The sequence below is a fragment of the Ahaetulla prasina genome, chromosome 4 (genome assembly GCF_028640845.1).
Source record: "Ahaetulla prasina isolate Xishuangbanna chromosome 4, ASM2864084v1, whole genome shotgun sequence".
Lineage (NCBI taxonomy): Eukaryota > Metazoa > Chordata > Lepidosauria > Squamata > Colubridae > Ahaetulla > Ahaetulla prasina.
In genome coordinates, this window is record NC_080542.1 from 88517007 (window position 1) to 88661185 (window position 144179).

Below are 144179 nucleotides of genomic sequence, written 5' to 3' on the forward strand. Positions count from 1 at the left end.
TCTTTTTGTATGATGTTGTGACAATATAAATAAATAAAATAAAAATAAATAAATAAAGGTAATGGTATCCAGCCAAGAGATGGTAAATAGGATGTAATGGAGATTAATGGACAGAGTGTACAGAGTCAGTAATGACTGTAGGAGTAGTTCCAGAAGCTATAGCAGGAACCAAAGCTGGAGGCAAGGCCATAATCGAAACAGAAAGCATTGTGAATATGTTAAAGCATTCAGCTGTTCAACTTTAAATGCGGAGGAGTGTCAGGGTAATGATAATTTAAAGCTGAGTAGCTGACTGAGGATGAGTCAGCAGAGTTACTTCCCTTTAAGAAGCTGCCTATAAAAAAGTCTCTCTCTCTCTCTCTCTCTCTCTCCCTCCCTCATGTTCTATCTCCATTGTAGTTCTCTGTGTATTTCTATCTATGTGTGCTTCCTGTTATAGTTGAAGATTGAAGATTGATTGATTGATTGCCTGGCTTTGCTTAGCATGCATAACTTGTAGATAAACCACTGTTTGAAAAATCTCTGTGTACTGTATTTTGCTCCTGGGTTGTCTTAAAATAGTAGTGCTCACTCTGACACACACTCTTCCCTGGTCCTGTAGTCTAGGTTGGTGCCATACTTGATAAGCTGCTAGGCATTTTTCTAGGAATGTCTGAAGAAAATCAAGTCAACTGATTCTAAAAACAATGATAATCAGCCTGAAATGATATGCAGTTTTTGATCATCAGATTACTATTATCTGAAGGCAGCATTAAAAATGAATGAGCCACAAGACCATGAGGCCTATATCTTGGTCCTTGTAATCAGGATAATCCAGAATTCAATCAAGAAGACACTGCTTGAACTTTTTGAGACATGTGGTTAGGCTGGAAAATATTGTGTTCATTCGGGAAATACTGGATGTAAACATCAGCAAAAATTGAAGAGGGATGAAGAGAAATAGGGAGAAGCAGCAGCAGAAGATATTTAATAGCTTTCTTAACCTGTTATTCTCCATTGGTAGTCTTATCAGTAATCTTGCCACTGTATTCCGATTTACTGCTTCCAAATCATCTCTAAATATGCTCCCCCCAATAATGTGTTGCAGTAGTGTAATTTAAAAAATTTAGACACTGTAAACAATTTAAAAGCCATAGGTAATCTTGTGAATATTAGAGAATAGAGAATAGAAAGGGAAATGGGACATTGTAACATAGATTGCTGAGTAAGGAAATAGTCTTCATCTTAAACAATCAATTAGATTATGGAAACTTTCAATGTGATAGGAATGAGGGATGAATGGGAATATAACCTTTTCTGTGATAAATATGAGACCAAAGAAATATCTTGACTGGTTGTGTTTTTATTCCTGCTTTGAAAACATGCATAAGAAGACAAGATATCCCCCCCATAACATTTGATTTGCTGATATTTTAATAACATTATGGAGACATTTATAACAGATACCAAATCTAAGTAATGAAAAAGAGATTTGGCAAATGCATGCAAGACAAAAAAAAGTACTGATCTAGCATGGTCAGTGAATCTATATAAGCAGGGGTGGGATTCTACCGATTCGCACCGGCTCACTAGAACTGGTTGTTAACTTTCTAAGCAGTTCGGAGAATCAGTTGTTAGAAGAAATCTCCTTTTATTTTTTTCCACCTTACAGGATTAATCCTGTAAGGCAGCGGTTCTCAACCTGTGGGTCGGGACCCCATTGGTGGTCGAATGATGATTTGCCAGGGGTCGCCTAAGACCATCAAAAATATGGGAAGTATACTTGTGAGTCGAAGAATCGTGCTCCAATGGTTGACTCCACAAACCAGCTGCAGCCTCTTCAAATCGCTAGCCGAATTCGGCTTCAGGTGTGATGAATTAAAAAAGAGAGAAATCTTTGCTCTGATATCTCCCTCTCAAGCCAGCTGCAATCACTCCCAATTGCTAGCCTAATCTGGCTTCAGACGCGATAAACTTAATAGGGGAGGAGTCTCCGCTTTAATGCCTCCGTCCTCAAGGCAATCACAAGCAGTTCAGATCACTAGCCAATAGGGCTTCAGGCGCGATAAATTCAAAATGAAAATAATTTTACAGTTGGAGTCGCCATATCGTGGGAAATTGTATTAAAGGGGTCGCAGCACTATAAAGGTTGAGAACCATTGCTGTAAGGAATTACAACATTCTGGTGTTATTTCTAACCTAATCTTTATTGCCATGCTTACAGAAACTGCCTCTCCTTTAACCATTATTACATTCTTTGCAGTATGCCTAGACTTACTGTTGCTTCTGGTTCTGAGCTTCTCTGAGGTTTTTTTAAGGGTTGTTTTAAGCTTTTTACACCGCTATTGGGAGGAAATACTCCCCTGTTGGAGTTCTTCCAGCCAGGATGCAATGATCAGCACTTTGAAGAAATAATTGTATAATGAAGCAGTGCTTCTGGAAAGAAGCTTTTAATGACAAGGAACCAGAGTAACATTCAGCAAGGCTTCTTGGTTAGCTAGAAAGATTGACGTTCAAACATGAATTTACATATCCTTTCTGACTTTTGGTCTAAAAGTGGATTTTGGTGAAGTTTAAATCTGTGCTTGGTGATGTTTAATCCTGTGTTTATTGATGGGATAATTTTTTTGTTTTTTTTTGTTTACATTTATACCCCGCCCTTCTCCGAAGACTCAGGGCGGCTTACAATGTATAAGGCAATAGTCTCATTCTATTTGTATATTTTTTACAAAGTCAACTTATTGCCCCCCCCAACAATCTGGGTCCTCATTTTACCTACCTTATAAAGGGTGGAAGGCTGAGTCAACCTTGGGCCGGGCTCGAACCTGCAGTAATTGCAGGCTTTGTGTTCTAATAACAGGCTTCTCTATTGCCTGAGCTATCCCGGCCCTATGCTGCTTTGTTTGGAAGGAAAAATGTTAATCTCTTTTTCTGAAAAGAAGCAGCTTCAGAAATCTGGCTAGTTCCTGTGTCTATTTGTTCTGGTAATTGGTTTAACAAGTAACAGATACTGTGTTTGCTCCTTTGCTTCATTCTGGAGAGCTTAAAGGACCTCTCTGCTAAAGGGTTTCACTTTATGAGCAAGAGTTGGCTGCTGATAGTTATCATTGCATTTTAACTATTTTAATTCCTCAAGGTGCTCTGGCACCCTGCCTGATTTGTAACTCCAGCTTGCAGGTATTTCTAATCTAAAGATGGATATTTAAGGCAGCTTTTTTCAAGCAAAGAAGCTTTTTGTATTTTTGTACAGATATTCCTTGACTTACAACAGTTCATTTAGTGACCAAAGTTACAATGGCACTGAAAAAAGTGACTTATGACCGTTTTTCACACTTATGACCATTGCAGCAAACTATCATTAGGGCAAAGAAGTGATGTCAAGTTGGCCACACCCACCCGGTCACATGACTACATGGCCATGCCCACCCAGTCACATGAAGCACCGCAGTTGTGAAATGAGTGACACAGTTGTTAAAAATGCTGCAATGGGCATAAATGACGACTGGTGATAAGTGCAAGGACCTGTCAAAAGTGTGAGGACCAGTCAGAAGTCACTTTTTTCAGCCCTCTGGGTTGTCCTTCTGTGCATAGGGACTACTCAGATGACTGAAAAAGTGATTTTTCACCAGTCCTTGCACTTATGACTGTCCTAACATTTTATGTTTTGCGCCCTATCTTGTCACTGTGGTAAAGAGAAGCACTGCAGTTGTGAAATGAGTGACATGGTTGTTAAGAATGCTACAATGGCATAAATGTGAGGATGGTCATAAATGCAAGGACCAGTCAAAAGTGCGAGGACCGATCAGAAATCACTTTTTTCAGTCCTGTGAGTAGTCCCTATGCACGTAGCCATGGTGACACGGTCACATCACCATCTAGCCACGGCCACCTGGTCACATGACCTGCTAGCTACGGCCACCCGGTTACATCACCACCTAACCATGTCCACCGAGTCACATGACAAGAAGCAGCAAAAGTATTTTGGGCAATTATCCAAGAAATTGAAAATAGTAATAAATATCTATCTAGACAGAAAGTTGTGGTGATTCACCTAATTAGCTATTGTCATCTATATTTTATTATTGAAAGATTATTGAAGTGATCAAAATAGTTTAAGTTTCATATGTTTTCATATCTGTGCAGTTTCAAAAGCTATTTTCTCATATCCATGTATCTGTTTGTGGCTTATTTTGGTTTATACATATTAACTTATCTAGCTGAAGGATGGAAGAGAGCTTCAAAAATACAGAGTTTAAGCATTATAATTCAGTATGCCTGTTTTTGTCAGGTATACACAATTTGTTTGTGTTTCCTGGTCCCCTGCAAATTTAAATTCAGATCGAAGAATTAAGGCACCCATCACAAATTAAGAAAACACAGCATCGGTTGCTTAAAATATTTCATAATTTTGTACTATGCATTGTTTGAATTAAGGACTACATTTCATATATCAACAGTCTTCTATTCCTTCAACACAATTGCCAAGGGCATTAGAAAATAATAAATTGGGACATTTAGCATTTTGTTAAAAAAAAAAAGTCCAGGCAAGATTGAGATTTCAGGTCTTTATTACTAGTAACCTTATACTCAAATGACATATGAACTGGAACAGATTCTGCATACCAATATTATAGCATTGAATATAAAGCAAGTTCCCACTTAAAAAATATTATACTGGCAATGTTCAATTATTGTGTTTAAAGCCTTTTTGTCCAAAATTACTCAAGCTAGTTAAATTTCCTGATCTTCCCGTTTGAAAACTAAATTTGAGAGTACAGATTCACAAATGAAAATCTTTTCTCCTTTATAGCCTTTAGTTTGTCTTGCTAGTACAATCATGTTCTTTCCCAGTTTTTCTTCAATTCTTTTAGAATTATTTTCTGCTGTTCTGACATCAGTTGGTTTGCTTTTTCAGATTTCCAAAGAAATAAGGTAAAAGATTAGTAAAATTTACATAAAATATTTGATAACATTCAACAAAGGTTATTTTATTACTCTAATTGTAGATTTGAACACTTCATTAATTTCCAAACATCTGAAAATGAAAGGAAAAAGGTTTATTTTTCCCACAAGACATTCTTAAAATAATTAAGTTTAGTTAATAGTTTAGTTCCCATAAATCCTTGGTCAATCCCAATTCTATTAACTGGCTAGAGGCCACCAGACAGGGGTGAAATGTAAAATTTGTTACTATTGGTTCTGTGGGTGTGGCTTGGTGGTGGGGTAATGTGACTGGGTGGGTGTGACCATTTTTTTATGTTTAAAAGCATTTTTTTTACTTTTAAAAGCATTTTCAGCCGAAGAGGTTGTAAAAAAATGCTTTTAAAAGGTTCTGGTGATCAGGCAACTCAGTTGGGATCGCCAGAAGAGCCTTTTAAAAATGTTTTTTTTTTTACAACCTCTTCGGCTGAAGAGATTGTAGAAAAAGTGCTTTTAAAGGGTTCTGACGATCTGAGCTGCGCGATCATCAGAGGCTTTTTTTTTTTACTTTTAAAAGCATTTTTTGGCCTAAGAAAAAAAGCTTTTAAAAGTAAAAAAAAACACCTCTGATGTTCATGCGGCTCAGCTGGGGCAGGGATTTTTGCTACCGGTTCTCCGAACCACCCGCCACCATCGCTACCGGATCAGGCGATCCGGTCCGAACCAGGAGCATTTCACCCCTGCCACCAGATTAATAAAAGATATAAAACTCAAAGCTGCAGAGGTACACATGTCCCTCATCCCAAATCTTAGATCCATTCTTGAGTGATTTTTATAAATTGTTACCAAAATATAATGTTTAGTCTCAGGAAGATTAAAATTGACAATTGCCATATGGATTATATAATTTTCATTACAGTTGAGCATTATTGATACTTAATGCTACATTTGCAGGTCTATGAATAGTGACCCATCTAATTCAGTAACAAGCAACTTGATGCTAATCACATTTCTCTATCTACAGTCACTTGATCCTGGCCATGCTTGCGGTAAAACAGAAGTTGGAATCTTAAACATCCAGGAGATGTCTGGTACCAGGTTACTGGTATCAAATTAACTGCAAGTCTGTCTGGGATTGTTCAGATAGTCAGCTTGCCTCTGCATGACAGTCATCAAGGCATGAGTAGCTGCACTACTCACAAATTTGCAGAAATGAACCAACTGGGAGGAAAGAAAGAGAACCCAATGCCAAACCATCCTACCACAACCAAAATTAGGAAGCCTGGAAATGAGTGTCAAGTTTTTGTATCTCCTCTGAACTCCACATAGTGGTCAAATTTATATAACTTATAGTTTATATATATTTTTATAGTTTATATAGTTTTTTCAGTAAACTCAAACTGCCCAAGGAGCTGCTGATTCAGTTCTACAGAGGAATTATTGAGTCTGTCATTTGCACCTCTATAACTGTCTGGTTCGGTTTTGCAACCCAACAAGAAAGACACAGACTTCAGAGGATAATTAGAACTGCAGAAAAAATAATTGCTACCAACCTGCCTTCCATTGAGGACCTGTATACTGCACAAATCAAGAAGAGGGCCGTGAAAATATTTACAGATCCCTCACATCCAGGACATAAACTGTTTCAACTCCTACCCTCAAAACGACGCTATAGAGCACTGCACACCAGAACAACTAGACACAAGAACAGTTTTTTCCCGAAGGCCATCACTCTGCTAAACAATTAATTCCCTCAACACTAAATTTATTTACTAAATCTGCACTACTATTAATCGTCTCATCATTCCCATCACCAATTTCTTTCCACTTATGACTGTATGACTGTAACTTTGTTGCTGGCAATCCTTATGATTTATATTGATATATTGACCATCATTTGTGTTGTAAATGTTGTACCTTGATGAACGTATCTTTTCTTTTATGTACACTGAGAGCATATGCACCAAGACAAATTCCTTGTGTGTCCAATCACACTTGGCCAATAAAAATTCTATTCTATTCTATTCTATTCTATTCTATTCTATTCTATTCTATTCTATTCTATTCTATTCTATTCTATATCTTCTGCATATGGCCCAGCCATATGTTTTTTGGATGCCAGTATGTTAAGGTACTCTGAGGTTGAAAGTTTACCCCTTTCACCATATTTTGAATATTAACTGTCCAAATATCTTTATATCTTATTAATTATACAGCTACCATATATGACCTGATCCAATAATGTTTAGCATCTTTCTTTATACATAGATGTGTAATGGTGGATAGTGGAAGAAATCACAAGGGACATTATCTATGCAATAGCAGGGAAAGGAGCAATGTTTGCAATGTTTATATCTTAATTTATACAGTTACATAGCTGGCTAATCCAAATAATGTAATTGGGCAATGTACAAAAGGTGCTTTTTAAAAAAAATGAAAATCTACTTACAATAGATGGATGAGCATTGCTGACCATCTTTTCAGGGAATAAAGAATCACTTTGCAGGTATTCTGGAAAAGCAGAGCCATTCTCATCAATTAAATGAATTTTATTTGGTGGAGTCTTGTCAAATGGAGTGCTGCGAATAAAATAATGTAATAGAAACTGGAGTCAACGGGCAAAGGTTTTAATGCAATACGTAAAAGTTTTACATATTTTTTCTTAATTTCATTAATAAGAAAATATTTTTGAAAGTGTTTTTTAAAGTATACATTAATCATTCTCAGTCTGATGGAGAAAAAAAAGAATCTTAAAATTTGGTGAAATAAGAAATAGCTCAATTCTCAAGAATGGATTGTACTGAATTTTATGCCTAAACTAACAAGTCTGATTAAAAATTTAAACTTGGAGAATAGTGAAATTAACAGAATATACAAAACAAAATTTAAAAAAAGCAAAAAGGATCTGCCTGGAAAAAAATAGATAGTAAGATAAGTTTAATCAAATTCAGCAATAATGGCTTACATATGCACAACACATTGCACAGCAAGGCAAATACAAATATTTACAATATGGTTTTTAAGGCAGTCTAAATATCTACAGGCAATGTAAATTGTATAAAGAAGGGGGAAGTTAGAAATTAAATAACTATCTATTTTTTCAAAAAGATTCCTTTTGTTTCTTTTTTGTTTTTTCTCTTTTTAATGCTCTCTTTTAAAACTTTTAATGTTTTAACAAAACAATAAAAATACAGTGGAAACTTCAGTATTAAGTATAAACCTCAAGAATGAAAGCATTCTCATAAAATAATTCGAAGGATTTTGCAACTATCAGTGTCATACTTAGCATTAATTGCACTGTTTAAAAAGCCCAATGTTCATTCATATTTTAGAAGTCATATTTAACATTTATTCTTTTTTCCCCTCATCTTTAGTTTAGTTTATCTAAATAGTCACAGCCTTAATCATTTCTAGTTTCTATCATACAAATATCAACCTATTCAGCCACTATCTGTATTTATAATTTTTCACATTTTATAACGCAATTAAACAAGAGTGAGGGAGAGGAAAATTTATTACTAAAATGTGGGTTTGAACGTTGTATTTGTAATTTTAGTCTGACTTCTCCAGTTCCTTGCTTTCTACACTTTAATTAAAATTCAAATCTAGACAGCATGACATAATCTTTGGCTATGGCAAACCTCCTTCCCAGGCTGAAGGTAATCAACAACTGGCAGATGACCTGAATGAGTTTTACTGCAGGTTTGAAAGGAAACTACAGCCACCTATCTCCACAACCCCCATCTCAGACACACCAACAACAGCCAAGCCTCCTACAACTGACCCCATTTCATTGGGTTCACAACCCCTAGTGATCACAGAAAAGGAAGTGCAGGACCTATTTCACAGACAAAAGCCAGGAAAAGCTCCAGGCCCAGACAAGATAACTCCTTCTTGCTTAAAAGTCTGTGCTGACCAATTGGCCCCCATCTTCACCCATATTTTCAATAAATCACTAGAGATGTGTTATGTTCCTTCTTGCTTCAAATGCTCTACCATCATCCCAGTGCCGAAGAAGCCCACCATCAAGGAACTGAATGACTACAGACCAGTTGCTTTAACATCTGTAGTCATGAAAACCTTTGAAAGGCTAGTGCTTTCCTACCTGAAAACCATCACGGATCCGCTGTTAGACCCCCTGCAATTTGCATACCGAGGAAATAGATCAACAGATGATGCTGTTAATATGGCTCTGCACTACATCCTACAACATCTTGAGTCTCCAAAGACCCATGCAAGGACTTTTTTGTAGACTTTAGTTCAGCATTCAATACCATCATTCCAGACATTCTTCTAACTAAGATAAACCAGCTACAGGTACCGGAACAGACTTGTAAGTGGATCACAAGCTTCCTAACAAACAGGAAGCAGCAGGTGAAGTTAAGCAAGATCACATCAAATACCTGTACAATTAGCACAGGGCCCCCCCCAAGGCTGTGTGCTCTCCCCACTTCTCTTCTCTCTGTATACCAATGACTGCATCTCCAATGATCCATCTGTTAAGCTACTGAAGTTCGCAGATGACACAACAGTGATTGGTCTCATTCAAGACAATGACGAATCCGCATATAGACGAGAGGTCGAACGACTAGCCTTGTGGTGCAACTAAAACAATCTGGAACTGAACACACTCAAAACCGTAGAAATGGTGGTAGACTTTAGGAGAAACCCTTCCATACTTCCACCTCTCACAATACTTGACAACACAGTATCAACAGTAGAAACCTTCAAATTTCTAGGTTCTATCATATTGCAAGATCTAAAATGGACAGCTAACATCAAAAACATCATTGAAAAAGGACAACAAAGAATGTTCTTTCTGCGCCAACTCAGTAAGCTCAAACTGCCCAAGGAGCTGTTGATTCAGTTCTACAGAGGAATTATTGAATCTGTCATTTGCACCTCTATAACTGTCTGGTTCGGTTCTGCAACCCAACAAGAAAGACACAGACTTCAGAGGATAATTAGAACTGCAGAAAAAATAATTGCTACTAACCTGCCTTCCATTGAGGACCTGTATACTGCACGAATCAAGAAGAGGGCCGTGAAAATATTTGCAGATCCCTCGCATCCTAGACATAAACTGTTTCAACTCCTACCCTCAAAACGACGCTATAGAGCACTGCACACCAGAACAATTAGACACAAGAACAGTTTTTTCCCGAAGGCCATCACTCTGCTAAACAAATAATTCCCTCAACACTGACAGATTATTTACTGAATCTGCACTACTATTAATCGTTTCATAGTTCCCACCACCAATCTCTTTCCACTTATGACTGTATGACTATAACTTGTTGCTGGCAATCCTTATGATTTATATTGATATATTGACCATCATTTGTGTTGTAAATGTTGTACCTTGATGAACGTATCTTTTCTTTTATGTACACTGAGAGCATATGCAGCAAGACAAATTCCTTGTGTGTCCAATCCCACTTGGCCAATAAAAAAATTCTATTTATTCTCTTTTGTAAAGAACTCCTAAAGAATTTCTAAAGCACCTGAAGGAAGACCTGAACCTTCTTTCCCAATAAAAGAAAACATTGGTGGAATCTGGTGACATATTTTAGCTTCTAGCAATTATGTTATTTGTTAAACAAAACCAAGATGTTAGAATTGCTGCTGTTGCATAACGGTTTCCAGGTGTGTGTATGTGTGTGTGTGTGTGTGTGTGTGTATGTATGTATGTGTGTGTGTGTGTGTGTGTCTTATGCAGCTCTACTGGGGTCCCAAGCCTTTTCAGAAGGCCAGAAGGTGGGGATGGATTTCATTTCCAGTGGCAAGATCTTCCACAGGGCAAGTGCCATGGCATAAAAGGCACTTCTCCTGGACCCTGGCAGATGAAATGCCTTGACTGATAGAGTCTGCAGCAGGCACCTTCTGTCAGAATAAGGGGAGTGGGCCAATCCCATTGGAGCAACATATGCAAGCTAAAAATGAAGTCTACAGCCAGCCACACTGATTAATATAGTTCTTGCTGTTTCTGTATTGGATTGTTAGCTGCTTTGCTTCAGTGAGTTTTTATATTTTTGCTTGCAACTTGATGAAGTGAAGTTTGTGCTGAGCTTGGAGATAAATCTGAAGGATAAGTGAACATTTTAACATGCTATTTTCATAGAAAGTTGTTTCACAAGCTTTCAAATGTACAGGAGTTGTGACAGGATAAGATGCCATTCCATTCAGGATAGAATAATTGTGCCATTCTTCTACCGTATCTTTTATTTCAGAGCCCACTAATTCTATTACTGTCTAATACAAACCTTAATTTAGTGCAGTTACTATTTCACATTCAACTGAAGTAGAAACTTGGAAGAATGAGAGACTAACTCTTGCTCAGACCAGCCAATTCCTAAAGACTCCAAAGGAACTGAGTGCAAGGTTTTTTGCCTTAGGAGTAATTGAATTCTAGCAAGATTATTGAGACAACTGAATTAAAGAAGATTTCTTATGAGGGTTTGAGGCAGGAATCCACAATGCCTCTGAACAGATCACTGAGGCAAGAAACTCACATGGATCCATGGTCCCGTGAAACATACCTTGGTTTTTGATGACTGATTTTTGCACATATTCTCCTGAGTTCTGGATGTGGATAGATGTGTATTTCACCTATTAAAACAAATGGTATCATTATGGCAAGTGAGTGATATTTATTTTCACATGTGAGAAAATTGCAATCTTCAACTCTGTGCCAAAATAAGGTTTTACTGTTTTACTGTTTTCAGTATCTTGATATAAAATGTAGCCTAATGGTTTATTTATCCCACTATCATGTACTTTCAAAACACAGTGGTTCTTCAAAAATCTCAGATATAATCTCTAACTCAATCCTTAATCTTTTTTCTTTGAGATTGTTTGGATTTTTTAAAAAAAATTTGTATTTCCAAAGTATGAAGTATTTCTTTATTATAAATATTTCTGAACTCAGGATTTCAAAGCAGTGAAGGATTGTTTCTCTGGGATGGAATAGATGTACATGGACAATATTTCTATTTCTAGGTGTGCACAGAGTCCCCAGTTCACTTCTCCAGAACCCTGTGATGGCACTGAAGGGTGGCACTGCCTATCCTGCAAAACCCAAGGTGTCTTGATAAATTCATGATTTGCCTTCAAATCAAGGCTAATACTTACAATCAGGCCTGAACCTGTCGAAGTTTCAACATAATCTGGGATGCAAAGGTCAAGGGGCAGGTTTTTTTTCCTATCTAGTTCTGATTTATCATCTCCACTTTCCTATTCTAAATTATTCCAATAACTTTTCTTACCATTGCTACATAACACTAAAAGATGCTTATTGGTATTTACCATGAGCAGCTGTAGGACACTCTGATCATTGCATGATTCACCTTGTACCTGCTTACAGGCAAAGACTTAAAGCCACAAAACCAACAATTAAATCAATGAAGACCTGGACTGAGGAGGCAAAATTAAAGCTGCAGGCTTACTTTGACTGCACTGATTGGAATATTTTTGAAGATACATCTGCAGACCTGGATGAACTCACAGATACTGTAACATCATATGTCAGCTTCTGTGAAGACCTATGTGTATTGACAAGGAACCTGTGAATATACAGTAACATCAAACCTTGGTTCATAGCCAAACTTAAGCAGCTATGTCATTCCAAAGAGAAAGCCTACAGAAAAGGTGATAAAATGCTGTACAATCAGGCCAGATATGTATTAACAAGGGAGATCAGAGCAGCAAAAAGAAGCTACTCTGAAAAGCTAAAGAATCAGTTCTCAACAAATAAACCAGCAAACATGTGGAAAACTCTTAAAAATATCACTGGCTATGGAAAACCTCCTTCCCAGGCTGAATGAAATCAACAACTGGCAGCTGACCTGAATGTGTTTCACTGCAGGTTTGAAAGGAAACTACAGCCACCTATCTCCACAAACCCCATCTCAGACACACTAACAACAGCCAAACCTCCTACAACTGACCCCATCCCATTGGGTTCAAAACCCCTAGTAATCACAGAAAAAGAAGTGCTCAATCCTCAAGATGGCGCTGACAAAGGCTGCCTCGGTGAAATGCTCTCTAATGGTTTCTTTATTGTTCTCTGCGACTCACTACAGATTTCCTACTCACGAGACCAAGATTTCCCAGTCACGAGACTGCTAAAAATTAAGCAACATTTCTTTAAGGAGCAGCTTTCTGTGATCTCACACACACACACACCGTCTTGATAAACGCGGAGGAGATTCTAACACAGGAAGAGACAATTCCCCTGGAGCCATGGATTACCAAAAAAAACAAACGATGGAAGCGGCGAAGAAGAGGTAAACAGGCTGGGATTTTAAACAGATTAAGAAATAGAAGAAATAAAACTCCTCTGCCTTCAATTTTCCTAACAAATGTATGTTCACTTGCAAATAAGATGGATGAAATACTCCTCTTAAACAAATACAATTCTGATTTTTACAATTCAGCAGTCCTATGCTTCTCTGAAACCTGGTTAAATAAATCAATTGAAGATAGCAGCCTGCATATTCCAGGGTTTCAGATTGAACGATCAGACAGAATTACAGAAACATCTGGTAAAAAGAAGCGAGGAGGCTTATGCCTATATATTAACAGCATCTGGTGTCAGGATTTATCTGTAATTTACAAATTCTGTGACAACAATTTAGAGACTTTAATTATCAAATGCAAACCATACTATTCACCTCGTGAATTTTCCTCATTTGTTCTAATTGCTGTTTATGTCCCACCACAAGCCTGTGTAAACAAAACATTATGAACTCTAGCTGACCAAATCATGGAGGCTGAAGCCAAATACCTCGATTCACTGGCCATTATTTTGGGAGATCTAAACAAGGCAAACTTAAGGAAAGAGCTACCAAAATACTTTCAGCATGTCAATTGTCCCACTAGAGGCAAGAATACTTTAGACTATTGCTACTACACTAAAAGATGCTTATCGGTCTTTACCACGAGCACCTGTTGGACACTCTGATCATTGCATGATTCACCTTGTACCTGCTTACAGGCAAAGACTTAAAACCACAAAACCAACAATTAAATCAGTGAAGACCTGGACTGAGGAGGCAACATTAAAGCTGCAGGCCTGCTTTGACTGCACTGATTGGAATATTTTTGAAGATACCTCTGCAGACCTAGATGAACTCACAGATACTGTAACATCATATGTCAGCTTCTGTGAAGACCTATGTGTACCGATAAGGAACTTGTGAATATACAGTATCAACAAACCTTGGTTCAGACCTAAACTTAAGCAGCTTGTTGTTGTTAGTTGCAAAGTCGTGTCCAACCCATCGCAACCCCATGGACAATGGTCCTCCAGTCCTTCCTGTCCTCTACCATCCTCTGGAGTCCATTTAAACTCATGCCTACTGCTTCAGTGACTCCATCTAGCCACCTCGTTCTCTGTCGTCCCTTTCTTCTTTTGCCCTCAATCTTTCCCAGCATTAGGCTCTTCTCCAGTGAATCCTTCCTTCTCATTAGGCGGCCAAAGTATTTCAGTTTCATCTTCAGGATCTGGCCTTCTAAAGAGCAGTCAGGGTTAATCTCCTCTAGAACTTACTTGTTTGTTCGCCTTGCAGTCCAAGGGACTCACAGGAGTCTTCTCCAGCACCAGAGTTTAAAGGCCTCAATTCTTTGGCGCTCAGCCTTTCTTATGGTCCACCTTTCACCGCAACTGGGAAAACCATAGCCTTGACTATATGCGCTTCTGTTGGCAGGGTGATGTCTCTACTTTTTAGTACGCTGTCTAGATTTGCCATAGCTTTCCTCCCCAGGAGCAAGCATCTTTTAATTTCTTGGCTGCAGTCCCCATCTGCAGTGATCTTGGAACCCAGGAAAATAAAATGTGTCACTACTTCTATTTCTTCACTATCTTTCTGCCAGGAATTGATAGGGCCAGATGCCATGATTTTAGTTTTCTTAACGTTGAGTTTCAAGCCAACTTTTGCACTCTCCTCCTTCACCCCCAGCAAGAGACTCTTTAGTTCCACTTTGCTTTCTGCCATTAGAGTGACATTATCTGCATATCTGAGGTTGTTGATATTTCTTCTGGCAATCTTAATTCCAATTTTTGATTCATCTAGCCCTGCCTTTCTCATGATGTGTTCTGCATATAAGTTAAATAGGCAGGGTGATAGTATACAGCCTTGCCGGACTCCTTTCCAAATTTTGAACCAATCAGTGGTTCCGTGTCCAGTTCTCACTGTACCTTCTTGACCCGTATACAGGTTTCTCAAGAGACAAATAAGATGGTCTGGTTCTCCCATCTCTTTAAGAACTTGCCACAATTCGTTGTGATCCATACAATCAAAGGCTTTAGCATAGTCAATGAAGCAGAAGTAGATGTTTTTCTGGAACTCCCTAGCTTTCTCTATGATCTCTATGATCCAGAGTATGTTGGCAATTTGGATTATTGTAATGCTCTCTACATGGGGCTCCCCTTGAGGTGCACTCGGAGGCTTCAGTTAGTCCAGAATGCAGCTGCGCGGGTGATAGAGGGAGCTACTCGTAGCTCCCACGTAACACCGCTCCTGCGCAGACTGCACTGGCTGCCTGTGGCCTTTCGAGTGCACTTTAAGGTGTTGGTTACGACCTTTAAAGCGCTCCATGGCTTAGGGCCTGGGTACTTACGGGACCGCCTGCTGTTACCTCATGCCTCCCACCGACCCGTACGCTCACACAGAGAGGGCCTTCTCAGGGTGCCATCCGCCAAGCAATGCCGGCTGGCGGCCCCCAGGGGAAGGTCCTTCTCTGTGGGGGCTCCCACAGTCTGGAACGAGCTTCCCCCGGGTTTACGCCAAATACCTGACCTTCGGACCTTCCGCCGCGAACTGAAGACACATCTTTTCATTCGCGCGGGGCTGGCTTGAATTTTATTGAATTTTATTGGTTTTTTAAATTTTTAAAATTTTTAATATTAATCTTAAATGGGATTTTAGTTTTTTATATATTTTAAAGTTTCGGGCTAATTATAATAAGTTTTTTAATTCACATTTTAAATTGTACATTGTATTGTCTTTTTTACTTCTGCCTGTACACCGCCCTGAGTCCTTCGGGAGAAGGGCGGTATAAAAATCAAATAAAATAAATAAATAAATAAATAAATAATTTGATCTCCAGTTCCTCTGCCTCTACGTAATCCTGCTTGTACTTCTGGTAGTTCTCGATCCACATACTGCTGTAGCCTAGCTTGTAGGATTTTAAGCATAACCTTACTAGCATGTGAAATGAGTGCAATGGTGCGATAATTTGAATATTTTTTGGCATTGCCTTTCTTTGGAATTGGAATGTAAATTTACCTTTTCCAATCCTGCGGCCATTGTTGAGTTTTCCAAATGGCAAATTGGGTGTAGCACTTTTACTGCATCGTCTTTTAAGGTTTTGAATAGCTCAGCTGGAATACTATCTCCTCCACTAGCTTTGTTGTTGCTCAGATTTCCTAAGGCCCATTCGACTTCACATTCTAGGATGTCTGGCTCAAGGTTAGTGACCACCCCATCATGGTTATCAGGGATGTTAAGCTCATTCCTGTATAGTTCTTCTGTGTAATTTTGCCACCTCTTATTAACTTCTTTTGCCTCTGTTAGGTCCCTGCAATTTTGGTCCTTTATCATGCCCATCTTTGCATGAAACGTTCCCTTCATATCTCCAATTTTCTTGAACGGATCTCTGGTCCTCCCTATTCTATTGTTTTCTTCTATTTCTTTGCACTGTTCATTTAAGAATGCATTATTATCTCTTCTAGCTATTCTCTGGAATTCTGCATTCAACTGGGTGTATCTTTCTCTTTCTCCCTTACCTTTCACTTCCCTTCTTTCCTCAGCTATTTGCAGAGCTTCCTCAGACAGCCATTTTACTTTCTTGCATTTCTTTTTCTTTGGAATGGTTTTAGTTGCTACCTCTTGTACAATGTTGCGGACCTTCGTCCATATTCATCAGGCACTCTGTCTATCAGATCTAATTCCTTAAATCTATTTGTCACCTCTACTGTATATTCATCAGGGATATGATTTAGTTCATACCTGAGTGGCCTGGTGCTTTTCCCTACTTTCTTTAGTTTAAGCCTAAATTTTGCAAGAAGAAGCTCATGATCTGAGCCACAGTCAGCTCCTGGTCTCATTTTTACTGACCGTATAGAGCTTCTCCATCTTTGGCTGCAGAGCACATAGTCAATCTGATTTCTGTGTTGACCATCTGGTGATGTCCATGTGTAAAGTCGTCCCTTAGGTTATTGGAAAAGAGTGTTTGCTATGACCATCGTATTATCTTGACAGAATTCTATCAGCCTGTGCCCTGCTTCATTTTGTACTCCAAGGCCATACTTGCTGTTATTCCGGTTATCTTTTGGCTTCCTACTTTAGCATTCCAATCTCCCATGATGATAAGGACATCATTTTTTGGTGTTAATTCTATAAGGTGCTGTAGGGCTTCCTAGAACCGGTCAATATCATCCTCTTCAGCACCAGTGGTTAGGGCATAGACTTGAACTACTGTGATATTGAATGGTTTGCCTTGGATTTGAACTGAGAGCATTCTGTCATTTTGGGGATTGTATCCCAGTATTGCTTTTCCTACTTTTTTATTGATTGTGAAGGCTACTCCATTTCTTCTGAGGGATTCTTGCCCACAGTAGTATACCTGATAGACATCTGAATTAAATTCACCCATTCCTGTCCACTTTAGTTCGCTGATTCCTAAGATGTCGATGTTCAGTCTTGTCATCTCTTGTTTGACCACATCTAGCTTGCCTTAATTCATGGATCTTACATTCCAGGTTCCTATGGAGAAAAAATCTTTACAGCATTGGACTTTCCTTTCACCACCAAATACATCCACAGCTGAGTGTCCTTTCGGCTTTGGCCCAGTCGCTTCATTCTTTCTGGTGCTATTAGTACTAGCCCTCCACTCTTCCCCAGTAGCATATTGGACACCTTCCGACTTGAGGGGCTCATCTTCCAACATCATATCTTTTTTCCTTTTGGTACTGTCCACGGGGTTTTCATGGCAAAGATGCTGGAGTGGGTTGCCATTTCCTTCTCTACTGGATCACATTTTGTCAGAGCTCTCTGCTATGACCTGTCCATCTTGGGTATCCCTGCATGGCATAGCTCATAGCTTCATTGAGCTACGCAAGCCCCTTCGCCATGACAAGGCAGTAATCCATGAAAGGAATTACTTAAACTTAAGCAGCTACATCATTCCAAAGGGGAAGCCTACAGAAAAAGTGATAAAAGGCTGTACAATCAGGCCAGAAATGTACTAACAAGGGAGATCAAAAAGCAAAAAGATGCTACTCTGAAAATCTAAAGAATCAGTTTTCAGCAAATGAACCAGCAAATGTGGAAAACTCTTAAAAATATCACCGGCTATGGCAAACCTCCTTCCCAGACTGAAGGTAATCAACAACTGGCAGATGACCTGAATGAGTTTTACCGCAGGTTTAAAAGGAAACTACAGCCACCTATCTCCACAACCCCCATCTCAGACACACCAACAACAGCCAAGCCTCCTACAACTGACCCCATTTCATTGGGTTCACAACCCCTAGTGATCATAGAAAAGGAAGTGCAGGACCTATTTCACAGACAAAAGCCAGGAAAAGCTCCAGGCCCAGACAAGATAACTCCTTCTTGCTTAAAAGTCTGTGCTGACCAATTGGCCCCCATCTTCACCCATATCTTCAATAAATCACTAGAGATGTGCTATGTTCCTTCTTGTTTCAAATGCTCTACCATCATCCCAGTGCCAAAGAAGCCCACCATCAAGGAACTGAATGACTACAGACCGGTTGCTTTAACATCTGTAGTAATGATAACCTTTGAAAGGCTAGTGCTTTCCTACTTGAAAACCATCACGGATCCGCTGTTAGACCCCTTGCAATTTGCATACCGAGCAAATCGATCAACAGATGATGCTGTTAATATGGCTCTTACTACATCCTACAACATCTTGAATCTCCAAAAACCAATCAAGGGTCCACTTTGTAGACTTTAGTTCAGCATTCAATACCATCATTCCAGACACTCTTCTAATAAGCTAAACCAGCTACAGGTACCTGAACAGACTTATAAGTGGATCACAAACTTCCTAACAAATAGGAAGCAGCAGGTGAAGCTAAGCAGGATCACATCAGATACCTGTACAATTGTCACAGGGCCCCCCGAGGCTGTGTGCTCTTCTTACTTCTCTTTTCTCTGTATACCAATGACTGCATCTCCAACGATCCATCTGTTAAACTACTGAAGTTCGCAGATGACACAACAGTGATTGGTCTCATTCGAGACAATGATGAATCCGCATATAGACAAGAGGTCGAACGACTAGCCTCATGGTGCGACCGAAACAATCTGGAACTGAACGCACTCAAAAGCATAGAAATGGTGATAGACTTTAGGAGACACCTTCCATACTTCCACCTCTCACAATAATAGACAACAGTAGAAACCTTGCGATAAGGTTCTACCATATCGCAAGATCTAAAATGGACAGCTAACATCAAAAACGTCACCAAAAAAGGACAACACAGAATGTTTTTTTTACGCCAACTCAGTAAGCTCAAACTGCCCAAGGAGCTGCTGATCCAGTTCTACAGAGGAATTATTGAGTCTGTCATCTGCACTTCTGTAACTATCTGGTTTGGTTCTGCAACCAACAAGACAGACACAGACTTCAGAGGATAATTAGAACTGCAGAAAAAATAATTGCTACTAACCTGCCTTCCATTGAGGACCTGTATACTGCACGAATCAAAAAGAGGGCTGTGAAAATACTTACAGATCCCTCACATCCTGGACATAAACTGTTTCAACTCCTATCCTCAAAATAACGCTATAGAGCACTGCACACCAGAACAACTAGACACAGGAATGTTTTTTTCCTGAACGCCATCACTCTACTAAACAAATAATTCCCTCAACACTGTCGAACTATTTACTAAATCTGCACTATTATTAATCTTCTCATCATTCTCATCATCCATCTCCTTCCACTTATGACTGTAACTTTGTTGCTTGTATCCTTACGATTTATACTGTATTGATTATTTCCTGATTGCTTAATTGTAGCCTCTGACTATCATTAAGTGTTGTATCATTAAGTGTTAAATTTGTCCCCTATGACTATCATTAAGTGTTGTATGTGTTGTACCTTGATGAAGGTATCTTTTTTTATATATATACTGAGATCATATGCACCAAGACAAATTCCTTGTGTGTCCAATCACATTTGGCCAATAAAAAAATTCTATTCTATTCTATTAATTACATAAACTCAGAAAATATTACTGGGAAGATAACAATTAACTATCCAAAGTTAATAAATGTTGCAGGTTGGAAAAATAAACTTTTTAAAAGGTTTATTTATTAATTTATTAATAATTACAGGTTAACGTATTTTACTGTTGTTTTAAAATATATAGCCAACTTTTTCTTCTTTTTGTCTTCCTGCAGACATTTACCTACCTGCAAAAAACCTGGGCTAAGTATGAGATACTGAATTTCCAAGGATTTAATAGTTTTACTTTTCTGGCAGATACATTAAAAGTAGTAAACGTACCAGCAATGATTATGATGACTTAACTCATATAGATTTCACAGAAGATAACATTGGAAAAGCTCTTCATAACTTAAAACCATCACTATCTATTGGACCCGATGGACTATGTGCATACTTCTTAAAAAAACTTTCCACTAATATAGCAGAACCCCTAAGTATTATCTTTGACAAAGCTTTCGCTACCAGTTCCTTTCCCAAACTTTGGTCACTAGCCACAGTCATCCCTATCTTCAAAAAAGGAGACCCCAGTTTAGTCGAAAATTACAGATCGATCTCTCTTTGCTGCGTCACCTGCAAAGTCATGGAATCAATCATCAACCAATCCATTACCTCACACTTAGAAACTAACAACCTACTCTCCAATAAGCAATTTGGTTTCAGGAAAAAATTATCATGTAACTTACAACTTCTCCACTGTAAAAACATATGGACTACAAATCTTGATCAAGGCAAAACAATAGATACAATCTACATAGACTTCTGCAAAGCTTTTGACTCAGTAGTACACGATAAACTTCTCCTAAAACTAAAATCCTATGGCATCTCAGGACCCCTTCACAAATGGATATCTGCTTTTCTGTCTAACAGACAACAAGTGGTCAAAATTGGCAATGCTTTATCAAATCCTGTTCCTGTCAAGAGTGGCGTTCCTCAAGGCTGCGTTCTTGGACCAACACTCTTTATACTATACACTAATGATCTTTGTGACCATACCTCAAGTAATTGTGTTCTCTTTGCTGACAATGTCAAACTATTTAACACCACAGACAATACATCTATCATTCAAAACGACATTGATCATCTAACCACTTGGTCTAAAAATTGGCAGCTCCAAATCTCAACCAGCAAATGCTCAGTCTTACATATAGGAAAAAAGAACCCAAACACTAAGTACATACTACATGGATATTACCTTACAGTTGACCCACATCCCATTAAAGACCTTGGAGTTTTCATGTCAAATAATATAAGTGTCAAAGACCACTGCAACTACATAGCAAAAAAAGCTCTAAGAGTTATAAACCTAATCTTGTGTAGCTTCTTTTCCAAAAATACCACACTATTAACCAGAGCATATAAAACATTTGCTAGACCAATTCCAGAATACAGCTCGCCTATTTGGAACCCTCACCACATCTCTGACATCAATACAATTGAATGCGTTCAGAAATATTTTACAAGAAGAGTTCTCCATTCCTCTGAAAACAATAAAATACCTTATCCCACCAGACTTGAAATCTTAGGCTTAGAAAACTTGGAACTCCGTCGCCTTCGACAAGACCTAAGTTTAACTCACAGAATCATCTATTGTAATGTCCTTCCTGTTAAAGACTACTTCAGCTTCAATTGCAATAATACTAGAGCAACTAATAGATTTAAACTTAATGTCAACCGCTTTAATCTAGATTGCAGAAAATATGATTTCTGTAACAGAATCATCAGTGCTTGGAATACTTTACCTGACTCTGTGGTCTCTTCTCATAATCCTAAAAGCTTTAACCAAAAACTTTCTACTATTGACCTCACCCCACTCCTAAGAGGACCATAAGGGGCGTGCATAAGCACACAAACGTGCCTACCGTTCCTGTCCTATTGTTTTTCTTTTCTTCTTCCTATATATATATATATGCTTATACCTCCTTATATTTACTCATATATATGTTTATATACTATATAATCTTTTGTATGATACCTACATATATTGTTGTGACAAAATAAAAATAAATAAAAAATAAAAATAAAATCTGGTTCTTCTCACAGCAGTTGATCTGAACACAAAGTTACTGATTTAGCATTTCAGCTAACCTTGCAACTCAGTCCAAAGAATCCAACCCATGTTTTTTGTCTTTTAATTTGCATTACCCTTTGTATCAATCTTTTTTTCATGATTCTTACAGTCTTTCTAGTTTTGAGTCTGGACCTCACCCAACTATTTTAACTGATTTGGCTAAAATATTTTCAAAGGGCTTGATACAAACATTGTTTTCATCTCTATTATTGCACAATTGAAATAGAGTTTTAATGAACTACCATTTCATTTTCTAAAAGATATAAGCATTTCCCTAAAGAGAAAGTTTATGCTAGTCCTACATATTCAATAGAAACAGAAGCTCCATTCCCTGTCTTTTTTTTCTTTTCTTTTTGGGAGTTCTCTGAAAAGCAGTCAGCTATCATGCAACTTACTTTTAAGCAGATGTATTAGTGGCTTCAGAAATTTGACTGCATACTCAAGTTCAGCTTTGTGGATTCTGCCAAGCTGGACTATGTGATGTTCCAAAGGAAAGCTTGCCAGTTCCATAAGTTCTGTGTAATCATACTCAGGTCCTATTGAAAGTACAAATACAGCATAGCCTTTGCATTTGGCTTTTAGGGCTGCATCACTCAGTACTTCCTTATCCCAATGACTTGTTTCCCCAACAGATATGATAAAAATAGTCTTTTTCTCTCTTTGATTAAGTCCTTCTGAAAAAATATGATTGATTGTCCATTCTATGGCATGGCCAAGTGCTGCTTCTCCATTTAGTTTTTCAAAAGACTTTTCAATATGCCTCTTCATTTGTCTTTTACTTTCATATGTCACCAAGTCAAATTCAACTTTTACTGGAAGCTTCCATTCTTTTTGGAATTGGAAATTTGATGGAGCATGACTCACAACAGCTATCCGATCACCTATCAAAGAGGTCTTTGGATTTGTAGAAATGTTAAAGCTGTCTAATGCTCTACTTAGGAAATGTTTTAGTTCTTCAAATCCAGTAGTGCTTATTTTCCTCGAATTTTCCAGAATGAATGCAGCATCCATATAAGTCTCAGGTTTGAAAGATGGAGTTCTGAAGCAAGTTTCATCTGGTTTGCATTTGTCTACAAATAATACATAAATATTTAATTATAGAAAATTACTGAAATTGAGATCTGATCACTTTGCAATTTTCATGTGTTCTTACCATAGCAAATTACACACACTTGAAGTTTTTTTAAGGCTGAAAGATCACTCTTCTTATGGAGGTGGATAACTTGAAATAATCCTGTGCTGTCCATCTAAAGCAATGGAAAATAAAAATATAGCTCGGCACAGCTTGGCAACAAGATGTCTGATTCTATCTCCATCATTACTAAATCCAATGACAGTTTGCAGGACAATATTTGATAAGAATGTATGCTTGACAGCTGGGATTTCATAAAATATATATTCTTTTCATAATATGAAAGATGTCCTTAAACCGCAACTAATTAAGTGTAATAAAACTGCAATACAGAAAAACAACTTCTGTCTGCTGCCCATAGAATGCATAGTATCCAAGGATAAGTACAGTTTTCCATACTTATCCACAATAGCTTCATGATATAGATATGATACATTGTCTTTTGATACTGTGCCTTGGTGCCATGCTGGTAAGAGAAGTAAATTCATATCCCAGTTTCAAATTTCAAGATTACAACCCTTTGTGCAGAATCCTAGTCTGTGAAGATGATATGGGTGAATTAGCCAGACAAGATAATGTTAGGCTATTTGGTCTTCATTTTAGGATCCTTTTAGGGGTGGAGGTTATTTCAATTTTAGATCAATACTGTCTCCCTATGTCCAACTCACTTCATTAGGTTGAGCCAATTAATTATTCTGAATTAATATTTTGAAAAAACAGTTTTTGCACTGGGTGTCCTGGAGCTGTGATATAGAAATTCTCACTTTGTTCTGTTGCTTGATTTAAGAGATTCCCACATCCCACTTGCAACTAAACAATTGTGCTGATTTGCCAGTATCCCCACTTCCTCCCTGGCTGCTTCAAAGAATGGCTTTATCTTTCCCCATAGAGAATCTGGATACAATTTTATGCCTTTTTTCTCACAGTGAAAAAGAAACTCAGCAAAAGACATGATCACAACAAAGCCAGAATCATATTAGTATCTGGGTTTTTGCACTCCAACTACCATCCGTTGGCTACCTGGAAGGAGTCCTGAGTAGCTCCATAGGAATAGTAGATGGAATCAATATGGATATTTATTGAATAGTACAAATCTGCAAGTCAGAATAAAAGGGCTATACCAATGAAAAGGCTTTCATTTATAGTAATTTGATCTGTAACACTTAAATATCATATCAGACTCCATACAGTATATGCTAAAGTTCTTGAGACAGTGCTTCTGATAATCAAAAAGAAAAAAAAGGGAAGTTTCTCACCTCAAAAGCTTGGGTAATTTCAGGGATGTTTTTAAAAGTAATGACTGCTGGCTGGATACCTAAGGCACTGAACTCTAGAACCGCTGTACCAATCAAGTCAGGATGGTCAGACTCTCCATTGCTGAAGAAGACAGCAACTTTCCTCACATTAGCACCTTGGAGAGTTCGCTTGAAGAGATGCCTGGCAACAAACCTCATTGATCCGCCAATGTTGCGTCTGTTGGTTGTTCTCTGCAAAGAAAGTCTATTGAGCTCCTGCAACAACTTGGTTTTGCTCTGGAAATCTGTAAAGCGGATCAGATAGTTGGTGTTGGAGCTGTAGGACACAACAGCTACTCTGGCTCCCACAGGACAATTGCTCTCTCTGATGTTTGTTTGGTTCACAATATTAATGACAGTCTTTCTCATTTCTTCAAATATCTCAGAATTGGTATCTTGAGATATATCCAAAGCAAATACCAATTCTGTTGGATATGCTGGACATTTTGCTAGTTCTGGAAAGCAAATAAGATTATAAAAATAATCATATCTTGCCAAAGGATAGCAATCAGCAATATTGGAAGACAATCTTTTTGGATAGAATAGTTATCCTGCCCTTTTTAGGACTCTTTGAGGTTACAAAAGTAGACAGAACAACAAAACATAACAAGACACATGCGCATACTAGAATAGAATAGAATAGAATAGAATAGAATAGAATAGAATAGAATAGAATAGAATAGAATAGAATAGATTTATTGGCCAAATAGGATTGGCCATACAAGGAATTTGTCTCTGATACATAAGCTATAGTGTAGTACATACAAACAACAAGTGAAAAATCATGAACATAATCATAAAATAAAATAATCATAAATCATAAGATACAACATTCAGTGATACTCAGGATACTAAATAAGCAATCAACATAAATCATATAGGATATTAATAAAAGCAATCAACATAAATCATAATAGTAAAGCATTTAAAAATGCTTTGTACCTATCCTTCATTAATAAAAGAGCTGCATCCTTTGGAAGGCATGCATTCTGAAGCAGCTGAATCCTGTATCTAACTCTCCAATAATCTTGCTTCAAGAGCCTTTTCTCACTCTGCTATTAATAGTGAAGCAAGGACTGTATGTGAAAACAGAAAAATAGTTTTAAAAAAAGGGGGTGTGGGGAAGATGAAGCTGCACAGGCCTGAGGTCATTATTCTTTCATACAGAACAAAAGGAGAATTAACTGTTGGAAAAATACTCACCTGTCCAGCAGGCTAAACAGACAAAAGAAAGGAAAATATTATTTCAAGCAATGTGATATTGAAAATTCTTAAAGAGAGGAGATACTCTTATAAAATGCTCTTATTAATAATTATAGGTATCCTATAATTGCCTCAGCAAGGAACAATATGTAGAAAAGGAAGCTGGTTGTTTTGGTAGTGTTATCTCTTTTGTATAAATGTTTGAATTTTTCACACCACTATACCATTATGTTGGGTTTGATCATATTGCCTCAACCACTTGCTATCACTCTCATATGTAAACAGCCATACTTTTCATATTTTTGACCAAAGAGATAATGTGTTCTTGATTTACGTACATTACCATAAGCTTTGAATGACTAGTGGTATAATCACTTCTAAGTGGAAAAAATAGTAGATAATTAACATACCGTAGTTTCTAAACTAGTCAAAAAACAATAATCTAACATCACCTTTTAGTGGTGCCTAATTTTTTTTTCTGGTGTCCTCAGTTAAGAGGTTAGTGATGTAGCTTTGGTTACATAACTTATGCTTGTTCTATTATGTTTTATGCTAGTATAATCCCATAAGAATCAAACAACATGATTTGAGTCTTAACCAAACATGTAACCATTTTAATGGGAAGCAGTATACATATATTTTAAATAAACAAAATTCAATTAATTAGAGCTAACAGCATCACTGTTCCCATTATAGATGATTAAATTAAATCAGTATTTTCTTATAAATCATATTCTCTGTTCTTCCCAATTTGTGCTCTTGGTTGATATTTCTGTCATAATGTTAAAGATGAAGTGGAGACACTTACTGCTGTGTTTCTGTACATATTCAATAAGTTCACAAGGCTGAAAAAAAATGAAATGTAAAAATATTATTAGATAAAAAGATTTTGAGGAATGTGTATTAATGGTTTAATGCAATGTTCCAAAGTTGGCACCTTCTGTGTGTCCTGAAGCAGCAATATCAAGGCACTATAGATTTTTTGTCAAGGATTTATAAGAATCATCATTCCAATATATTCTGAAAATATTAGAATTAGTTTCAACAGACAAGGGGTGATCAGATTTCAGTTTCTCAAATTTAAATGCTCAGTGAGTAATCCTAACTCAGCTTTCCTTTTGTTCTATTTGGATATTGGACATGCTCACCACCTGAGCATTCTCACTAACCACTCATAATACCATAAAAATTATGTAGCATCCTGCAGATATCTATGTGGTCAACATATAGGTTGATATCTGCATGTGTATTAGCATTCATGTCAGAAAAAGTCCCAATGGAACATCCTTACTTTAATGGAAGCCAGTGTGTATCTGAGTGTAAAAATAAATGTATGATGAGAAAATACAATCAATTCATTCTAGTAATACATACTGAATAGAAGGACTGGCCCTTTGCTCCTTTTGGACCCTACAAGAATAAAATTAGAATTAGAGCTTTGCAAAATAATTTATAGTATAACTTCATCTCCAAGTTTACAATTTGTATATCATAAAGTGAAAAGCTTCTGTACTGACATAATTACAATGTTAGTGTTCTGAGTTACGCATCCATCAAAAGCAGAACTCTGAGGCAGATAGATTCTTCAAAGAACATGTTTATTGGATTCATCATATCAGCACAGCTAGGGAAAACCAACTCTACAAGTTCCCACAGTTTTAGCCTAATTAAAAGACCAAATATTCCCCCTCCTAGATGTCACTGGTCACATTGTCCAATAAAAGTAGCTGGCAGGCTGCTTGGTCATTCCTCTCTTTAAACTGCCACCTGTTGAGATGACCTTGGTTCCCATAAGAATTTTTTTTGTTTTAACTGTTAGCCAGTCTATTTACTTTCCCCCTCCCTTCCACCTTATCAGGATTCATAGGAACTATGGGGCAGCAAAATATGGCTTCAGCAGGTTCACTTCAGAGTTGACAGTCAGATCTCCCCCTTAACTCAAGAGAAGTTCCTGGAAAATTCAAATGGAAAATAAATTAGTCTTCCATCAGCCATCCCTTCTTCTCCCTGGAGGCTCTTTTGGCATTTGAGGGTATTTATCATGGGATTCCTTATCTGCTTTTTACCCAGGTGGCCTCGGACAATGGGTATCCCTTCCATTGCGCTAGGTATTGTAGTCTCCCTTTGTACAGTCTAGAGTCTAGGATTCTCTCATAATGCATCTCTCCCTGCATTGCAATCAGCTTTGGGGCTACCTGAGACCCTATTACTGATTTTAACAAGCTGCTGTGGAAAACCAGATGCACTTTCCTTAGTAGGCAAGGGAGTTTCAGCTCCACTGTGACAGTGTTAATAATTTTCACGATAGAGAAAGGTCCTATAAATTTTGGTCCTAGCTTTTTACTACGTAGCTTTAACCTTAAATACTTAGTGGAGAGGTAAACTTGTCCCCCATTTCGAAGGGCATTTGGGGGGACCAATGTTTATCGGCTTTCACTATTTGGGTTTTTGCGGCTTCCTGAAGGGCTTGTTTCATGTTTTCCCATGCTTTTCTCAGTGACTCCATCCACTCAGTTAAGGTCATGGGGGAGGGTAGCTCCCTGGGCATTTCAGGCATGGGGATGAACTTTATGCTGGTGGTGATTTTAAAGGGGGTTAGCCTGGTGTCATGTCCCCATCAGAGCCTGAATCTATGGAGGAAGACCAGCCAGAGCCGTAGCCCAGAGAGACCAAGGGGGTAGATTCATTGGCTTCAGAGGAATGTGAGGAGGAGTCAGGCCAGGGCCCCTCAGAAGTGGGATAACTTGCTAACAGGGAGGAACAGGGCCAGGATGACCAAGACAGGGCAGACAGTGGAAATGAGGAGCTCAGGAGTTCAGGCAATGAGCAAGATCTGCCCCCTCCTGATCCCCAAGCGTGGAGAGTGGAGAGGAGACAGGAACAGCACAGGTTGACCTGACAACTTGGGAGGAGAGCACTCCACCCCTCTTCAAAAGGCAGTCTACTGTGAGAGAGCAGCTGCTGGCGCTCCTAATAAAGGGAATGTTTCATTAATTACAAAGGGCTTGTCGTGTTTGTGAGCTGGGTCAGTACAGTGGCCCTTTGTTGTCCCTGTACTATGGATTGGCTGGCAGCTCGGTTTTTAGCTTTTGAGTCAGACCCCTTCCTCTTCAGCTCTTTGCCTTTGCATCTGTTGCCTGATGGTGGCTTGTGTCACTTTCTGGGAGGGAGGCATCATGGTGTGGACCACTTCCTCACGCTTGCTGTTGTATTTTGGCATTCATGACAAGGCGTCTGCCAAAAGGTTTCCTCTTCCCCCCTGGATGTACTTCAAAGTGAAATTGAATTGGTTGAAGTACTATGTCCACTTAACTTGTTTAGGTGAAAGTTTCTGTGGGGTCCTAAGTGCCTCCACATTTTTGTTCTCAGTCCACACTTTAAAAGGCACTTGGATTCCCTCAAGGAAATGGTGCCATGACAGCAGAGCCCAGCAGACTGCATATGCTTCCTTCTCCCATACTGCCCATCTTCTTTCAGTCTCTGCTAGCTTTTGGAAGGTGTAAGCACATGGCTGTAAGTTCACCACTGTGTTTTCTTGGAGGAGAACTATGGCCATCAACACGTCGCTGGCATCTGCTTGGATGATAAAAGGTGCTCTCAGTCTGGGTTCTTAAGAATTGGCTCTTTGTCAAAGTGTCTTTTGAGTGTCTCAAAAGCATTCTGGCATTCAAGGGTCCATTTTAAGGGATGACTTGGCTGAGGTTTCACTCCCCCCTCCAGTCTTTAGTAGGTCAGTGATTGGGAGGGCGATTTCAGCAGAGGAGGGAATGAACTGTCTGTAGAAATTAGCGAACCCCATGAAGCTTTGGAGTTGCTTGCAGGTTCGAGGGGATTGCCAGTCTAGGACAGTGTTGAGTTTTCCTGGGTCTATTTCCACCTCTCATTGGACACCTGATATTCTAGAGAGTCTAGGCTGGTCTTGTGGAATTCGCATTTGGATAATTTAGTGTACAGATTTGCCGCTTGAGCATCTGGCACACCAATTTGATGTACTCCTCCATGGTTTCAGTGAATATGAGAATGTCATTTAAATATTCAAGGACCCCTTTGTACAGGGGCTCATGCAGCACCTCCTTGATCAGTTGCATGAATACAATAAGCCCCCCCTGAAAGCTGAATGGCATCTCTTTGAATTGGAAACTCCCCAGCAGGCAATTGAATGCTGTTTTCCATTTTTAATCCTCCTTAATCCTCACCCAGTAATATGCCTCTCGCAGGTCAAGTTTGGTGAAGATCTTCCCCTTTGCTAAGAGGGAAAGCATGTTTTTCATCAGGGGGACTGGGTACATATTTTCCATGCAGACAATGTTAATTCCTCTAAAATCCACACATAGCCTTATTGTTCCATCTTTTTTCTCTTTGAACAGCACCGATATGCCCACCCTTGATTTTGCTGGCTGTATGAACCCTTTGGCCAAGTTCTTATCAATGTACTCCCTTAACTCCTTCATTTCCCTTGGGGTCATGGAGTACAGCTTTGGTTTGGGTAGTTTCACCTCTGGCACAATCTCTATTGCACACTCGGTGGAGTGATGGAGGGGCAGTGTGTTGCATTCCACTCACTGAAAACTTCTGATAGGTCCTGGTATTCCTTGGGAATCTGGGAGGTCCCTGGGAGCTGTTCTGATGGCCCTCAATTTCTTGCTTCACTTAGTGTCCTTCAGATGCTGGACAGCTCCTCTTTCGGGAGTACTAGGAGTGGGGAGAGGGCCTATTCCTAGCCTTAACTTTCTCTCTTCCCCTTCTCACCAGATGTTCGGGGTCCATTTGTCTAGACAGGACAGCCCAGGATCACCGCCTCAATCATTTTTGGCACCAGTACAAAGTGGATGATCTCCCAGTGCCTGTCCATCTCTAACCTTAATGGTTCTGTGAGGAACATGGCAGGGGCTCCCCCTATCAGCGATCCATCAACTTGCTCAAATTTTATACGCCAGGTTAGGGGTTTTTTCCTGATCTTATGTTATATTATGATGTTATGGAATCTATCATCAACCAATCCATTATCCTCCAGCTAGAAACAAACAATCTACTTTCGAATAAACAATTTGGTTTCAGAAAAAAATTATCATGTAACTTACAACTTCTTCACTGCAAAAACATATCGACTACAAATCTTGATAAAGGCAAAACAATAGATACAATTTACATAGTCTTCTGTAAAGCTTTTGACTCAGTGGTACATGACAAACTTCTCCTAAAACTAAAATCCTACGGCATCTCCGGACCCCTCCACAATTGGAGAACAGCATTCCTGTCAAATAGACAACAAGTGGTCAAAATAGGCAGTGCCCTATCAAATCCTGTTCCAGTCAATAGTGGCATTCCCCAAGGCAGTGTTCTTGGACCAACACTCTTCATATTATACATTAATGATCTCTGTGACCATATTAAAAGTAATTGTGTTCTTTTCACTGATGATGTCAAACTATTTAACTCTATCAACAATACAGCTACCCTTCAAAAAGACCTTGACTTTGTGTCAGAATGGTCAAAAACTTGGCAACTCCATATCTCAATCAGCAAATGCTCTGTCTTACACTTTGGAAAAAAGAATCTAAACACTAAATACAAACTCGATGGACATTACCTTACAGATGACCCCCACCCTGTTAAAGACCTTGGAGTTTGCATATCCAATGATCTAAGTGCCAAAGCCCACTGCAACTACATCGCAAAAAAGGCTTTAAGATTTGTAAACCTAATCTTACGAAGCTTCTTCTCCAGAAACACTACACTACTAACCAAAGCTTATAAAACATTTGCTAGACCAATTCTTGAATACAGCTCGCCTGTCTAGAACCCATACCACATTTCAGACATCAATACAATTGAATGTGTCCAGAAATATTTTACAAGAAGAGTTCTCCACTCCTCTGAATACAACAAAATACCTTATGCCACGTCTAAGATACCAATATGGGCAATCCCAAGACACATGATAGAAAATATAAATATATATCAAAATATATATCAAAAGATGGAGGTAGTTACTTATAAAGAACTTCTTTGTATGGAAAAGGGGGAATTACAATTAAAATCCAGAGAAAAGATGGGGGAAGAAGGGAAAAATTTACACATGGTTTCAATATGGACAATTACATAAACTAGACTATAAGATTCTTATATGGGCGAGCCCCAGACATGCAATAGAGAATATAAATATAGAACAGAAACAGGAAATGATTACTTATAAAGAACTTTTGTATGCTGAAGGAGGTAAATTGCAATTAAAATCATTACAGGTATTAAATGAAGAAGGGAGGAATTATACTTGGTTTCAATATGGGCAACTAAGTGCTAGATCGAAAGAAGATCAAAAAATTGGTATAATACAAAGGGAGGAAAATTTAATAAAGCAAATTAGAAATCAGACCCAGGAGCATATAAAGAGATTGTATAATGTGTTGCTTGAAATAGATTCGGAAAAGGATTTGGTAAAGGACTGTATGATAAAATGGGCACAGAATATTCAGGAACCAATAATGTTGGAAACATGGGAGAAAATCTGGGTTAGAAATGTTAAGTTTACACAAGCACAGAATTTAAGGGAAGATTTTTATAAGATGTTTTATAGATGGCACTTAGATCCCAAAAAATTATCATGTATGTATCCTGATATCCAAGCGAAATGTTGGAGGTGTGACTGTAATGACGCTACATATTTTCATATTTGGTGGACTTGCAAGAAAATTAAGGCCTTTTGGATAAGAATTTGGTGGATTATTCAAAATGTCCTGAAGAAGAAAATAAAGTTCCTGCCGCAATTTTTCCTTTTGGGAATTATAACGGATTGTACAGGGATTAAGACTAAATTGATTCTGAATTTAATAATAGCAGCAAGGCTGTTGATTGGACAATATTGGAAGAAAAAAGAGTTACCTACAATAGAAGAATGGATATTGAAAGTTACTAATTTGGCTGAGATGGCTAAAATCTCAGCTTTTTTGAAAGACAATACACAGGAAAGATATTTAATTGAATGGAAAAAATGGATTGATTATTTACAAAACAGATATCAGATTAAGAAATATCAGATTGCCTTTGAATAATTAGGAAGTATTATTTTATGTAATGGGGGGGTTGGGAAATGAAAAGATTTGGATGAGGTTAATTGGATTAGAAGGGAAAATTTTACTCTATGTTTGGTTTATGTATAACAATACCTTGTGATTGACCTGGGAAGCCGGGGGGGGAGGGAGGGGAAGGGGTTTTGTGGGGGGGAGGGGGAAAAGGGGGGGAAAATGTTTTTGTTTGTTAAAACTTTTTCAATAAAAAAAATATGGACAATTACAAGTTAGATGGAAATTAGATCGAAAAATAGGTATTAAGCAAACTGAGGATAATTTGTTAAAACAAATGAGAGATCAAGGCCAACAGCATATTAAGAGGTTGTAAAATGTATTAGTAGAAATAGACTCAGAGACTGAATTGGTTAAGGACTGTATGATTAAGTGGGCACAAAATTTTCAATAACCAATAAAGTTGGAAAATTGGGAAAGAATTTGGGTGAGGAATGTTAAATTTACACAAGCGCAAAATATGAGAGAAAATTTTTATAGGATGTTTTATAGATGGCACTTGGACCCCAAAAAGTTGTCATGTATGTATCCTAATGTACAGGCTAAATGTTGGAGATGTGATTGTGAAGATGCCACTTATTACCATATATGGTGGATTTGCAAAAAAATTAAAGCATTTTGGATTAAAGTATGATGGATTATGCAGAATATTTTGAAAAAGAAGATTAAGTTTACTCCACAGTTTTTTGTACTAAGAATAATTATGGATTGTACAGCTATAGAGACTAAGCTGATTTTAAACTTAATAACAGCCACAAGACTTTTGATTGCTCAATATTGGAAGAAAGAAGAACTACCTACAATTGAAGAATGGACAGTTAAAGTATCAAATCTGGCAGAAATGGCAAAAATTTCTGCTTATCTGAAAGATTATACACAAGAAAAATATATTTTAGAATGAAAATGTAGATTGATTATATTCAAAATAAGTACCAGATAAAAAAATATCAAATAGCATATGAGTAAATTTAGGAATTGTTTTGTATTAGATATATTTTTAAAGAAGAGGGTAATTGAGAGTGTGATGATGTGTGGAGTGGCTAGAGATTATAATTTAAGATTTATTTTGGATTATGGTTGTTAGTTTTGATACTCCGCATTTTGTTCTGGGAAGTCTTGGGGGGGTGTGGGGGAGGGGGGGGGGAAATTAAGGGGGGGGATGAGGGTAGAAAATGGAATGATGGTTAATGTACAGGGATTATTGAAGATGTATAAATATAATTAATGTAAGGTCGGGTCTGCCCAGCTACCATTTCAGAATGGTGGGGAGGGAGAAAGGAGAAGAGAGTAGGAGGTAGGAAAGAGAAGAGGAAGAAAGAGGGGTAGAAGAGGGAGAAGGAAGGTGTAGTGAGGAGGGAGGAGAGGATGTAGATAAGAGAAGGGGAGGAAGATGTGGAAAGTGGAAGAAGGTAGAAGAGGGAAGAGAGTTAAAAGGAGCGGGTGGTGACTAGGCAAGCCTGATTAATTATATATGACTGTACATTAAATATGTTATTGGATCTGTTATTGGATATGAATGTAAAAATAAAACTTTTTCATAAAAAAAATACCTTATGCCACCAGACTTGAAATCCTGGGCTTAGAAAATTTAGAACTTTGCCGCCTTCGACAGGACCTGTGTTTAACTCATAGAATCATCTATTGCAATGTCCTTCCTGTTGAAGACTACTTCAGCTTCAATCACAACAATACAAGAGCAAACAATAGATTTAAACTTAATGTTAACCGCTCCAATCTTGATTGCAGAAAATATGACTTCTGTAACAGAGTTATTAATACTTGGAATACACTACCTGACTCTGTGGTCTCTTCTCAAAATCCCCAAAGCTTTAACCAAAAACTGTCTACTATTGACCTCACCCCATTCCTAAGAGGTCTGTAAGGGGTGTGCATAAGAGCACAAACGTGCCTACCATTCCTGTCCTATTGTTTCCTTTCGTTATATCCAGTTAATATAGTTATTATATACTTATGCTTATATATATGCTTATATATTATTTAATTATTCTCATGCTTATGCTTATATATACTGTTGTGACAAAATAAATAAATAAAATAAAATAAATAATAAATAAATCTCTAGCTTCAGGACAGTTTGCAAACTGATTAGGCAGCGGGTACATCCTGAGTCCATTAAGGTTTCTACATCCCCCTGGACCCAAGACTTTGGTGCAACAATTTTCACATCATTGGCAAAGGGGCAGATTGCTTCACTTACCATCAGGTCATCCTCACCCTCATTGGTACTATTATAGGGTGCAGGCTACTGGATGTCCTGAGCTGGAGTTCCCTCTCCCTCGCTTAGAGGAGGAGAGACCTTAACAGCCCAGCCAGGGTAACTTTCCTTTCTCTCTCACCTTTTGTTGGGGCTTCTTTGCCTTGGTGGGCTCTGGTGGCTTCCCCCTCGGCTGGCAAGCTGGGACTAGACATTCAGCCACTCGATGGTCTTGCTGGCCACAACAGAGCACTTGATCGGTGGTCCCGAGGCTTTGCTAGAGGAGTCTGCGACTTGGCCAGGATTTGATCATCTCCCAAGGTGGCACCTCTCTGGCTGAACCTTTGGCTTTTGCTCCATGGTTCTGTGCTTTTTGTATCACTTGAGTTTAAGGCATTGCCACTGCCATCTGATACCATTTGTGGATCTGGGTGGGGATCTCTCAGTAAATGCTTGCATGCAGCAGCTCATGGTCCAGGCCCTCCTTAAAGAAGCAGACCAATAGCCTCTTGGGCCACTGTCACAGCTTCCCAACCACTCTCTGGAACTCTCAGATGTACTCCTTGATGGGCCAGCCCCTTCTCTTAAGTTTGCAAATTTCTACTTCGGCTTTCAGGGTCTGGGACTCATCTTCAAATCTAGCTCTTAGCTCTTGAAGGAAAGTGTTGATATTCCCCAGCTCTGGTGTGTCTTCATCATGGAGTTGTGTCACCCATTCTGCTGCCTCTCCTTCCAGATTCATAGTCACTGCACAGACCATTGCTGATCACTTGGATAGTTTGCTGCATGGTCATCTATATGAGCTAACAGCTGATTTAGGAAGAATGCATGTTTCTCTGGGTCCCAGTCAAATGTGGTTTCACTGGGGGAGAAGAGGTTGGCTGAGGAGGAGGTTGTAGTGGTGCCCAAGCTGGAGGTCAATGCCCAGGGACCGAGTTAGCTCTGGGATAGTATAGTACGCCCATGGTGGGAGTCCCATAGGGTTGTGCAGATGGCCATGTGGGCTCACTACCTCATGGTGGCATGGAGGGCTTTGCTGTGGCCCTGGATTTGACTATGCCAATGGAACTGGAGAGGGCTAGCTGACTAAGCCACTGTGGCTGGACCCGGCTGCGGCAGGATGGAAATGACAGATTAGGTTGGCTCAGGATCACTCTGGGCAGTTCGAACCTAAATGCCTGTCCCATCCCCTTGATGCTTATCTGATCAAGCCTCTCCGATAGGTTTTCCACTGGCTGACTGGGGGAGGCGGTTAGGTATTGCCATTCCCTGGCTTTGTCCAACTCAAGGTTCCCCTTGCTCTCCAGTGTGGGGCAAAGGTGACTGACTCCCACATGGATGTCAATGGGAACTCCATTCCAAACTCCTGGCTGGAGCCCTGATGCCTGAGGTCTTCTTCGGCCTGGTACAAGTTCTCCCCTTCATCTGGGTTGCTGCCGGGAGGGCAATCTCTGCCAGCATTGCTGCCATCTGCAGGCTTTCAGTAGGGATCACACTAGCACTGGCAACTCCTTCTTCCTCTTTCTCCATTTCCATGGCCTTTCCTGAGTCTTTTCTACTCCCTCGAAAGATTGGGTGAGCAGCCGGGGCTCAGGACCCCAGAGAGTGGAAAATTAGGAGAGTTGGTTTAATGTCAGCATTCCAAGTAATGCATCCACCAAAAGCAGAACTCCAAGGCAGGTAGATTCCTCAAAGAACATGTTTATTGGATACATCATATCGGCACAGCTAGTGAAAGGCAACTCTAAAAGTTCCCATGGTTATAGCCTAATTAAAAGAGCAAATATTCCACTTCCCAGATGTCACCGGTCATATTGTCCAATGAAAGTAGCTGGCAGGCTGCCTGGTCACTCTTCCCCTCCTTCAACTGCCACCTGAGATGACCTTTGTTCTCACAAGAAAACTTTTTGTTTTGACTGTTAGCTAATCTATCTACTTTCCCCCTCCCTTATCTCTCTCAGGATTTGTGGTGACTATGAGGCAGCAAAAGATGTCTTCAGCCAGGTTTGCTTCAGAGTTGACATAAAATATATAACTAAGTTATCTAGGTTGGGAGCAGAAAAGATCTTCTAACATTTCCACAAGAAAACAGTTTGAGAGTGCCCGATAGATTTCTTACATTCTGCAGTATGAACTATGCAGATCTCTCCTTGCCTTCTTCATTAATCCCCTGGGGTAGGGAATTTACTGTTTGCCTGTAACCCTATTCCCATTTCAGTGGCCTCTTGATTTAAAATTTAAAAATGAGCCTCTTAATATCATGTTGTCCAAATTATTTTCAGTGGAGTGGTTTTCATGATCTTCAAAAAATGAAGACAAATCTCCCATTAAAGTAATTCACCTAGTCTTCCTCCAAGTCCTTTAAATCCCAACAAAGAATATCTGCTCTGACATAAAACTAACAATGGTTAATTTTAATGAGTGTCAATTTTAAAATGTTCCCCAATGAAAAGGTATATAATTATAACCAAATCAAAATTAGCATTTTAACCTTACTGCAGACATAATATGGGGACATATTTAATGCTAAAAATTGTGACAGATGTAGGAATCAAAAGAAGGCCCAAACTGAATGATAGGATGTTGCTATCTAGAATGGTTTCTTCATTATAGTTTATTTCATTATAGTTAAAAAGTTAGAAAACCTCTATGGCTAAGGTCAACAATTTTAACTACATAGATTTTTAAACAATCATTGCAATCAGATTTATACACATATTGCTGTGCACAAATTGTGTTGTCTAACCCAGCCCGGGGTTCAATGGGAACTCCATTCCAAACTCCTGGCTGGAGCCTTGAGGGGGGAGGGTTATGATCAGGGGTGAAATATAAAAATTTTCCCTACTGGTTCTGGCTTAATTGGTGGGCATGGCTTGGTGGTCAGATGGCTGGGTGGGCGTGGCCAATAACAATAAATAATAAAAATAATAAACAAAGTATAAAAACAATAAGAGGTACCAAAAACCAACTTTCACACTTTACACACACACAACACAACACAACTGACTCACACACAATGTAAAAGCAACTGCACTTCACACTTCACACAGCCACAAAAAGCTCAAAAACCAACTTTCACACTTTACACACACACACCACACACACACACACACACACACACACACACACACACACAAAATACCACATACAGCTTTCTGAGATTTTGTATGTTTGTGTAGTTAGAGTGAAACACTACAGAAACACACCAAATCTCAGAAAGCTGCACAAATATTTTATTTTATTATTTTATTTTATTTTATTGTGGACTTCAATTCCCAGAGTTCCTCAGCCAGAAAAGCCAGACAGCATTAATCACTCATTGATGAAATAGATTAACTAAGTTTAAATTAGTTCTGTCTGGTGCTGAAAGCGAAACTGGGGCTTTCCGGCTGGTAAAAAGGCCATGAGGTCGATCAGTAATCAGATAAGTGGCTTAGACGCTTTTAAAAGGAGCTTTTCTACATGTTTTCTACAGAAAACATGTTTTTTAAGGTTCTGTTGATGAGGAACTCAGGTGAGATCCCCAGAATAGCCTTTAATTTTTTTTTAAGGTTAAAGGCTCTGCAGATCTCAGCTGAGGGGCGGGATCCTCAAAGGCTTTTTTTTTTACTTTTAAAGGCATGTTTCGGCTGAAGCAAAACCTTCTTTTAAAAGTAAAAAAAAAAACCTCTGCTGATGATGGGGCTCAGCAGAGGCAGGGGGGTGGGGCCAGGGATTTTTGCTGCCTGTCCTCTGAACCAGCAGCTGCCATCGCTACCAGATCGGGTGAGCCGGTCCAATCCGGGAGCATTTCACCCCTGGTTATGATGCCAGCAGCAGCAGCAGCAGCCTTCACAGCGGTGGTTGCCTCCAGTCCTACCCCACAGCCAGTGGTGGGATTCAAATAATTTAACAACCGGTTCTCTGCTCTAATGATTTCTTCCAACAACCAGTTCATCAAACTGCTCAGAAACTTAACAACCGGTTCTCCCGAAGTGGTGCGAACTAGCTGAATCCCACCACTGCCCATAGCTGTTCGTCGGATACCAGGCCCAGACCAGTGGACATTGCTGGCATGTCAGCCAATTTGGAGGCCTCCATCCACCTGCATGGCAGTTGAGGGGGATGGACATTGCAGCTGCCAGAGAGAGGCATGCCCTGCTTTTCTGGCCCGGGACAAAATACCAGACGGGAGGCATTCAGATGGGGATGCTTGGCCAGCTGAAGGCCAGCTGGAGGATGTGGGCCTATGCAGATAAAGCGTGCTGGGAGGCAGACACTCCTAGCACTATCTTTACACTGATCCTGGACTCATTGTGTGTCGAGGCTCTGGCCTGCTGCACTGAATAAGCGGAATGCTGGCTTAAAGGCTCTTGAGCACATTTGCTTACATTTGCTTAATTGTGGTCAGGTCTGGCCTTGGACCTTTGAGATGTGGATTATAGACCAAAAATAATTAAGTGTATGTGTATAATTAAGTGTATTGTTAGTGTATTAGTGTTAGTGTATGTGTATAATTAAGTGTATTGCATAAACCCAAACAACCCTTATCTTACCTTCATTGTGACTTAGCTATAAATTATAAATTGATCCAGTAGGTTACTATAGAACTAGAACCAGAGGTTGCCTAATGAAATTGAATTCTGGAAGAATCAGGAACAGACAAAAGTTTTTTAAAAAAATATATAATTAAATTTTGGAATTTGCTATCATGAGATATGGTACTGGTTCCCAGTTTGGTTAGCATCAAAAAAGGACAAATCTTTGTAGTCCTGGAGATCAATGGCTATTAATCTGGATAGCAGTATGACTGCCTCTGAAGGCCATCTACTGGGACAGTAGAGTGCTTCCCTGTGTATGTGGTTTGTCATTGTGAGAACAGACTGCTGGACTGTTAGGGGTCCAAGTCAGCATATATTCTTATGTTTTCAATAAGCAAAATGACACAGACATGCAAATAAAGGGAAGAAAAAATATAATTGCAATCAAGGATTAATCAATCTGATCTATATATGAAACTTACCCTCAGAAGTTCAAAATAAATGTACTTAAAATTGATTATTCTTTCAAGAGGACCATGATCAAGGGTTTTGTGGACCCTTAAAAGCTTCATTATAATTTATTAAGACTTTATGTAGCTTTATCTATATATAGCTAGCTTAGATATATTTATCTAATATAGTTAGTTATATTAGTTTTATCTAATTGAAATAAATAAACAGTTCACATCTAAACAGAAATCTGTTGAAGGGCAATTAGATTAAGAAGCCTAATTTTGGCTGTACTTAATATATGACTCAGATAATTTGGATTCTTTAGGAGCGGGGAGAGGATGGAACTAGAAAAATGTGAATATTACATTCCAACTGTCTTCTAGCTATAATTGACACTTATATAGATTCAACAGCACAGCTTCAATTAATTAATTACATACCAAGTGTCCAGGATAACCCCATGTTCCTAGTTCGCCATCATCACCAACTAATCCTGGAGTACCCTGAGAAACAAAAGCTGATTTGTTTTGGGAGCAATATAAAAGATATATATTCCCAACCAGTTTTTGAGGCAGCAGTCTTTCAGCAACAAATGTGGGAAAGAATAGTATAGTAAAATAAATATTAATAATGCTTTACAAGAGTATTATTATCCAGAAAAACAATTTTCCCATTGCCACTTCTCTTGGACACCACTACCATAACTCTAGGATTTCCTTAGCTGTAGCCAGTTTTTGCTAGTAAAGAATAATGATGAAAGTTGTCTGCTTATACAAATAGAGGCTGCAGCACAAGGTAAGGTAGTCCTGACAGAGCCTGAATGTGATAAATATTGCAAAGTTTCCATCAAATACATTTTTGTTCACATATCACTGCTGTTTTCTATGCCAAAGATACCAGCAATTGCTTGAGAAGTTACAATCTAAATGGACAAACTAATTCCACAAAGTTTGGAAATCTAGTAAGATTTCAGCTATAGAATTTTAGGACTCAGAAGAGCCATCTGAAGAAGTCACAGGTGACTCTGAATACTACCTTTCCTATCCATTTACATTATATTGACAGAGATCCTGCTGAAAGATCTCAGTTTTATTATGAGACAAAACCCAAGTTGTACTGTCAATACAGATTGCAAAGCACAAATAAAGCAAAGCATGATTCTCCATGAGGATTTCTGTGGAATTTTTATAACTGGATATGACATACAGAAGTTTACATTTTGAGCCCAACTCTTGTGTATTTGAAATTTGATTATATTATGTTGAAATGAATGTCAGTTACTTCAAGCCACCAAATGAATCATAATCATAAGCACACTTTTGGTTTTAGAAATTTGATGATCCAAGGAGCCATGCTCCCCGGAAATTTTGAGAACTCAGTGAGAAGGGAATGCATAACTCCCAAAAATACATTTTGCATTATTTGGAGAAGAAAAAAAGGCGTATATTAAAAATACAGCATGTAATAATCAAACAAAACCATGAACACTAAGATAGCTTTTGTACATCTTGTTTCACAATACCATTCTTCCTCTTTTTCCTTTTAGTCCAGGTTTTCCAGGATTGCCCATATCTCCAGGTTTTCCCTGCCAAATATAATACAAAGTTAATAAAATGTATATAAAATATATGATATATAACAATGCAAAAACATAGTATACTTCTTATTCTGAATAGCAGAATTATCTATTTTAGTTAATGTTACAAAGAATTCAACTAAATAATTGAAATTAGATATTTGAAGAGATGATAAGCATCCTATAGAAACTGCAAAAGAAACTTGTGACATAGAAACGTAGAATCATAGGATTGGAAGGAACCTTGGAGTTCTTTTAGTCCAATCCCCTTACACCATCTCGGTCAAATAGTCATCCAATCTGTTTTTGAAAACCTCCAATGTTGAAGAACTCGCAACCCAGGAGATCAGATATTCCGTTGATTATTTGTTCTCACTGTCAGAAAATTTCTCCTTTACTTCTAGGCTGGATTTCTCTTTCACAAGCTTCCACTTACTATGTCTTGTCCTACCCTCTGGTGCGCTAGAGAAAAAGTCAAACCCTCTTATTTGTAACTACTCCTCAAGTACTGGAAGACAGTTATCATCTCACCTTAATCCTTCTCTTCAATAGGCTAGACATACCTAGTTCCCTCAACCATTTGTCATGATTTAGAATCAAGACCCTTTATCATCTTTCTCTGCACACTTTCCTGGGTTTCAACATCTTTTTTGTATCACCTCACTGCATGCTTCCCTGCATGTAGATGTAGTTCCATTGAAGACTATACTTTGAATGTAGTTGATCAATCAATTGCACATCCTTATGGTGATGTGCAATTGGTTGATCAACCAATTGACGGTTGATGGTACAGTCTACCCCACATCTTACCAAGAAGTAGGTTGTGGTCTACCTGGTCAAACGCTTTGTTGAAGTCCAAGTATCATATGTCACATCATTTTACTGATCCACTAATTTACTTACTTTATCGAAAAAGGTAATAAGTTCTGTCTGGCATGAGCTGCTTTTAACAAAACCATGCTGGCTTTTAGTAATCATCTTGTTTGTTTCTAGGTGCTCACAAATCCTTCACTTACTTTTTCCAGGATTTTTTAAGATATAGATGTCAAGCTGATTAGCATATAATTTTCTGGATTCTTTTCCTCCCCCTTTTTCTAGATTGGAAATACATCAACTCTTTTCCAGTCCTCTGGTATTTTCCCTGTGCTTTATGAGCTTTGAAAAATTATATTCAGTGACTCTGAAATTACAACTGCCAGGTCCTTCAAAACACTTGGATAGAAACCATTTGGCCAGATGATTTGTACTCATCTAGGGTGGATAGCAGGGGTGAAATCTAAAAATTTCCCCTATCGATTCTGTGGGCATGGCTTAATTGGTGGGCGTGGCTTGGTGGTCAGATGACTGGGTGGACGTGGCCAATAACAATAAATAATAAAAATTATTAACGAAGTATACAAAACAATAAGAGGTACCAAAAACCAATTTTTACACTTTACACACACACAACACAACACAACACAACTGACTCACACACAATGTAAAAGCAGCTGCACTTCACCCAAAATGGCCCCTGCAACAAGCAGGAACCTCACACTTTCACATTTTACACACACACAACACAACACAACTGACTCACACACACACAAAATGTCACATGCAGATTTTGTGTGTTTGTGTAGTTAGAGTGAAACACTACAGGAACACACCAAATCTCAGAAAGCTGAACAAATATTTTATTTTATTTTATTTTATTTTATTGTGGACTTCAAATCCCAGAGTTCCTCAGCCAGCAAAGCAGGAAGTCAAAGCAAGATTTCTTTTCTTTTCTTCAGTAGCTGAAGAAAGCATAGCGTTGCCAGCCCAAAAGAGCAGTAATTATAGGTAAGTGAGGAGGGGGCATTGGCTGGGCATGGGTGGGGGCTCTTGTAAGTGGGGGCTGTTAAAAAGTGAGTTTAAAAGCCTGCTAGGATCAGGAAACTCCTCTGGGATTGCCAGAGGGAAAAAATTTTTAAAGTCAGCTCCTCTGACGATCTCAGCTGAAGTTCCCTCATAGCAGCCCAGAACCTCTTAAAATAATTGTTTTAACATGTAGAAAACATGTTTTTTAAGGTTCTGGTGATGAGGAACTCAGCTGGGATGGCCAGAGGAGCCTTTTAAAGCCACCCCCCCTTTTCCTTTTTTCCCCCTTCAGCTGAAGAGGTTTTTTTAAAAAAAACTTTTAAAGTGTTCTGATAATCCCTGCTCAGCCCCGCGATCATCAGAGGGTTTTTGTTTTTTTTTTACTTTTAAAGATATGTTTTCGGCTGAAGAAAAACTTTTAAAAGTAAAAAAACCCCAAAAACCTCTGCTGATGGTGCGGCTCAGCAGAGGCAGGGGGGGCGGGGCCAGGGATTTTTGCTACCGGTCCTCCGAACCAGCAGCTGCCATTGCTACCTAATCGGGAGAGCCAGTGCGAACCGGGAGCATTTCACCCCTGGTGGATAGGGATTATTTTACTAATTCCTTGCCTGTTTTGATTTGTATACCTGTTCTATCTTCCTCAGTGCTGATTTTGATAGGTTCAGCTTGGCTTTTGTTAAAATTCAAAGTTGCAAACAAGGAATGTAAGTATGTAAATCATGCAGTTTGCAAAGCAATATGATGAAATTTTATGACTTTCTCTTTTTTATCCTTCTGTGAGATGATTGTGCAGTTGACTTCTAACATATACACAAAGAACCACCAAACAGAAAAATTACAACAATTGTACTTTTACCTTATGCCTTGCAAGGAACAAATGTTCTCAAAGTTTATTGAATAGTTTTAAAACTGAAGAGTATACAGTCATTTGGGAACCACAAAAATAGGGGGTAGGGAAGAGCTAATATACAAGCTGAGCATTACTGAAAGTCACCATTGGATATTCTCCATGAATTGGTATCATCCCATCCCTATGGCAATTGCTTTAGAAGTTTGTTTATGTACAACATACATTTTATCCTGCGCGGCTTGCACTGGCTCCCTGTGGTCTTTCGGGTGCGCTTTAAGATTTTGGTCACCACCTTCAAAGCACTCCATGGCTTAGGGCCCGGGTACTTACGAGACCGCCTGCTGTTACCGCATGCCTCCCACCGACCCGTACGCTCTCACAGAGAGGGTCTTCTCAGGGTGCCGTCCGCCAAACAATGTCGGCTGGTGGCCCCCAGGGGAAGGGCCTTCTCTGTGGGAGCTCCTACGCTCTGGAACGAACTTCCTCCTGGACTACGTCAAGTGCCTGATCTTCGGACCTTTTGCCGTGAGCTGAAAACGCATTTATTTATTCAAGCGGGACTGGCATAATATTAATATTTATAATATTTGTAATATTTCTAATATTTTAAAATTTTAACTGGGGTTTATTATTATATGGTTTATAATTTCAAATTTTAAACTTTTAAATGTGGCCATTTTTTCTAAATATGCTCGGTTTTAAATTGTCGTTTTAATTGTACATTTCTGTGTTTTTATTTTTGGCTGTACACCGCCCTGAGTCCTTCGGGAGAAGGGCGGTATAAAAATTTAATAAATAAATAAATAAATTTTATTCATAGTCTTGCACAAGACATATATAAGCTAAGGAGAATAGGACAAGAAAATCCTGCTGATGATGTTACCTAGTTTGGAAAGTTCAGAACTAATTTGAAACAAGCTTGGAGAGCAAACCACTGCCAAAAATACTTGCCTGGTCTCCAAAGTCTCCAGGGAATCCTTCTATACCCTATAATGAAAACATACAATATCTTACAATTACTTTCTAGAAGTAACACCCAATTTATTTACTTAAGGAAACATAATTTATTTAGCAAAATTGAAAAATTGAGCATTTTAGGGAAATAATTACTAACTAGAGCCAAACTAGGAGCTAAAATGTTAAGAAGCTAAATAAGTGAGCTGTTATATATTTGGTTTATTAGTGCCTTCTTCCACACAATATGAATTGATGTCTTTGCCATTGTCATTAAAATGATCATCCACCTTCAGCATTTCTAAATGGCTATTGCCCAACATAGGTGCCTGCTTGTTTTAACTGGGTGACTGGGATGACCCTCAGAACTTGGGTGACACCTAGCACATACTGATATTCTTTGCTCATCATTCCCAAGACCCTCCCCCCCCCATGACCTGATGTCATACAATCAATCAATCAAAGTGGATTTAGGTGCATTATGCTTCAGGGAAGCATAATTTAGTATGTAAACTTTCTCGTATTGTATGTGTTTGCACATATTTTATATAATACAATTTTATTTGTGTAAATTGTGAATTGTGTTATGTTCTCAAAAGAACCCAAGCCCAAATTTACAGTTAATTTGATATGATTACCTTTCTTCCTTTCCTTCCTATATTGCCAAAACCGACAGTTCCTTCTTCTCCCTAGAATAGATAAACACTTTATATTTTCGTCAACCATTGCATTTGTAACTTTTAATGTGCAGTGCCCAGAATTATGCTATTGCTTGTTGTACATCTTACAACAGCTTTTCTTCAAAAACGAAGTAAAAGTTACTAAGAACAAATTATCTCTTTCTATACTGTGTGTTAACGCAGCTTCCATTTCTGCAGGATCAGGAAAGATTGTAATTTAAGTAAATGAAAGAAATAGGGTTGCCGCTGCAAAAATTACTTCAGAGTAATCTATGAGCAGTCCATTATATGTTAAAATGATCATAGCATGAAAATAATTAAGAGAACACCCCATATTTTTCATATATTAGCTTCAACTCAGACCTCAATAATACCAAGCATTCAGATTAAATAGCAGTAAGCTTTTATTTATTTATTAAATTTGAAAACCATCCACCAAATTTCTGAGAGGCTTACAATACACACAGAGAAAAAGAGAACAATGAAAAGAAAGGTGTGTATCCAGAAGAATGAAACACATGTCAAACTACCAAAATCTATTAAAAGCTTAGCATTCCATGCTAACCCCTGACCTCAGAGTAAAGTCATGTTTTTCATGACTTTTAGAATAACTGTTGGAAGGAAATTATATGAATATTTGGGGATTGTGCTGTCCCAGAGGGCAGCCATGGCAACAGAGAAAATGCATTACCTAGGTCCCAAAAGATGATTGGATTGAGGGGACTCTCCCATTCTTCTTGATCTCACTGAGTACAGAGAAACTATTGGAGGTAGATGGTCCCTTGATATAGCTAGGCCCTATACTCTATAGGGCTTTAAAGGAGATAAGTAGCATCTGAAATTTGCACTCAAAAGTCAAATGAGGGCTTGTGCAAATTTCAAAGCAGGGATGACACATGAGCATAATGTGATGCATCTATCACATTCTGGAGTACCTGTACCTTTTGAGTAGATTTCAAAGGTAGCCCCATATAAAGCAGATTGCAGTAATCCATTTGAGAGGTGAAAGGGATATGAGTGATTGCCTGAAAGGCCTCTTGGTGTTGGAAAGTGCACAACTGGAATATTAAAATGACAGCTATGCTTATATCTCTTTCAATTGTAACTCTACTTTTATTCCAGTGGAAGGGAATTCAGACTATTCATTTATCATTCACAATGAATTTACAGAATTTGAAAATCCATATAAATAAAGGAAATCCCTTCTTCCCACTGTTTCCAGGGTTTTACTCCAGATAAGTAATTCCGTTTTTTGCCCTGAAGCTTATTGGCTCCATTCATCATAGATTCTGATTTCCTTTGGGCTTTTATGGATATGGTATCAAATCAGTCAAATTTTAAAAGAGGTTAAAAACTGATATGCAGGTTTTTCAAAATCTTAAAAGTAAACTTTTTTAGATTTTAAAGTTATTGAGCTCAACTAGTACAGTATTTGCATGGGAAAACGTGTCTACAGTTGAATGCCTCTGTTTATTTCTGTGGGCCATTTTACATCCCTTTTCGATCCTTTGGCAATTTATTTTTCAATCAAACTTTTACAAGAAGATAATGAAAATGAAGAACAAACCTTCATTCCTCGCTGGCCAGGGGAACCTTTTTTTCCTTTCTCTCCAGGTTCCCCAGATTCTCCCTGTTTTCCAAAATAAGTAAGTCATTACATGTGAGAAACAAATAAATGTGCAAATGTAAATAGAGGTATGGATAATTCTAAAATAACACATGATGCTACAATCATTTAGTGCCAATATTTTAAATATAAAATCAAGATCAGATATTTGGGAGATATTTTTCCTATTGTTATATTGGTTTATCACTTTATAAGTCCTAGCTACTGGTTTTATTTTACTATTGACAAATACCCTTATAGTACACATAATCAACATTAACAGTGTTGGTTTACAGCTTAACCCGAATATACAGTAAAACGTTTGGAGGATTCTTAGCTATGCTGTTTTTACTATTTCAGTTGCTTTTGATGATTGACATGAAGTTTAGTTTCCTCTATCTTAATGAACAGAAGTTTTGCATTTCTAGCAAAATACTTAAACATCAGCTGGTCCATTTTCTATCAGTGATGAGAAAAACATCTCCTAATACTTTATGTCTGGAATTCAGCATTAACAATCCATTAAATCAAATAAACTTTAAATAACAAAGTGTACGTTTCTTTATGTTTAGAAGTTGGGGGGGAATAAATCTTGAAGAATTTAAAAACATTCAGTTTTCCATAATTTTATGTATTCAACACCACTGTAGGACTCTCATTCCCAACATCTTTGGCTTGAGCACATTATATATGGTAGTTGGAATTTGAGAGTTGCAACACAAATTTTATGGCATATGATCTATTAGTCTCAGCACATCTGGAAAATATCAAGGAGGGAAAGGCTGATGTACATCATAGGTATACTTTACAGGTATACTTTACACTTTGTATAGAAAAATTCAGTAACAGAAACTGGAGACCCCACCTTATTCCCTCTGGGTCCAAGCTTCCCTGGATTCCCTTTAGGCCCTTCATCTCCAATGTCTCCCTGTAAATAAAACAGATATTGTATCAAATGCTTAATGTTGATAGAAACTCTCATCTGTAAAGCGAGCAAAATATTCCTTGAACTTTCATATCTTCTCCATTCTGTTCTCTTCTCAAATTGTGAATGGCAACTCCTAGGTCAGCCTTGGGATAGCTTTGGCTGGGTTGTCTTCTAATGTTTGCCCCCTCTCATTTTCAAGAGCATTTCTTTTCAGTTTTTTGCACCTTTAAGGTACAGTTTCTTCCTTCCTTCATTTTATGTATCAAGCACAAGTTCTACCAAGTCAAATGCTCTGTAGAAAGCTGCAGGACTGTGTGTGCTTCCGAAATGTCTCAGGGCTTATACAAAAGAACCTTTCTATTGTTTATTAAAGCAAACCATTTGCCCCCAAATTTCAGATTTCTGCATAAGCTTGAAAATCTATCCAGTGAACAACTCCTTAAACATCAGCATTTTTTAAAGCTCCAGCAGAAGCCTGGAAAAAAGCCTGGAAAAAAGATGAACTGTTTTAATGAGCAACAAAAGCTACAGTGTTCATACAGATAGTCCTCAACTTATGACCGTTCGCTTATGTCTATTTAAACTTATGATGGACCCCCTCAAAGGTACTTATTTTATTTATTTTATTTATTTATTTTATTTGATTTTTATACCGCCCTTCTCCCGAAGGACTCAGGGCAGTGTACAGGCAGAAGTAAAAAAGACAATACAATGTACAATTTAAAATGTAAATTAAAAAACTTATTATAATTAGCCCGAAACTTTAAAATATATAAAAAACTAAAATCCCATTTAAAATTGATATTAAAAATTTAAGAAATTTAAAAGACCGATAAAATGATTTGTTATGACCCAGTTATGAAGTTCCACAGCCTGCCTCCTGGTCATGTGACCACATGTTGGGTGATTAGTAATTTTCCTGCATTTATGATCATTTACAATGTCCTATAGTTGTGTAACCACATTTTTGATGAAAACTGGCATTTACTTTTTGGCAAAAACACCCCATTAAGGAGACGACTTCCGGTATCCGGTGGCAACGGACGTCTGGAAGGCTTCTCCTGCCTCCAGTGTCCGAATCCGGCCGCCGCCGAGGCCCTTAGGGGCCAGGTGTTCCGAAAAGGACACCTGCCGCACGGACGGCTCGCCAGGGGTCTCCCAGCCGATATACAGGACTGGGGGGACCGATGCTGGCGCGTCCTAGGCTCGGCGGGGTTCGGAGGCCACAGGCCGCGGCCATTATTTTGGTCGTCGCCTGGGCCGCTGTGCTCGGTGACACCGGGGCTTTGGATTTATAATTGCAGCAGCCTGGTGGTGAACAGGGAACGGAGAAGAATTGAGGAATGAAGAAGGGAAGGGGATATCGGCAAATGTGAGTGGAGTACTCCGGAGTGCGGGGGGGTTTTTTCTCCCCTGCGACTGGAAGGAGTACGAATCACTTTGGAGAGAGGAGAACTTAAAATAACAAGATTACGGTTTTGTGGAGCTCTGGAGAAGAGGTGATGGAGAAATTTAGGAGGGAGGGTTTGAGGCCCCCTCCTCTGAGGAACAATGGTGGCGTCCAGCTTCCGCCTTCACTATGAGAATCTTGATGACATCACTTCCCTTGACTTCCTGGTTGACTAACTGTACTCTGGACTCGTTGCTCCTGTGAGTGCCCCTGGTGGATCCGGAGGAAATTATAAGGATACTGTGCTTGCCTGAGGATTTTAAAAATTTTTTTTAAATGGCAAAGGTCAGAGACCAACTGCTGGAGAAATGGAGAGAATTCTGGAAAAGTTATCTAATATGGACAAGAAACTGGATGAAATAAGAGCAGAAATTGTGACTATCCAAAAGGATTTAAAGGATACTCAACAAGTCTCAGCAGAAAATAAGCAGAAAGTGGAAGGTCTGGAGGGTGAGATGCGGGCAGTGCAGAAAAGAGGGGAGACGACAAGCAATGCTGTGCTTGGACTACAGATGGATAAAATGTCTTATTTCCTTAGGTTTCAAAATTTGGAAGAAGTGGACCAAGAAGACTTGAGAGATGTTGTGACTAAACTGTTGGGAGAATTTCTTGGGAGAGGTGTTGATTTTATGAATTGGGATGTGGATCGAGTTTATAGAGTTAATTCACAATATGCACGCACGCATGCAGTTCCTAGAGAGGTTCATGTCAAATTTGTGAAAAGAGGCGACAAGCAATGCTGTGCTTGGACTACAGATGGATAAAATGTCTTATTTTCTTAGGTTTCAAAATTTGGAAGAAGTGGACCAAGAAGACTTGAGAGATGTTGTGACTAAACTGTTGGGAGAATTTCTTGGGAGAGGTGTTGATTTTATGAATTGGGATGTGGATCGAGTTTATAGAGTTAATTCACAATATGCACGCACGCATGCAGTTCCTAGAGAGGTTCATGTCAAATTTGTGAAAAGAGAGACGAGAGATGAAATTCTTAGAAAACATAGGAGTGGGGCACTGACTTATAGGGGCAGGAGATAGCCATTCTGAGGCAGATTCCCAGACAGGTACGTGAAATGAGAAAGAAATATTATTTTTATCAAGCAAATTGTACCAGAAGGAGTGGGCTTCAGATGGCTGATGCCAGAGGGATTGATGATTTTCCGGGAGGGCATTACGAAAAAATTAGTACAATTGCGGAGGCTGCGGCCTCGTGGAGGAACACAAAGCCCTCCTGGATTTAGATGACCCAGGAATTGAAGAAGGGGAGGTTATAGACCATGGGGCGGAGGCGGCTGCCGCTGTTGCGGCCCTGGAGTTGGGTCAGGCTGAACCCAGAGTTCTGAGATCCAAAACTAGGAAGTGACAAAGATATTTGGTATTGTGTTGGTTTTCCTTATTCTCTTTCGTATGATATTTTGATTATTCTTGACCCTTCCTTATTGTGTAAGATTGAAACTTAGCTACTTCGTATCACCTGCTTGCCATATGGCTGTTGTATGTGTTTAAAATTTTGAGTAAAATTCTTATCATGTATAAGAAAAATGAAAATTTACCATACCTGATATGTATTTGCATAAATTTTTTTTGACCAATAAAAACTTTTTATAACAAAAACACCCCATTAAAACAATGGATTTGCTTTATATCTGCAGCATTTGCTTTATGACCATTACAAAAAAGATAATAAAATCAGGTAGGTCAAATGAGTGACCCACTTTATGATTAACATCTTTTATGACAGTAATTGTTAAAGATTCTTTTTTGTTTTTTAAAAAATGTTTAATAAAAAATATTTTTTAAAAAATAAAGGCAGTCCATTGTGGAACACACACACACACAATAGGCAGGCTCCATTGCTGTCATGAATCAAGGGCTACTTGTACAAGATTTGAGGTACATTCAAATCCTTTCTAATATCTTTAATAGTATAGATATAAAAATGCGTTCCCATTAATGATTAGCATACTTTTTTATATTTTTCTGTTGTAAAGAAATAAGGTAAAATGTGAATGGTTGAAATAGTTGCAAATAGATTCCATAAGGCGAAATAATAGAAATGTGCAAATATATATCAGTCTGGTATTCCAACCTTGAAATGATTGGATAGGATACAAAGCATTCAGGTTCTGATAGCTTTTTTTCAACATAAAAATAAAATGAGCCTGTGTCATTTTAAGTGTTCCAACTGTTCCAAATACAATCTGACATATCTAAGTAGTGGAGAGGTTGCATCAGTTGTTTTATGCTTTATTTTTTGGATAGCTAATGCAATAAGGATATATGCATACAATATTTGCATTGGTATTGGCAATGCTGCTGACATTGTGTGAGTACAAAATTATAGTAGAAGTTTGGTTTGATTGGTTTATTGAACATTTGCATGCATGTTTATTCTTTTGTGAATGCTCTTATGTGCTGTTACTCTTAGCTTCTGGTAATATTTAAATGGCAAAGATTCTATGGTGTTTGGGATGATTTGTTGAGCTTTGGTATTTTTGTATGATTTCCTGTTTGCTCTTGTGTCTTGTTACAGTTCTGTTTTACTTTGCATTTAAAAATGTAAAAACAATGTCAGCTTGGGCCATTGTAGGAGATAGAGCTTTAGTATGGCAGCTTATTCTTGCATATATTTCTGTTAGTTATGCAGTGAAAATACACTAGCAACACCCCTTTTCTCCAGTGTGTATATATAGTGTGTGTGTGTGTGTGTGTGTGTGTGTGTGTGTGTGTGTATATATGTAGGTCTTTGGTTATTCGGGTTTTCTCCCGCATAAAATTGGAAGTGTTTTGGCGACGTTTCGATGAAGTCTCATTCGTCATCTTCAGGCTTCAGCTTCATGCTTCTGGGAGCAATGTGTGACTGCAGCTGTTTCTTCCTTTTTAGCTGCCTGTGGGGGTTTGAACTGATTGGGTGGGAGCTTGGCTGTGCTCTGATTGGATGGGGTTTTTTTGTGCTCTGATTGGATGGGGGTGTGTCCTGTTTGGGTGGGGGCTTGGTTGTGCTAAGATTAGTCTGAGTTGCAGGGGGATTTGAGCTGGTGAGCTGCATTGCTGTTGTTTGGCTTCGTGTTCGTGTTCGTGCTACATGTTCATAGTGGGTGTCAGTCTGCTGCATGTATGGATTGGAGGGGTTTGAAATGGCTAATGTTGCAGCTGTGGTCTGGCTTCTGGTCCTTGGTCATGCTTCATGATCAGTGTGGGTTTGGGTCTGCTTTCTGGGTGGATGGGTGGTGGTGACATCCTGTGTGGACCTCATGAGTGTGGGTCTGGTGTCATTCCTCATGTTAGGGACTCGTTTGTCAATAAGGGTGGGTTTCCAAATGGCTGGTAGGTGGGAGGTATCATATTGTTTGTTCATGCTGTGTGGGCGTTTTTCTATCTCAATGGCTTCTCTGATTATTCTGTTGTTAAAGTGTTCAGTTTTGGCAATAGTTCTGGTCTTTTTAAAGTCAATATTGTGTCCTGTGGCTTTGAGGTGTTGGACCAGGGAAGAACTTGGACCAGGGAAGAACTTCCAGAACAAAGACCAGAACTATCGCCAAAACTGAACACTTTAACAACAGAATAATCAGAGAAGCCATCGAGATAGAAAAACGCCCACACAGCATGAACAAACGAGATGATACCTCCCGCCTACCAGCCATTTTGAAACCCGCCCTTATTGACAAACGAGTCCCTAACATGAGGAATGACACCAGACCCACACTCACGAGGTCCACACAGGATGTCACCACCACACATCCACCCAGAAAGCAGACCCAAACCCACACTGATCATGAAGCACGACCAAGGACCAGAAGCCAGACCACAGCTGCAACATTAGCCATTTCAAACCCCTCCAATCCATACATGCAGCAGACTGACACCCACTATGAACATGTAGCACGACCACGAACACGAAGCCAAACAACAGCAATGCAGCTCACCAGCTCAAATCCCCCTGCAACTCAGACTAATCTTAGCACAACCAAGCCCCCACCCAAACAGGACACCCCCCCAGCCAATCAGAGCACAAAAACCCCCATCCAATCAGAGCACAGCCAAGCTCCCACCCAATCAGTTCAAACCCCCACTAGCAGTTAAAAAGGAAGAAACAGCTGCAGTCACACATTGCTCCCAGAAGCACGAAGCTGAAGCTTGAAGATGACGAATGAGACTTCGTCGAAACGTCGCCAAGACACTTCCAATTTTACACGGGAGAAAACCCGAACAACCAAAGACCTATATATATATATATATATACATACATACATACATACATATACATACATACATACATACATACATACATACATACATACATACATATTATATATAGTATAATTGTTTGTGCAAGCAAATCAATAGCAAAGAGCAACAGACCACACTGGACTTGTGTTGACCAGAAGGAGAAGGAGGCGAGATCTATGCTAAAGGCATTGCTAAATCTTGCTAAATAATTGCATCTACAATGCAGAAATATGGCTCAAATTTTTGTTTTTAAAAAACAATCTTATTTTAAAGAAAAAAAATATGTAACATTATAGATAATGCTATAAGAATATAGCATATCAGGGGTTGATAATGCATTATAGATAATGCTATAAGAGTATAGCATATCAGGGGTTGCCACAAAGAAGAGGGAGTCAAACTATTCTCCAAAGCACCTGAGGGTAGAACAAGAAGCAATGGGTGGAAACTAATCAAGGAGAGAAGCAACTTAGCACTAAGGAGAAATTTCCTGACAGAACAATTAATCAGTGGAACAACTTGCCTGCAAAAGTTGTGAATGCTCCAACATTGGAAATTTTTAAGAAAATGTTGGATAACCATTTGTCTGAAATGGTGTAGGGTTTCCTGCCTGGGCAGGGGGTTGGACTAGAAGACCTCCAAGGTCCCTTCCAACTCTGTTATTATTATTATTATAGTATAATTGTTAAACAATCTCAGAACGATATAAGAACTTTAAAGATGAAAATAAACTAGCAAAACTTAAGTGATGTAAACATTGCCTTTATATATAAAACTATTCCATAATTAACTGTAATTGTTGAAATTGTTTGCAGTATTGGCTTTTAATTATTTATTGTTTATCCCAATTCTGCCTCCAGCTCAATTGCTTTGCTCATCTTCAGACTGGAGAAGTGAAAACTGAAAGGACTATCAATAAGATTAGCTGTTTAGACCTGCTAAAGTAATAGCTCAACATTTAGGGCTTATTTAGAAAACTGAAAATATATTTCTGTTTTTTTGAGTTTTTTGAGTGACCCTCAATGAATAGCTTCTTTTTGAGTTTTTTGAGTGACCCTCAATGAATAGCTTCTTTCCTCACTTTGAAGAAATCTGTAAAAACATGACTATTTCATGAGGCTTGGGGGTATAAAATTTTATGACTACTATACTCCTCAGGTTAGAAATGGTATTTTAAGTTTGAACAATCAATTCTTATATGTTCAGTCTTTACATACATATTGCTTTTTTAAGGATTATTAAGAGTTTATCTGTTTGAGTTATAAAGAAGAGAACTATTGACTCCTCAGAATCAGCTTCAACTGGAATGATTTATAAGCCTTGTAAACAAAAGAAGTAAGTGCTTTTTAATGCTAAATTTAAGCTAACAAAACATTTAATAGATTACAGCAGAGCTGTGTTGCCATTATTTCCCTTGAGGATTTGTTTTAATGTTTTCAAAATTAAAACTATGCTTTTGGCCAATGCATTTGCTAGTAGATTGACTGGTAACGATCAGCGGCCATTCCAAGGGTTTGTGTCCTAACAGTGGTAAAGTAGGGATGCAGTTTGTACTCAGGGTGTGAGTAGAGCCATTTCAAGTTTTCTTTCAGCAGAATGCAAGATTCTCTAAATTATTCATCAGAACATATTTTCTATTTTGTGTATTACTCTGATGAATACATTTGTAATTAGGCCCTACTTTGAAAGGTTTGAGTAACATTGAATTCAAACAGTGTTTCTCAATCTTGGCAACTTGAAGATGAGTAGATTCAGTTCCCAGATCCCCCAGCCATCATGCTAGTTGAGGGTTTCTAGGAGTTGAAGTCCATCCATTTTCAAGTTGCCAAGTTTGAGAAACACTGTACTAAAAATGAAAGTCAAGAGAATTGAAAGTTGATATGTACTAGACGGCCATGGTTTCCTGGTTGTCCTTTTTCTCCTTTCATACCAAGAATACCAGTTGTTCCCTGAGGAGAAAAAAAAAAGCAAAAACATGGCAATAAAAATAATTAATAAATATTATAAAATACATAGTTTATATACTTCTTCCTATTTTAATAATTCAGATTAATGAACAGAAATATACTGCATATCAATTTCCATATAAGAAAAGAAATTATAATTTGCATTGTGGCAAGACAATATGAATAAACATTTTTTGCCAGAATATTAACTAGGTTTCAGAAAACTTCTTAATGAATCACAGAGAGATATAACATTTTTAAACTTCTAATATATGCTTGTTTTTATCATGCTATAATTCTGCTTAAAACTGCTAATTCTGTTTCTGTCTGGCAAAATATGAAGAAGTAGGTAAATGCTCATTTTTGTGTCACATTTACATTTTTGAAAATATGCTTACAGATCTGCAATAGCTGGTCTTTAAACTTTCTACATGCAAAAAAATAATTTCATTGTTTGACCTAGAGACAATTTAAAAGACAACTTCCTTTTATTGATGTGTTTGTTTATTAGACCTATACTTTGTCTTTTCATTAACAAACAGAACTCTGGACTGTTTTGTCAATGAAACAGGACAATAAAATGCCATATTGTTTTTATAGCACAAAAGCAAATAATTTTTTCAAGTGCTGTAGAAGAGTGCTAAACGCAACCAAAGTATCTTCTGAACCTACTGATTGAAGCTCTGAAATATCATTTTCTATTCAAAGTGTAGTGCAGCTACTATTAGTGCCTCTCAGATCCCTACTGTGATGGTGCCATTTCTGTGGGGAGGGGTCCTGGATTTTGTTTTTTCGTTTTTTACTCTCTTCCTGTTTCCTGCATATCCTGTAATCCCTTCGTTTATAACCCTAGTTCTGATACCTATTTGCCCTATGCTTTGATTTACCTTTGGGGAAATGTGTAAGGGAGGGGAGGGCCATCTGTTTTGCCTCAGTTCTGAAGCCTCCTGAAAGAAGCACCTGGCAACCATCCCTTATCTCTTTCCCAGGACAGCTGTTCCTACAACATCTTCACACCTATGTATTGGCTCATTCAACATCAGACTGAGAGCAGGGGTTTCTAACTCCTTTGTCCTAACAGAATTGCCTAAGGGAAACTTCGAGCCTGTTTTGCTTTTGTCTTGCAATTGCCTTCCTTTCAATAAAAGATTCCTTTTGAAAAGCTGAAGTTTCAAGAGTTCATGCTTTCTTGAAAGGGGAGCGGAGGCATACCTTACAGTGCCTTAGCACTTGAGTGAGCATGCAAGTAAATACATGTGCATGCATAGATGACATTTTTATCATCAGTTAGCCATTTTAGTTTAGTTTCGTAACACTCATGGCAGAATTGTCTTATGTGTATTGTGTGTCTTATGTGTCTTATGTGTATTGTGTGTGTGTTATGTCCTCAGCATTACGGCTGGGGCTCCAGCCTAGCTAATCAGCAAGTCGATGCTGATTGGCCAAGACGCACGGAGACTAAAACAGTGGGAAACCTGGGCCGTTGTGATTGGGGGAGCCAACTGACAGCTTGCATATATAACTGAGTTGCTGTTTTTTGCTGCCGTTCTAATTAGTGCGTTTGCGCCTGAAATAAAGTTGTTGTTGCCTCCAGTCTGGCCTCAGCTGTGTCCATTACCCAGTATTCAGCACTGGCGATGAGGATGGGATACTGAGGGCTAGTGGCACAACAATTACCCGGGGGAGCAAATTAGCTGAGTGGTGCTGTCAGCCACCTCAATCATTCAGAATGGCCACCCAGCCTGTTTTCACTCAGTACGAGCCGGCTGCTGAGACGTGGGATACATTTCTTGAACGATTCGAATGTTATCTAGAAGCTGGAGATCTAGATGATCTGCCCAGTTCGAAGAAAAGAGGATATTTCCTCAGCGTGTGTGGCCGCGATGTTTTTGATACAGCGAAAGCCTTGGTAAGCCCCCAACTCTTGAGGGACATGCCCTGGGATTTCCTGATGTCTAAGCTGAAGGACCATTATGCCCCAGCGCCATCGCGTTTAGCCCGGAGGCATGCTTTTCGCCAGCGGGTCCAGAAGGAGGGAGAATCCATGGGCGAATATGTGGCATCTCTGAGGGCAGCTGCAGGACCATGCGAATTCCGTGACTTGGATGACGCTTTACTGGAGCAGCTTGTATGTGGGGTGAGGGAGGTGAGGCTTAAGAGGCGTTTATTGGCCCAGAAAGAAATATCCCTGACAGCCGCCCTAGATGAAGCCCAAGCCTCAGAGATGTCTGACCGCTCGGCAGCGGAGATCCAAAGACTCCACACCACAATGACGCCCCAGCCGACAAAAAACTTCACTGTTCACCATGAGGACTCAGATCCAACCGATTCCTCAGATGAGGGCGACAGCGTTCAGCGCCTCAAGTCTGCCCCATTTAAGAAGGGAACCCCTGGAACCAAAACATTCCTTCCCAATTGTGCCGGCTGTGGCGGAAGCCACCACCGAGCCGACTGCCGTTTTAAGACGGCTACATGTCGCCGTTGTGGAAAAAAAGGCCATTTGGCCAAGGTTTGCCAATCCACCCTACCATTCAGTGAGGCAGAACAGGCGCCCGCTAAAACCGTGAGGAAAAAAAATTCCTCACGCACCATGAGGACTGCTACACTGTCAACCATGCCACCTCTGCCTTATCCAAAGGCAACAAGATTTACCTCCAAGTGACTCTTGAAGGAATGCCATGCAAAATGGAGGTTGATACTGGCTCAGTATAAGAGTTTTAGAGCAGCTGTTCGCTACACATGGGTTGCCCGATGTGGTAGTCTCAGACAACGGGCCCCAATTTGCATCAGCACCCTTTCAAACCTTCCTGGCCAAACATGGCATTCGCCATGCGCCTACAGCTCCTTTCCACCCGGCAGCTAACGGCCGGGCAGAACGGGCGGTGAGGTCAGCAAAGGAAGCATTAGGTCGTTTGGGACCCACAAATTGGCACACCAAAATTTATCAATACCTTCTGGCACAGCATGCCACCCCCTGTTCAATTACCAAACTCGGTCTGGCAGAGCTGCTTATGGGACGCCGGCTCCGCACGACCTTGGATCGTCTCCACCCCACTTACTGCCAGGAACAAACTCCAAACTATCAAAGTTCCCCGAGGGTTTTCGCCTGTGGGGACCCGGTGTTCGCCCACAACTATGGTCGGACCCAAAATGGGTGCCCTGCTGCATCATGGGACTAACACGGCCTGTTCTTACAGGGTCCATTTGGACGACGGACGAGAGTGGCGGCAACATGTGGACCAACTTCAGCGGCGAACACTAAACCCCTTTGTTGACCAACAACCACAATGTTCCTACCCGCAGCTCCCTGCTGTTGAACAACAATCCTTCCAGCAGCTGACAGAGGTGCAAGCCCCTGCAGCGGAACACACTCCTATAGAGGGACACCAACCCTCAACCACCGGAACGTTCTCAACCGGACCCTCACCTGGCGAACCGGGACCCGCTGTCCAGCCCCCTTTCGTGACGTCTGAGGCCTTCAGGGACAACACGGAACCGCCTATCGCTCCTCCTCCGTCGGCCGCCGCCCCTATATTGAGAAGATCTGGGCGGAGACGCCGAGCGCCTGCGCATTTGGATGACTACGTGTGCGCAAGCTGGGAGGGGAGGGGTGTTATGTCCTCAGCGTTACAGCTGGGGCTCCAGTCTAGCTAATCAGCAAGTCGATGCTGTTTGGCCAAGACGCACGGAGACTAAAACAGCGGGAAACCTGAGCCGTTGTGATTGGGGGAGCCAACTGACAGCTCGCATATATAAGAGCTGTCAGATGGCTCCCCCGTAGTTCTCTCAGCTGTTTTCCAACTGAAGTTGCTGTTTTTTGCTGCCGTTCTAATTAGCGCGTTTGCGCCTTAAATAAAGTTGTTGTTGCTTCCAGTCTGGCCTCAGCTGTGTCCATTACCCAGTATTCAGCAGTGTGTATTGTGTGTTATAGTATAAGGAGGCTCCTAAAAGTGGACACACTGCACTGTTTGATACTTCAGGCAAACGGGGAGTAGAAGAGATGCTATATTTCCTTTGCGAAATGACTTTCTGAATGCTTTGCATAACACAATAAAAACAGAATTAATTTTAAAAAAGGAGTACATGGGACTCACCAACAGAGGAATCTGAGAAAAATGTTTTTAGTGCACACAAGCAACATTTTTAGACAAAACGTTTTTAACAGAAAGAACAAATTTCCAATCAGCCTTCTCAATTGCTTTAATAATTTTATGTGTAATGTGTACTGTTTTATTTCTTAGACAATGACTTGTTAATAATTTACTCCTTAATGTATCATTTAAAAAGTATCTACAAAATAACAATGTATAACACATACAAAATCCTTGCAATTTAGAGATTCAGGGGTTTTTTTTTTGTTTTTTTTTGTGAATAGGTAAAATGTGTATGGTGGTGGAAGTGATAGTGTCAAGTCAAGCTTTATAAGGCTCACCGATCCAAATGCCATTTAAAAAGGGATCAGTGTGTAATACAAATTACACTGTGATTTACGTGATAAAAAGGTTTGCATTTGTACTGTACATAGCTTAGAAATAATACATAAACTAGTTGTTCTGTTATGTGTAACTTCTAAGACGTAACAAAAGACTTCTACCACTAAGTGCTATCTGATTGAATCTTATCAGTTGATTAGTTTAATTGCAAATTATGTGTATTCTAAGATCATCATCTTTTCTTTTTACATACATGAATGTGACGACACATAGAAGTACATGCTAATATTTACCAGGGAACCTTGAACTCCTTGATCTCCTTGCAAACCATCTGAACCAGGATTTCCTTCCTCTCCCTGTAAGAAGACACAGTTCTTGAACATCAATTTTACTACAGTATAACATTTTTGCTTAAGATTTAGCATTCTGAAAGTTGCTATTCTAATTATCTGAAGAACACAAAGGTGAACAGAACTGCATTAGAAGGAATAACAGAATAACAGAATTGGAAGGGACCTTGTCAATAATCTAGTCCAACCCACCACCCAAGCAGGAAACTACACCATTTCTGACAGATGGCAGTCCAGTCTCTTCTTGAAAGCTTCCAGTGAAAGCTTCCATAATTTCTGAAGGTAAGATTTTCCATTGTTTGCTTGTTCTCACTGAAAGAAAATTTCTCCTTATTTCCAGATTGAATCTCTCCTTGTATAGTTTCCATCCATTATTCCTTGTCTGGCCTCCATGTGCTTTGTAAAATAGCTTGAGCCCCTCCTCTCTGGGGCAGCCCCTCAAGTATTGGAACACTGCTATCATATGTCCCCTGGTCCTTCTCTTCACTAGACTAGCCATGCACAGTTCCTGTAACTGTTCTTCGTATCTTTTAGTCTCCAGTCCCCTAATCATCCTGGTTGCTCTTCTCTGCACTTTTTCTAGAGTTTCAACATTTTTTTTTTGTAGTGTAGTGACTAAAACTGGATGCAGTATTCTAGATTTGATCTTACTAAGGCTTTATAGAGTGGTATTAGTCCCTCACATGATCTTGATTGAATCCCTCAGTTAATGCAATTTAGGATTGCATTGGCTTTTTTGGCTGTCACTGCATACTGCTGGCTCATATTTAATTGGTTGTCCACTAAGACTCCAAGATCCCTCTCACAGTTCCTCCTATTAAGCCTGGTTTCTCAAAATCTATATGTATATTTTTGGTTTTTCTTGTCTAAGTGTAAAAGTTTACTTTTCTATGCATTGAATTTCATTTTGTAGGTTAGGTCCCAGTGTTCAAGTCTGCCAAGATCCATCTGGATCTTGAGCTTATCATCTAGGGTGTTGGCTATTCCTGCCAACTTAGTATCAACTGCAAATTTGATAAGCTCCCTTCTATTCCCTCATCTAAGTTGTTTATGAAGATATTGAAGATTACTGGGCCTAAGATGGAATCTTGTGGTACTCCACTGCTTACTTTCCTCCATTTAGACGTAGTACCATTAAGGACTACTCACTGAGTATGGTTTGTCAACCAGTTACAAATGCATCTGAAGGCAATGCTATCTATCCCACTTTTTTCTAGCTTACCAAGAAGTAGGTTGCGGTCTACTTTGTTGAATGCCTTGCTGAAGTTGCATTTGACCATCTAACTCTGTCTTGTGAAACAAATTGTTCAAGCCCAAAAAACAAGTAATTTGCCAGGCACGGGGAAAAGAGCTGGAAGAATTATGGGGGACACATGCAGAATTCTCATACTAATGAGCATTTGTTTTGGATAGTGGTACAATGATTATTCCTCCAAAACGTGTGAGTAAGAAAGGATTGGAACCAGACAAAAAAAGAAGTAGATTCCCATGCCTGATGCAGCTCACTTATGAGGAACAGGAGAATGCAGTCAGAATAGGAATCCTGAAAATCAGCCCAAAGGAATTGCAATGGCCCATCACACCAAGTGAACTGATTAAATTGTAGGGTGCACTGTTAGAAGGCCTAAAAAACCAGATTGTGATAGTTCTTCCTAGCGACAATGATTTGATGGCACATAAACTATCAGTCATGACCTACTCTGTTATGAAGGGTCAGAGTCGGGAAAGGCAATGAGGAAGTTGTCTTAAGCAGAAGATGAAGGGAGAAATCAAATTATACCTGTTCCTTAACGCTCATGTTCATTGGAATAAGATCCATTTAGAAAGAATTCTAAAAACCCTTCTTTTTGTTATTGCTTGGACCAACTTGATGGATTTTTCTCATTTTATTAAGTTTTTATTAACTACTCCATCGTTTTACTTATACACAGCTATGTATCTTGACTTCCCATCAAATTGCTTCCATCTCTTTTATTGACTTAATTTTTTTCAGTAACACAGTCCTTATAGCAGATTAATTGTAAATGTGTGAAATTAAGAAAAACCTACCTTTGGACCTAAAGGTCCTGGGTTTCCCTCCGCTCCCTGCAATAGAAGGTATCATTTTTATTGCCAAATCTTAATTCTGTTGGGTAATGAAATGTCTGTTAGCAAACAACCAAGCTCAGAGAGCACCCAGAAATCTGCAATTCAATCTGAGTCATGTATATTCCCTTCTTAATTTTGGCTAGAATTAAACAACATTTATATTTTATTTTTCTGGTTATTCACATATTAGGTACTTTCCATTCCAATGTCATATAACAGAACTCAGGGAAAGAACTTTTTCTGCCCTTTGGATCATAATTTATCCAGAACTTAGATTCGCCCCTACCATTCTGTCCTCTAGGAAGATCTGAAGACATGATTGTCCCATCATACTTGGGGGCCAGGAAGTAGTGATGAACCTTTTCTATGAATGTATTACATAGAATGTATTCACCAGCTGACTTTGATTACGTGTATGCTGAATTAAGATTTATAATGTGGTTATATGTTTGCTATTTTTATTTATGTTTTAAATATTGTTTTTAATTGTTGTAAGCAGCCCAGATATATGATATATGAGATATGAGATGTATATGAGATGGGTGGCTACACAAATGAAATGAATAAATTCTTAAATTGAATGAATAAATTGTCCTGATGTGATATTCAGTGGCCTTACAATGCTAAATTATTGTGGAATAAGAGGGATAGGCAAAATAATGGAATGTTCTAAAACAGCAGTCACCAACCAGTGGTCTGCGGACTACTGATGGTCTGCGAGAAAATGTTGGTGGTCCACGGTGCACCCAGATGGAGGACCTGCTCTGGGATAAGCAATGGCCAGTCCCATGACTAGAGCTCTGGAAGATGGGACTGGCCAGGCAGCTCATGGTGGGGCTGTAAATCTAAGCTGTTAAGGGAGGTTCGGGCAATTTGTAATTTTGCAGCACAGCCCGCACCGGCTGGAACGAGGTAATGGTGCAAGGTGGGGGGATATGGCGGTGCAGGCGGGCCGAAGCAATGGGTAGCGGGAACCCCGGGCTGTTTCTTCCCCTGCTGTAGCTTCCAGTTGGCTGAATCCACCAGTGGCTGTCCCCACCCCTCGCCTTCCCTTCCCAGTCACTTTTTGCCTGGCAGGGGAATGGGGAGGGAGGAATGGAGATTTGCTTTATGTTCCAGAATGGGAGCGAAGCTTCGTCTCTTGCTGGATCTTTCTCTCTTTCCCCCACTCTTTCTCTCTCATTCTCTCTCCTCCTTCTTTCTCTCCCTCTCCCCCCCACTCTTTCTCTCTCATTCCCTCTTTTTCTCTCTCCCACTCTTTCTCTCTCTCTCTCCCACTCTTTCTCATGGGCCAGCCAGTGTCTTGGGGCTGAGTGGAGGCCAATCATCCCCCCGAGAAACTGAGGTGCAGGAGCACCAACAAGGGATGGAAGAAACTTGCAGCTTTGCAGCGCAGCCCTCACCGGCTGGAATGAGATAATGGTGCAAGGGGGGGCGTGGTGCAGGTGGGCCAAAACAACGGGTGCTGGGAACCCCGGGCTGTTTCTTCCCCTTGCTTTAGCTTCCTGTTGGCTGAATCCACCAGTGGCTGTCCCCGCCCCTCACCTGCCCTTCCCAGTCACTCCTTGCCTGGCAAGGGGAGGGGAGGGGGGGAATGGAGATTCACTCCATATTCCAGAGCAGGAGTTGGATCTCACGTCTGTTTCTTCTGGCCCTTGTTGGTGCTCCTGTACCTCGGTCTCTCAGGGAGACCTTGATTTCCTCTCAGCCCCAAGACACTGGCTGGCCCATGAGAAAGAGTGGGAGAGAGAGAGAAAGATCCAGCAAGAGACGAAGCTTCGCTCCCATTCTGGAATATGATTCTGAGCAAACGATTTTGGATTCTTTAGGGCTTCCAGAACTAAGTATTTTCTGCCTATTGCACTGAATGTGTTATATACAAAAATAGGAACATTCTCTGTCTATTTGTCTGGAATTTCTATGGAACAACCCTTATCTGCTTTTCCTTCCAGTGAATGAGAACATGATTTTGATATGCCAAAAGAACAGTAAACAAAAATCCAGACCTTCCCAATCTACAGTAGCAGAACAGATGTGCTGAAAGCTATTTTGGCAGAGCTACATTAAAAATGAAATGTCCTGAGGAAGACTCCATATGTCTCCATATGTTGTAGCAAAAAAACCACAAAACTGTTCGTGATTCAGTGGTAATTAATAGAGTTCAACAAGGAATTTTATTTTCTCCAGCTGGTAAAAAAAAAGCCATAAGGAAAAAAGTAAATATTAGTTTAAAATATATTTGATGGTGAGCATTCCAACATGTTTATAAACAGATCCAATTCTTCCTCTTTCTGGTTGCTAACAATGTGTAAATAATAAGTAGAAAAATAAGTTTCTCTTTTGGTGAGTCTGAAGTTATGATTTCTTCTAGTCTAGCCTGGAATTTCTGTATCCTTTTCTTTAATAAGGGAAAAGCAACAATAGTTTATCTGTAGGAATAAATTATCTATGGCAAGCAACCAACATTTTTTTCCTTTCATGTCCTCATGATCTTTATTTCATCAGACAGATTAAAGTTGTTCTAAGATATACAAGTATTACAGTATTTCCTTCTTTAGTCTGACTTATTCCAAATATAATCCCAAAGTGTACAGAATCTCTTAAATTCCTCAGCCGTTACTTTGAAGGAAACCTGCTGACTAGGAACAGATGAAACATTAGAGCAGTGTTTCTTAACCTTAGCTACTTTAAGACGCATAAACTTGACAGTTCCCAAAATTCCCCAGCCAGCCAGCCATTCTGGGAGTTGAAGTTGACATATCTTAAAGTTGCAAAGATTGAGAAATGCTGCATTAGACAGCATGGACAGCCAATTCCATGAGGACATAATTTTCTGTCACATCCAGGATAAGTAGATAGTGAAGATAAAGGGCCCCACCTTATTTCCTGGGGATCCTGCAGAGCCATCTGAACCTTTCAATCCTCTTTCTCCCTGAATAGAGGATTAATATTTCTGTTAATTGATATTTATTTATTTATTTATTTATTCATACTTTTATACCGCCCTATCTCCCTAGGGACTCAGGCGGTGTACAGCCATATAAAAAACACATAAATATACAAAGTAAAACATTAATCTAAAAAACGTATTAAATAGGCCAAATATTTAAAATAGACATATAAATAATAAAACCAGGTTAAAATTCAGTTTAAAAATTTTAAAAAATATTAATAAAGCCCCAAATTAAAATTTGACACTATTATGCCAGTCCCACTTGAATAAATAGGTGTGTTTTGAGCTCACGACGGAAGGTCCGAAGATCAGGCACTTGACGTAAGCCAGGGGGAAGTTCGTTCCAGAGCGTCGGTGCCCCCACAGAGAAGGCCCTGCTCCTGGGGGCCGCCAGCCGACACTGTTTGGTGGACGGCACCCTGAGGAGACCCTCTCTGTGAGAGCGTACGGGTCGGTGGGAGGCATAAGGTAACAGCAGGCGGTCTCGTAAGTACCCGGGTCCTAAGCCATGGAGCGCTTTAAAGGTGGTAACCAAAATCTTGAAGCGCACCCGGAAAACCACAGGAAGCCAGTGCAGGCTACGAAGTAGTGGTGTTACATGGGAGCCACGAGCGGCTCCTGTTACCACTCGTGCAGCCGCATTCTGAACTAACTGTAGCCTCCGGGTGCACCTCAAGGGCAGCCCCATGTAGAGAGCATTGCAGTAATCCAACCTAGATGTAACCAGAGCGTGAGTGACCGTGCATAAGGCATCCCGGTCAAGGAAGGGACGCAACTGGCGGACCAAGCGAACTTGGTAAAAGGCCCTCCTGGAGACGGCCGCCAGATGTTCATCAAAGGACAGCCGTCCATCCAGGAGGATGCCCAAGTTGCGAACCACCTCCTTTGGGGTCACTAACTCACCCCCAACAGTCAGCCGTGGATGCAGCTGACTGTACCGGGGTGCCGGCATCCACAGCCACTCCGTCTTGGAGGGATTGAGCTTGAGTCTGTTTCTCCCCATCCAGACCCGTACAGCTTCCAGACACCGGGACAGCACTTCGACCGCTTCATTGGGGTGGTCCGGGGTGGAAAGGTACAGCTGAGTATCATCAGCGTACAGATGATGACCTCACCCAGCGGCTTCATATAGATGTTGAACAGGGTAGGCGAGAGAATCGACCCCTGAGGCACCCCACAAGTGAGGCGCCTCGAGGACGACCTCTGCCCCCCCGTCAACACCGTCTGCGACCGGTCAGAGAGATAAGAGGAGAACCACCGATAAACGGTGCCCCCCACTCCCAATCCCTCCAACCGGCGCAACAGGATACCATGGTCGATGGTATCAAAAGCCGCTGAGAGGTCTAATAGGACCAAGGCAGAGGAGCAACCCCTGTCCCTGTCCCTCCAGAGGTCATCCACCAACGCGACCAAAGCCGTCTCCGTGCTATAACCGGGTCGGAAGCCGGACTGGAACGGGTCTAGATAGACAATTTCCTCCAGGTGCTGGGGGAGCTGCCATGCAACCACACTCTCTACAACCTTCGCCACAAAGCGAAGGTTGGAGACTGGACGAAAATTTCCCAAAATAGCTGGGTCCAGGGAAGGCTTCTTGAGGAGGGGTCTCACCACCACCTCTTTCAAGGCAGCGGGGAAAACCCCTTCCATCAAAGAAGCATTTATAATCCCCTGGAGCCAGCCTCGTGTCACTTCCTGAGCAGCCAGCACTAACCAGGAAGGACACGGGTCCAGTAAACATGTAGTTGCATGTAACCTCCCCAGCAACCTGTCCACGTCCTCGAGAGCCACAGAATCAAACTCATCCCAAATAACATCGGCAAGACGTGTCTCTGTCATCCCGGTTGGATCGCCGCAATCTTGGTCCAAACTATCCCGAAGCTGAACGATTTTATCGTATAGATAACCGTTAAACTCCTCAGCTCGTCCCTGTAAGGGGTCATCCCGTCCCTCTTGATGAAGGAGGGAACGGGTCACCCGAAACAAGGCGGCCGGGCGGTTATCTGCCGATGCAATGAGGGTGGAAACGTAAGAACGTTTCGCCTCCTTCATTGCCACTAGGTAGGTCTTAGTAAAAGACCTCACTAGTGTCCGATCAGCCTCGGAACAGCTGGACCTCCAGGTGCTCTCTAGGCGACTTCTCTGGCATTTCATCTCTCTAAGCTCCTCGGAGAAACAGGGAGCCAATTGAGATCTATGCTGGGTCAGAGGCCGCAAAGGCACAACACGGTCCAAAGCCCCAGCCGCGGCCCGTTCCCAGGCCGGAACCAGTTCTTCAGTCGTGCCGTGGGTAAGATCCTCAGGAAACGGCCCAAGCTCCGTCAGAAACCTCTCCAGGTCCATCAGGTGCCTGGGACGGAACCAACGCATTGGTTCCGTCTCCCTGCGGTGGTGGGCGGCGGTCTGAAAGTCTAGGCGAAGAAGAAAATGATCTGACCATGACACCGGTTCCTTCACTATATCTCCTAAAACCAGATCATTAACCCACTGACCAGAGATAAAAATCAGGTCTAGCGCGCCTCCCCCGCTGTGTGTAGGGCCATCAGTTACTTGAATCAGGTCCAAGGCTGTCATGGAGGCCTGGAACTCCTGAACCACCGTTGATGACAAGCCGGCCGATGGCAAGTTGAAATCCCCCAAGACCATAAGTCTGGGAATCTCAACCGCCACGCCAGCAAGCACCTCTAGTAGCTCAGGTAGGGCCGTAGTCACGCAGCAAGGAGCCAGGTACGTGATCAACAGTCCCATCTGATTCCGATGGCCCCACTTCACAAGGAGGGATTCACAACCAGCTATCTGAGGAACAGTGGACTCCCTCGGCTCCAGACTTTCTTTAATCACAACCGCCACCCCTACCTTGGGCCCTCGGCTGATGAAATGCCCGGAAACCCGGAGGGCACAGTTCAACCAGGGGTACACCCCCTTCTGTGCCCAACCAGGTCTCCGTAATGCCCATAAAGTCCGCGGACTCCCTCTGAATAAGATCACAAATCAGGGGAGCCTTATTAACCACGGACCAGGCATTGCAAAGCATCAGCCGAAGACCCAAACTCTGAGGGTCTTGACCATCCGGGGAATGAGTGAGGACTGGGGGGCCGGAGCACGTGATCGCTTTTAAACATCGAACACGTGCTCCCAAAGAACGATACGGCCCCCTGCCTCTGCCATATCTGCCTCTCCCACTTACCGTACAGATGGAAAAACACTCTCTGCTCTGCACAATCCCCTCCCCCCCTGTCTTCGGACCAACTGAAATAATGTCATGAGCGCGCGCTGGGACTGGACATACTCTCGCCGACGGGTTCCCCCGGATATGTAACAAATACGTAACATTTCCATTTTTGTGCTATTCATTTCTATAAGGTCATATATAAAAAGGTACATGGAAGGGACAACTTAGCACATGCATTTATGAAACTCACAAAAAGTATCAGAGAAAACTGTTAAGCCAATCTGTAATTAGTATTGTTATCAAACACTAGCGTAATATTGTACTAAAATTAGTTTGTTTTTTTTTATTCAAAAAGTTTTACAGAAAATTTTTCCCCCTTTCCCCCCAACCCCCCTCCCTTCACTAATACCCTCCCCCCTCCCCCCTGGCTTCCCGGAACAAGCACAAGGTATAGTTAAAAATAAGACAAACATATGCTAAGAAAATTTTCTCCCAAAACTATTATACCAATTTTCCTTCTCTAGCTCTGACTTCCTCCTAACATAACCAAAATCCTTCAAAAAAATAAAAAAATAAAAAAAAATAAAAATTAAGAATTAACAATAGTAAAATATATAAATCAATAGAACAAATTAATCCTAAAGTATTTAAAACCAACTAAAGCATAAAAATCCAATCCAATTCAAAAAATATGTCCCTTATAACTTCTATAACCATAAGATCTTTTGAAAATATTCTATTTAAAATTTAGTGCAACACCTTATAAAATTTCAATACAAAAAATTAAAATATCTATTCAACTTTAGTCCTTCCTCATCAAAATCCAGTATAGATCCAAATATCTAGTCTTTTATGATAGATATAAAACATATAATCAACCCATTTCTTCCAGATTCCTCACAAATTGTCTTTCCGGAACACTAATATTTTTGTCTTTTAATATTTTAAAAAACCTTGTTTCAAGAATAATACTTTTGTCTCTTGCCATTTTTTTTGGTGCATTAATCTCTGTGTTTCCTTCGTTACTCCTTTTAAAAAGTCAATCACAATATTTCCTAGTAATTCCTTATGTCCAAGAATCCAAAAATTACTGCCGTATATTCCATCAGTCCAAAAAGAGAACTCTTGGGAAACATTAAGCTTGTGAGTCTTTTCCATTTGAGGGACAATCTCCTGTAGCACAAATTCAGGCAGTTCATCCAAACTATTTAAAGAAAACTTCTTTACATCACCTTGTTTCTTCACGATCAATTCTTCATATTTATCCACTTTTATTTGTATCTCCTGCATTCCATTTTCCGAATGGTTGCACTGGTTAATTTGCTCCAAGCTCTCATCCAAAATGTCCCCATTTTTTATCAATTCGTATTTTTGAATAATTAAATACATACTTTCTGTGCTTGTAAAGTACTTAAACAACGTAATATAATCCAACAGTCCACAGTCAAACACAATAAGATAAAATCTCCATTCAGTTTCGATTCAACAGCAAAGCTCCCTTTGATGTATCGCTCTGCTTTCAGTTTCTCTAAAACGAAACTGAAGGGGGGGCAGAAATTTCTCTTTTAAAAAAAAAAAAAAGGTAGAAGTCAGAAAATCAAAAATACTTGCAAACCAATAATTGTTCACTCACGCTTGTTCCGCCTGCTTTTAGTAACCACAAAAATAAATCAATTGCTAGCAGAAGTAGACACCTTCCTCTTTTCCTGATTTTTCAGGAGCGCAGTGAATACTGGAGGTTGGGGGAGGGGTAAGGGGATTCGACCTTTCAGGACTTTGCATTACAAAAACAAAGCCCCTAGGGGAATCTACCACAGTTCCCCCCCTTGCTCTTTCTCTCTCTTTCAACCAGAGAGAGAAATTAAGCCGGGATCAGTTGTTATGTCCGGTTTTTACCATATTCAATGCGGAGTGCCATAAATTAGCACCCAACGAGAAAGGTGGCGCCACCCAGAAGCCTAAAATTAGTTTAATCTTTTAAATGGTTTAATAGTTCCATCCAGACGAAACATTGTTCCTTCTTTGTATTTTTTTTTAAATTTTTATTTGAACACATTAAAACATAAGATAGACATGCAACATTTACATATATATCACAATTTCTTATCAGCTATTCAGAGCGGTCCTTTCTTACTGTATATACATATTTTAATCCTATCTTATTTTATTTTATGATCTATCTTCCTTTATTTCATCTACATTCTACCCTATTATTCAGTTTTCTTTTTTTTTTTTTATTCGAAAAGTTTTACAAAAAATTTTTCCCCCCCCTTTCCCCCCAACCCCTCTCCCTTCACAAACCCCCTCCCCCCTCCCCCCCTGGCTTCCCGGAACAAACACAAGGTATAGTTAAAAATAAAACAAACATATGCTAAAAATTTTTCCCCAAACTATTATACCAATTCTCCCTCTCTAGCTCTGACTTCCTCCTTACATAACCAAATCCTTCAAAAAATTAACAATAAACAGTAATAAAATATATAAATCAGTAGAACAAATTAATCCTAAAATATTTAAAACCAGCTAAAGCATAAAAATCCAATCCAGTTCAGAGAATATCTCCTTATAGCTTCTATAACCATATAACCATATAATTATATAATTTCCAAGTCTTTCTTACATAAGATCTTTCAAGAATATTCTATTTAAAATTCAATACAACAGATTATAAAATTTATAAAATTTCAATAGAAAATTACAATATTATTTAATTAATTACAATATCTATTCAACTTTAGTCCTTCCTCATCAAAATCCAGTATATCCAAATATCTAGTCTCTTATAATCACAAATTGTCTTTCGGGACACTAATATTTTGTCTATTAATATTTTAAAAACCTTGTTTCAAAATAATACTTTTGTCTCTTGCCATTTTTTGGTGCATTAATCTCTGTCTTTCCTTCGTTGCTCCTTTTAAAAGTCAATCACAATATTTCCTAGTAATTCCTTATGTCCAGAAATCCAAAAATTACTGCCGTATATTCCATCAGTCCAAAAAGAGAACTCTTGGGAAACATTAAGCTTGTGAGTCTTTTCCATTTGAGGGACAATCTCCTGTAGCACAAATTCAGGCAGCTCATCCAAACTATTTAAAGAAAACTTCTTTAGATCACCTTGTTTCTTCACGATCAAATCTTCATATTTATCCACTTTTATTTGTATGTCCTCCATTCCATTTTCCGAATAATTGCACTGGTTAATTTGCTCCAAACTCTCATCCAAAACGTCCCCATTTTTTATCAATTCGTATTTTTGAATAATTAAATACATACTTTCTGTGTAGCCCTATATAAAGTCACGAATCCATTCTTCTGAAAGAACCTCCATAACAAAATTCCTGCTGAGAATCCCCTTGTAAAGTACTTAAACAGCGTAATATAATCCAACAGTCCACAGTCAAACACCATAAGATAAATCTCCATTCAGTTTCGATTCAACAGCAAAGCTCCCTTTGATGTATCGCTCTGCTTTCAGTTTCTCTAAAACGAAACTGAAGGGGGGGCGGAAGTCAGAAAATCAAAAATACTTGCAAACCAATAATTGTTCCTCACACTCGTTCCGACTGCTTTTCGTATCCACAAAAAGAAATCAATTGCTAGCAGAAGTGGACACCTTCCTCTTTTCCTGCTTTTTCAGGAGCGCAGAGAATACTGGAGGTGAGGGAGGGGTAAATAAGGGGATTCGACCGTTCAGGACTTTGTATTACAAAAACAAAGCCCCTAGGGGAATCTACCCAATTCCTCCCCCTTGCTCTGTCTCTCTCTCTTTCAATCAGTTGTTAAATCCGGCTTTTACCATATTCAATGCGGAGTGCCATAAATTAGCACCCAGCGAGAAAGGTGGCACCACCCAGAAGCCCATTCAGTTTTCTTATCTTTCCTATTTTCTAACCATTCATACCATCTGCACCAGACCTTATAATATTCTGTATCTTCTTTTTCTTTGATTTCTTTTGTGAGTTTATCCATCTCAGCGCATTCTAGAATTTTCTTAATTAATTCTTCCTCTGTTGGTGGGTTCTCTTTTTTCCAATTTTGCGCATATGCTATACGTGCCTCTGTTAATATGTATAATATTAAGTATTGTGTATCATTTGTGTGGTTTTCTGTTGAGATCCCTAATAAGAATTGTTTTGGCTCTCCCTTTATTGATTTCTCTATTATCTCTTTTAACCACTTTTTAATTTTAGCCCAATATTGTTTTGCCACTGGGCATGTTCACCAGAGATGATAATATGTTCCGTAGTTACTCTTACACTTCCAACACTTTGGTGAGTTACTAGGGAACATCTTTGCTATTCTAGCTGGTGGAAGATGCCATCTATGAAACATTTTAATTTGGTTTTCCTTGTATGCTATCAATATAGTCAATTTCATATTTGTTCTCCACATCTTTTCCCGCTTCTCTAATTCTACTGTATGGTTAAAGTTTCTTGCCCATTTAATCATAGTTTCCTATAATATTTCCTCTTCCATTTTATAGCATAACAGGAAATTATATGTTTTACTGATTAATTTTTGATCCTTCCTATATATTATTTTATCCAATTCATTTTGCTCCAATTGTATCTGATTAATTTTTGTATCTTCTATGTATTTTGATCTAATTTGGAAGTACGTCCACCATTCAACTTCCCTATTCAAATCTTGTTCCAATTCTTGTTTTGTTTTTAATTTTCTCAATTAATTTGATATGTCCCTATACCTAATTATTTTAAGGTAAAGGTAAAGGTTCCCCTTGCACATACATGCTAGTCATTGCCGACTCTAGGGGGTGGTGCTCATCTCTGTTTCAAAGCCGAAGAGCCAGCGCTATCCGAAGACATGTCTGTGGTCATGTGGCCGGCATGACTCAACACCAAAGGTGCACGAAACACTGTTACCTTCCCACCAAAGGTGGTCCCTATTTTTTCTACTTGCATTTTTACGTGCTTTCGAAACTGCTAGGTTGGCAGAAGCTGGGACAAGTAATGGGAGCTTACCCCGTTACACAGCAGCACTAGGAATTCGAACCTCCGAGCTGCCGACCTTTCAAACGACAAGCTCAACGTCCTAGCCCCTGAGCCACTCCCTCTAATTATTTTAGCCCAGTCTATTAAATTTGGATATGTTAGTGTTTCGTTGGGGGAAATACAAGATGGTATATTCGTATAATGTTGTTTTTTAATTTTATTCCAAATTAATAATAATGAATTCCTAATTATGTGTCTCCTAAAATACCCATGATTTTTGTACTTTTGATCCCACAAGAATGCATCCTATTTGTAGGTCATGCCCTTCTATTGTTAAAATTCTTTTGTTTCCAACTCCATTCATTCCTTTAACCATGTCAGGCATGTTGCTTGGTAATAAATTTCCCAATCTGATAGGGCTATTCCCCCCATCTTTAGTATCCTGTAGGGTTTTTAGTCTAATTCTAGGCTTTCTTCCTTGCCATATAAATTTTGAGGTCAATCTATTTAATAAGTCAAAATATTTTTTTTCTATTTTTATCGGTATAACTGGAAGAGGAACAGGATTTTGGGCAAGATATTCATTTTTATTGCTGCCACTCTTCCCATCCATGAAATTTGTAAGTTCTTCCAATTTTCCAAATCTTTCTCAATTTGCAGTATTAATTTGTCATAGTTATCTTTTTTGATTGAGGAGCCTCTTGCTGTTAGCTAAATTCCTAGATATTTTATTTTTTTGTTATCTGAATGTTCATGTTATTTTCTAATTCTGTCTCTTGTTTTTTTGTGAGGTTTTTTGTTAGTAATTTGGATTTCATCCTATTGATTTTTAAACCTCCCACCATGCCAAATTTTTCTATTTTTTAAAATAAATTTGGGACCTGATTTTAAAGGTTCATCAATAATAAAAACCAAATCATCTGCAAAAGCTTGTAGTTTATACTCATTTTTTATTTTCAATCCTTTTATCTCCCGATCTTCCCTAATTTTTTTAAGAGTGGCTCCAATGATAGTATAAAGAGAAGGGAGGAAAGTGGGCATCCTTGTTGTACTTCTTTTGTTATTTCACATCTATCTGTTGTGTCTTGATTGATAATCACCCTTGCAGTTTGCTTTGAATATATTTTTCAATCATCTTTTCAAATTTGGATCCAAATTTCATTCTTTTAATTTGTTATGTCATAAATCTCCAATTTAAATTATCAAAAGCTTTTTGGGCATCAAGGAAAACCAGTGAAACTTGTTTCTCTGGGTGTACTTCATAATACTCTAATATGTCAATTACTTGTATTTTATTGTTGTGACCTGGAATAAGGCTGCCTCCCCCAAAAAGCATAATTTTATGTTTAATAAGTAAAGTATTAGTAACATATCTCTCAATTTTCAGTATGGTTAGACTATTTCCTCCCTAGATGTTATCACTAGGCTGCAGCTAGCCTCAACAGAAATCTTTAATTGCACCTTCCTCCCCCACTTTTTCCCCCAAGGCTAAAAGCATCATGGGAATGAAGGAAATTTAAAGGTCACCAAGATTCAAATCTTATTTAAAATGTGGGCACCAGGTTTCTTTTTATGGTATTAAGGTGTCATGGTGGGATTTAAGTATTTCTCTTTATCCCCAGTCCCCATCCTAATCCAACAGGATGTCAAGTGCCTGAATTCTTTCTTTTGTCATAAATTTTGTTGAAAATTCTCTAAATAAATCATATTCACCCTTCTTTTTTACCTAGACATTTTATCTAGGGCTGTGCAAGACTTTCACAAGAGATGCTTTGCATCATGTAACAGCCTTTCTCTTCATTAAAGCAGCTTTATCTTTCCCTCAGCTATTTCAATTGCTGAAATTCATCTTCACATGTAAAGAAAAGCAGCAGTTTTAACAATTCAAAAGGTATCTGTATTCCCTCATCTTTTGAAGGCTTTGCACAAAAGACTAGGCAAATGTTTTGCTAAACCATTCTACTTTGAAGACACAAGTTATTTATGGTGGTTACATTCCTCAATATCTTCTGATAGACCTGATTTGAATATGAATAACAATTACCATCCTTCCTGACAGCCCTTTGAAGCCTTTTGCTCCTCTTATGTTATTGTCTTGTCCAGGTTCACCCTGTAATATAAATATGATAACCATTCGATTAGAGAATTACCTTTAAGATTATCAATTTTGAACAACCAGCATGTCCATTCATAAAGTTTATCACACAATAGGTAATCTAGTCAGATTAGTCTAGACAGCAGGGATTGGGTGGGGCCAGAAGGTGAACCAAAATGATATATGCATTGCAACTGCGCCTTTGAAGCTCTGTTCCTCTGTATGGGTGCGAGCTTGAGAAATAAAGTAATATTATTATAAAAAGTACATATGTCTTTTTCTATGCATATCTTATTTGAAGTTCCAATTACACAATAATATAACAACAATACAGGTCTGAAAAATATTCTTGAATCTCCTTGGGTGAACTTAGATATGGGGAAATAACTCTTTTGCAATTAATGACTATTTATTCATTGATGGTAAATGAAGGCCTTTAGAGATACCCAGGGTTAGTAATCATCCCATTTGTCCTCTTTTTCATATTTGAGACTTCAAGAAGAGGATTTTTACCTTTGCAGATATGGTAACCAGGAGTGAAATCTAAAATTTTTCCCTACCGGTTCTGTGGGCATGGTTTAATTGGTGGGCATGGGTTGGTGGTCAGATGATGGGTGGGCGTGGCCAATAACAATAAATAATAAAAATAATAAACAAAGTATAAAAAACAATAAGAGGTACCAAAAACCAACTTTCACACTTTACACACACACAACACAACACAACTGACTCACACACAATGTAAAAGCAGCTGCACCTCACCCAAAATGGCCCCTGCAACAAGTAGGAACCTCAGAGAGCCACAAAAAGCTGTTGTAAGAGGTTGTAAAAATGTGATTTTAAAAGCCTGTGATGATGAGGCAACTCAGCTGGGATCGCCAGAGGAAAAAAAGATTTTAAAAGGCTCCTCTGACGATCCCAGCTGAAGTTGCCTGATTGCAGCCCAGAACCTCTTCAAAAGATTGTTTTAACAACCTCTTCAGCCAAAGAGCTTGTAAAAAACATGTTTTTAAAGATTCTGATGATCAGGCAACTCAGCTAGGATAGCCAGAGGAGCCTTTTAAAACCTTTTTTTTACAACCTCTTTAGCCAAGAGGTTGTTTAAAAAAAACTTTTAAAGGGTTCTGATGATCCCAGCTGAGCCGTGCGATCAACAAAGGCCTTTTTTCTTTACTTTTAAAAGGATTTTTTCGGCTGAAGAAAAAATGCTTTTAAAAGTTAAAAAAAACAACCTCTGATGATGGTGCAGCTCAGCAGGGGCAGGGGGCGGGGCCAGGGAGTTTTGCTACCGGTTCTCCAAACCACCAGCCACCATCGCTACCAGATCACGTGATCCGGTCCGAACTGGAAGCATTTCACCCCTGATGGTAACCCTATTAAATCAGAGTTGCTCTACCGTGATCATTTTAATATGGTCTTTTTCAACTTGCAGAATTTCTCACTTAGCATGTAGCTGAGGAAGTCTGTGTGTTGAAGGTCACAGATTTTAAAATGGCTAAAACTGACAAACACTGCATTAGATCATTAAAATAATTCTTTCACTTAGTTCCTGCAGTACATTTTTCAGAACCATGTTGCTAGTTTTTGGCAATTAGCCAAATTTTGGCTTTGGGGTCCACACCCCAAAAAACCCTAGTAATCACTTGTAAAACTTCCAACACACATATTACATCTCTAGTTTAGGTAATTGATTTCTTCACTAGTGCATGATATTTGCTCATAGCTTCATCTTAGTCCCAAGTCATATAGCCTGTTAAACATTGAACAAGATCTACCACCCAGGAATGTATGCAGCAGAAGCAAAAGCATAAATATGGTAACTTTGTGTGTGTGCGGGTGAAAAATATGGAGGACATTGATTATGGAATCACAGTTGCCATCCTGATTTTTTGACACCCCCTCTACTGCTGCAGACATTCTTGCTTACTACATTCATGGATGCTAAGATTTTCTAGTTAAAAGTAATTATTCTATAGTCAAACAGAAAATATCCTTTATTTTTATTTCTCTTGAACATACAAACATGCATACATGTCATAAAATGCAATGCAATACAATGTATTACAAGTATTATTTAATAAACTTACATAATCTCCTTGGAAGCCTTTTGATCCCAGATCACCATGAGGGCCTTTGGGTCCTGTATTGCCCTAAAGATATATGATACTTGTTTAAAAACATTCTGCTTAGATTTATTTGCTTCAAAATTCATGTTAGATTGAATTGCAATTGCTTTAAATTGACAAACACTTCACTTTGATAATATTTTAATAATAACCCTGTGCTATATCCTGATTTAAGATTAAGAAGGGGTGACAAAATTACACAGAAGAACTATACAAGAATGAGCTTAACGTCCCTGATAACCACAATGGGATGGTCACTGATCTTGAGCCAGTCATCCTGGAATGTGAAATCAAATGGGCCTTAGGAAGTCTGAACTTCCTAAGCTACTAGAGGTGACAGTATTCCAGTTGATCTATTCAAAATCTTAAAAGATGATGCAGTAAAAGTGCTATGCTCAATTTGCCAGCAAATTTGGAAAACTCAACAGTGGCCACAGGATTGGAAAAGATCAGTTTACATTACAATCCCAAAGAAGGGCAATGCCAAAGAATGTTCAAACTACTGCACCATTGCACTCATTTCACATACTAGCAAAGTTATGCTCAAAATCCTACAAGCTAGGCTCCAGCGGTATGTGGACTGAGAAATACCAAAAGTACAGGCAGAATTTCGAAGAGGCAGAGGATGCTAGAGATCAAATTGCCAACATATGCTGGATCATGGAGAAAACTAGGGAGTTCCAGAAAAACACCTACTTCTGCTTCATTGACTATGCTAAAGCCTTTGTTTGTGTGAATGACAACAAATTGTGGCAACTTCTTAGAGAGATGGAAGTACCAGACCATATACTGTATACTGTTACCCTTCCTATTTAACTTATATGCAGAGCACATCATGAGAAAGACGGGGCTAGGTGAATCACAAATTGGAATTAAGATTGCCAGGAGAAATATCAACAATCTCAGAAATGCAGATGATACCACCCTAATTGCAGAAAGTGAAGAGGAACTAAAGAGCCTCTTGATGCAGTTAAAGGAGGAGAGTGCAAAAGTTGACTTGAAACTCAACATTAAGAAAACGCATACAGACAGAGGTTGAACGACTAGCCTTGTGGTGTGACCAGAACAATCTGGAACTGAACTTACTCAAAACCGTAGAAATGGTGGTAGACTTTAGGAGAAACCCCTCCATACTTCCACCTCTCACAATAGACAACACAGTATCAACAGTAGAAACCTTCAAATTTCTAGGTTCTACCATTTCACAAGATCTAAAATGGACAGCTAACATCAAAAGCGTCATCAAAAAAGGACAACAAAGAATGTTCTTTCTGCGCCAACTCAGTAAGCTCAAACTGCCCAAGGAGCTGCTGATCCAGTTCTACAGAGGAATTATTGAGTCTGTCATCTGCATCTCTATAACTGTCTGGTTTGGTTCTGCAACCCAACAAGACAGACACAGACTTCAGAGGATAATTAGAATTGCAGAAAAAAACAATTGTTACCAACCTGCCTTCCATTGAGGACCTGTATACTGCACGAATCAAGAAGAGGGCCGTGAAAATATTTACAGATCCCTCACATCCAGGACATAAACTGTTTCAATTCCTACCCTCAAAATGACGCTATAGAGCACTGCACGTCAGAACAACTAGACACAAGAACGGTTTTCCCTGAAGGCCATCACTCTGTTAAACAAATAATTCCCTCAACACTGTCAAACTATTTACTAAATCTGCACTATTATTAATCTTCTCATCGTTCCCATCACCCATCTCCTTCCACTTATGACTGTACATGCACAAAAAGGAGTAATGCGTTGATTGACTAGTTGCACCCACCATTTTAATATTATTGATTGCTCCCAAAGAAGTATCTCATGGAGAATCTAGAAAAGCATCTAACCTCATCTGAAAGAAAAATTTTGGCTGGGAGGAACCATTGAATTTTGAAGAGTTATGCAAATTGATTGCTTTAATAGAAAGCACTGGAGTCTTTCAAGTGCTAAATAATGCACCAGAGATGCCGAAATTTTGCTGATTTTCAAAAGTAAGGCAACAGAAGATTTCTAAATATTACCATTTCTCCTGAATCTCCCTTTTCGCCTTTTAGTCCTGGAAATCCAAGTGATCCCTAAAAAATAAAATAAGTGTGTGTATCTATGTGTGTTTATGTGTGTGTACCATATATCACTGGGTGAAAATGAACCTTAACACCCATATATGTACACATATACATTCCTGGCACATAACAAAATAAGAAATAGCTTTTATTTACCTCTTCCCCGTGAATTCCATCAACTCCATCAGCCCCATCCTCTCCCTGGGAGAATAAAATCAGTATCAGCTCAGTTTTTACTTATTTATTATCCAACATAATACTATCCATAGAAGTTAAATATATGTCAGTTTCAGTAGGTGACTGAATATTGTCAGCTTTTTTTCCCATCACTTTGACCTGAATTTCATTTTCTAACATAGTATGAAAATTTTTATATTATGCTTGCTACAATTTCCTTTTTTCCCTTTTTGAACCCAGGCCTTTCTACCTTATGCATCATAAAGATCTAATGCCTTGGACTAGAAATTAATGTTAAATAAACTGCAGTAATTAAAATTTTGCACACATTAAATATTTTCTTACTATACCCTTTTTCCATGTAGTCCTCGTTGACCCTGAAAAATTTAAACAGTTATGCATTAAAACATAAAACTAATGTAATACACATATATTAAAAGCAAAACAAAACAAAAGATCAAAAGGAAATGGGTAAATTCTTACTTTTTGTCCCCTAGTGCCACATTCTCCTATATCACCTTGTTTTCCTTGAATTCCAGGGATTCCCCTGGGACCCTGAAGCAGAAAATCAAATAGTATGTAAGTACATAATCAAATATGTACTTACCCTAAACACTGAGGGATTAATTCAAAGTTTACACAATTTACCGGCTCTCCATCATTTCCTGGGTATCCTGGATGTCCCATAAAACCAGTTGTACCCTGAAAATATCAATTAAAATTGTAAATATTGAAATAACGGATACATTCAAGTCAAAATCTTTATTTCAAAATGGCTAACAGGATATGCTAATGGCCTCTGATGAAGAGAACCTGCTAGCATTACCGTCAACACTTAATATGATGGACTTTTGTTTTCTACGCATAATTGATTTAGACTTTTACAGATCTGAAGAACATTGAGAGAGCCAGTTTAGTATAGTGCAGTAATGGCGAACCTTTTCGGCACCGAGTGCCCAAACCAGAGTGCCTGCACCGAAGCGTCAAAACTTGAAGGCCAAGTAGGTAGGATGAAAGGAGGGAGGGAAAGGAGTGAGAGGAGAAGAAAGGATTGCTGTGAAAAGGAAAAGATGAAATGGAAGAAAGGCAACCCTAAATATATTTAAATATATTAGGATAAAAATTGAAATAGTTAAAAAAAAAGAATGAAAGAAAATGAACACGAATAAAATTGGAGAAATTAGAACTTGAGGGTGAAAGAAGATGTGACTTAATAAAATGAGCAAGGAAATATTAGGAAATGAATAAAAACTATGAAAAAAGAATATTCTGGCAAAAGCTGTAACTAAGTAAAATATATTTGAATATATTGAATTGTATAAGATATGATATGGCCAATACTCTATTCATAAATCATGTATGTGTGTAGGGAGGGAAACTAAAAAAATCAATAAAAACTTGTTCAACAACAACAACAACAAAAAGAAACCCGAAGGCCACTTGGTCTTTGGGTTTCGAGCACGAGCACCCACACCAGCCAGCTGGTCTTTGGTTTTCCGGTGCTCTGGCATGTGGGAAAGCACCAAAAAGCAGAAGAGCAGCTGGAAATGGCGCACAGAAAGGGCTCTGCATGCCACCTCTGGCACACATGCCATAGGTTTGCCATCATGAGTATAGCGGTTAAAGCACAAAGCTAGAAACTGGGAGACCATGAGTTCTAGTTCTGCTGTCAGTATGAAGTGAGCTGGGTGGCATTGGGCCAGTCACTTGCAGCCCTAGGAAAGAGAAGCAAGGGCAAACCATTTCTGAAATTTTGCCAAGAAAATTACAGGGACTTCACCAGGCAGTGGCTAGGAGTCAATACTCACTTAAGGACACACAAAACATAAATGTTGAAGGCTCTGTTCTGAAGCCATTACTATTTATAGAACTACATTGAGAAACAGATATCTTTTCTTATATAATTCCTGAACTATGGAAATCACTTCCTTGCAATCCATCTCTACTTCTTGAAATAATGTGGGATGCACCATGTTTTCCAACTCTCCAACTATTTTCCAGATGAATTGTTTTATTTCATCTGAATGTTAATGTTTTTTTATAAAAGGACTTGAGCCTTGAGTATTTTTGGATGAAAAACGGGATGGCCTTAAAGGTGGGAGACATTTGTTTATTATTATTAACCTAAAGAAACAAATGCATGTTAGACTTAACAAGTAACTGCATTTAGATGTTTTTCAGTATGGTCTGACCAATTCCAGCTATCTTTCAAGTGGAAAACCATTAAACGGACATTTCTAAAGGTAGAAATTCTTGCTTAATTATCAAGAACTTCTAGTAGCATATATTTCCTTTATTGGCAATTTCCACTGTACTGTATGAATAACAGCAACTAGACCAAGGCCTTTAACTGGTTTTCAGATAACTATTGCATTGCTCTATGAATCATCTCACAAATGGTTCCATACACCAGGTGGTCATGTGAAACATTAACAATTATTTATAGACAGATTTACGGAACAAACCTAGAAATAAATGATCTAATTTAATAAATAATAATTTTATTTATTTATTTATTTATTTATTTATTTATTTATTTATTTATTTATTTATTTATTTATGTATGTATGTATGTTGAAGTAATCATCATCATCCCCCCACTAGGTGCCGCCTTGATGTGGTGGGGGGCTTAATTGCTCCAATGAAGCTGAGAGCTGTGCTGGTGGTAGTGTAAACTACCAGCATGTCCAACCATGCCAGAAAGGTCTAGGCCGAGGAGCAGAACTGAGTGCACCCAACAACCCATGCAATGATTCATGGTGAAACACAACTGAACGAAGCCTATACTGGCTCAGTCGTCATCCAGGTTAACAAGAACCACATCGGATGTTGGGGAACCTGGGCATCTGTCGACAAGTGGGCTACAGGCCATGGGTCCCATAGCTGAGCAACCAGGGCATGGGATTGTAGAGCTACTGGAAGCAGAACAACCTCAGAAGTGGCAGAGATACACCAAAGAACTGGTGGGATCATAAGCCTGAAAAAGTGATTGAAAATGAGCATGCAAAACTACTGTGGGATTTCCGAATACAGACTGATAAAATTTTGGAACACAATACCCGGATATCACGATTGTGGAAAAGAAAAAAGTGTGGATAGTCGACATTGCTATACCTGGTGAAAGCAGAATTGATGAGAAACAACTTAAGAAAGTCACCAGATATCACAGTGGTCAAGAGTCAGCAGAAGGGAAGACTTCCAGTGGTTCCACTGCCCTGATGGCAGTCTTTTTTTAGACCGCCAGCCCCACGATCTCGTAGAGCTGTCCAGACAGCGCAGATCAGCTGTCTGGTGGCTTGAAATCTTCCCCTTGGGCGAAGAGGGGAAGGAGAGCATTCAGGCTGAAGTTGAGCCCCCCAGAAAGCCCCAGAAATGATTCTGGAGGCTTGAGGGTGAAGCTCCTTCAAAAGCTCGAAACAAGCTCCAGATCCAGAGGTGCCTGTGTTCTAATGAGCAGAGCTAAAAGCAACATCCACTCCTGCCATCGATAGGGATCAATGATTGGATTTTAAGGCAGGAGGAATGAAAACAGGAGTACAGGCATGTATGTATTAATTGAAACTCCCTAGTTAGAAGCTTTAGTTTGAAAAAATAGAGAAGAAGAAAAGAAAATGGTGTTTGTGGATTGAAAGCGAAAGTTAAGGAAATGCCTGTTAGTTGTCGGGGTTGATGTTAATTGAAGAGATTATGTTAAAGGAATAAGGATTTGAATATTTTTTAAAAATTATTCTTTTAAAAGAAACAAGATTATTTTCCGTTTTTTCCCCTTCCTCTTAAGTGGAAACTGTAAGTGAACAAAGCGAAAGTTAAAAAGTTGTTTTTTAATATTGTTTTGCCTAGAACTTTGCTACTTGCTGGATATGATTTTTATATGGAGAAATAAAGTGGAACTGGGAAGAGTTATAATTGATTTAATAAAAGATTTGACTTTGGTTGAATATAAAACAAAAGTAAAATGGCTTCTATGAAAGTTTTTAAGGAAGCTGGAGCTTTGTTAGCCCAACTTTATAAATTACAAGATGAGTTGAAGGAATTTCTCAAGGCTCAAATGTTGGCTCGGGATAAAAAAATTAAAGAAATTGAGGACAAAATATTGCAAATAAAAGGCACTGTTGAAGCTGAGGATGAAGATACAAGAGAAGATCTGGTGACAGCAATTAAAGCTGTGGCTGACTACATAACAACATTGGAGGGAAAAGTGAAAGGGATTGATCAAGCTAATTTGAATTTAGCTTGATAAAAGCTAAATTTAAAATAGAGGAATTTCAAATCAAGGTGGAGGATATAAAGCAGTTGGATGATAGATTTGAAAAAAATAATCAAGTAAATTTGGATTTTAAAAACCAAATAGAGGAGTTCCAGATCAAGGCGGAAAGAGCAGAGGATGAACGGGTTTTATTGCAATACAGAGTTATGGAATATGCATTAAGAATAAGAGGTTTGAAAGAATATAAACGAGAGGCTCTAAAGAAGATTTTTGCAGAGGCCTTCACACAGCTGATGGTACAGAGCCCAGTGGATATTGAAATTCAAATTGAAAAAAATTATCGTGTTACTTCATCATGTAGCAAAGCGGAGGCATTTACCAAGAGATATAGTAATTTATTTTACATCTAGGAAGATTAGGAATGAAATTTCGCAAGTTTCTTATAAAAATGGAATTGAAATATTGGGACAAAAGGTATTGGTATTGAAGGAAATGTCTTTTAAAATGTTAAGAAATAGAAAAAAATACACATTTTTGGTGGGCCAGCTTAGAAATCTTCAGATACAGTATAGATGGAATGTACCAGCTGGAATAACAGTAAATTATAAGGGAGTGAAATATTGTCTTAATACAGTTTTTAAAGCAAGAAATTTCTGTACTAAAGTATTGAAGGCTAGATATTTACCATTGTTAGGAAGTAAGAAGGAGGAGAGGTGGGAATGGTTAAAAAAGGGGAGGAAGTAAAGCGAACACAATTTGAAACTGAGACTTTAATGCTGGCAGCAGAATTACAGAAGGTTGTGGGGGAGGATCAAAGCACGATTGTAACTATTAAGAATAGAGAGTAAATTGTATGTTAAAAGGAGTATAAAATGTTTAGGGAATGAAGAAGAGAAAGGATTTTAGGAATATTAGTTTTAGGTATATTAATTGAATATAAGTTAAATGTTTAATACCTTAAATTTTGGGTATGTAACTGTAGTAATGGTATTTGATGAAATATGGAGATAGTTTTGTAACATATAGTGGTGGGAATATAAGTAAGGTTTTGAAAATATTGGATTTATATGATTCAAATGCTGTGGGGATCAAAGCAAGATTGTAATTATTAAGAGTAGAGAGAAGTAAATTGTATGTTAAATGGAGTATAAATGTATAAAGAATGAAGAAGAAAAATGATGTTAGGAATATTATTTTTAGGTATGTTAATTGACTAAGGATAGTTTATTAAATGTTTGGTAATTTAAATGTTAGATATGTAATTGTAGTAATGATGTTTGACTGATGGAGCAACATCGAAAGATGGAATATTAATTGTGGCGTTGATTGGTGAAGATTGGACTGTAAAAACTCTGAAATCTGAAGAAATACATAAGTGGAGAAGATGGACTGTAATTTAAAATTGGACTGAAAGAAGAAATCTACGAAGGGAAGACTATTTGTATTGATGGAATTATATTTTCTTTCTTCGTTTTTATGGATAAGGGGGGTTAAAGTTTTAGAGAGGGGTGGGAGTCTATGTATGATTAGTTTATTTTAATTTGTGATTGTTGGTTATGATACCCTGTATTTGCTCTGGGAAGTCCTGGGGGGAAGGGGGAAGGGTTGGGGGAGGAGGGTGGAAGATGGTATATGGATTGATTAAAAACTCACAGGTATGATGGAAGATATGTAACTAAAAAGCAAAAAGAATTTGAAATAAAATCGGGGCTGCTCAAATACCACTTCAGACTGAATTGGTGGGAATAAGGGATTGAAAAGGGAAAGGAGGAGAGAGAGGGAAAGAAGGAAGTAGGATGGAAAGAAGACAGAAGGAAAGAAGAGGGGGAAATGGAGGAAGGGAAGAAGAGGTTAGAAAGGGAGGAAGAAGAGAGGAGTGGGGAAGGAGGAGAGGAAGTAGAAAAGGGGAGGAGAGGGGGGATGGGTAAGTAGAAGAAGGTAGAGAAGGGTAGAGGAGAAGGGAAGGTTAAGTTAAGGAAGGAAGTGGTAAACGAGCAGGTCCGAATAGGTAACAAATGAAAGTTTAAAAGTGATGGATAAATGACTGTACATTAAATATGATGATAGAAAATGAAAATAAAAACTTTTTTGGGAAAAAAAAAGTCACCAGATATCAAGATTTGAGAATCTAATTCAGAGACTCTGGCATAAACTAGTGCAGGTGGTTCCAGTGGTACTCGGCACACTGGGAGCTGTGCCTAAAGACCTAGGCAAGCACTTAAAAGCAATTGGTGCTGACAAGATCACTATTGGTCAGCTGCAGAAGGCCACCTTATTGGGATCTGCTCGCATAATTCGCCGATACATCATGCAGTCCTAAACGCTTGGGGAGTGTTCAACTAGTGATCTGTGATATGAAATCCAGCATAGTTATCTTGTTTGCTGTGTATACTGTCATTTTGTGTAAATAATAATAATAATAATAATAATAATAATAATAATAATAATAATAATAATAATAATAATAATAATAATAATAATAATATCATTTAAGCATAGATAGTCTGACATCAGCCTTATCAGATAGACCAAACAGGAAACATGACAAGATGAGCTAATTCTACGTTATTGTAAAGCTATTTCAACAGAAACTTGCAAGTCTTCAAGTACAATTCTTCCATAGTCATCTTTATAACTCAAGAATTTAGGGACCTTCCCTTTCAATTGATATGTAGTTGTGGACTACACTTTCTCTTATCTGATTTATTCTCTAGGCAGCATCTCTTTATCTCCCAAAGTCTTTCCCACATACAATTACAGCTGTAGTATAAATTAACTCTGGCTTCTCTTGACACACTTTCAGGGGTATTTGCAAGGACGTAAATGTCAACTATCCCATTGGTACATGCCGCAAAAGAAAATCCTGAGACATTATTTTACCAAGAGTATAATTTTAATGATAATTCCACATAGGCTTAGAAGAAGAAAAGCAAGGTCTGGAGTTTCCACGCAAAAAGTAGCATAGATAAAATCCCCTTTCCTCCTCTGGGCCACCCACTGTTCATTGTCCACCAATCAATTGCAGCCAATTTGTTTTGGGAAAAGGTCTGGAGTTTGAGATTTCCTCATCTTTCGACCTTGGGCACTAGGATGATGTCAGTAAGCTCTTACATTCCTCAATTCCATCCCAAGCTTCCCTTGCATACCAAACCTACCCACCTGCCTCCCTTTTTTAGTTGTCTGATTGTGAGCAGCGTGGGCGGATAGAGAGTCAAGCATGATGGTAAAAACATGAAGATGGCCTCCACATGTAAAAAGGTATGGGGCTTTGATCACATAGTTACAGCCATAATCTTGCTTTTTTTTACACTCCAATTAACACCCTTGTACATTTGTTTTTTTTTTTTTTTTTTTTATATAAAGAGTTTTTATTGGTCAAAAAAGATTTATGCAAATACATATCAGGTATGGTAAATTTTCATTTTTCTTATACATGATAAGAATTTTACTCAAAATTTTAAACACATACAACAGCCATATGGCAAGCAGGTGATACGAAGTAGCTAAGTTTCAATCTTACATACACAATAAGGAAGGGTCAAGAATAATCAGAATATCATACGAAAGAGAATAAGGAAAACCAACACAATACCAAATATCTTTGTCACTTCCTAGTTTTGGATTTTTTTTTTTTTTTTTTTTTTACGAAAAAAAATTACATTTGTTTTTTTAATGAAGAAATAAATGTGAAGAAATGTATTGTTTATAAATTGATAACTAATAATAAAATTGTAGTGCTACTACACTAGTCCCATTGTTATACTATTATTATTATTATTATTATTATTATTATTATTATTATTATTATTATTATTATTATTTCCTTAGACTATTAATTTTCTACAATCCTAAATTTCTAATTGAAGAAAAATTTTCAGTGCAAGTCTCTGTGACACTGGGATCAGAATTAAATGATGCATAATATATTTACCTTGTGCCCTTTTTCCCGTCTTTTTCCACGGGGTCCTTCTTCTCCCTCACATCTACAAAATATGCAGCAGCATTTTCGCTCAGCAATTTGGTCCTTGAAGAGAAGAAATTATTATTTTATCTGTACAAAATATGGTTAGTTATAATTACTAATGAGTATTTTTTTTTAATAATTTTTTTTATTTTTCAACATCATATTTATGTACAAACTATTATCCATCATTAATCGTTAATTTTTATTTATTACTGATTCAGGCCTGCTCGACTGCCACTTCCTTACTACACAACCTCCCTCTCTACCCTCTACTACTTTCCCATCCTTCATCCCCTTCACTTTACTACTTCCTCTCCTCCTTCTCCACTCCACCCTTCTTCCACCCTATCTAACCCTCTTATTCCCCTCCTCCTTCTATACACTTTCCTATCTACTTTCTTCCCTCCTTCTACTCCTCTCTCCTTTTCTTCCTGAAATGGCAGTCGAGCATCCCCAATATCATTTTAAATTTTTTAATTTCATATCTTCAAAAATTACTGTACATTAATAATCAATCCATGTATCACTTATTGATTCATTTCCCCCCCCTTCCCCCCTCCCCCTTCCCCCCCCCCGACTTCCCAGAGCAAATACCGGATATTTTAACCAACAATCACAAGCTAAAGTATACAAAATATATATAACCTCCCACCTTAAAATTTTTTTAAAACTATAGATCCCCTCACAATAAAAATAAAAAGATAGGAAAGAATAATAATAATAAAAAAAAGAAACAATACCAACTTCACATATTACTTCTTCTTACAGTCCATTTTTTAAAATTAATCCATCTTCTCAAATTCAATTTTTTTCCCCACTTTTATATTCCTTCAAATTTCATAAGTCCATTTCTCAAATTACAGTCCATCTTCTCGAACTCAAATTTTTATCACTTGTATATTTCTTCAATTGCCATAACATTTAATATCCATTCTTCTTACAGTCCATACTAATGAGTATTATTATTGCCACTTTTATATTAATTCTTAGAGGATCCAAGACTTTAATCAAAATGACAAAAACAACATTCACCTATATATGTATGCAATTTCATGACACACTTACAAAAGTTGCAGTATTTTCTATTTTGCAAAGACAAAGTTGCCTTTGTCAATTGCCCTTCCTTGCTCTCTTCTGTAGATGCCTTTTGTAATTATATTATGCTACTCAGGCATAAAAAGGATCCTTTAAGTCTCAAAATCTAATCTATTGGTTTTATCTTATGAACTTACCACATATTGAAATAGCCTCATAGCAATATTTTCTGTGTCAACAGATAATTGAGTGTTATATCCAAATCCCTTTCCAAACTCAATGTGCTGAAGTTGATCAATATATTTGGCTCCTTCCAGGGCAACTGTTATTAGTCCATCTAGTCCTATTTGAAACAGTGATTATTATCAATAAATTTTTAATTTCTGCTCATTTGGTTATTATAAATTATTCCTTTTTTCACATTCCTGTGAACAGTTGGGCACATATACCTGGACAGTGGTGGGATTCAAATAATTTAACAACCAGTTCTCTGCCCTAATGACTGGCTGGGTAGGCATGAATGAGTGGTCATGTGACTGGGTGGGCTTGGCCAACCCAGTGTCACTCATCAAACCCAGCCCCATCTCCCAGCCACTCGCCTCAAAGGCAGAGGTGGGATTCAGCCAATTTGGATGGTTCAGACTAATCCCACCCCTGGCTGCCCTCGCCCCTGCCCATTTTTTGGCCTGTTTTGAAGTCCACAAGTCTTAAAGTCACCAAGATTGAATACCCCTGAACTAGATGTTCTGACAGATCAGTGTTTTTCAGATCTGGTAACTTTTAAGCTATGTACACTTCAACTTCCAGAATGCTGTCCGGGCAATCCTGGAAGTCCACACATTTTAGGATTGCAAGTTTGAAAAACCGTGTCAACAATGGGTTAATTTTTAACCCATTAATCCTTTTTAGGGATCTCTGTTTTGGTCTCCTTTAAAAAAAACCCATATTACAGATTATCCTGAGCAGCATATCTATAAAGGAAGACTCGAATAGAAACATACTTTATGCTTAAAAATATAGAAAGGCATCTAAGGATCACTAATCTCCCCACCTTCATGGACCTTAATTTATGAGAAGTTTGCAATGATTTCCTCAGCTCTGCTTTGCCTGAATATGCAATATCTATGCTCTGTCATTGAGCTGTGATCATTCTGGCCCTAAAAATAGACACAAAATTCTCTCAATCACAAGAATTGTCCTCCATTCTCTGTATTTATAGCAGTGGTAGTCAACCTGGTCCCTACTGCTAGTGGGTGTTCCAGCTTTCATGGTAGGCGGTAGAGGTTTTGTCCGATACTGAAGCACTTTCCTTTTTTTTTTATTTAATTGACTTTAAAAAAATTCATAGCGTTATTTAAAAACATTTTCATTAGGTTTTCATAAAATTCCTTGTGACAATTTAAATTTCTGAAAATTTAAATTTATTAAAACTTATTTGTATTGCCCAGTTGAGCTAGCTGTTGGTTCAAATATTTGGTAGTCAGGGCCTGGTTGTTTGGTTTTTGAATTTGTTTGTATTCTTTTCTGTAACTGGTCTATGTGGCGTTTCCAAACTTTGCCATCCCCCATGTCCACTAAATATTGCTTGGGGCCTGTTATCTCTAGAATCCTTCCCCCCAACCACGAGAGACCCTTGCTGTAGTTGTGTGCCCACTCAAGGTCACCTATGGTCAATATTCTGGTTTTGTCCCTTGTTGCTGGATACCCATCTGGGGAGTATGTCAGGTTTAGTCTGTCTAAGGGGCACCGGAGTCTCCTCCCCATTAATAGTTCCGCTGGGCTGCGGCCGGTGGCTACGCAGGGTGTCCCATGTTGCACTGCCAGGAAGGTGTCAATTTTGGTTTGCCAATCCCCTGGGCTAATTCTTGATAGTGCCTCCTTGGCACTGCGCACAAAACGTTCTGCAAGGCTATTGGTAGCCGGATGGAAAGGTGCCAAGAAGGCATGGCGAATGCCCACCTCGGCCAAGTACCCCTCGAATTGCGTGGCCGTGAATTGCGGTCCATTGACTGACACTAGACTGTCTGACAACCCGTGTGTCACAAATAGTCGCCGTAAAACTCTAATTACAGCTTCTGCTGTTGTGGTTTTCATTAAGATAATCTCCAACCACTTTGAGTAGGCAATCAAGAATGTTTGCCCATGAAAGGGCCCCGCAAAATCTATGTGAATTCTTGACCAAGGTCCCTGGGAGTTTTCCCACTCCCTTATTGGGGCTATAGGGGGTAACGGTCTTGATTCCTGGCAAGCTTGGCATTTTCCTACTCTGTCGCTAACATCTTTGTCCATCTGTGGCCACCATACATAACTCCTCGCTAGACTTTTCATTCTAACAATTCCGGGATGTCCCACAATTCTAAAACATGCTCTCATAACTGTAACGGGATAACCACTCTATCCCTCCATAACAAACAACCCCCTTGTACAGACAATTCCGAATGCTTTTTTGTAAATTCCTTGAACTTATCGCCCGGTGCAACGGGCCATCCCCTCTGCACCCAGCCAATTACCGTGCGGATAATAATGTCTCTGTAAGATGCCTTAGCCACTTCGCAGCACTGGGGTTTTGCTGATAGGCCAATTTGAATTCAGTCCTGAATTTTTGGCGGCATGGTTGAGTAGCTCGACAAACTTGAGCTAGGTGCCCTTTCTTGTCACACCTTCAACAAATGGCATCTTTAAAATGGCAGTTCTGTCGCTGGTGCTGGCCTCCGCAACTTACACACTCATCACGGTCACTTCTCTCCGGTTTCCCGGTTTGGGAAAACCTCTTCCTCACTTTCACCTTCCCATTCCGCCTGGACTTCCTCGCTGTGGACTGGTGTCGCTTTCGCTGAGGAATTCGGCGTATTTGGCTTTTGCAAGGTTTCAGCCGCTTTGGTGGACATCTCGTGCACCCTAGCCTCATCCAGGGCTATCGCTAGGGTCAGGTTGCTTTTTGAGAGTAGCCGCCTCTGTAGCCGGATGTCCCTGACCCTGCAAATGAGTTGTTCTAATAGGGTGTCCTCCAAATCCCTACACTCACAGTGAGTGATGGCTTTTCTCAAGGCGGCCATATAAACACTGATAGATTCACCCTCGCGTTAAACTCTCTGCCTCAGTTCAAACCTTTGCATGAACTTCAATGGCACAGGGGCATAGTGAGCTCGAAGCGTTGTCTGGAGGACGGTCCATGGCACCGACTGGACAGGCGTTGGTTCCGATAGCAATTCGGTGGTATCGAAGACTTCTGGTCCGCAGTGGCTCAGGAAGTATGCGCACTTCCGATTGTCCGATACTCCTTGCAGTTTGTTCGCCTTGAGGAAACACTCGAAGTGAGCCATGTATGACCCCCATTTCTCTTTGGCTGGGTCGAATGGTGCTGGTGGTGTATAGCTGGACATTGCTATGTAGCCGCCCTCAACAACTGGCTGGGTTTGACGCTAAATTTCTCCTTCAGCTCTTTCCCTAGTCTCACTGCCCTCAATATCCCATCCTCATTGCCAATGTTAAGTTTGGGCAATGAGGAGGCAGGAGACGACTTCAGTGACAACAGCTCTTTGGTTTATTGTGAGAACCCAGCAAAGAAATAGGCAAACATCTCTCTTTAAATAATGTTTTGGCTGAGGCACCAGCCAATCAGGAACGTGTAGTTTTCCCGCCCAAATTTCCCTCCAAAATTCAAATACATTACAATTCGAGCATGGAGGCAGAGGTGAGGGGGGAGAGACAGGCAATCTGGACACGCTGCATGGCTGCCTGACTCATGGGAGGCGCGTGGAAGGTTTGCATGGTGGCACCAGCAGTAGGCGGAGGCAGAGGCATGGGGGATTGGGGAGGCAAGTGATCTCAGCGTGCCCACGAGTGCCTGCTAGGCATGGCTGCAGGCAAGCCGAGAGATGGTGGAACAGAGTGGGCAGCATGTTGGGATAGACATTGCCTCCGCCTGGCTCTACTGTGCAAATTTTGCCCAGAGGGAGATGAAGCTTTGTCTCCTTGCAAAGGGGACACTTTGAAACAGAGCTAATTGGTCCATTTCAAACCATCCCTATACAAGCACACAAAGCTTTGAGTTTCCATCATTTTTATGTCTGGGCAAAAGGGAGTAATTTACTCCATTCCCAAGCACTCCATAGGTGACCAAACACTTTTTTCCTAGACAAAGAAATGATGGAGACATAAAGCTTCATGTGCTTGCAAAGGGATGGTTTGAAACAGTGTGATTAGTGTTTGGGCAGTTACCTCCAGTTCTGCCCTCTCCGTCCCACTGTCTGCTTGCCCACAGCCTCAATCAGGGCCAAGCTTTTGGCATGCCCTGGCCTCTACCCGACCTGCCAGGAGGGCAAAGAGCCCCCATGAGGCTAGCAGCAGCATGGGCATCCACTTGGTGGCTAGCATGATGTCCACAATGAGCGAGAAGTGTTCCAGCAGCAGCTGGGCCAGCAGGCAGGGTGGGTGGAGGCCGAGGCATGCCGAGAGCTTCACCTGTTGCAGCCACAGGCAAGCAGACAGGGGGACAGGCAGGGCAGGATCAGTGGTAGCATCCTTCCCGTGATCGCCACTTCCTGCACTTAAAAAAAAAAAGACCTCCCCCAAAAATAAGCCTGGGTGCTTATTTTCAAGCCCAAAAGAAAATAAAACTGGGTCTTATTTTCGAGGAAACAAGGTATATGATATGACATAACTTGGACGCAGACTGGATAACTGCAATTGTTGAATCCTTCTAATATGGTAGAAATTGTGTTGAAATTGTAACATCTTTTTGCTAGATAGATAGTACAAGAACAAGATCTTCTGCAATGCTATTCATGAGATGAAAATCCTTTTTTAGAATTTGTTACCATTTTTTATTATTAAAGAATCATTTTACCTCTTGTCTTTAAATGTGAAACAATTTCTTCTTTCAACTTTTTAATTCAATATTTCTAGTTTCCTAAAATATTTTCTAGATAAGGTTATTTTTAGATTAAGCAAGGAAGAGCAGATGAGAACTTGCAACTCTGAATTTCATCAAAGAAGACTTTTGAAATAATAATGTAAATCATCTGTTTAAGCTAAAGTATTACATTTGATTTGCTGATTACCTTGTATTCTAAGTTCTTCAGATTTTTGTCCAAGTGCTATTATATTATCATCCAAGCCATCTGAGAAAAGAAGCAATACCTAAAAAAATATAAGGACAATGAGATTAAAATAGCGACATACACAAAGGGAACCAAAACAAGAACTATATAGCATAACACAGATAATATGATGAGCTTTAAAGAAAAATATATACATTTGGAGAAATGTAGATGCGGTTAGATAAACCATCATTGACAAAGTTTACAAGAAGACACATTTCTTGTGTTGAAAATTATTTAAAGAAAATGCATAATAGATAAGAAGAAATAATTATCAAACCAATGCACAGACTGAGTATATATAAAGCCATTTATAACCGTGATGGCGAACCTATGGCATGCCATCTTTCTGGGCATGCGAGCTGTCGCCCAACTCACCTGCAGCTGTGCATGCATACATGCCCCAGCTGGTGTTCGGGCCTCTCCTGCCCATGTGTGCAAGAGTACTTGCATGCTGCGCATGCATGTGCAGATGGCATTTGTGCATGTGCATTGTGTGTATGCAAATTACATGCATGAGCAGATGATGCAATTGCGCATGCAGCACAAAGGGAAGCTGTGTGAAAGTTGCACGCATGTGCAAATGGTGTGGTTCAGTGGTGAAATGTAAAATATGTTACTACTGGTTCTGTGGGCATGGCTTGGTGAGGGGGGATAATGTGACTGGGTGGACGTGGCCAACTCTTTTTTTTACTATTAAAAGCAGAGATTGTTAAAAAATGCTTTTAAAAGGCTCTGATGATCCAAGCTGAGTTGCTTGATCGTCAAAGGCTTTTCTTTTCTTTTAAAAGCATTTTTTTGCCTTTAAAAGAAAAAAAAGCCTCTGACGATTAGGCAAATCAGCTGGGATCACCAGAGCCTTTTAAAAGCATTTTTTCTACAACCTCTTTGGCTGAAGAGGTTGTAAAAATGCTTTTAAAAGCCTTTGATGATCAAGCAACTCAGTTGGGATCGCCAGAGCCTTTTAAAAGCATTTTTAAACAATCTCTTCAGCCGAAGAGGTTGTGGAAAAAATGTTTACAAGGCTCTGATGATCCCAGCTGAGCCGTGCGATCATGAGCAGCTTTTTTTTTTTAACTTTTAAAAGCATTTTTTCGGCTGAAGAAAAAACCCCTCTGATGATCGCACAGCTCAGCTGGGCAAGGGGTGGGGAGAGGGATTTTTGCTACTGGTCCTCCGAACCACCCGCTGCCATTGCTACCAGATCGGATGATCCAGTTTGAACCAGGAGCATTTCACCCCTGGTGTGGTTGTTGCATAGCACATGGGGAGGGGCCGCATGAACAAGGATTGTTCAAGAAAATTGATTGACATATAATATTTTCAGCCAATGGGGATTTTCTAAATTTTTATCATTGATTTGTACAATCTATCTATCTATCTATCTATCTATCTATCTATCTATCTATCTATCTATCTATCTATCTATCTATCTATCTATCTATTCATGAATGAAGGCAAACATACGTGTCCCAGAATAATGTTGCAAAACAACTCCAGGTCAGTCACCAGGACAAGAGATTAGGTTAGACTACATCTAACCCAGATTCAATCTTGCAATATATATTCTTTTAATTTTTCATTATTTCACGATAGTAAAGTGTGCAGAAAACAATAAAAATTAATTATGAATGAAGTTGGTATCTGATATAATGCAGTATTTTAATAAAAACTATTAAGATGAAAATAAATTACCGTGTTTCGATTTTCTATGTCAGTCACATTTTTAACTAAATTCCAAATAGTGTCCAAGAAGTTGATGTTGAGATGAGATGGTCTGTTGACCACAATGTTTCTGAGTTCTGTTACAATATTTGTGTCATCAACATGATGAAATTTTGCCCAGAAAGGTTTATCTGTGTTTTCTACTGAAATAGTCACACTGAACTGTACTTTTTTACCCTTAGAGCAACTTGTGCTGCTTAAAGATGTTAGGCCTTTTATAATATCAGGAAGATGATTCTCCAAATGTTGTTGCTTACTGAATAAATTGTTTCCTGGCTTCTGAGATGACATATCAAATCCAATAACAATATCTACAAAACATGCTGTTTAGATGAATACAAAGGCAAAATAACAGAAAATTAAAAAAAACACAAAATTGCAGTTAAATTCAAGCAAATTGTGACAATATTTAACACTGTAATAGAATTGATTACTTCTCATTTCTTGAGGATTATCTAGATAAGCATCTGTGGACAGGTTGTACATAACCAGCTACATATAAATTTAAACATACTGTGACTTAAAAGATTTTGGCCATAGTTATATTGAAACAGTATAAAAAGGTAAACCAAATGAGATGCCTTCAACTGAGTTACAGTATGTTATGTAACAGAAACATTTGATACCATCTGACCCTCCCTCCCTCCTTTCCTTAGACTATAAATATAAAATTAATATTAGGTTATATTGGTGTAAATTGCAAGTCACCGCTATGATCACATAATTTCCTAAGCTAGTTTGTTTTAATGATTTATTAATAAACCACATTTGTCCATGGTCCACACAACATTGAAAGATACAAATCTAGTTTAATGCTGGGGCTAACTATCTTAAGCCAAAATAAACTCCATTAGCATGTAATGTGAATCCAATCATAGAAAATATCTACATAAATGTCTACATTATTTATCTTTAGTCTACTTTTTACAGAACAAATGTATAATTTTCTGTGTTCCCTGAATTTTTTTCCCCTTTGGGAAGGGAGCATTCATACAAAATTTTGCAGGTGCAATTTGGGGTATGCTTTTCCAAAAAGCTACTCAAAAATGTTGCTGTGTTTTCTCTTAGACTACTGAAGTACAGAAGTTGCATGCAACTCATAAGCACTCTATATATGTTATAAACACACTCAGCTGATAATTATGTGTTAATCATACAAGTATATTTTTGAGAATAATTAAAAACAGTAGATTTCTAAAACTTGGTTAATAAGTATGGTCAAAAACAGATCTAAAGAAATAATTAGAAATAATTATCTAAACTTTATAATTTGACCCACGAAGTTTCTTCTATTTGATATCAGAGGAATGAAGTCTTTTCTGAAATATCTGATAGAAAGAAAGATTTGTAGCTCAGGATTGAACTGTGGGGTTCTTGGTGCTCTTTGTGTGTGGTTGTTTTTTTGCAGATATTTCATTACCAAACTGGGTAACATTATCAATGCTAATGATGTTATTGAGTTTAGTAATGAAATATCTGCAAGAAAAAACCAAGCTCAGAGGTTCCAAGCACTCACACACAACTTTTACTTAAATATTTTTAACAGATGTTTGCCCTTATTTATATTTCACAACTAATTTCTCAATAGTTTCTGAATTTTACTTCAGTTTAATACTGGCATTGTTATTTTTACTTTAGTAAGATGGTTTTAAATTTTATCCCTATGTATTAGCTTTCTCAAAAGCATTCTCAAATCACATGCCAGAACCAAACAATGGAATATAATTAGCTTGACTGTAATAGGAAAAATGATTAGAATATAAATAACATATTCACTAAAACACTGAAAAAATGCACAGATGATCTTATCTACTTAGTTACATTAGGCATTAGAAATGTTTATGGTTGCTTAATGAAATTTTTATTTCTCCTTAACAAGATCTTTTTGCCTTATTCACTCTTTCACTCTGCAGCGTGGAATGTTTTGAAAAGAAAATTAGAAAAGGACAAGATCCTTTTTGCAGGCAGAGGTTTAATCAAATAGACTTCTGGATTTTGTCCAACAAACCAAATAACAGAAGAGATACTATTTGACACAAATACTAGCAACTAAAATCTATTATTATGCAAGCAACCAAGCATTTATTTTAATTGAAAGGAACTTACTTGCTTCAGTAGTCTCTTTACAAATTTCCTTATTTACATGATTTACAAGAGTTTTTAGATCATTGTAATGGTCAACTTTATATTTTCTGCTTGGGGAGTTGGTAATCTGCAGAAGCTTTGAATCAGTCACATTTCCTACTGCAACTGCATGGATTTCCACACCTTCATCTCTCAGATCTTTTGCTGCTTGAGGAAACTCATCATCTGATCTTCCATCAGTGAATATGAGCAACTTTTGGTTAATACTTCGAGCTACTCTTTGTTTGCTGGTTTTGAAAAAGGTTTTTACTTCTCTGAGGGCATGTCCAATTAATGTGGAATCCCCTGTGATCAGTGACATATTAGTGATTTTACTATACAGTTCTGGTAGATTTTGATAAGCTCCCAGCTGGAATACTTCTTGAAGCGTATTACTGAATTGGGCCATGCCAACTAGAATATTTTCTTTATTTATAATTGACTTAAGCAAGTTTATCACAAAATCCTTCACACCCTTCAGTTCTTTGTCAGGAATACTTCTGGAATCAGCTAGGATAACAAGTTCTGCTTCAATATCACATTCTGCAAAAGAAATCCAATTAAAAAAACCCCATGATATAGTGTTTTAATATTGCACCAAAAGAGCAATAGGAACTACATAGGACAGTTCAGAGAGAATATGAATTCCAATCTTCACAAGTCTTTATTTAAAAAAAGAGGTCAGCCAGTGGATCACCTTAAGAATCTGTAAACCTGCAGAATTTTGCTCATGCTGTGGAAGCTCTATTTGCTTTTATTTATCTAGGATATATCATGATGTTTTATAATCTGTATGTAGCTGTCCCTCTTGTGTTTTATTTACTTGAAACTAGGTATGTAGCTCATCTATCTGAATTAGGACTACATTTTTCATTGGCAAAGATACATTTTCCTCCTTTTTTGAGAAGAAGGAAAAGTTTGCAAGCTTCCTGTTGTCCTGCTCTTCAAATAAGTAAAATATAGATGAGATTAACATGTTGCATAGTAATATATGAGAATAGGACAGGGGTGAAATCTAAAAATTTTCCCTACTGGTTCTGTGGGCGTGGCTTAATTGGTGGGCATGGCTTGGTGGTCAGATGGCTTGGTGGCGTGGCCAATAACAATAAATAATAAAAATAATAAACAAAGTATAAAAAACAATAAGAGGTACCAAAAACCAACTTTCACACTTTACACACACACAACACAACTGACTCACATACAATGTAAAAGCAGCTGCACTTCACACTTCACATAGCCACAAAAATCTCAAAAACCAATGTTCACACTTTACACACACACAACACAACTGACTCACACACAATGTAAAAGCAGCTGCACTTCACACTTCACATAGCCACAAAAAGCTCAAAAACCAACTTTCACACTTTACACACACACAACTAACACACACACACACACAATATGCCACATACAGCTTTCTGAGATTTTGTGTGTTTGTGCAGTTATAGTGAAACACTACAGAAACACACCAAATCTCAGAAAGCTGCACAAATATTTTATTTTATTTTATTGTGGACTTCAAATCCCAGAGTTCCTCAGCAAAGCCAGCCAGTTGATCACCGAGGAAATAGATTAGCAGAATAGATTGATTCTGTCTGGGCTGAAACTGAAACTAGAGCTTTCGGGCTGGAAAGAGAGCCATGCGTTCTTCAGTAATCAGGTAAGTGCCTTAAAATCTCTACTTTTACTTGTAGAAAACATGTTTTCTACAAGTAAGAGTACAAGTAAGGTTCTGCTGTTTTTTACTTTTAAAGGCCTGTTTCTGCTGAAGCAAAACCGGCTTTTAAAAGTAAAAAAACCAAACCTTTGCAGATGGTGCGGCTCAGCAGAGGCAGAGGGGGCGGGGCCAAGGATTTTTGCTACTGGTCCTCCGAACCAGCAGCTGCCATCACTACCGGATCGCGCGATCCCCTCCGATCCGGTAGCATTTCACCCCTGGAATAGGATAAAGCAGATGTCAAACTGTTACATGTCTTTGACAATTATGGAAACATTTGAATTGTCTTCATCCCGATAGACTTTAAGTTTAAGGCCCCATTTGTCTGCTGTCAGACATTTATTGTATGGATAAATATAGAAATCTAATTTACTCTACACACGGCTGCCATTGAACATGACATGGAAGTTACAATTTGTCCAGAATGTAGGAACACATGGAGTGTTGTGTGTTCCTAGACTCACCTATAAGCTTCAATGGCTCCCATTTTTCTTCTGGGTACAAGTCAGAGTGCTGGTTATTACTTTTAAAGCCCTACATGGAATGGTTATCTGCAGGACTGCTTCTTTCTGCCCAGTCCACCAGAATGGATAGAATCCTTTCCCTTAAATGCTGACATCTTGTGGGAACTTGGAAGCATGCCTTTTCTAGGCATGCAGACCCTGCCCCATGGGACACCTCCCCCCCCAGATCCAACAGGCACTACCCCTCTATCTTTTCAGAGAGCACTTAAATCCTGTCTCTTTCCCTAGGCAATGGGATAGGGTGAAGCCAGGATAGAATGAGAGTGTGGGTGCATTAGAGAAGTAAGGCTACAGTGCCAGGTTTTTCTGTTTTTATTTTTATTGTTTTGGTGTACATATTATTTATATACTTTTATAGTGTTTTATTGGTTGCAAGCAGTGGTGGGATTCAAATAATTTAACAATTGATTCTCAGCCCTAATGATTTCTTCCAACAACCAGTTCACCAAACTGCTCAGAAAGTTAACAACCGGTTCTCCCGAAGTGGTGCGAACTGGCTGAATCCCACCACTGGTTGCAAGCCACTCAGAGTTGTTTTAAGATAGGCAGTTATATAAATGATTTAAATTAAATAAATCATTAAATACATTTTTGTAGCAATATCAGATACAGATATAAAGAATTAATGCATGACACCAGTCCTTAACCTTTTGTCACAATGTATGTATTGTATGTAGTGGGCATTGGGCCAGATCCATTTGTTCAGTAGCAGGATTTGGGACATCTTGCATCAAAGAACTCAAACATTAATGAAATTAAAAGTAGCATCTTGGATAAAAGCTTGGGGATCGACTAAACACATTGGAGTTGGCAAGCTTAAGATATCGCATCATGCATGACTTAGCCCAATATCTTGTGTGTGTGTGTGTGTGCGCGCGCACATGCACATGTATGTCTTTAAGTCAGTGTTGACACCTGGCAATTGCCTGGACAAATTCCTAGAGTTTCCTTGGCAAACTTTTCAGAAATGATTTATCATCACCTCCTTTCTAGAACTGAAAAAAAATGACTAGCTCAGGATCACCTAGCTGGCTTTGTGCCTGAGACAGGACCAAAATTCATAGTCTGGTGCCTTAAATACTATATCAGACTGGTTCCCTTAACCAATATCTTGCAATATCTTTTTACTCCATATTGTATGTACAAACCTTGAGTGGTTCATAATAATTATAAAGGTGGGATATAGGCAAACAAATGAATACACTACAGCTATTAGATTGTTATTCACTTACTCTTGGGGAAAAAGCATCACATATAGTAGGAAAAAAATAGGCAATATGTTACCTGGTCTTGAATCAATGCACAATTGATTTGACAGGTTCGTGGTTATGTTTTCTAATCCCTCAAATGATGGCATGTAGAACCAGTAGTCTTTTGATCCAGCCATGATTTCAAGTTCCTCACGATTTGCGTCTTTTATTCCAATGGCATAAATAATAGTTCCTTTCTTTCTGAGCTCATTTGAAGTGCTATCCAGTATTGCCTTATCATGAGATTCTCCATCAGTTATGACCATAAGAACTTGAGGGACACCTTGGTGTATGCGGCTGCCATTCTCTTTAGTTAAAAGACCTTTTGAGAGCTGAAGAGCCTTTGCTGTGTATGTATCTCCTTTTAAAAGTGTGTTGTCCTGAATACATTTAATGATATCTGATCTTTTACTATAAGTATTCAGCTTGAACATAATTTCTGGATTATTGGAATACTTTACTGCTCCAAACTGAACATGATCTTTACCTACATCAGACTTATTTACGATGCCAATTATGAAGTTACTCATGAGAGCATAGTTAGTTTCACCAATACTGCTAGAACTATCAATTACAAAAACCAGATCTAAACGGTTTATCCTTTTGCATTCTGGAAAGCAAACAAGAAAAGATAAAGGCATCATTTACAAAAAAATCATATTGTCATATATCTTTACTCCTACATTCATATTCCTTTACAAACAAAAAGTGTAAGAATTTTCATTAATTTTCATTCATTCATTCATTAATTATAAATAGGTTACCTTGCTGATGGGCTAATGTTTCATTTATTTGAAAAAAATCTAATTGTTTTATAATTAAAGTTAACCTGCAGGTCTACATGCATTTTTACTGAAATGGTTAAGATAAATATCATCTGAAATTTTCTCACTGATAGTATGGAGATTTGATTTGAAATAGCTTTGAAAAAGTTATTTCCTTATGATTGGAATGAATGTGCACAACCTGTAGCAATTTTCTTCAATTCTTTTTTTTTTTTTGGGAAAATCAGTATTTAGACTAGGGATAATTGGAAAATTTTGTTCTATTGTTATATATTATCAATCAATTTTTTGATACACTTTAAAAATGAACTGAGTTTCCATTTTCTATTATTTTATTGTAAGAATGGCATGAAAATTTATATCACAAGATCACTGCAAAGAGTTTCAACTGTGAACAGTGTTTGCTATTATGAGCACAAAGGACATTACTAAGATTAAGAAATAGGAGACCTTGTATCACGAGCTACATTGTACCCTAATCCATCTCCTTTGCCCCATTATTGATTTTTCTTAAGAAGAAGACAAGGCTAACTGATCTTCCCTGCCATATTAAAAAAACATACAGATTTGCTTCCTGAAATATTAAGCAGAATTTGTTTTGTAATTTTCCAAAAGCTTAGAAAACTCAATAGTGTTCATTTTAAATTGTTTAAATATTATGGCCTTTTTTGAATTCAGCAAATACTGTAATCCCCTAAACATTCTTAATAGGAGTTTTGGTTCCATGTAAATTCATATCTGGCTGAATCTGTTCTTCTAATTATTGATTCGCAATCTAATCCAAAGAGAAAGTAAATAAAAGTTGTACTTACCGGTTCACTTAGGGACTACAATCCTGCATGATAATTGTCAAATGGTAGATAAACTGTCTAATATGGAGAGGGACTGGCTTGTGAAAGCGATTGGAGAAAGCAGTATAAAACCAGCGATGCGCAAGTATCTCTGAACAGTTATGCTATTTCACTTCTGATTCTGTTATTGCATATTTTATTCTACCATTAGAGCAGCTGTTCACATCAATACCGACCTATCATTTATTTATTATTTTTATTTATTTATTTTGTCAATCATATATAAGATAACAGGTAAAACTATAAATATAATTTGGATACATGAAAAGAGTAAGAAAAAAGAAATGTTAGGAGAGGATGGTAGTCACGTAGGCAGGTGCACTTATGCATGTCCCTTATAGACCTTTTAGGAATGGGGTGAGGTCAACAGTAGACAGTTTTGGGGGTTTGGGGAAGAAACAACAGAGTCAGGTAGTACATTCCAGGCACTGACCACTCTGTTACTGAAGTCATATTTTCCTCAAGTATGGAGTCTGTTTCCCCGATCCCAGATCAACAAGTGTTGATCCATTGTGTTGTGATAGGAATTGACCTAATGGCTTGTTTCCGAGCCTGATATTCTCTGAGACAGAGTGAACGGTCAAAGTCACCTAGCTGGGGTTTGTTTGTTTGTTTGGGTTTTTTACCTAAAATGGGACTAGAAGTTTCCTGGTTTCTGGTCTTATTCATTTATCACTAAATCAAACCGGCTCCCCTTTTTAAGGACATATTCTTATTCCAAAACACTTTTTTTTTTTAAAAAAAAGGATATTTTGATCTTTTGAGCAGGAACTTCAGGAATTCATCATTTTAAGGTAGCATTTTCACAAAATCTGGCAAGTATACCTATGACATTTTGTAAATGTCATAAATAAAACAAATCTCATACTAAATTCTCTGCTTTTTACAGTATCATTACGATATCATTTTAATTTTCTTCAGAAATTTATAAGGCCCATGTTATTTTTATTCACCCAACCAAGTAGTCCCTCACATTTGCCCAAGAGCAAAAAACTGAATACTAACCATTATATGGACTGCATATGCGAAACACGATGTCATTCTCTATATATTTCAGAATGTCATAATCTTTCAAGTAAAACATATTTTTAGGTGCTCCACTGATCTCTACTAGTTGTGTAACATTGGCACCAGTAATCCCAATGGAATAGATAATGACACCTTCTTTTCTTAGAGCACTAGCTGGTTCTCTTACATCATCGTGTGCTTCCCCATCCGTGAGGAGGATAAGAATTTTGTTGACAGAAGGTCGTGCTCTTTTTGCTGGTTTGAAATAATCAGAAACAAATTGCAAAGCTTTTCCAGTATAAGTGTTCTGTTTCATTTGAGCCATGTTTCCAATAGTATTAATAATGTAATCTTTTGATGAGTTGAGTTGGAACTCTTCTTTATTGGTGCTACTGAACTGAACAACGCCAAATTGCACTTCATCTTGACTAACACTGCACTTATCTACCAATTCTTGCATGAACTTCTTCATCTTCTCAAAATCCTGATGGCTTATACTTCCAGAGCTGTCCACTAAGAACATGACATCAGCTTTCATTTTTTCACAGGCTACATGGGGAAAAGAATAATTATTTGGGTTAAATCACTAAATTTCTGTGAATCTAGTAGAAAAGAAAAGCAAGTTTCAGGAACATTGTTTCTTATTTACTCCTAACCAAATAAGTCCTGAAATCCACATCAAAAGCTTTGTTTGCATGAAAATCTGCTTTTTTAAATAACATTCAATATACCCATACATGGAATGAAATGCATTTCTTAGCAGTATGCTTTAAATATAATTCATTATATTTTCAGTATCAGTTAAAATACTTTAGATAACTTTAGGCCTTTTCATTCTTATATTTCTACAGCTATCTTGTAATATGATTTGATCATGTCAGGCATGTCTGTTTTAGCATTAGTGCTATTGTATATAGATATATATGTAATCTCTTGAATTATCTTCCTGGCAAATACAATCATTCCAGTTTCTTGCAATGCTGCAGAAATTATTTGCATTACTTTCTTTTGAGAAGTATTTACAACAGCAAATCAGTTAATCAAAGTGGAATGCAGGAGAATGTCATTCTCAGTCATCCCAAAAGGTCAGCTCAAACCTTTTCAAAAATTTGTAATGTAAACATAATGTTTATGTTATAAACATAACATAAAACAAAAAAAAATCTGTCTGGGTTTATAATGCTAAATTAATATCAGCTGTGGGACTATAAATTACAATGGGACTAATTTCTCCTCAGTACTTATGTTCCCTTTGCAATCAGTCATTGAAAGTTCAAAATACTAAAGTCAACAAAAGTTCATCCTGCTAAAACTGAGAATTTTATTGCTATTATAGTTTATTTTTTCTATGATCTTCCTATTTCAGAGTTCAGCTGGGGAAAGGGAAAACAGCAGTGTATTTGGAAGGAAGAAAGCCTGTAACTTCACAAATGCAGTGTCTTCAAACAAGTCTGGACCCCTGCAGTTCAAGTGTTCAAGAGAAAACTATCTATAGAGTTAATGGTCCTTTACAACATATAGTAAGCCATTATGTAGGGCAAACAGGCAGAAGACTAGCAGAGTGCATTCATGAACATCAACTAGCAGTCAGAAACACTAATCAGGTAATGAAATGTCTGTAATGAACAACCAAGTTTAGAAGGCACCAAGAACTCTACATAACAGAACAGAACATATTTCATTTAAAGAACTAATGCTTTAAAGGCTTCTTACCTTTTTCAAAGCATAAGTCTCGAACAATTTCATTTTTTATATTTTTCAAGGAGTCAAACTGTTCCACATAGTAAACTTTTGATTTTGAGTCTGCAATCTCATTTAACTGTGTGATATTAGCAGGTTTCACACCAATAGCATAAATATTGACAGCTGATTTTCTTAGCATTTTAGAAGGTTCCAGCACATTATCATGTGCTTCTCCATCTGTCAGTACAATGAGATAACAAGGGACTTTGCCACCTCGCTGTTTTTTTGCCTTTTCAAATAATGGCTGCATAGACCGTATAGCAGCTCCAGTGTACGTATCTACTCCCATTTGGATTATATTATTAATGGCTTTTTCTATGTGGCTGATTTTCGTATACTTATCAAGTTCAAATTCTGTTTGATAAAGAGTTCCAAACTGAACAACTCCAAATCGAACATGATCAGATCCTATGGTAAATAGTTTAATCACTTCCTTTAGGAATGTCTTCATCTTAATAAAATTAGAGGGACTGATGCTTGATGAACCATCAACGAGAAAGTAAATATCAGCCTGTTCTGTTTCCATACATCCTGAATGAACAAACAAATTTTAGACAGATCAGAGGCAGGTAAATAACTTATTCTCCTACAAAATCACTAATTAAAATTCTGCATTGAGGAAGGAATTGAGTCTCTGTAAAATAGTTTTCCTCAGTCTCCAAATTTTGTAGATAGTCCAGAAGGATATCATATTCAATGACATTAAAAGCTGTTGAGAAGTCTAATGCTCTCGTTACCTCCCATCTGGATTATTGCAATGCTCTCTACATGGGGCTCCCCTTGAGATGCACTCGGAGGCTTCAGTTGGTCCAGAATGCAGCTGCGTGGGTGATAGGGGGAGTCTCATGTAGTTCCCATGTGACACCTCTCCTGCGCAGACTGCACTGGCTTCTTGTTGCCTTTCGGGTGCATTTCAAGGTTTTGGTTACCACCTTTAAAGTGTTCCATGGCTTGGGGCCTGGGTACTTACGGGACCACCTGCTGTTACCTCATGCCTCCCACCGACCCGTACGCTCGCACAGAGAGGGCCTTCTCAGGGTGCCGTCCGCCAGACAATGTTGGCTGGCGGCCCCCAGGGGAAGATCCTTCTCTGTAGGGGCTCCTACTCTTTGGAATGAACTTCCCCCTGGTTTACATCAAATACCTGACCTTCGGACCTTTCGCCATGAACTGAAAACATATCTGTTTGTTCGCGCGGGGCTTTCTTAAATTGTCTAGATTTTAAATTTTAAATTTCATTTAGTCTTAATTTGGGGTCTTTTAGATTTTTAATTTTTTTAATTTCGGCCACACTGTATAATAAGTTTTTAAATTTATTTTTAACTGTACATTGTTTCTTTTACCTTGGCTGTACACTGTACACTCTGTACACTGAGTCCTTCGGGAGAAGGGCGGTTTATAAATCTAATTAAATAAATAAATAAATAAATAATAATAGGACCTCTCAAATCACTTGGTCAAACACATTGCAGACCCCTGAAGGAGCCAGGAAAGGCATGAGTCAATCATAATGTGGAGTCACATTCACTGCATTGGAATTTGTAGATCAGAAGGAATGCCAGAAAAAGCAGTTACGGTAAATGATATCTCTAAAGGATATGGGCATTATTGTTAAGATTTCAAGTAGAACTCCTGACTTGGGAACTCATACTACTGGCATTATTTATTCATTTATTATTGCTTTTGAATCTCATTGCAATCCAAAAACATTTTTGATGATTTACAATTTAATAATGCACAATAAAAAATTAAAAGCAAAACTGAAAATAATTTAAATGATCTTCCATCCAATAATTTAAGTATCTTCCATCCAGATAATCAATAGCAGATAATAAAAATAAAAGATTGGAGTGCTGAGAGAGTGATTGGCCCAAAATCACCCAGTTCAAGTTGAGACTCAAGCTCTTCCACTTTCTAGTCTGGTGTATAATAAACTGGCTCTCAAAATTTATTTGAATTTTAATCACCCACTGCAATGGACACTGAATTGTCACAACGTGTCAGAAGCATGAGAGAAAAGGCAGGATTGATAGAGTTGGGTAGTTTAAAAACAAGACAAAGCAAAACAAGTATTCAAAAACTTTCAGCTGATTTAACTAGGTGACATTTATTTTGTCAATGACATTACCTGATCGGAACTCTTCTGTTCTTTCAGCTTGGGCAAAAAACATATGAATGTGCTCGAACAGTTTCTTTTTAAAAATTTTAGACTTATCTGCCAGGTTTGAAAAATGGTCAACTTTTATAACATTTCTGTTTGGGGGATAGGATACTACTCCCCCTAACTGTGTGATATTGGCCCCTTCAATGCTTATGGCAAATACTGTCACACCCTTCTGCAAAAGGAGACTTGATGCTTCAGTTACACTATCCTCAGAGGGTCTGTGGGTGATGATGGTAGCTATTTGTTCCACACCTTCTGTCTTTCTGCTTCCAGTACTTTCAGTAAAAATTATTTCTCTGGTAAAGTTTAAGGCAGCACCTAACTTAGCTTTTCCTTCCCTGGGAGAAAAGCTCTTGATTTTAAATACAATATCCTGTATCTCTGTTTCTGTGTTCAGTTGAGAAAGTACATGAGGCTCATTGCTGTATGTCACAAGGCCAATTCTGATGCAGCTTTTCTGCACATCAAGAGACGTTGTTGTGTTTTGTAAGAAAGATACAATATATTCACTATTTGTAGGTGAAACGGCTTCATCCACCACAAAAACAACATCTGCAATTAAATCATCAGAACAATCCGCAACTGCAACAAAAAAAGAACACACCATATTATTAACTCTCTTTTCTTAACATTATTTCTTTCTTTTTTGCAGGCTTTCCACTTGGCAGTTGCCAGAGTCTCTCACCAATATATTAAAAATTCTTTTTAATTTAAAAAAAAATGCTAACAAAGTATATTTTTAACCAGAAATTCCTATAGGTTTTGTGTGGACATTCTTTGAACACAAATAAGAGGGGGTCAAATTATTCTACAAAGCACCAGAGGTCAGGACAAGAAACAATGGTTGGAAACTAACTAAAGAGAGAAGAACCCTGGAATTCCTAACAGTGAGGATAATTAACCAGTGGAACAGCTTGCCTTCAGAAATCATGGGCACTCCATCACTGGAGGTTTTTAAGAAGAGACCAGACAGTCACTTATCCAAAATAGTATAGACTCTCATATTTGAGTAGGGGGCTGGACTAGAAGACCACCAAAGTCCCTTCCAGCTCTATTCTATTCTATTCTATTCTATTCTATTCTATTCTATTCTATTCTATTCTATTCTATTCTATTCTATTCTATCCTATCCTATCCTATCCTATCCTATCCTATCCTATTCTATTCACATTAGAAATTACAAATTTAGAGTATTTGTAGTCCAATACTTTGTCTTTAGATATGAACCCATAAAACAAAACTAAGATGATCGAAAATATTTCTGAGCAACTAAAGTACCTTCCACAAATGTGCTTTTAGAAAAGTGACCAGACATATCAATTATAGTAGTTTTCTTGCACTAAATCTAAAGCAATTATTTTATAAGAACATATACAACGTAGTCTCACATTCCTTAATTTCCCCCCTAAGAGTGGGCTATCCCAGGAAAATAATAATGTGTTCCTAGGGTGACTTCCGGCTGATGTTGTGGTGATATCAGACAAAGGGAATGGGTTTCCGCATTCCCTGTGCTGTGTTCTCCCTGTTTGTGGGCTCCGAGAGGAGCCAAAGCCATCTTGTAGGGGCGGCGAAGCTAAGGAAGGATGCCCTGAGAGGTTGCAGGAGAGATTGCAACTCTCCTGCTGAACCCTGGGTTTTTTTCCCTCTATGCCATGGCGAGGAAAAGAGGCAGCCTAAAGATGGCTGCCACAAAACTGGGACAGCTGAGAAACACCTAAGAACTGTACTGGAGTGGAGTTGGTGAACAGTGTCTGGAACTGGGTGATAAGAATCCTTTTTATTTAAAACTCAACCCCAGAAGAATATTCAGGAAAAGAGAGGCTCACTGCTATTTTTAAAAGCAACAATTTAACATTTTGAGAAGAATTTCAAAATTGAAGGGAAAAAAATCAAAGGGAGAAAGGCAAAAACCTTTAAAAATACAAAAATTTGGACAGGCGTTTTGGATAGGCATTTCAAAATGCTGGAACTATTTACATAAAAAACTAACCTTTATATTTTGGATTGTTACCATTAAAATTGTATAAAACTTATTAATATTGAAATTTGACTTGAGAGTGCCACCTACTGACAAAAGGAAGGCATATCACATTCCCAAGATCCTGGAAATACTTGACTATTTGAGATTTAAATGTGAGAATAAGAAATACATTATTATTAAAGTGACCCATGAAGGCTACAACACAAGACTCAATTTATAGAGGGACTTACAAAGGGACTATCCAGAGGAATAGGTTGATTAGCTTTGGGATATAAAAATTTATGAATGTTGAACTTTTTGAGAAGTGACTTTAGGTTTGAATATATGGCTTTAGGATTATTGGACAAAATAGGGACAAAATAAAACTAAACAAGATGCTCCATCAACAAGAAATGAGTGGAATATGGGAAGAAATGGCATTGATAATTAAGTATTAGGATACTTTGACAAGGAGCTACAAGGATATTATGAATAAAATGCAGAGCATAGATAGAAAGCTGGAAAACGTGATACAAAGGACAAGGAGTGATCAAGATGCCCAGGAAGAGGAGGAGCCAACTGAAAGAGTAGAAGAAAAAACAGAACAGAAAAACCAACAAATAAAACAAGATGACAAGATAATAACAAAAATAATAATGACTGATGAAATAAGCTGAGCGAAGAATATTTTAAGTTAATCAAAAAAGGAACTGGAGTTGCAGGAAGGCTTTTTGGAAGAGAGATAAGAACAAGAGTAGATATTTTGAAAATTAGACTATGGAAAAGGGCAGAGAAGGGACAAATGTTTAAAATGATTGGTCAAGATGTAGAAACAGATAGAGATAAAGATCCAAGAGAGGAATATGGGAAGCAAGCTAAGAAACGAACAATTAAAGCTTTAAAGCTGGCAAGAGATGATGGATAGAAAGGGAATATTTTTAAATATAATAGTGGCATAATTAAAAGTTAGAATGGGGATGGAAACGAGAGAGAGGGATTAATGGAATACACATTTTTATATAATAAGGTGAAGTAATAACAAGAAGGGAAATCAGAACTTGAACGATAGTATTATTAAGTACACTTGAATAATGTGCTGTTTGGCATAAAAATAACATACTGAAATATTGAGTAAATAATGGAAGATTATAACAATATAAATATGTGTATTATTATTAGAACCATATAAGTTTGCTAAATGTAAGAAATAGGATTTTAATAAGTAAGAAGTATTTTATCTGTATTAAAAGGAACGGCACTCAGAATATGGTGATTGGCATAAAAATAACATACTGAAATACTGAATAACTAAATAATGAAAGATTATAACTCAACATAAATGTGTACTATTACAAGAATTATACAAGCTTGTCAAATGTAGTGAATATGATGAATATTATTTTATTTGTACTAAAATGTATGATACCCAGGTGCTACACTGTTCATGTGTTGATATGTTTATAAAAAAAATAAATAACTTGGAAAAAATGTGTTCCTAGGGATTACCTACTCCTGTTCAGGGCTGAAGTGAAAAGTAGGGTATGAGATATGATAAACAACATCTAAGGATCCTTGGGCTAGAAAAAGTACAGGTAGGAGCCAAGGAAAGGATAATAGAATTCAGTGAAATTGGATGAGAGGTGTGTAAATAAAAATAACGGAGAAAAATCAGAGTCCTAATACTGTATTCTAGCCTTAGGGAACCATCCTAAGGGAGGTTTCTGTGACTATGATGCAAGGAAAAAAATTAACTGACCTGCCCTGGACCATGACTATTCACAAAGTGATTCTGCAAAATGTACATGTAGGATTTATTGAAAGCATTATCACAATTAGGAAAATACAATTGTTTAAAGATTATCCCTTCCCTCCAATAAAAGACTAAATTTAGAGAAAGAAGTTCAGTATTAGAAAAGAAAGAAAATCTTCCTCTTTAGGCTCTTCAATGTGTACCATACTCTTATCACCATTCTGTTCTGAAGATTTATCTAGGAATCATGGATCCTAGATACCTGCAATGGCAAATAATTTACTCAATCTCTGGATCTCCCCTAAGGAAATGAAAGGAGAAAAAAAGCATCCTGCTGTCCTAGCTAATGTTGTAAGAGCTCAATTTCAGAATGGCAGGAGGTGACTAATACATTTGTGCTGTATTAATTTATATATTACATCTTTTCCTCAAATATTGCATACAATATAGCAACTGTTCTATTGGACAAGAATGGATAAAATATGAAGTAAAGTTCAAACTAACTTGGAGAACTACAATTTTGCTTACATAAGCCCAGTCAGGGATTTTCCCCCCTTTAAATAGTAATTGCTCCAGGATGCTCCAACTGAGGTTTTAAAACCCCTGTCCCAAACCTTCATGGTTAATCTAATAATATTTGTGATAATATACTGCATTATTTCTTTTACCTTTTATGGGTATGCTATGAGCATAAGTTGTACTTGATGGGGTAGCTGTGGAGATGATTAAGCTCTCATCTATTGCTATAGCTGATTCAATGACAGACAATATATTTGAGGAAAACTTTTGGAGATCTTTTAGTGTATCAAAATGGTAACTGAATGGATGTGTGGCCATTGACTGCAGCTCTTGCTCAGATGCACTTGGCATTCCTAAAGTAATTATTTTTATCCCATCTTGTCTCATTAATGAGGCAGGTCCTTCCACGTCATCTTGTGATACCCCTGAAGTTGTAACAATCAAAATCTGGTGTCTGTCTCTTCTTGGTGCCTTGAAAATAGTCTTGTGGATCTTTTGTATGGCATTTCCAGTCCTTAAAGGCCCACCCCGGAATGAAAAGACTTTTTTAACATGGTTCAGCATATGGTTTTTTCCTCTGAAGTCATCCAACTGGAATTCAACATGGATATCATCACTGTATTGGACAAGTGCAAGGCGATATTTATTTGGCCCTATTGGAAGATTGTTGATCATTCTATTCACATAATTTTTTAATGAGAGAAAACCTTGTTTGCCGAGGGTATTAGAGCTGTCAATCAGAAGGACAACATCTACAGACTCAGAGGCTACAGCAAAAACAAAATAAGAGTTAATGTATAAAACATTATTGTAAATGTGTTTGAATGTTAGTAGCTTGGGTTGGTAGTTAGGCTGTTGATTTGAACTCCAAGCTTGGCAATTTGGTGGTAAACATTTTGTCAACATCCGAGGAGACATCATTAGTGCCTTTTTGAATTGTGCTTGTCTGTCAGAACACTGGCCTTTAAATACCTTTTTTGTTGTTGTTAGTTGCAAAGTTGTGTCCAGCCCATCACCACCCCATGGACAACATTCCTCCAGACCTTCCTGTCCTCTACCATCCCCTGGAGTCCATTTAAGCTCATGCTGACTGCTTCAGTGACTTCATCCAACCACCTCATTTTCTGTTGTCCCATTCTTCTTTTGCCCTCATTGGGGCATTAGGCTCTTCTCCAGTGAGTCCTTCCTTCTCATTAGGTGGCCAAAGTATTTGAGTTTCATCTTCATGATCTGGCCTTCTAAAGAGCAGTCAGGGTTGATCTCCTCTAGGACTGATCACCTTGCAGTCCAAGGGATTCGCAGGAGTCTTCTCCATAGTTCAAAGGCCTCAATTCTTTGGCACTCAGCCTTCCTTATGGTCCAACTCTGTCAGCCGTACATTGCTATGGGAAAACCATAGCCTTGACTATACACACTTTTGTTGGCAGATTGATGTCTCTCCTTTTTAGTACAACAAACAACATTCAAACTAATTTGCATCTCATAAATTTTTTTGGTAAAACACCATGAACAGTACCAAAAATACTCTTTATGAGATGCAAATTAGTCTGAATGTTGTTTGTTTAGATATTTCTGAACATGGTCTGAATGAAACAGTCTGAAATCAGACCATGACTCAGAAATATCCCAACAAACAATATTCAGATTAATTTGCATATCATAAAAAAGTATTTAAAGACCTGTGTTCTGATAAATGAGCAGAATTCAAAATGCACTGATTATGTCTCCTTGAATGGTGATGAAATGTTTGGAACTAAATTGCCAAGCTCAGAGCTCAAATCAGCAGCCTAATTATTGTAAACTGCAGGGGTACAGTTAAAAAGCAGTATAAATATTTTTACAAATCATCATATATAATCCATCATATTCCCATCCCCACAGTTTGGCCTAATTTACTTAATATACAACTGAGTTTTCTTTGTTTTTCTACTTGCCTAAATTTTTTCTCACTCAAAATCAAACCTATGTATTTTGATAAAGAATGTAACAATGTCAAAGTCATTCAATGTTTTTAATAATATTTTAAATTTTTAACATGCCAACACCCACCCATCTGCTGCAAAACACTATGTCATTTAATTGACTAATACAAATATAGGACAAGCTGCATTAGCAAGTTGTGATGAATTTCCAAAAGGAAAATAAAATACCAGGTTGCTGTGTTTTAGAAGTCTGGGTCCCAAGAATAACAAGGAGCAAAGTCAGAAGCATTTTCAGATTGTGATAGTTGATCAATGAATAAATCTAGAAATACAAATAAGAACAAAGCAACAATGATAACATCAACAATAGTGTCATCTTATATCTTCAAATTAAATGTTTCCTTCAGCTGACCAAAGCTTTCCTATATTGGTCCCTAGCATGATGCCTGCTAGATTGGATTTTAATTGTTAGTCTCCTCAACCGATATGACCAATAATTCTAAAGCATCCAGGATGAATAAGACCTTTGAAAATTATTGCATTGCAAATTAGTTGTCAACGTCTCTTCCTTTGCTGGCCAAACTCGGAATGATGACATTAGCTTTAATAGTAACCCATAGTTACATTGTTGATAGCCTGCTTCATTTTTAAAATCAAATGGATTTATACCTTGGTTGATTTGAGAACAAGAATGGAATGCCTTTTGGCAGGCAGAAATTAGTGGAATAAGCTCCCAAGAAGCTGATGGTTGAACATCCTAGAATGCAAGCTAGTTCCCATTAACATGAAGCAGGCATAAGAATTAGAATCAAAACAGCCATTTTATGCAACCCTAGTGATATGATCTTCACTAATGGCAATTGTTTGGCTTCTTTAATTGTAAACTCCCAGATCATTTGCAGCAGGTGGGCAAAATATGCAATATGATAAGTGCAGCATCATGTATCCTGCTATCGTGTAGATTTTGACCATGCTCTCCCCCTCCCCCCGCCACCATAAAAAGCCTTATACAATATACTTCTGTAAATCAGAAACAATTTTGGAATTTCGCATGAATTACATAAACCAAATGCCATATAGTCCAATGTAGTGAAAAAAAAGGCTTTGAAGTGTCCAAAACTAATTATGGAGTTCTTTTGTTCCTGAACAATATCTGGATCCATTTAAATTTTTCCTTCAATTTTCTGATTTTTAATATAATAAATCTTTCCAACAAATAGAACAATAAAAATGAGCTCCAGAAAAATGTAATTTAATCTCTTCTCTTGAAGAGCCTATTATTTTAATTGGGTTTCTGGGAAAGAAGGCAGCAGTTAGGTGACTTACCATTCAGTGAAATATTTGTGGTCTACTGGATAAAAGATTTGACAATCACTTAAGAGTATTAAATTCATTACAACTCTTTTGTTTGTAGTAACAGTAGTTATAAAACAAACCTTCTCCCTTTTACACTTTACGGAAATTTGTCTTTAGCAGTAATGATCTCTGATCCTACTTTATCTATATGGAAGCCTTACCAAGAGGCTAAGTGAAACAGATACTAAATTAAACATGTCAAGTGTCATAAAAGGATAGTTCACCCCTAATGATTTCTTATTGCAAGTGAATGTGAGAGGCACTAATGTAGTAAGGTAATAAGGCATTAAAAATTCAATGCAGAGAAAAGTAAAGTCTTACACTTAGGCAAGAAAAACCAAAAGTACACAAATATACTGGTTGATACCAGGCTGAATAGAATAGAATAGAATAGAATAGAATAGAATAGAATAGAATAGAATAGAATAGAATAGAATTTTTTATTGGCCAAGTGTGACTGGACACACAAGGAATTTGTCTTGGTGCATATGCTCTCAGTGTACATAAAAGAAAAGATACCTTCACCAAGGTACAACACTTACAACACTTAATGATAGTCATAGGCTACAAATAAGCAATCAGGAAACAATCAATATCAGTATAAATCGTAAGGATACTAGCAACAAAGTTACAGTCATAAATGGAAGGAGATGGGTGATGGGAACGATGAGAAGATTAATAGTAGTTCAGCTTGTTAGTAAATAGTTTGACAGTGTTGAGGGAATTATTTGTTTAGCAGGCGTTCGGGAAAAAACTATTCTTATGTCTAGTTGTTCTGATGTGCAGTGCTCTATAGCGTCATTTGGGTGTAGGAGTTGAAACAGTTTATGTCCAGGATGTGAGGGATCTATAAATATTTTCACGGCCCTCTTCTTGATTCGTGCAGTATACAGGTCCTCAATGGAAGGCAGGTTGATAACAATTGTTTTTTTCTGCAATTCTAATTATCCTCTAAAGTCTGTGTCTGTTTTGTTGGGTTACAGAACCAAACCAGACAGTTATAGAGGTGCAGATGACAGACTCAATCATTCCTCTGTAGAACTGGATCAGCAACTCCTTGGGCAGTTTGAGCTTTCTGAGTTGGCACAGAATGAACATTCTTTGTTGTCCTTTTTTGATGACATTTTTGATGTTAGCTGTCCATTTTAGATCTTGCGATATGATAGAACCTTATCGCAAGGTTTCGACTGTTGCTATTGTGTTGTCTAGTATTGTGACAGGTGGAAGTATGGAAGTTTCTCCTAAAGTCTACCACCATTTCTACGCTTTTGTTCAGTTCCAGATTGTTCTGGTTGCACCATGAGGCTAGTCGTTCAACCTCCTGTCTGTATGCGGATTCATCATTGTCTCAAATGAGACCGATCACTGTTGTGTCATCTATGAACTTCAGTAATTTAACAGATGGATTGTTAGAGATGCAGTCATTGGTATACAGAGAAAAGAGAAGTAAGAAGAGCACACAGCCTTGGGGGGCCCCTGTGCTGATTGTATAGGTGTCTGATGTGATTCTCCTTAGCTTCACCTGCTGTTTCCTGTTTGTTAGGAAGCTTGTGATCCACTTACAAGTTTGCTCAGGTACCTGTAGCTGGTTTATCATAGTTAGAAGAGTGCCTGGAATGATGGCATTGAATGCTGAACTAAAGTCTACAAAGAGGACCCTTTTATAGGTCTTTGGAGATTCAAAATGTTGTAGGATGTAGTGCAGAGCCATATTAGCAGCAGCATCTGTTGATCTATTTGTTTGGTATGCAAATTGCAAGCGGTTTAACAGTGGATCCATTATGGTTTTCAAGTAGGATAGCACTATCCTTTCAAAGGCTTTCATGACTACAGATGTTAGAGCAACTGGTCTGTAGTCATTCAGTTTCTTGATGGGCTTCTTTGGCACTGGGATGATAGTAGAACGTTTGAAGAAAGGAACATAGCACATCTCTAGTGATTTATTGAAGATATGGATGAAGATGGGGGCCAATTGGTCAGCACAGACTTTTAAGCAAGAAGGAGTTATCTTGTCTGGGCGTGGAGCTTTTCCTGGCTTTTGTCTGTGAAATAGGTGTTGCACTTCCTTTTCTGTGATCAGTAGGGGTTTTGAACCCAATGGGATGGGGTCAGTTGTAGGAGGCTTGGCTGTTAGTGTGTCTGAGATGGGGATTGTGGAGATAGGTGGCTGTGGTTTCCTTTCAAACCTGCAGTAAAACACGTTCAGGTCATCTGCCAGTTGTTGATTTCCTTCAGCCTGGGAAGGAGGTTTGCCATAACCAGTGATATTTTAAAGAGTTTTCCACATGTTTGCTGGTTCATTTGTTGAGAACTAATTCTTTAGCTTTTCAGAGTAGCTTTAGCTTTTCTTTTTGCTGCTCTGATCTCCCTTGTTAATACATTTCTGGCCTGATTGTACAGCATTTTATCACCTTTTCTGTAGTCTTCCTCTTTGAAATGACATAGCTGCTTAAGTTTAGCTGTGAACCAAGGTTTGTTGTTACTGTATATTTGCAAGTTCCTTGTCGGTAAACATAGGTCTTCACAAAAGCTGACATATGATGTTACAGTATCCATGAGTTCATCCAGGTCTGCAGAGGTATCTTCAAAAATATTCCAAACAGTGCAGTCAAAGCAAGCCTGTAGCTTTAATTTTGCCTCCTCAGTCCAGGTCTTCATTGATTTAATTGTTGGTTTTGTGGTTTTAAGTCTTTGCCTGTAAGCAGGTACAAGGTGAATCATGCAATGATCAGAGTATCCTACAGCTGCTCATGGTAAAGACTGATAAGCATTTTTTTAGTGTTGTATAGCAATGGTCTAAAATATTCTTGCCTCTAGTGGGACAATTGACATGCTGAAAGTATTTTAGCAGCTCTTTCCTTAAGTTTGCCTTGTTTAGATCTCCCAAAATAGTGGCCAGTGAATTGGGGTATTTGACTTCAGCCTCCATAATTTGGTTAGCTAGAGTTTGTAATGCCTTGTTTACACGGGCTTGTGGTGGGACATAAACAGCAATTAGAAGAAAGGAAAATTCACGAGGTGAATAGTATGGTTTGCAGTTGATAATTAATGTCTCTAAGTTTTCGTCACAGAATTTGTATATTACAGTTATATCCTGACACCAGCTGTTGTTGATATATAAGAAGAAGCCTCCTCCCTTCTTTTTACCAGGTTTCTGTAATTCTGTCTGATCGTTCAGTCTGAAACCCTGAGATATGCAGGCTGCTATCTTCAATTGATTCATTTAACCAGGTTTCAGAGAAGCATAGGAATGCTGAATTGTAAAAATCAGAATTGTATCTGTTTAAGAGGAGTATTTCATCCATCTTATTAGCAAGTGAACATACATTGGTTAGGAAAATTGAAGGCAGAGGAGTTTTATTTCTGTTATTTCTTAGCTTGATTAGAATTCCCGCCCATTTACCTCTCTTTCTCTGCTTCCGCCATTTGGTTTTTTTGGTAATCCATGGTTCCAGGGAAATTGCTTCTTCCTGTGTTGGAATCTCCTCCGTGTTTGTAAAGGCGGGCTGGTGGTAGTAAGATAACAGAAAACTGCTCCTTAAAGAAACATCTCTTTAGCAGATGGTCTTGTGAGTAAGAAATCCGTAGTGAGTTGCAGAGAATAATTAAAAATAAAGAAACCATTAAATAGCATTTCACTGAGGCAGCCTTTGGCAGCCCCATCTTGGATCAAATGATAGCAATAGAAGTAACTGTGAGACAAATCTGGGGATCTTAGTGGACAACCAATTAAATATGAACTAATAGTGTATGACTGCAGCCAAAAAAGCCAATGCAATCCTAAATTGCATTAACAGAGGAATTCAACTAAGATCAAGTGAGGTGTTAATACTACTCTATAAAGCCTTAATGAGACCACACATAAAATACTGCATCCAGTTTTGGTCATCACACTATTAAAAAAATGTTGAAACTCTAGAAAGAGTGCATAGAAGAGCAACAAAGATGGTTAGAGGACTGGAACATATGAAGAATGGTTACAGGAGATGAGCATGGCTAGTCTAATGAAAAGAAGGACTAGGGAAGACATGATAGCAGTGTTCCAATATTTGAGGGACTGTCACAGGGTGGTGGTGGTCAAACTATTTTACAAAGCACCTGAAGGCCAGACAAGGAATAATGAATAGAAATTGATCAAGGAGAGAATCAATCTAGAAATAAGGAGGAATATTCTGACAGTGAGAAAAATCTATTAATGGAATAGCTTGCCTTCAGAAGTTGTGGGAGCTTTATCACTGGAAGCTTTCAAGAAGAGACTAGACTGCCATATGTCAGAAATGGTGTAGGGTCTCCTGCTTGGGTGGTGGGTTGGACTAGATGGCATATAAAGTCCCTTCCAACTCTGTTAATCTGAATCCGGTCAAAGTGTTTTCTTGACTCAGGTTTTGACCAAGATTTTCTGCCTCATGTGTAAAAGTAGCATTGCCAGTACAGAATACTATATGTCTTGATTAGAGAAGGCCAGGAACTTCAGTTTGCTGCTCTTTTACAATTAGTCTTGAATTTCCAACATTTTCCCTTTCTCTATATGTAAAAAAATCTGGGAGACATCTTTTTTCATAAAAAGGTTGATACTTCTCTTTTCATACCATTTTATCAGGATTACAAGCTTATTCTACTGATTGTAGCTTGTGAGTTATCACTACTTTTGTCACTTGTTGTTTTAACCTTATGGATTATAATTAATAGATTACTTTACCCACTTAGAATAGAAAACCTGATAGAATTTAGGAAAACTGAGCTTTCTCATTAGTTCCATCTTCAAAAGCCAAAGAAGAAGTTTATTTATGGCAACATGGGAGAAATAAAACTTCTCCTATAATTCAAATCAATAAAATATGTCATCTATTTCCCTCAGTCTTGCTATGCTTAAACTCTATTTATCCTAACATTCTTTTGACCTAGTTAATCTGTCATATTTTTTCCTCCCCCTTCAAAAACTATATATCAAGCAGGCATTTTACACAAGCATATTTATTTTAGTTTGAAAGTAATCTATAATTGTTCCCTTTAGAATCATTACTTGATTATCAACGTGCAGTCTTCTGCAGATGTGCGTGACTTTTCTTGTATACAAGAAATTAGATTTTCTTTGAAGCTGAAAGCCAATAGCAAAATCCAATTTCCATTCTGTTGCAACAAAAATTTGAGTGGCTGTGAACAAGTCACAAATGTTCATATAAATCACATTCTTTCTGTTTTTGCTTCCTAATATAAAAAGAGCATATTGCCTGCTCTTTGTATTATGTTGTGATGATATATCTCCAGTTACTTCTGCATTTTTCAAGCTTTAAAAATTTAGGGCTGCAAACCTTACTGAGCTTTCTGCCTTATCTAGGCAGAAGCAATTTTTTTTGGAAGATCCAAAAACTGTGCAAGTAGACTGTTGAACTATGAGAAACTACAGCCTATAGCATGTTTTTAATTGTTCTTTGTCAATTTCCTTTGTTTTTATTTCCCCCATCTTCCCCGGGGATAAAGTCATTTAGTTCATATCCAGTTCTTTAAAATTCTTTAAAAATCATTATGTTTTTTTTGTTGTTTTTTTTTTATTCAAAAAGTTTTACAAAATTTTTTTCCCCCCTTTCCCCCCCTCCTCCCCCCTCCCTTCGCAACCCCCCTCCCCCCCCCGACTTCCCGGAACGAGCACAAGGTATAGTTAAGAGTAAAACAAACATATGCTAAAAATTTTCGTCCCAACTTAATTATACCCTACAATCATCAATTCCTAACTTCCCCAAAGCAATCAAAATAATACATCATAATCATTCAAAACAGTCTGATAACTCTTAGTCTGATATCTCGTTGAATATAGTCAATCCATTTTTCCATTCCTTTAAGTATCTTTCTTGCGTATTGTCTTTCAAAAGGCTGATATCTTAGCCATCTCAGCCAAATTGGCAACTTTCAATATCCATTCTTGTATTGTTGGTACTTCTTTTTTCTTCCAATATTGTCCTATTAGTAATCTTGCTGCAGTTATTAGATTTAAAATCAATTTAGTCTCAATTACTGTACAATCCGTAATAATTCCCAACAAGAAAAATTGCGGCAGGAACTTTATCTTCTTTTTCAGAACATTTTGTAAAATCCACCAAATTTTTATCCAAAAGGCCTTTATGTCCTTACAAGTCCACCAAATGTGAAAATATGTAGCGTCATCACAATTACATCTCCAACATTTTGCTTGCATTTCTGGATACATACACGATAATTTTTTAGGATCTAGATGCCATCTATAAAACATTTTATAAAAATTTTCCCTCAGATTCTGTGCCTGCGTGAATTTAACATTTCTAACCCAAATTCTTTCCCACGTTTCCAATAATATTGGCTCCTGAAAATTTTGTGCCCACTTTATCATACAGTCCTTTACCAAGTCCCTTTCAGAATCTATTTCAAGTAACACATTATACAATCTCTTTATATGCTCCTGAGACTGATTTCTAATTTGCTTTACCAAATTTCCCTCGTTCTGCTCTATACCAATTTTTTGATCTCCCTTCCATCTAGCATGTAATTGCTCATATTGAAACCAAGTATAATTTTTCCCTTCCTCTCTTAATACTTGCAGAGATTTTAACTGCAAATTACCTCTTTCAGTATACAAAAGATCTTTATATGTAATCATTTCCTGCTTCTGTTCTATGTTTATATTTTCTACTGTATGTCTAGGACATGCCCATATAGGAACCTTATAATTTAGTTTATAAGAGTATCATTATGTTGTCCATAATTCATTTTAACTTGTGCAGCTTTTGTATACAACTTTCACAAATGTAATTTTTAATTAAAATGTCTCTGAAGAAATAATTTTTGCAAAAAGAAATTAATTCAATCCAAACAAATATTTTGATGAATTTTATAAATCTACTACCATAGAACACCACTATAGAACTTTTTATTTATTTATTTTTTTATTTATTTATCGTATTTTTATACCGCCCTATCTCCCAAGGGACTCAGGGCGGTTTACAGCCAAGTAAAATATACACATAGATAAATACAAGTTAAAACCCCAATTTAAAAAGCTTATTAAATATGGCCAAATATTAAAACCCCAATAAAATAATAAAACCTGATTAAAACCAAATTTAAAATTTAAAAATTCTAGTCCAGTCCTGCGCAAATAAACAGATATGTCTTAAGCTCGCGGCGAAAGGTTCGAAGGTCAGGAAGTTGGCGAAGTCCTGGGGGAAGTTCGTTCCAGAGGGTGGGAGCCCCCACGGAAAAGGCCCTTCCCCTGGGTGTCGCCAGCCGGCACTGCCTGGCTGACGGCACCCTGAGGAGTCCCTCCCTGTGAGAGCGTACGGGTCGGTGGGAGGCAATCGGTGGCAGTAGATGGTCCCGTAAGTATCCCAGCCTAATGCCATGGAGCGCTTTAAAGATAATTACCAAAACCTTGAAGCACACCTGAAAGGCCACAGGTAGCCAGTGCAGTCTGCGCAGGAGAGGTGTCACGTGGGAGCCACGAGGGGCTCCCTTTATCACCCGCGCAGCCACATTCTGGACCAACTGGAGCCTCCGGGTGCTCTTCAAGGGGAGCCCCATGTAGAGAGCATTGCAGTAATCCAGGCGAGATGTCACAAGGGCATGAGTGACCGTGCATAGGGCATCCCGGTCTAGAAAGGGGCGCAACTGGCGAACCAGGCGAACCTGGTAAAAAGCTCTCCTGGAGACAGCCGTCAAGTGGTCTTCAAAAGACAGCCGTCCATCCAGGAGCACGCCCAAGTTGCACACCTTCTCCATTGGGGCCAATGACTCGCCCCCAACAGTCAGCCGCGGATGCAGCTGACTGTACCGGGGTGCCGGCATCCACAGCCACTCTGTCTTGGAGGGATTGAGCCTGAGCCTGTTTCTCCCCATCCAGACCCGTACGGCTTTCAGACACCGGGACAGCATTTCGATAGCTTCGTTGGGGTGGCCCAGTGTGGAAAAGTACAGCTGAATATCATCAGCGTACAGTTGATACCTCACACCGAAACCACTGATGATCTCACCCAGCGGCTTCATATAGATGTTGAACAGGAGGGGTGAGAGAATCGACCCCTGCGGCACCCCACAAGTGAGGCACCTCGGGGTCGACCTCTGCCCTCCCGTCAACACCGTCTGCGACCGATCGGAGAGATAGGAGGAGAACCACCGATAAACGGTGCCTCCCACTCCCAATCCCTCCAACCGGTGCAGCAGGATACCATGGTCGATGGTATCAAAAGCCGCTGAGAGGTCTAATAGGACCAAAGCAGAGGAATAACCCCTGTCCCTGGCCCTCCAGAGATCATCAACCAACGCGACCAAAGCCCTCTCAGGTTACAGTGCTGTAACCGGGCCGGAAGCCGGACTGGAACGGGTCTAGATAGATAGTTTCATCCAGGTACCGACATGCCACCACACTCTCTACAACCTTCGCCGCAAAGCGAAGGTTGGAGACCGGACGATAATTACTTAATACAGCTGGGTCCAGGGAAGGCTTCTTGAGGAGACATCTCACCACCGCCTCTTTCAAAGCGGTCGGAAAGATCCCCTCCAACAAGGAAGCATTCATAATCCCCTGGAGCCAGCCTCGTGTCACATCCTGCGTGGTCAGCACCAACCAGGAGACCCTCAGGGAATGGCCCAAGCTCCATCTGGAATCTCTCCAGATCCATCAGGTGCCTGGGACGGAACCAACGTATTGGTTCCGTCTCCCTGCGGTGTTGAGTGGCAGTCAGAAAATCCAGGCGAAGGAGGGAGTGATCTGACCATGACAAAGGTTCAGTGACTAACTCCCTCAAGTCCAGATCCTTCAACCACTGACCAGAGATAAAAATCAAGTCCAGCATGCCTCCCCCGATGCAAGTAGGGCCATCAACTACTTGGGTCAGGTCCAAGGCCGTCATGGAAGCCATGAACTCCCGAGCTGCTGTCTTTTACTCCCTTCCCCTTTAAAGCAGCAAGATATTTATATTAAATAACCCCCAAATCCCCAAAATCCCAGGGCATTATAGTGTGCTGCAATGCACTTCCCACAGCAGTTTTGTAGGGCCAATAGAAAAACATACCAATGAGCTGAGATTGTGCCTATGTGGACAAGGGACCATTGAAACTATAGCTAATCCAACAGTTTATTCACTAATATATGGTGGAAGATGGCTTTTGGATTACAATAGTAATGAAAAAAGTCATTGGAACTGAAGGGAAGGCAAATTGCAGAAGAGACATATATGTATAATTCAATGCTTTAGGCATCTGGCTAGGCCACCTAGTTATCATGGTGCTGAATGAAAGGTACTCATGATGGATTCTCATAGTTCTAGCCATCACAACATCCCTGTAGTAATCTGATCTTTATTTTTTTACATTCTCTGTCTGTTTCTCACAAACAATGTCAAGGGGAAGCCAGCAAGAAGTCAAATGTCACAGTCAGATAAAGTCTTCACTTATGAGCCCTGGTGGCACAGTGGTTAGAATACAGTATTTCAGGCTGATTCTGTCTACAGCCTGGAGTTCTATCCTGACAGAGTCATGGTTGATGCCTTCCATTCTTCTGAGGTCAGTAAAATGAGAACCCAGATTGTTGAGGGCAATATGCTGATATTGTATAGCAAGTGCTATAAAGTGCTATAGGGTGGTATATAACTCTAAGTGCTATTGCTAATGACCTGCATGGTTCTTGCAACAAGAATTTCCAGGATTATCATTGTTAACTGACATGGTTACATGATATTGTGCTTTATGACCATGTTGCTCGGCAATGGCAATTCTAATATCTATTGTTGTAAACCCAAGACTACTTGTGATGAAATTCTCAGTCACATATTTGATGAAACTTATCACATTTGGAAAGTGTCACAGGATTCAGTTCCACTTTATTTGCTAGGCAGAAAATAGTAGCTCCAAAGTGGATGATCAATCAAAATAAAAGAAAAGTTATGTACCTGTTTTATCTATAATATAAATAAAGAGAGGAAGTAATTTCAAGTAAAATAAAAAATAGTGTAGTTTTATGGCCTAGTCCAACTAAAGATGTGATTTATTATTTTTATTTCTCCTGGTTTCATATTCTTAAGTAAATGTGGTTGATTCTTATTTCTTGAAAGACATGAGCTCTAAGAGCAAATATAGATGAAGTGAAGAGAAGCAAAAAGGAGTGAAACAAAGAGAAGAAAAATACCAACTACATTGGAATATTATGTATATTTCTATTTGCCCCAATTCCAGAAGCATATCATAAAGCTGGAAAAGACAGGAAACAACAATCAGAATGATTGTTGAATGAAATTTTTTCCCCTTCAAAGAAAAAAAAACATTTCTGAATCTTAATTAGGGAGAAAAAAGATAACTACATAAATTATCTAAAATTAAGCATATGCCATTAAGTGGAGAGAAGCAACAATACTTGAGACTTCCAGTGAAATTTTGAGATACCAAAATCAGAACAGAAGGATGTCAGATCCAAAAAATTATAAACAGATGCTGTTAATAATTTATTGATAATCTTTAAGAGATGATGACTAAATGATGTCTCATGTTAAAAAAATAGAATGGACTGGAAATCTGAACTGTGTTGGCTAATCATTCCAGAACTATTTCCTTACTTAGGCAGAGAAATAGATGGATGGGCAAACAAGCAGCCGGATCAGGAGGAACTTCTGATTCCTGGCTGCTTCCTCATTGAGTTTTATTGAAAGTGGCTGGAAATCCTTCCTTCCTTCCTTCTTTCCTTCCCTCCCTCCCTCCCTCCCTTCTTTTTTTGAGGAAGATGGCTGAACACTGACATGAATAAGTCATTCAGCTAACCCTCAGTTCATTTTATTGATATTTGATCAAATGCTTGTGCTTCCATATTAAAACAGAGTAAAAGAAAAAATATTATGTTAATTAGAGATGCATGAATATTATTATTATTATTATTATTATTATTATTATTATTATTATTATTATTATTATTATTATTATTATTATTATTATTATTATTATTATTTAATTTGTATACCGCCCTTCTCCCGAAGGACTCAGGGCGGTGAACAATATATGGTCTTTATCAAGTGTTTCATGCATGCATTCCTAATCCTCATTTTTCATTAATGAACATGTTTAAAATGAAGAAATAATTCTAGCATATATAATTTCATATTTATACATTGAAAGTATAAATGAATATATGTGTATTCATATTTGAATATATTTTAATTATGGATTTGAGATGAATATATCCATTTTTAAATCCATCTCATTTAACACATTTTGATATTTTTTTAAACTAAAAAGAGGATTGCAAAATTTAAAACAATTCAACAAGCAGAAAAAAATAATTGCATAATGGTTTGGCCATTTGTTTGCAGCATGGGGCAAATCAGTCATGTTATTTCAGATTTTGCAAATACCAAATTCTTTATGCATCACTCCTTGTAAATATCTTTTTCAGTTTGATTATTATTATACTCAGATCGTAACATATCTTATTTGTAATATAGTTTATTAACTCTAATGAAACTTCATTCTAAGTAAATACATGCAAGATTTCAGGGTTTTATGGTGGGTTTTTTTGAAAAATCTATATTTACAGATGCTTTGAAGCATTCCCAAAACATAGAGAGGCAAAATTTTAAATAAGTGAAATTTCAGTTTTGCATATTTGTAATAGAAGGAAATATGTATTAAAATATTTTAATAACATTCATTTGTTCCAGCAAACAAATGTTTATTTTTAATCATAATCCTATGCAAATTTAGAAGTTAAGAAGCATTGGTTTTAATGAGGTATGCTTTTACATATATGTGCATAGAATTACAGGCTAAATTACAATGAAATAAGTAAATTTGCTTATCTTGAATTAATAATATCAGTTATGAGTATTTTTTTTAAATAAAATCATCTCAGCGTTGTACACTCTTTAGCTGCACAAGAGAATGAAAATTCAGGAGAGGTGCAAGAAAAAAGAAAGAAATAGCCACAATGCTTGAACAATACTGCATCATCAGAAGGATGATATATTGTTTAAAATAATATTGCTCGAATCAGTACTTAGCTCCTAATTTAAAATTCAATGTATATACATTTGAGAAGAATGTACTATTGCAATATTAAGTAGACAGCAATGCTATTTCTAATGTCAAAACAATTCTCCATTGTCTTGCATATTATTCTACAATGTCCAGCAAATATTTTCAATATCAAAAATTCTCAGCATCATTTCCCAATATCAAAAATTAACAGTTACGGTTAAATGGACAACATGTGTCTCAACATCCAGCAAAGAAGGATCCAGGAGAAGGATCAGAGTAACTATCTTTTGTAGTCAACATGAAAATGACTTCAAATGACTTACCAACTAATTGGATGCTTATAATGTCATCTTCTGTAAAGTTCTGGGAAAGACCAGCTCTTTTATGATCAGCACTATCCCATAAATCTTTTCAAAAGACAGCAATTCATTTGCATTAAAAAGGTCCTGCCCGCCCCAGCTGAGAAGTTTCAAGCTTGGCCTGTTTCCCACATTCCATTGCATCATGGTCCTGAATCCAAGCCAAAAGCAGAAGTATCAAAGGTAGAGCTTGGCTGTTACTGGGTTGTTGTTTTTTGCTTTGTTTTGTTTTTACATTTTTACTTCTAACTTTTAAGGCTCCCTTGACCTTTAAAACCACACAAAGTCCTACATTCACAATCACTTTCATTTTCATAAAAGATTGTCTCTTCTCCACCCTCCCGTTCTGGTTCTTGCAGCTGGACAGAGGAGGGCTTTTTTCCTGTGACTTTCTTTGCTGGTCATAATACTGCTATCTTTCATTCTGCCTCTCACATCTGTTATTCTCCCCTCCCATTCTTATCACAGGCTTTGTTTAAATAGCCAAATACTCCAGCAACTCATTGGCAGTGGTTCTTCACAAAAAAAGCATTTGTGGAAATTCATTGGCAGCACTTCATATTAAGGAATAATGCCAGATTAAATAAACACAATCAAAATCTGTTCATAGAGCTGCTGGATGCATTGGCACTGGATTCTAAACCTTTCTGCATCCTTTTGGGTAGATTTGGTTGGAGAGAAAGAGCAAAGATGTTTGGAGGTTAAAACATATGAAGAACAGTTGCAAGGAACTAGGTATGCCTAGTTTAATGAAAAGAAGAACAGGTTATATGATAGCAGTGTTTCAATATTTAAAGGGCTGCCACAAAGAAGAGGAGGTCAATCTATTATCAAAAGCACCTAATGGCAGGACAAGAAATAATAGATGGAAACTAATCAAGGAGAGAAGCAACCTAGAACTAAGGAGAAATTATAGTGATATATACTGATAGTGAGAACAATTATTCAGTGGAATGACTTGCTTCCAAAAATTGTGGGTGCTCCAATACTGGAGCTTTTAGAATAGAATTCTTTATTAGCCAAGTGTGATTGGACACACAAGGAATTTGCCTCTGGTGCATAAGCTCTCAGTGTACATACAAGCAATAAGTGATAAATCATAGTCATTGTAAAAAGACATTCATCATCAATCATAAGATAAAACAGTGATAGTCATAGGATACTAAATAAGTAATCAACATAAATCATATTAGGATACTAAGTAAACAAAATAAATCATAAGATACAAGCAACAAAGTTATAGTGAAAAGAAGATAAGGAAATAGGTAACAGGAAAGATGAGAAGAATAATAGAATACATCCTTACTAGATAATTCGACAGTGTTGTGTGAATTAGTTGTTTAGCAGAGTAATGGCATGGGGAAAAACTGTCTTTGTGTCAAGTTGTTCTGATGTGCAGTGCCCTATAGTGTCGTTTTGAGACAGAAGTTGAAACAGTTTATGTTCAGGATGCAAGGGATCTGTAGATATTTTCACAGCTCTCTTTCTGGCTCATGAAGTATACAGATCCTCAATGGAAGGCAGATTGGTAGCAGTAGATTTTCTGCACTTCTAATTATCTATTGAAGTCTGTGTCTGTCTTGTTTGGTCACAATGCCAAACCAGACAGTTATAGAGATGCAGATGACAGACTCAATAATTCCTTTGTAGAACTGTATCAGCAGCTCCTTGGGCAGCCTGAGCTTTCTGAGTTGATGCAAGAAGAACATTCTTTGTTGTGGTTTTTTTATAATGCTTTTGTGTTAAGTGTCCATTTTAAGTCTTGAGATATTATTGAACCTAGAAACTTGAAGGTCCTACTGTTGATAGCAATAGCAGTGACATTTAGACTTAAATATCACTTCATAGTGCTTTATTGCCTCCTCTAAATGGTTTACAGAGTCAGCATATTGCCCCTAACAATCTGGGTCCTCATTTTACTGACCTCGGAACAATGGAAGGCTGAATCAGCCTTGAGCAGATGAAAATTGAACTGCTGAACTGCTGGCTGCCGGCAATCAATAGAAGTAACCTGCAGTATTGCAGTTTTGCATTCTAACCACTGTGCCACCACAGATACTGTGTTCTCTAGTATTGTAAGAGGTGATAATATAGGAGGGCTTCTTCTAAAATCTACTCTCATTTGTACAGTTTAGAGTGTGTTCAGGTCTGACCGTACCACAAGGCTAATTGTTCAACCTGCCGTCTGTATGCAGATTTGTTGTCTTGAATGAAACCAATCATTGTTGTATCATTTTATAACTTCAGTACTTTAACAGAGGATCCTTTGAGATGCAGTCTTTGGTATAGAGAGAGAAGTGGAAAGATCACACAGCCCTGGTGTGTAATTAGCACACAATTACAGTGCTAATTGTACAGGTATCTGATGTGATTTTGCCTAGCTTCACTTGCTGCTTCCTATCTAGAAAGCTTATGATCCACTTATAAGTGTGATCAGGTACCTGTAGCTGGTTTAGCTTAGTTAGAAGAATATCTGGAATGATGGTATTGAATGCTGTGCTGAAGTCTACAAAAAGGACCCTTGCATAGGTCTTTGGAGATTCAAGATGTTGTAGGATGTAGTGCAAAGCCATATTAACAGCATCATCTGTTGATCTATTTACTTGGTAGGCAAATTGCAAGGGTCTAACAGCGGATCTGTGATGGTTTTTAGGTGGACCAGCACTAACCTTTCAAATATTTTCATAACTATGGATGTCAAAGCAACTGGTCTGTGGTCATTCAGTTCCTTGATGGAGGGTTTCTTCAGCACTAGGATGATAGTAGAGCATTTGAAGCAAGAAGGAACATAGCATGTCTCTAATGATTTATTAAAGATATGGGAAAGCACAAGCTTTCAAGCAAGAAGGAGTTATCTTGTCTGGGCTTGGTACTTTTCTAGACTTTTATCTGTGAAATAGACCTTGCAAATCATTTTCTGTAATCACTAGAGGTGTGGCCCCCCAACAGATGGGGTTGTAGAAGGCTTGGTTGTTTTTGGTGTATCTGAGATGGAGATGGTGGAGATAAGTGATAGTGGTTTCCTCTCAAATCTAAAGTAAAACACATTCAGGTCAGGGGTGAAATCTAAAATTTTTCCCTTCCAGTTCTGTGGGTGTGGCTTAATTGGTGAGTGTGGCTTAGTGGTCAGGTGACTGGGTGGGCATGGCCAATAACAATAAATAATAAAAATAATAAACAAGGTACACAAAACAATAAGAGGTACCAAAAAACAACTTTCACACTTTACACACACACAACACAACACAACTGACTCACACACAAAGTGAAAGCAGCTGCACCTCACTCAAAATGGCCCCTGCAACAAGCAGGTACCTCACACAGCCACAAAAAGCTCAAAACCCAACTTTCACACTTTACGCACACACACAGCACAACACAACACAACATAACTGACTCACACACAAAGTAAAAGCAGCTGCACCTCACCCAAAATGGCCTCTGCAACAAGCAGGTACCTCACACAACCACAAAAGCTCAAAAACCAACTTTCATACTTCACACACACACAAAACAACACAACACAAAAAATTGACTCTCTCACACACACAAAATGCCACATACAGCTTCATGAGATTTTGTGTGTTTGTGTAGTTAGAGTGAAACTACAGAAAGCTGCACAAATATTTATTTTATTTTATTATTTTATTTTATTTTACTTATATTTTTAGATAAAAGCAGCTAAATTTAAAACTCCCTTAACTTTAAATTGCTGTCTAAACATTTTAAAAAAATAAAACCCAATTAACTATTTTTTTAAAGCTCTCCCCCTCAGTTACTTACCCAATTGAAGGCAGGCAAATTGAGTTGCTCACTGATGAGATTGATTGCAGGCAGGCAGATTCCATTGCTAGCTCATGCAATTGATTGCAGCAACCGAAGCAAGGCTTAGTGAACCTGAAAGAAGCAGCAAGGAGGCAAGTGGGGACCAGATGATTTATTTATTTATTTATTATTTATTTATTAATCATACTTTTATACTGCACCATCTCCCGTAGGGCTCAGGGCGGTTCACAGGCATATTAAAAAACAATATAATAAATAAGCATTAAAAACCCAATTAAAACTAAATATTATCATGGCCAAATCACTAAAAATGATAAAAACCCATTAAAAAACCCTTAAAATTTAGTTAAAACATTTTATTCTTAGGCTAGTTCAGCGCGCTGAAATAATAAAGTCTTCAGTTCGCGTCTGAAGGTCCGGAGGTCGGGGAGTTGTCGTAATCGCGGAGGAAGCTCGTTCCACAGGGCTGGTGCCGCCACAGAGAAGGTCCTCCCCCTGGGGGTCGCCAACCTACATTGTTTGGTCGATGGCACCCTGAGGGAGCGCACGGGTCGTTGGGAGGCAATCGGTGGCAGAAGGCGGTCTCGAAGGTATCCCGGTCCTAAGCCATGGAGCGCTTTAAAGATGGTAACCAAAACCTTGAATTGCACCCGGAAGGCTACCGGTAGCCAGTGTAGACCGTGCAGGATGGGTGTTATATGGGAGCAACGCGGTGCTCCCTCTATCACCCGCGCGGCCGCATTCTGGACTAACTGGAGCCTCCGGGTGCTCTTCAAGGGGAGCCCCATGTAGAGAGCATTGCAATAGTCCAGGCAGGAAGTGACGAGGGCGTGAGTGACCATGCGTAAGGCGTCCCGGTCAAGGAAGGGGCGCAACTGGCGAATCAGGTGGACCTGATAAAATGCTCCCCTGGCGACAGCCGTCAAATGATCCTTTAAGGACAGCCTATCGTCCAGGAGAATGCCTAAGTTGCGCACTCCCTCCCTGGGGGTCAGGACTTCCTCCCCCACAGTCAGCGATTTAGTGGATTTAGTGGGCATGGGCAGGGGGAGGGGGCAGGGATTTTTGCTACTGGTTCTCCGAACTACCCACCCCCATCGCTACCAAACTGGGAGCATTTCACCCCTGATTCAGGTCATCTGCCAGTTGTCAATTTCTTTCAGCATGGAAAGAAGGTTTGTTGTAACCAGTGATATTTTAAACAGTTTTCCACTTACTTGCTGGCTCATTTGTTGACAACTGATTCCTTAGCTTTTCAGAATAGCTTCTTTTTGCTGCTCTGATCTTCCTTGTTAATACATCTCTGGCCCGATTGTATAGCTTTTTATCTCCTTTCCTGTAGGCTTCCTCTTTGCATGATGTAGCTGTTTGAGTTTAGCTGTGAATCAAGGCTAGTTGTTACTGTATATTTACAGGTTTCTGGTTGGTACACATAGGTCTTCACAAAAACTAACATATAATGTTACAGTATCTATAAATTCCTCCACATCCGCTGAGGTATCTTTGAAAACAATCCAATCATTGCAGTCAAGGCAAGCCTGTAGCGTTAGCTTTGCCTTCTCAGTCCAAGACTTCACTGATTTAATTGTTGGTTTTATGGTTTTAAGCCTTTGTCTATAAACAGGTACAAGATGAATCATACAATGATCAGACTGCCCCACAGCTGTTAATGGTAAAGATCAATAAGCATCTTTTAATCTTGTGTAGTAGTGGTCTAACGTATTCTTGCCCCTAGTGAGACAGTTGATGTGCTGAGTATTTTTGATAGTTCTTGGTTTAAGTTACCACTGTTGAAATCTCCTAACACAATGAAGAGTGAACCTGGGTATTTTACTTCAGCCCACATAATCTGGTCAGCTAGAGTTTTTAATGCATTGTTTATACAAGCTTGCGGAGGAATAAACAATGCAATAGAAGAAATGAGGAAAACTTTTGTGGTAAATAAAACAGTTTACAATTGATAATTAATGTCTCTAAGTTCACATTACAGAGGTTTTTTTACTGTAGTTACATTATTGCACAATTGGTTGGTGATATAAAAGCAGAGGCCCCCCCCCTTCTTTTTACCAGATAATTCTGCAATTCTCTGCCCTCTGTATCTGAAACCCTGGGATACGCAAGCTGCTATCATCAAATGGCATTTTAATTTAACAAGACATTGACAACTATTTGTCTGAAATAGTATAAGTTTCCTACTTGAGCAAGTTGGACTAGAAGATCTCCAAGGTCCTTTCCAACTCTGCTTTTTGTTTCCTACTTGCATAGAGTCTATCCTTCTTAGAACATGCTATTGTTCCAGGGAGGGACAAACCTCATTCTTGACATACATAGGCAGCATAGCCATTGAGAGACCACAAAGATTAGTCTCAGCATTAATCCAACTGTTAAGGAAACAAAACCCAGCTTGTCCATTATCAGCCAATTTATGAAGGTTGTTAGTAAGATATTTATTTGGACATTTTTACTGGAAGCTGCTAATAGATTGGTTAGTCAGAGGGAATATTCCCAGAGAGGAAACTTTAGAATTGTGTTTCTTGCCAACTTTAAGATTTCTTGACTTCAACAACCAGAATTCTTCTGCTTTAGAGTGAGAAGAAGCATGACAGAATTGTACTGAACCAATTTCTAGAGAAGTGTCTAGTTAAGCCAGGGGTGAACAATAAATTTTCCCAAGGAGCCACATAAGGAACTGGGACTGTTTTTTTTTTATAAAAAAGTTTTATTTTTACATTCATATCCAACAACTCATCCAATGTACAGTCATATACAATTAGTCGGGCTTGCCCAGTCACCACCCCCTCCTTTTAACTCTCTTCCCTCTTCTATCTTCTTCTACTTTCCAGACCTTCCTCCCCTTCTCTTATCTACATCCTCTCCTCCCTCCACCTTACACCTTCCTCCTCCCTCTTCTACCCCTCTTCCTTCCTCTTCTCCCTCTTCTCCCCCTCTTCTCCTCTTTCCTACCTCCTACTCTCTCCTCCTTTCTCCCTCCCCACCATTCTAAAATGGTAGCTGGGCAGACCCAACCCTACATTAATTATATTTATACATCTTCAATAATCCCTGTACATTAACCATCACTTCATCCTCTACCCTCATCCCTCCTGGTTCCCCTCCCCCTTATGCCCTACCCCCCACCCCGACTTCCCAGAACACAATGCAGGGTATCAAAACTAACAATCATAATCCAAAATAAATCTTAAATTATAATCTCTAGTCACTCCACACATAATCACACTCTCAATTCCCCTCTCCTTCAAAAATATATCTAATACAAAATATTTCCTAAATTTACTCATATGCTATTCGATATTTTTTATCTGATACTTATTTTGAATATAATCAATCCACATTTTCCATTCTAAAATATATTTTTCTTGTGTATAGTCTTTCAAATAAGCAGAAATTTTTGCCATTTCTGCCAGATTTAAGTGTCCATTCTTCAATTGTAGGTAATTCTTCTTTCTTCCAATATTGAGCAATCAAAAGTCTTGTGGCTGTTATTAAGTTCAAAATCAATTTAGTCTCTATAGCTGTACAATCCATAACTATTCCTAGTGGAAAGAACTGCGGAGTAAACTTAATCTTCTTTTTCAGAATGTTCTGCATAATCCACCATACTTTAATCCAAAATGCTTTAACTTTTTTACAAGTCCACCATATATGGTAATAAGCAGTGGTGGGATTCTGCCGGTTCTAGGTGGTTCAGCCGAACCGTTTGTTAAATTGTCGGTTCGCCCCGCCCCTTGCCCCTTTCCTCCCCACCATTACTTACTGGTGTCTGTCGGCCACGTGGCACTTGGATCGGGTGGGCTGCGAGGCCACCGACCGAAGCAGGCCTCCATGCAAGCGTCTCTCTAGCCAGCGATTAAAGCGACTCGCTGGCCACGTGGCAGCGAGGTGCTTTAATTGCTGGCTAGAGAGACCCTTGGATGGTGGCCTCGCAGCCCAGCTGATCCAAGCGCCACGTGGCCACCGACAGATACCGGTAAGTAATGGTGGGGAGGGGCATCTTCATCCCAGCTTTTTCCATTCAATTTCCCCCCCACAATTTAGCAGCCACTTCCATCACCCTGACAAGCAGGGAGCTGCTGCAGCTTCTACACTCTGCTAGGCTGTGAGCCCTCAGCCTAGCAGAGTGTAGGGGGTAAACCCCCCCCAACTCCTCTCTCCCCATAGCTTTCGGTGCCACCGGGCGCATGCGCAGCCTCTTGCGCTCTCTCCTTCCCGCCACCGCCGATTCCCCGCCCCCTTCGCCTGTCAAGATGCGTTCGGCTTCGTCTCCTTATGTGGCGGACCCGGTCTTGGCGTGACGGGGATGAGCTGACTTGGTCATGGCCCAGCCCCGGGAGACCCCAGCTTCGGAAAGGGAAGGGAAGGCCGGTGGTGGTGATGGGGGCGGGGGTGGGAGGAGGAGGGGGAGCTGGCACCAGCCTGAGATGCGGCCTGCTAATTCTGCCTCGACCTGGGTGCAAAAGGGGGGTGAGGGAAGCGGAGAGGAATGCAGGCCGCAGAGGGAACGAGGGAGGGAGGAAGGAGGGGGTGGTGGGCATAGAAGGAGTGAAGCCCCTCGCACTCCTCCACCAGCCACAGCGCTTCTTCTCTTCACCACGCCCATCCTGAACCAAGCCCTCCCTTTTCTTCTACTGTTCGTCGCCCCTCTCCTCGCCCCCTCCTTTCGAAGCAGCTGCCCACCCCCTGATCTACGCAGCTCTGCCCTCCTGATCCGAGCCCCAGGCGGCTGCTGGCCGAAGCCTGCTTGCATCCAAGCGTCTCGCTGGCCAGCGAGGTGCTTCAATGGGCTGGCCAGCGAGACACTTGAATGCAGGCAGGCTTTGGCCAGCAGCCACCTGGGGCTCGGATCGGGAGGGCAGAGCTGCATAGATGGGGGGGGGGAAGGAGAGGGTGGTGCATAGATGGGGGAGAAGGGAGGAAGGAGAGGGTGGTGGGCATAGAAGGAGCGAAGCCCCTCGCACTCCTCCACTAGCGCTTCTTCCTTTCCCCGCGCCCATCCTGAACCAAGCCTTCCCTTTTCTTCTACCCTTCATCGCCCCTCTCCTCGCCCCCTCCTTTTGAAGCCCCCCTTTCGCTATTTCTCTCTCCCTCCTACCCAGCCCCTCGTCCCCCTGCCCTCTGCCCACTTTTCCCGTTCTCCCCCCACCCCTTCTCCTTGGCCCAGTGGCGTCGCCAGCTCCTTAGGCAGCATCCCTTTTTGCAATGACTTCTGGCTTCAGCCACCCATCACTCACTGCGGTCTCTTGTCTCTGTCCCCATTGTAGCCCCCCACATCTCTTCTCCTGCATTTCTTTCCTTCCTTTCTTCCCAAACAGCTGATGCTTCTGCTCCCTCCAGCAACATGAGTTTTCTTTCTTCTCCCTTCTTATCTTTGTTTCTTCTTAAACACCCCCCTGAACTATTTGATTCCTTGCTCATATTTCTCTCTCGCTAACACACACTCCCGCTAACACACACGAGTGACACAGTTGTCCGATAGGTTCTGACACCTTTGAACAGACCTCGCATTTATAACCATCTTCACATTTATGCCTGTTGCAGCATTCTTAACCATGTCACTCATTTCACAACTGCTTCTCTTCACTACGGTTACAAGATAGGGTGCAAAACGTAAAATGTGAGGACAGTCGTAAGTGCGAGGACTGGTCAAAAGTGCAAGGACATGTCAAAAATAACTTTTTCAGCCCTTTGAGTAGTTGTTGTGTCTTGCCTGCTCTCACCGCAGCCGGGGCCTTCTTATCTGCTTCCGAACGCTGAGGAATGTCCTAGTATGCCTCCCGGCCCCAGCCCTGTCTCCATGCCCAGACAGGCTAAGGAGGAGGAAGCACCTCCCGGCTCCAGCCCTGGCTCCATGCCCAGACAGGCTGAGGAGGAGGAAGCACCTCCCGGCCCCAGCTCTGGCTCCATGCCCAGGCAAACGGAGCAACTAGACCCCTCCCCCTCCCCCACAGCATGTGAGCCTGAGGGAGGTCAATTACCAACAGCTGCCGACTGGAGTGACCCTCGCTTCAGAAGAATTGATAGGCGGCAGCATCTGAAGGAAGGAAGGGGCAGGCCTGGATAAGTGCTGAGTCATGGAGCCACACCCCATGGCCTATATAAAGGATCTGCTTTCTGGCATTCTCTGAGTCAGGCAAAGTCTAACATATCTTGCTGAAGTCACTTTCTGGTCTCCTGCCTGCCTTGAGGACTTTGCTAGGACTTTGGCAGAGCTGCAGAGGCAAGCCTGATTCGGATTTCCCTGACCCGGCCATCAGCGGAGGAGTGGGACACGACAGTAGTCCCTTGCACATAGGGACTACCCAGAGGGCTGAAAAAAGTGATTTCTGACAGGTTCTTGCACTTTTGACCAGTCCTCACACTTATGACCGGTCATCATTTATGCCTGTTTGCAGCATTTTGTGCATAGGGACTACTCAGAGGGCTGAAAAAGTTATTTTTGACCTGTCCTCACACTTTTGACCGGTCCTCACACCTACGACTGTCCTCACATTTTACATTTTGCGCCCTATCTTGTAACCGTGGTGAAGAGTAGCAGTTGTGAAATGAGTGACATGGTTGCTAAAAATGCTGTAATGGGCATTAATGTGAGGATGGTCATAAGTGTGAGGACCGGTCAAAAGTGCGAGGACTGGTCAAAAATGACTTTTTTTAGCCCTCTGAGTAGTTTCTATGCCCATAGCCATGGCCACCCGGTCACATGACCAGCTAGCCACACCCACCCAGTCACATGACCAGCCAGCCACGCCCACCTGGCCACATGACCAGCCAGCCACACCCCAAAATAAGCCACGCCCACAGAACCGGTTGTTAAAAAAATTGAATCCCACCACTGGTAATAAGTGGCATCTTCACAATCACATCTCCAACATTTAGCCTGTACATTAGGATACATACATGACAACTTTTTGGGGTCTAAATGCCATCTATAAAACATCTTATAAAAATTTTCTCTCATATTTTGCGCTTGTGTAAATTTAACATTCCTCACCCAAATTCTTTCCCAAGTTTCCAACATTATTGGTTGCTGAAAATTTTGTGCCCACTTAATCATACAATCCTTAACCAATTCAGTCTCTGAGTCTATTTCTACTAATACAACCTCTTAATATGCTGTTGACTTTGATCTCTCATTTGTTTTAACAAATTATCCTCAGTTTGCTTAATACCTATTTTTTGATCTAATTTCCATCTAGCTTGTACTTGTCCATATTGAAACCATGTATAATTTTTGCCTTCTTCCCCCATCTTTTCTCTGGATTTTAATTGTAATTCCTCCTTTTCCATACAAAGGAGTTCTTTATGAGTAACTACCTCCATCTTTTGATATATATTTATATTTTCTATCATGTGTCTCGGGATTGCCCATATTGGAATCTTTCCATCTAATTTATATTGATATTTCCTCCAGACCTTCAATAATGCATTTCTAATTATATTATTTTTAAATGTCTTATCAGCTTTCTTATCATATAATAAATAGGCATGCCACCCATATAACAAACCATAAACTTATATATTCAAAACTCTTTCCTCAGTTAAATTAATCCAATCAGTAATTAATGATAAGACAACTGCTTCATAATACAATTTTAAATTAGGCATTTTAAGACTCTTTCTTTCCCTTGTGTCCTGCATTATTTTTAATTTTATTCTTGGTTTTTTGCCCATCCATACAAAATTATTAACCCCCTTTTGCCATTCCTGTAATTTGATATCGTTCTTAAGTACTGGTATCATTTGAAACAAAAATAGAAACCTGGGCAAAACATTCATTTTTATAGCTGCTATTCTTCCCAGCAAGGATAGTTGCAACTTCTTCCAATTCTCCATTTCTTTCCATACCTTCTGCCACAATACATTCATAATTATTTTTGTATAATTTCACATTTGAAGCTGTAATATATATTCCTAAATATTTAACCTTTATAACAATTTCAAAACCCGTAGATCTTTCTAACTCTTTTTTTTGTTGTATATTCATATTTTTAGTTATCATCTTTGTCTTTTGCTGATTCACCTTAAATCCAGATACTTTACCGTACTGACCAATTATTTATTTTAAACCAGTAGCTGAATATATTGGTTGAGATACAGTAACAACCAAGTCATCTGCAAAGGCTCTTAATCTATAATCTTGATGTTTAATTCTAATTCCCTTTATTCGATCAGAACCACGTATTTTATTCAAAAGAATTTCTAAAGTTAAAATAAAAAGTAATGGGGACAAGGGACATCCCTGTCTTGTCCCTTTCCCAATTTTAAAAGTTTCTGTTAACCCACCATTTACTATTATTTGTGCTGTTTGCAATTAAACCAATATATTAGTTTAATTGCATGGATAAAATAACCCCAAATTGCATTTTTTCTATTACTTTAAACAAAAACTGCAAATCCAATCTATCAAAAGCTTTTTCAGCATCCAGAAAAAAAAGTGCCGCTGAGACTTGGTTGTTTTGTTCCAAATATTCAAGTAAATTTACAATTTGCCTCACATTATATCTCATCTGCCTACCCTTAATAAATCCTGATTGATCATTATAAATTATTTGATTCATCACTGGCATTAATCTATCAGCAAGCATCTTCGCAAATATCTTATAATCAATATTTAGAAGTGATATTGGCCTATAATTCTCTGCTTTAATACCATCTCAATCTTCCTTCGGTATTAACGAAATAAAAGCTGTCCTCCATGAAGGGGGAACATCTCCTCCCATTTGAATTTTTTTAAATAACTCTTTAAGTGGTTCAACCATCTCATTTTGTAAATTTTTATAATAAACAGCTGTTAAACCATCTGTACCTGCTTAATTGCTAACAAAATTTCCTCTGAAGTAATTAATTGATTCAATTTTTCCCTTTGATTTTCTGTAAGCTCACAAATATCTTGTTGTTTAAGTATTTTTCTATCTCTGTGTCATCAATCATATCCCTAGTATATAACTTTGTATAATACTCTAAAAACACTTTTTTAATCAAATTCTTTTGATACACTTCCTTACCCCTATATTCTATTTTATCAATCATTTGTGATTTCTGTTTCTTCCTTATTAAATAGGCAAGCCATCTTCCTGGCTTGTTAGCATTATTAAACGTATTATGTTTTACATATTGTAAATTAATTGCTACTTGATCTGCCATCAACATGTTAAACTGACCTCTTAATATATTTATTGATTCTTTTATTTTACTATTTCCTGGGCTATTTATCAATAACTATTCTTTCTTTTTAATTTCCTCTTCCAATTCCTTTTTCTTTTTCTGCAGTTTATGTTTATATTTAATGTTCATTTATATAAGATTTCCTCTCATATAAACTTTACTAGTGTCCCAAATTATTTCTATAGATGTCTCTTTTTTCATATTCATAATAAAAAATTCTTTCATTTGCTTTTTACATTCATTTACATTTTGTTCATATTTAAACAAATTCTCATTCAACCACCTAACCTCCTTTTCCCGATCAAATTCAATCCAAACCGGATTATGATCAGATAAGAGTTCTTGAACAAATCTTCGTCTTCTTCACTCTGGAATACAAGTCATTAGAAATCAAAATAAAATCAATCCTCGAAAATGATTGATGCCTGTCAGAAAAGAAGGTAAAATCCCTCTCTTCTGTATTATGTTCTCTCCAAATATCTCTTAATTCCAAGTCCTCCATCATTTCAAAAAAAGCCTTTGGTAATTTCGCCCGGCTTGAAATCTTCCTTAAACTTTTTTTGTCTTTTCGAGTATCCAACACACCATTAATCACCCATTGATATATATGATTTATAATCCCCAAATACCATTCTTTTATGTAAAAACTTGAAAAAATTTTCTTGTTGTTGATTCGGAGCATAAACTCCTATTAATAATGTCTTCTTTCCCTCCAACAAAAGTTCAATAGCAATATATATTACCGGGGAATTATATATAGCAATATATATTACCGGGGAAGATTCTGGAAAAGATAATCAAGCAACGAATCACCGAACACCTAGAAGCAAACAAAGTAATAACCAAAAGCCAACATGGGTTTGTCAAAAACAGATCATGCCAGACTAATCTTATCGCATTCTTTGACAAAATGACAAAATTAGTAGACCAGAGGAATGCTGTTGATATAATTTACTTGGACTTCAGTAAAGCATTTGATAAAGTAGACCATAACCTACTACTAGATAAAGTAGAAAAATGTGGGTTAGACAGCACCACCACCAGATGGATTCGTAACTGGCTGACCAACCGCACTCAACGTGTAGTCCTCAACGGAACTACATCCACATGGAGGGAAGTATGCAGTGGAGTACCCCAAGGCTCTGTTTTAGGCCCAGTACTCTTCAACATCTTCATCAATGACTTGGACGAGGGATAGATGGGGAACTCATCAAATTTGCAGATGACACCAAGCTGGCAGGAATAGCCAACACTCCAGAAGATAGGCTCAAGTTACAGAAAGATCTTGACAGACTTGAACATTGGGCGCTATCTAACAAAATGAAATTCAACAGTGAAAAAAGTAAGGTTCTACATTTAGGCCAAAAAAACAAAATGCACCAGTACCGTATATGTGGTACCTTGCTCAATAGTAGTACCTGTGAGAGGGATCTTGGAGTCCTAGTGGATAACCATCTAGATATGAGCCAGCAGTGTGCAGCAGCTGTTAAAAAAGCCAACACAGTTCTGGGCTGCATAAACAGAGGGATAGAATCAAGATCACGTGAAGTGCTAGTACCACTTTATAATGCCTTGGTAAGGCCACACTTGGAATATTGCATCCAGTTTTGGTCGCCACGATGTAAAAAAGATGTTGAGACTCTGGAAAGAGTGCAGAGAAGAGCAACAAAGATGATTAGGGGACTGGAGGATAAAACATATGAAGAACGGTTGCAGGAACTGGGTATGTCTAGTTTAACAAAAAGAAGGACTAGGGGAGACATGATAGCAGTGTTCCAATATCTCAGGGGCTGCCACAGAGAAGTGGGAGTTGGGCTGTTCTCCAGAGCACCTGAGGGTAGAACAAGAAGCAATGGGTGGAAACTGATCAAGGAAAGAAGCAACTTAGAACTAAGGAGAAATTTCCTGACAGTTAGAACAATTAATCAGTGGAACGACTTGCCTGCAGAAGTTGTGAATGCTCCAACACTGGAAATTTTTAAGAAAATGTTGGATAACCATCTGACTGAGATGGTGTAGGGTTTCCTGCCTGGGCAGGGGGTTGGACTAGAAGGCCTCCAAGGTCCCTTCCAACTCTGTTGTTATGTTATGTTATGTTATGTTATATCTTCCTTGCTTATCCACCTCAATTAATTTTGCTGATATATCCTTCTTTATATATATAATTAAACCATTTTTTTCCCCAAAGCGGAGGCAACAAAATGTACTCCCAGTTTTGAGTTTATCAAATATTTCTGGTCTAAAGATCTAATATGTGTTTCTTGTAAACAGATAATGTCATTTTTAAATTGTTTCAAATAATGAAATACTTTCCTTCTCTTCTGTGGTGAATTCAAACCATTAACATTCCAAGATAATAGTTTAATTGCCATTATCAGCCAAAGGAAACTTTTGGAACGCTAGCCGCAGATCACATTTTGCTTTAGGCCTTGCTCCTCCCACTGTTTCCGTTGTAGTAGTTGCCAATTGTTGTGCCTTTACATCTTGTTCCTTGCATTTAGCAGCAGCTCTTGTCAGCCTTTGTTCCTTTGGATCTGAACCCGTCATAGGTATTTCCAAC

At 38.7% G+C, this 144179-nt stretch overlaps 1 protein-coding gene across 1 annotated transcript; it reads right to left on the reverse strand.

Moving 5' to 3' along the window:
- Window positions 1-4690: 4690 nt before the first annotated feature.
- Window positions 4691-116503, reverse strand: LOC131198229 (collagen alpha-6(VI) chain-like). The gene is made up of 38 exons (XM_058182721.1): window positions 116468-116503; window positions 115179-115272; window positions 113178-113795; window positions 108764-109381; window positions 106606-107166; window positions 104890-105441; window positions 102283-102858; window positions 98734-99294; window positions 96598-96950; window positions 94864-94942; window positions 89998-90143; window positions 88733-88825; window positions 81243-81296; window positions 81078-81149; window positions 80945-80971; window positions 80574-80618; window positions 80376-80429; window positions 78318-78380; window positions 76180-76245; window positions 65940-65993; window positions 63023-63058; window positions 60917-60979; window positions 56131-56193; window positions 48505-48567; window positions 47601-47663; window positions 46975-47091; window positions 45351-45386; window positions 41654-41716; window positions 40572-40634; window positions 27236-27271; window positions 26670-26706; window positions 25862-25873; window positions 24620-25113; window positions 23385-23478; window positions 22627-23301; window positions 11439-11508; window positions 7349-7478; window positions 4691-4885 (listed from the first exon to the last, which is right to left on the reverse strand). Exons 1-38 carry the CDS (start codon window positions 116501-116503, stop codon window positions 4874-4876), a joined length of 6849 nt encoding a protein of 2282 aa, XP_058038704.1. The 3' UTR covers window positions 4691-4873.
- Between the last annotated feature and the right edge of the window lie 27676 nt (window positions 116504-144179).

Excerpts from the sequence above, each read along its gene's own strand:
- LOC131198229 (XM_058182721.1), bottom strand. The coding sequence starts at position 116,503 with ATGTTTAATTTAGTATCTGTTTCACTTAGCCTCTTG. Across the intron at positions 60,980-63,022 it reads CAGGACCTTTAGGTCCAAAG|GGAGAGGAAGGAAATCCTGG; the intron begins GTAGGTTTTTCT and ends GTCTTCTTACAG. Across the intron at positions 40,635-41,653 it reads AAGGAAAAAGAGGAAGAATG|GGTACTCCAGGATTAGTTGG; the intron begins GTATTGTGAAAC and ends TTTGTTTCTCAG.